We start from the raw sequence: 125,489 nt of genomic DNA on the forward strand, positions 1-125,489 counted from the left end.
TCAGCATGGGGCTAACAGCAACCCTACCAGCTCTCGCTGCCTAAAAGGCTAGTTCATGCTAAGGTGACAGCTCCTCTGCAGTCCCATGCAGCACCACAACAGTGCCCTCCTGAAACAGCCATTTTGATCTGCTTTCTCTGGGAGCCCACCCTTACCCCTAACCCAAGCTGCCAGTGCTTGCAGCAAGTGTCACCACAGGTGAGGGGAATAATGGTAACAGCTGCTCCAGAGGGCCTGGGTGCCACAGCCCAACCCCCACTCTCTCCTCCACCCCTGAGGCTGCACCACAGGGCAGCCGGCAAGTGCCCAGCATACAGGTGGCCTCTCACAGCAGCACCTACATTTTCCTCCTCAACACCACAACAGGCTGAAACTTGCAGCTCCAAGCCCCCTCCACCAACCCGCAGGGGCTGTGTCCCTGGCAGGGAGCCCCCCCTCACCGCTCTCTTCTCAGCCGCCCACCCCCGAGGGAGGAAGAGGGTCACAGCCTACAGGCAGCCGGTGGGGCTGCCTGCAATACCTGCTACCCCTCTCAGGTGCCTTACTTGACATGTGCAATTTCCACCTCTCTGATATTTCAGATTTCAGAGAGGCAACAGAGGGACTGATCTTTCTGTAGAGAGACAGACTAGCATGTGCCCTCAGGCCCCCCCCTTACCTTGTTCAGATCAACATGCCAGCTCATGTGGAAAGAAAAAACACTTGTCCTGCTTTACAAAATTTTATTAGCAAATCAGAATAACAAATATATTTGTTGGTTTTTACAGTCTGTACTATTTCCAAGTAGATAAAAATCAGTATTTCTCTTAATAAAAATATAGACACTGAAGTAACAACAAAAATAGTCCTATTTTAATAAAAATACATGTGTTGTTTTTTTTTAAGACTATCACTTCACTTATCTCCAGGTAACCTTACTGCTCAAAAATACATAGAAAATAGAACTTTCTTCCCCGCCGAAGTAAATTCTGTAACAAGAATTTTTTTATTGAAGAGTACTACATCCCCCCCTCACACCACCCCCTTCCCTTCTCTGCCTCCCCCCCTTAATAAAAGGAACCTCTAGATTGTTCCTCAAAAACCACCAATGGTATGAAAGTAACCCCTGCACTGAGAAAGGTGTCCTCCAGTGCTGTAAATGGAATTTAATTCGACTAAGCCTCCCTGAAGTGGGGCTGAATTCCCACCTCTGTGGAATAGATACGGTGATAAATACAGAGAACACCACATGTGGAAAAACACAGTAAAACTTCCTAATAAATCACAAACATTAGTCCTGAGAACAAGAGATTATACACTCACAGTATACTCCTATCTGGAACAGTCAGGGAATAGTTCGGCTTGACACGAGTGCCGATTGTTGTGGTTTCTGTACAATGAATGCCACATTACTCATGGCACCATGAGCTGTCTGTAATGTCTTTGTTAAAACACCACCTTACATCTTTTATTAATATAGAATTAATAAGCTGGAGCTTATGGCTTCACACTGCCTTGCACTCCCCTGCCTGCCTTTCTGTTGCATCCCATCTTGCTCGGTAGCTCCTAGGATTTTACATAAGAATGACCGTGACAGCACAATTCTCATGGAACAACCTAACAGCTATTTTAACTAGGGTTTAATTTTCAGAAGTATGATTTATGTGCCCATGGAGCAATCTCTAATTTGGAAACCAAAGGTTTTTTGAAATGGTGGGAATTCAGAAAAGTGTCACTGGCTCAGAGTTTATTTGGTTTTTCATAGCCCAAGGATTGAACTAATGGTAACACATGGGAAGGGAAAGCAGGAAGCAAAATTTGGTAGGTAAGCTGGGCAGCTTTTTATCCAAATATATATTTTTAGTGTTCTGTCTATGAAAGAGTCCCTCCAGATGCTAAAACAATAGTTTTTCCCATTACTGCATCCTCTTAATATACATGTTACTACAGTGCTTTTTGAGGATTATGCCTCAAAAATTATACAGAAAGCTCAGAAACGCACCCTTTAATTGAATGTGAAGAGAAGCCCATGCCCTGCTCCTTATCCCTTGACCAGGCACATGTCACAGGCTATGGCAGCAGAACACATGAAATAAAAGGAAATTAAATAAGTAGTATCAAAATGCAGTCCAATATTTGCCGAAACATCCATTCTCCTGCTTCCACAATTCCTGCACCTACATTCTCTTACACTTCCTTCAACCTTCCCAGTCCAGGTTCGCCTCCATTCCCTACATGTCCCTCTCATATTCACTCCTCTCCACCACTTCTCCCCCACCCCATATCCTTCATTTTAAGTTTCTTCCCTCAAATCTTGCTTTCTGCCTCTCTCCTCCAGTGCTTCTCATCCATTTCATTCCTGTCATAGAAATACTTTCTCATCAACTGCATTTTAGTCTCTGCCTAAGCAAGGATACAAAGCTACAAATAAAAGCAGTGTGTTTTTACTTCTTTCATAGAAACTGGATGCCAGGCAAAATTAACGTGATACTAGTTTTCAACACCAGTTCACACCTTCAGCTGTAAAACCTCAGCCTAGGAGTGACAACTATAAAGCCAAACAAAACCAGTTTCCTTGTCAATCTATAGCTGTTTCTAGTAGGCTTGCTTTCTGATTTTCAATTTATTAAACGGCAAAATAAATATGAACTTCTAACAACTAATATATTGAATAAAAAAATAACCTAGTATAAGCATATTTTTTGGTACCAATTCAAGAATACTGGCTTAGAAATTAATATAGTTAAAGTGATGCAACTTCCCAGCACAAAGATGTTACATCAACATCAAAGTGCTTATTTCCTCAATTTTGGATACAACCCCCTGAATAAAACACAGATGTTTGCATTTTCGGTTACATGTAAACAGCACCTATACAAATAGGTGTTAATGACTTTCCAATTCGGCAACAATAAATTAAAGCAATAACGAAGTCTAATAAAGACTATTTCTTCATATATCTTGGGTTTTTAAGTGCCCTGTGTTGGTCAAGCATCCTGCCATTATTCTGTAAAAACATTGTATTTGGGTGCATGTAGTCACTACAGAATTTTTTCTCTTTTTCATCGAAAAATTGTGCTGGCCTGTCAACCTCTCAGTTGCCAGATCGGTTGTACTCAAACTGACAACGGCAGTATGTTAGCCTTCAGCCAAAGATGATGGCCAGAGCACATTTCATATTGCAGTACAGAGCTGTCTACTGCAAGGTTCATGAAATCAAAGTTATGAAACAAAATGGCACTATGATTTTCTCTTCAATAACAGCAGTAACATAGTACTGCACACAGCTAACAAAACCTGTCAGATATCTGCCAAATATTTATGCTATTAACAAATATAAAAAATTTAAAAATTTCCTTAAGACTCAATATCAATAACAATTTCCCTGACTGAAATAATAATGCACACAGTCTTAATCATTGTGCGCAATGTGAACTATTCTGCAGTAGAAGAATATCAGTAGAAATCTTACGTCCTGAGTGCAGTTGATATCATTGAAGTATTCCTGATATCAAATTGAAGTATCTCTGAAATGCTTAACATATAAAAGCACTCCAGTTGGTGCTTGTGCTGTGGCATTTCCCTGGGAATCTGGATCACCAATTTTCTAAAATGCTTAGAAGGCATTTAATAACATCACACAGCTGTTGGTGTAGTTTGAGAAGTGAGAAGCACCATACCAAGGATTCAGACAAGAAGTCAAGGTCTGCTGTCACAGCTGCTTTTTTCATCAAGGATGAAAGTTCCCTCTGTCTCCTGCCCATGGAATCCCCATTACATTATGATATGCTGCTTCTCCGCAGATGAGTGGCTTTTCTCTGTGAAAGATCCTCACTGTCACTTTCACAGTTTCTCTGAAATAGAAAGGCACAATGTTGCAGTCACATGAGACACCATGCTTCTAAACATGATGTTTTAATATTATTAGTATATAATCTACTTAGAAAAGTAGAGCTAACAGAAATCTTACAGACTTTCATTCCAGAAGGTCACATGCACTGCAGGGGTCCCTCACCCTCCATCACACAGTTGGCCACAAGTGCAGACACCCTCCACGAACACTCATTCATTCCTCAGTCAGACAGCACAGTCACTAATATGGTATCCAAACATAATCTGCAGCCTCCATGCTGCTCCTTTACAGAATACATGTGGCTAGCATCTAAAGGGTTTACACAGTTACCAGCTCTCCCTGCCCAACATTTCTGTCACAGTAACACAACTTACAGCAGCATTAAAGACACACAAGGGATGTGACAGTTCTGTCTGGTTTCCCACTCAAAACCACGGTCATCCTGTTGGGCTGTGCATCCACATAAGGGCAGCAAAAACCACTACATGGCAAAACTGGACCTTTTCTTCTTCCCCTTTGAGAAATGTACATACCAAACTTTCATCCTGTATTAGGGCCTTTTTCACCAGCGAACGAGATAAGTGGTTGCACAATGAGACAATGCGGTAAGAAAGCTATGGAAAGAGGGAAGAATGAGAATTTGACCACACATATGCAGTGCAGACATATCGAAACACATTATATTACAATTTTACATTCAAGCTCTATCTTGCCTTCTGATCCCATCAGGCTTGGGAAGCCTTACATGAGAAGCATTTAAAGGCTCGCTGTCATACCTTCCATCGCCTTCTAGCATATTGCCTTTTGAAGTTTTCCATGTTAACAATAGATGCTTGCCGAACCAAAGCCTGTCGCTTGTCCACTGGCTGGAAGATAAGAGAGCAATTTTATTGCTTGGCTCCCTTTGGTGCATGAAATAATAGAAAAGATTCTTCATGTGCTCTGGAGCTAGCTGAAAAGAATGCTGGCTGGGGAAGCTGTGGATTCATATGGGCAAAAGAAAAATAGATCTAGTCCAGCCTGTGCCTGGACAGAACCCCTTTGATTTCAGACAAAATCCTAGAACTAGTGTACAGGCAGTTGTCACACTTGGCCCTGTGCACAACATTGTTCTGAGCAGTTCTACTGCTGCCCCTTTCTAGCCACTCGACCTGGTACAAAAGGTGTATTGCATGGCACAGACCTTGCTCCAGCCTCCACTTCTGCCTTCTGCTTCATAATGATCCACATAAAAACCAAACAAAAAGTCTGAGAACAGCTTTTTTAGCCAAAGGACAGATTGAAGGACAGCCAAACAAAAGAGAGAGATAACTAAGGAGATGCTAGTGGGGCTAAGGCAGTGCTTTCACTCTGTTAAGTTGCTAAGGTGTCTCTGAGAGCACACTTGCAGAGTCTCTATTTTCTCTGGATTGAGCTCATAACAGCGGGCCTTTATTCATGTCCCTCTTTCTGAAAGGCACTGGGAGAGCAATGAAAAGGTCCCACAGAGACCTGACAGAAATGAGATGGAGCTGTTGTCAGCCCATCAATAGCACTGCAGCACACTGATGCTCAGGGGTTTTGCACATGCTTGCTAGAAATCATGACAGGATAGGACTAAATGCTTCATCATCACAGTGTTAGGTCCCATGCTACCTTCTAAATTTTCAGATAGAATCTTGCACATTTTGCCATTTACAAGGATATTTTAAAAACTAAATATGGATTAGGGCTCTTTCCTAACTTCTGGCATGTGACTCTCCATTTTATTCTAGCACATCTTTTCTGAATTGTGCTTTTACAGATTTTTCTTTTACTAGGCATAATAAAAATGGAAAAAGTTAGCTGTCACTTAGTATTAGTGATTAGATTAGTGATGAGGATACAGAATATCTGAAAAAAACCTCAGGCTTTGTCCTTTAACCATACCCAGAGCATGAGAGCACAAGACACTGATGCCCTGGGAAGAAATATATAAGGAAAGAATTACAATACCTGAGTATGCAAAAATAGGAAGAAATAATACATATATACCAGAATTCAGCCATGTGCCAAAAATTTTTGGATGCCAATCTGGTGTTAGGTAACAGATGTTCTGCAAACCCTGATACAGTCCTTCTAAAAATGAAATACCTTTCCACTCCAAATCCACATCAAAATTTGCATAGACCAGAAAACTGTGGTTTGACAGATATGACAGAGATTGAGGGGGAAAAAAGTTCAAAACCAGTTCTGGTAAATGTGAAAAGAAAAAGGCCAGAAATCAACCCTTCAAAGATTATGGAGTTCATGGAGTGACAACCATTCCAGCAGTTCTGATCTGTAGATGTAGGAATAGGATAGCCCAGAAATATTTATACTGGACTGGACTGGAATGCAGCCAAGCCAGACGCGTGAAGAAGCAAGAGTACCAAAGGAGAATGGAAAACACATCAGTGAGGATGTAAACATTTTTTTTTTCAGCAAAATAATTGTTAATATTTATGAGACAACAGATTCACTTTTTTAATCAAATGTTATAGGTATAGCATTTGTGCAGCTACCTCAGCAGTAATTCAAGAAGCCAAGCTATCAGCTAGGTCTCTTTCTCATTCAGAAGCATACACCGTTTGCATACAACATAACCAGGACATTTAAGCATTAAATATAATTTCCTCGTGCTGCAAATGGCTAGCATGGTGCAACAAAACACTGAGTAAAAATCAATTTGAGGCGGAAAAAATGTTGCTGGCCAAATGTCAGCTGTACAATCATCATGAAAAATTTCCAAGTGCCCTTTCAGCAGCAGAACCATTGCTGAATCAAAACAGCTCACTTTACAGTACTCCAGACTCTAAATAACTGCCTCTCAATTTCTAAGTAGCCTGCAAACCAGTGACCTTGTCATTTTCTCAATCATCAGAATATCTTCTCAAAAGCAGTATGCCAGTGACCTCCTTCAGCTCAGAGAGCACCAGCCTCAAGGACTGAGTAACAACGATATTAACCTCACCCGAACACACTCAGGAACAGAGTGACCTCATTTAATGTTCCTTCTCATCATGCCAGTGCATTTGTTCATAAAGAAAATCTACATAAACAGAGAATATGAGATCATGGCTGAGGGAAGGCAGTCTCTTTCTTGAGAGTCTTTTCTGCAAATACGAACTCTCACTAAGCTTTAAGTTACTTTTTAAGAACTACAACTTTCTCCCTGATAAAAAAAACCAACAACTTCTTTGTTCCAGTTCCCCTGGGCAGTATCTCATGGGTCTTCCAGCTCAAAGGAGTCTGCAGAAGTGACAACTGCAGCATTGTGAGAGAATAAAATTATTGAGAATTTTATTTGTGCCCATATTGTTTGTCACAGTGGAGCCCAATTCTCCCCAACCATCAACACCAGCTTGCTAGGGACATCACCTGGCTATCTGCACAGCTTTGAAGCTTTTGAAAATTTTACATCTCATGCGAAGAAAGATGCCACAGAGAGCACATCCATTTTTATCCTCTGAGTACAATGACAGGAATAACAATATCCCTATTGAATATCTGGAATATTCAATTGGATATTGAATATCTGAAACCTATCTGGTTTCAGAACTCTGAATTTTCACCAGCCTCTGCAAATCCTTATGAGGACATGGCAGTGATGGGTCCACTGTACTCTACACAAATTGGATGACAGTATGCTTTTATTTTTTTATCTCAAAGTAGGAAATATCATTATTAAGAATGTTATTAACAACAGTTCAATTTGGTTAAGTCATTAACTTCTCTGAAAAATGAGGGAGGGAAGCTGGGCAGTGAAAGACATACTCTAATATACATACAAAGATCCACTCTAGATGGACTTGAGCAGTGATGCAGGGATGCCTGGCTACTATCTCATGGATTCTTATAGCTGTGTAGCAGTCACCTTGCAGCAAATTCATACAGCTAAGCAAAGGGGCTGTAAACTAGCTGCAGAACCTAGGCTGGCAACCTTTTTTAGTACACAGAAGCTTGACATCTCTTTTTAAGTCTCCAACTACACCACCAGGGAACAAGTGCATCCTGCATAAATAGCTATTTATTGTGTTCAAAAACAAGAAAGGTATATCTGTGCATATTAATACAGAGTAATCAAATTACTTCTATGAAATACTAGAAGCAGGACATGATTCAACTTTGGGCGAACTTTTACTTTCTAAAACTTAAGAAAAAAAATCATCACAGTAAGAACACTAGTCTCAAATCCCACATTGTATATTAAATTAGTTGTAGCTTTGTCATATTCTTTACTGTAGAAAGCAAAGCAGAGCTATATGTCATCACTTTTCACTCACAAATCAATATTTGCACTGCAAAATTACATACGCAGTTATTTGTTCATTACAAGTTCACAGTTGTGCCTTTTGAACAGGATTTCTTTGGTATAGGACAGGAAACTTAGCTGTTGATTAATCCTTTAGTTTAAAATTCACATAACACCTTTGACGGTAAAAGATTTCACCTTGCATAACTGGCCTAAAATATAATCTTTTCTTCATCAGCAGCCATTTCAGAGAATTTCTACAGTACTAGCTAAATGTTAAATTACTACACCATTTCCTTTGTTTTACAGGACATATTTAACCTTTGCAAATATTTCTCTCATATGGTCTATAGAACTGCCTGCATGCAGCAGGTCTACATGATTGTTTCCTTCATCCAACCAAAGATGTTATAATGAGATTTTTATTAGCTTCCAGGCACCCAGCTTCTAGTAAGTACAGACTGACCTACTCTTCATTGCAAGTTAATTACTTAGTAATCTTCTGGAACTGTAATACATGAAGTACAATAAACAATGCAAAAAGCTGTATGGTTAAATGTGTACATACCACTGTGATAATCTACTTCCTGTAAGTTCAGACACTGAACATGGGAAAAAAACTTCAACACTACAAACCACTGGGAGTTTATGGTTTTGGTCAGCATCTCGTGCAATATATCAGAATTTCTGTTTTAGCTCTAGGTGATGTTTTTGTGTAGAAACTATGCACTGAAAATTTTTTTCAACTGCTGCACATTGAAACAGGCAGCAAACCCTGCACCTAGCCTGATCTACAACATTACTGATTTGATTCTGCTACATCAAGATTCAACCCTGCAAGGAACTCTTCACAGCGGGATCTATTTAACAGGTCCATTAGTGATTCATTAATATCTTTGTTGAAAACAGAGTCAAAGTTTCCATTCACACAGGCTTCATTTTCCAGTTGAAAACTACTCATTAAATCCTGTACCCACTTGAGTTCCTTAGAAAGTTCCTGACTGAGAGATTCATATTGACTCTGCAGATCAGCGTATTTCCCAGTTACGCCTATAAGGCTACCACCTACAGTCTTGATATCATCTTGTAGATGTCTTCTCAGGGATTCAATTTTACGGTATTCATACTTCAGCTGAGACAGCTTGTGCCTCACGCTTTCATTCTCTTCTTTATACCAAGCTTCTTTCTCATTATAAATAGAAACCAGAGCATCAATGTCCTCCTGCAAGGAATCATGGGATGCAGCCAAAGTGCTGAAACCCTGTTCCATAAGTGAAATGTCTTCTACTACTCGGGCAAAGCGCTCAAAGTTGATGTAGCTATTATTGGGAGGCATACTTGAATGGCACTTTATGGTGTATTCTCTCAGGCGTTTTGTCTTCAGCTGTGTGTTCTCAACCTTCTTGTTTTCTTGGACTTTTGTTTCTTCTTTCAGCTGGTGAGTCGTCAGACAGAGGAACCAGTATTACTGAAGATTTATAGGACAGTGCAGTAATTCAAAAACTCTACACAAAGGATGCAGCCTGAACTTCCACAATGCTGGGAGATTCTTTGCTCCCACAGACTTTCCTTCATGCACTTGATTAAAAAAAGAAAAAAAAAACACCAAGAAAAAAACCCCAACCCAAAACCAAACACACAAACCCAAAAATAAATGTGACAAGTGATGTGCATTCATTCCAATGTGGTAAGTGTAAATAACAGGGACGCAATATATTTTCATGTTAAGTTTTAGCAGTTAACAGTCTCAAAGCTATCAATATTTGTAAGAGGAAAAAACGACAATCCTGAACACACTCCAGTTAATGTTTTATGCAATGCAGAGCAAAAACTGAATTTCAAACATCCTCATTAGTCATGCTGAGATTAGCTAAATGTATTTTCAATAAGAGACACAAAAGCAAGAAATGTTTATGATGAAAAAAAAATATAGACACACAAATCAACACACTTGCTACAGCAGTAATATCTTGAGATAAATTATATTTTCCACATTGGCTGTAGTCAGCTCTCAACTCACGAAAGCACTAAACGCAAGATATAGTACATGTGCATGCAAAGAGAAAAATGCAAAGCACAGTCTACTGTAGGATACTGCAAGTGCAACAAACATCAAAGCTTTGACCCCCTCTTTCTGAGAGGTATGATAATAAAAGAAGTCATTTGCATAATTAGTCAGACCCAACCAACTTCCAGTGCATCTCTCTGAGACACCAAGGGTCTCTACTTAAAGGACAGTTTTCCATTTAACACACCAATAAGAGTGAGAATATTCTCTGCTTTGCTTATGGTAAAAAGCAAGATCTGTCTCTTGAGTCAGTCTTACCATTATCCACGGATGAGACAGAGCTTCCTGAATTGTAAGCCGTTTCCTAAAAAACACCACAAAAAACACCTCACAGACTTGAATGAGAAATATCTTGTAGACAAGTCCATTGACCCACACTTATCCCAGGCTTCATATGAAGCATTTATCAAGATAATGCGAGGACTAACTCTCAAATTTCTGGGTTATGTTTCTCCATGAGGCATACTGCTTGTGTGCAGTTTAGTACCTGTTCTAAGTTTCAGTAAGCAACTGTACTCATTCCACACAATTTTAATTCTTACTTGATCAAAATTTACCTGCATTTTTGTGTATCCTTACATAAAAAGTGATAAAACATTACTTTGTTTTGTTCAGCCTACATGCTTAGAAAATCAGTCCTTCCTATACACCCCTGATATGACTGTGTCTGAATCAAGGTATACAACATTAATTATATCAAAACTGTCCTTTGGAACACAATATTACATCACTGCAGGAGCTGCCATTTCCTGAAAGCAACATTTCTGAGAGGAATACTTCGAACCTAATCAAACCTGATCAATCCTAACTTCCTTCTGCATTCGGTGCATTTTGGTGAACAGCACATTAAGAGCACCAAGAATTAAAGGTGCATTGCACAGAGACTGCCTCTGTACAGGGAACAAATATCAATATCACTGACTTGTCCTTTCTTAAAAGGATGCTGCCAGACCTGTGCAAACCTCTCAAACCCCGCCTACTCTAATCTATTCTAAAGCCTGAGGATCTGCAGAAATCTTGACCAAACAGCTTGCCTCTTTCTCTCTAATACCTATTTTCTTCCCTCATGAGGCCATTAGAAAGAACTGCAATGGCCTGACTTTCCTCCAGGACAAATAGGGTTATGGGGAAGGAGATGCAACTTCTGTTTGCACTTTCTTAAAAGCAAGAAAAACTAAAAAAAGCTCTGTGGTTCCTATGAACTGGGAATAAAGATCTGCACAGCTGTCATGCAAATTCTAGGTGATTGCAACAGATGCAGACTTAAGGAACAATTCCACTATGAGCACATGTGAAGATTTTTCTGGCCTTGCACCACTAGGAGCATATTCTGGGATCATGTCACCTCCTTGCAAGTAGCTCGTAATAGACTAAAATATTGGAGTGGTAGTTACCCAGAACTAGAGATTTTGCACACCATTTTCAGCCCTTCACCTACACCCTGTTGTAACAGCTTGACTCAGGTGAGAATTCAGTCCTGAAAGTGAAATTTAACTGGGAAGATTTTGGTTCCTTTTGTTAGGGCTTCTGGGGGCAGTGATTAACTAGGGGCACAGCAGCAAAACTTTGCCTCCTGTCAGGCTCTTGAATGGCAATACACACCGCAGACATCAGGATCACACTTTGCAGATCAGTTGTCAGACTACATTTCACCAGGTTTATCTTAGAGGCAAATGGATCTTTCTGAATTTTTACTTACCGTGTATCTTTCACCAGGAGTTTCTGAATAAAATCTTTTGCCAGGTCACTGGTATTGCTGAAAAAATCTTCATCGAATTCGTAATTCACAGCTGTGATGTTTGCAAGTGTTTCTTGTTTAGTTTCTCCAAGGAAAGGCGATGCACCACTAAGCCTAGGTAAGTCAGAAAAAATAACCAATTCAAAAAATAAACAGCAGAGGTCTTCTAATGAAATTACAGTGACTGTGTAATATACTCGCAGGACATTTGTGGATCTTGTGTTGTAGCAACCATGCCACGTGGGAAATAACAGGTCCAGCTTTGGCTTACTACGCCTGTGGTTATGAATCAGACTCATCTTGAAAGTCTCTAGCGCAACACTAATGTGTGCACACAGCTAGAAATGCACAGATTCTCCTCTCCTAAGTGTCTCATTGAAGTAATTGTTAATCAAACTAGAAAAAGCTTCAGCTGAGGAGAGTATCTCTCCCTGTGAACCCACAAACACTACCAGGCAGAAGCTTCTACGGGCTTCAAGCAGATGAAGTAGTGTTCCTACAGATTTTCTTCAGGTAGGAAAAGCCCTGCCCCTACTGCTTTTCTGTCTGCCAAGCTACTGACAAGTTTCCTGTACACTGGGTTCAGCCAAGGGACCTTTCTTAGCTGGAATCAAAATCCAATGTGTGATCAGAAGTCAGGTGTGTGGCCTTGCCTAGGGGCCAACTCCACCAGAGAGGTAGGGCTATACTGCTCATTAAAAGGAATCCACAAACAGACAGACTTTGGCTGCAACGAAATCCAACTGTTACTGAACAATGCAAAATTCCATTCTGTTGGCACTTTGCTCCAACTGCAAGGATATAATGGAGACATCATCATAATAAAATGCTGTTCAGCAATCTTTACTTAAACAGAAAAAGCTTTCATCCTGCTTTGCCTACCTCTCAGCTGTGACTGACGACCTTCATCTTTGATGACTATTTACCTCTGCTCCATAAAACTCAAGTGTCAGAACAGATTAATTGCAGACTCCTCCTGCCCTGCCTTCCCTCCCCTCCCCACCCCACAGGGATGCTGACTTGCAAAAGTCTGGTTTACGGGAAACATTATTTATATCAAGGAAATTGATCTCATCCCATTTTTTTAAATCTTCTGGGCTATTATTATGCTTATCTATTATGTCTAGCTTTGACAGCATAGTTTCAGGATGCAGCGGGCTCAAAACAGGACTGCAGCAAACTCCTGGGATCTAAATCAAGGTTTTGAATACTAAACTACTTGCTTACATGATCCTGCTCCACAGACCTTTCCCCCGTCTCTACTGCCACTACCACATTGGCTGGGAATTTGGGGGTAAGCAGAAAGTTAGACAGGACCACCTGTGACATTCAGCCCAGTCCCCAACTACCACATGTTGTTTCACCCACAGAATAAATATTTGAGTGCATGAAGTGTTTCCTCTATAATCATACAATGACACCAAAGCAGCTGGCGCAGCAAGGCAGCAAGCGTGAGGCCCTCATGTTAAATTTCACCCCATGAGTCACAGCCAATCTCACTTCTTATCAGGTTTTACATACTCCCTTCTTCAGCTTTTGTTCTGTTTCCATTAGCCATAATGAAGGCTACAAGCAGGCACCTCGCCACAGACCATGCATGTTGTTCCAAAACTAAAGCTTGGAAATCTGCCCTAGAGCATTGGTTTCTTTCCCCTTTTCAGAATCTGTGCCATAAAGCAGCTGTAATTCCACCTTCTGACCCTCCACTAGAAGCCAAAGCCAACAGTGCTCTTTTCTCCTCTGAATTTTTTTTCTCTTTGGGACTCAGTTTTGAGGTCTGTGAAATGGGAGGATTGTCAAATCCTAACACCAAATGTAAACTACTTTTGTCTATCCTGACTCAGTGCCTGTAAACATTTACCAGCAGACCTCAATAATAGAGGCTTCACCCTTACAACCCAGTGAATCACTCTGCTGGTTACTGAATTAGGAACTTGTAGGCACTTTGATCTTTACACCTGATGGCATCCACTCCATTGCTGCCATATTTGCTAAAGTAGGCAGTATCATTAAACACACCCCATTTATTCAGAATTCTTCAGAAGAAAAGGCTTTAAAATTAACAGGCAATACTAGTTAAAGGCATATAAGTTTCTAGTACATAGCATATCATGCAAGCTGACCCCTCCCATCATAAAAAGCATGCTTTTTTTTTTTTACTGATCATTGGTAGGGAGACAATTTTCAACCTTAATTACTATGGCAATCATTACTAGCCAAACAGGTAAAACACTCCGACACTGGATACAGTACAGAAACCCGCTTCATTTTTCTGCCCCCAGGACAGAACTCAATGCAACAGAAAAACCTCGAGAGCACCTGGCTGCCTGTGCATCACTGTAATCTCACAGTAAGTATTGCCACCTGCTTATCTTCAACTCCTAAGTTTTCCTCTCATCATTTATGAACACACATGAACAGCAGTTTACAAAGTTTAATGTCCTGTCAAGTAGACATGTCACTGAAGACCAGAGTGCTGATAAAAAGCAAGAGTCTGGAGAATATTTTAAACCCCTTTACCTGAGCCTGGGCTCAACCAGTATCCCTATCTTTTCTGCACCACAGGACAGAGGGGAATTTGTTGCACTGAATCTGATTTCTCAGACCATAGCTCTTTTACAACTTTTTGGGTCTGAGCCTTGGGTATAGCCCAGGAGGGGATTTAATTCCACTACATTTATCTTCCACAGTGAAAAGACAATTCCTCCCCTTCAAGCCTCCATACTTGTACTGATCCCTGAGCTGTGGAGCACAAATCCCTCTCATACTGGAGTGCACCTTTTTAAGTTTGGCAGCAAGTTAGTCTTCTGAATGTCATAAGGAACAGCAGAGGCCGAGGGTAGGAATGTTAGGGTGAGGCTTTTCCAAGCGTACAGTATCCACCATGCAGTGCTCCCCAGCAGCCACAGGGGCTTGATTTCAATGGAAGCAGTTAGATCCAAGGATCCCTGACCACTTCTGTAACTCTCCTATCAAACCAGAGAAAAGAATTCTTGAAGCAACAAATGCTGTCCCTCCATTGCATGCATCCATTGTCACACAAGCAGTTTCACAAATTGCCAACCTCCATCTTAAAATTCTTTTGACTGCTTGTTCCCAGGATGCACATGGAACTAATTTCTTTGAGAATTTGAGCTTGTCATAATTTCCTACCTTTATTTATTCATCACCAGCTGACACACTTTTCTTCTAAAGATTATCTTTTTTTCCCACTTGTGCTTACTGACTGCAATGATATTCCCAACCAGCCTTTGTTTTACCATCATTAACAAGCCCTTTTTTCTCCTGTAAGATGAATCAACTTCTCTGCTCCTATCCCAACTTAAATTCACCCTTTTGAATACGGGTGACAATATTTCTGCATAGTAATCTAGACTGCTGCCTTTACAAGCAAATTAAAACTTTCCTGTTTTCACCTGAAATAACTCACCTTGTAAACTTTACTATTACACTTTGTGTTTCCATTCTCTGCACACACTGGTAGCTCATAGTCATTCTATGAGCAACCAATACACTTGGCCTTTTCCATCCTCTACCATGTGGACCTGACGAGGTCACATAAGAAGCAGAAATGCCCAGTGACGCTACATTTGTTCTTTGTCTGCTCAGAACACCCCTCTTCTTTTACCCCTTATTTTAAACTTGAAAAGGGTAATATTTGCAGGATAACATTGCCCATTACACAAACCACTGCCCACCCTGCGTGTTCAGCTCCTTTCTTAAATGGCTGAAGGGAAGAGCTGTTTAATACTAGTGCAATCGAGCTTTAGGAACACTTATGCAGGAGTGAATCTATTGTACTCACAGTATGTAGGTGATGACTCCTATGCTCCTAAAAAACAAAGGAGATTAATTGCACCGGTTCTACATCACCTGTATTCTTCTTAATGTACACAATATTAAAAAGTCCATAGTAGCTGCTATACAGGCAGGAGAGCCATTGTAACTTTAGATAACTACTAATAGCTCTCAAAGATTTCAGGGAAAACGCTATTTTTACATATAACTTCAAGTAATGTGGATATTTGAAGTCTCTGTATGCATTTCTACTCCAGTAGTTATTTACTACAGTACACATCAGAAATATAAAGAAATAGAAGCAAGGATGTTTTATTTGGGGTGACCTCTTTTGCCTGCCTTCTCAGCAGATCAGACTAGTACGTGGGTCTCCTCTGCATGCAGTGCTTTTATAAATAAAGCTGTCACAAGCACTGCAGGAACACATTTTCTCTTGAGTGCTCCTCTGCAGCGGACAGTGGCAAACTGTTAACTCTATAACTGCTCCATTAAAGTTTTCATTGTAATTTTGCAGAATGAAGTGTTTATCTTTTAATTAAAAAGAATGCATAAAAATGGAAAGACAGAACAAAGAGTTAATAACTACACTTAAGTTTCTTGTTTTGTTTTCAATTTGTTGCAGTAGAATGGATTTTATTCAGAGTCAATTGGGAAGAAGTAGTATTAGAGCAATCTGGGGGAAAAAAAGATGTTAAAAACTTACCACATATCTGCAGCTAGTCCAAGCGGTTCATAGTTTACTATTTCTGGAGCTGTAGGAAAAATTTAATCAAATATCAGCAACAGAGGTAATTTTTTTACCAGGCTGAATTAAGTAGCAGGTCAAGAATCACCAAGAGGGAGAAAGGGGCGGGTGGGAAAAAGAAAGGTAGTTATAGGATGCACTGTTCATAGTTTTATAGCCCTGATAGGAATTCAAGTTCACAGGTGTCCAGAAGGGATTATGTAGAGTAACCTGCAGCATAATACAATGCAAGAATAAAGGTGAAGCAAATAGTATATACTAATTATAGTGCAAATTTTAACAAATAACAATTATTTCTCATCCCAAGAATACTGTTACCCCTAAGAATCTGAGCTTTTGTTTTGTTTTTAACTGGTGCCATTAAAACTAGTTTGTAATGGCCAGTCAGAAACAGCCCTTGGGCGAGATCGAAATTACATGCCAGACTACATTGCTATCCATATAAAACTCTATTATTTTTATAACATATGGGGATGTTTGAAAACATCCACATATAATACTGCACACAAAAGACCAAGGTGAGGTAATGAGATGAAAAATGGTGTCTGTAATGGTTGTGTTTAACTGGAATATGAATTATAATTCTCTCCCTGCCACACAACCCCCCAAAACCAACCCCCAAAAGCTTCTAATTGAAACTAGTAGAAAGGAGTAGAACTAACCTAAAATTCAAGTGAAAGAGATCAGAATTATGATCAGTAACAAAAAGACAATCAGGTGGAAAAATGTAAAGGGGAGTTAAGGGTTTTGTACTCAACAGGTATAGTATCTGAGGCAGATTTATCTAGAAAGCTATGATAGAGATACTTATGTAATTGGGTACCTGTGTATTATAATGCAGAGAGCTCACTTTCCCCAGGCAACAAGTAAAAAATTTTAATTTGCATTTGCAGGGTTTTACAATCTCAATCCTGAATTTATATCTCTAAATATTTATTTGGCAGCAACCTACTCTTACAGGAATAGCACATCTGGTTTACAGAAAGCACCTTTCGGCTATTCCAGAAAAATAAAATAAACTCTAGATTTAGGTCACCTTGATATAAGTGAGATTGAAACTACCTCTATCCCTCACTTCTTAAATTTAAAAAGACGTCTCAACTTCCTTATGGAACATGCAATACAAGACAAAGGAATGGGTGGGTCACTCACCTACAAATTCTGGAGTTCCAAAAATGTTTTTAAATTCAACTCCATCTTCTATTTTGTGAGCCAGGCCAAAGTCAATGAGTTTGATGTGTGGAATAGGGATATTCTTGTCTAGAAGCATAATGTTTTCAGGCTAAAAATAACAAAAGATAGATCTTTGTTATTATAACATTAATATCTTGGGAAAGTAACAGTTCAACTGCTTTTTTTTCTTAATGTATACAGCACTGTAGAACGAGAAACATATACCTGTGCCTAACCATTTACAGTTAATTCTTTTGAGAACAGGATGACAACTGTGAACTTTGACATCACTGAATGGACCAGAACTTAATAAAAGCAAAGCAAATCTAACCAGACTAATATTTTCATTCCTTGAATTTTATCTCATGCAAAAACTGCTTTTCTTCATCTTCCTGTTAGAACTCCTAAGCTTATTTTCTTAATGATGGCTATTGCCAGGATGAAAACAAGATGCCTTTGTTTTCACAATGAGACAGAAGTTTTTCACACAATTGTATGTAGTTCCCTAATCTGACAAGATATGCCACTAGATTAATGGCCCATCAGCACTGTAATAAAACATGAAGTGGAAGCTCAGTTCATCTTGTCCCCTCTTAAAACAGAAAATATATCCCTGGTCTACAGGTCCTCCGGGGAAGATGTCACACCCTGACCCCATGGATCTGCCTCAGTTACAACAACTGGTGCACACATAACAGCAGCTAGCAGGTAGCTGAAGCAGTGCAGATACCTGGTGCAGAGAAAAAACATGCCATTGCTTGATTCTGATGGACAGCTGCACCACTGATTATTTTGACTGGCATCAACTCTACTGATCTGTTCTTGGACTTTACACTGGGAAACCTCACTGTTTCTGCCCATCTGTCCCTATACTGTATTGTAACCCGCTGGAAGATGTCTTATTAAATGCTTCTTGTGGTATTCTAGTCACATCTGAACGTACTCACAGAAGGAAAATATTCTTCTCTATGAGGCTAAATTCACAGCTACAACAACAAGGCCAGGGAAGATCTAGGGTTTATTATCTGAACAGTCCAGAAAATTGAAAGAATTGAGATCAGACATCCTAGCTCATATATGATAGCAAGCTATTAAAAGAATACGTAGCATTTCTCACAGAATTGCAGGGAAAAGCTGAAGTTAGAACTGTGAAATTAAAGCTTTTTCAACCACAGACTGTGACTTTGTTTCCCAGATATAACGGATATTTCATAAACTTATTTCTTCAACTCAATTCTCGGCCTTAGTTACTCCCTACTGTGGCCCGATTTCATAGGTTTCAAAGTAAACTATGGGTTCGATTTATCTCCCATGAAGATCTTTAATGCATTAATTTGTCATAACTTAATCATAAGCTCAAGAGCAACAGTGAGACAGTTTGATTCCCTGCTGGCAGCTGCCTGGCCATTCCACAGCAGATCCTAATGTGGAAGCAGCTCCTGCTAACACATACTCTCAGTCAGAGCTGCAGTGGGGAAGAGAGCATATGAATAATTTGTCATTGGACCAAGAATATTTTAGCCTCAGTCTAACAAGTCTGGGGGCATACATGTTCACCCCAGATACATGATGTAAGCTTGTTTAGAGCAGACAGAACAAACTGAAATGGCAAAAAGTCACAGTCATTACCCCTTAGACTGTTTTATTCCTTAGACGGTGTAAGTCACTGTAGCTCCACTGCAGTCGATGGAGCCCTGACAAGTGACAAGATAATTATGAATCATCTATCTAATCAGATCAATGCTTAGAAAGACACATCTAATTTAACACTAGCAAAACGCCAAACCCGGTCCTATAAAACCCGGGAGGGTTATTCTGTGAATATGTTTTAGGTCATTTGATATTCACTGTCAGTGAAATGAGTCTTTACTTATCCTTTCTGATTTCTATCTTGCATTTCTTGCAGCATCTTCACTGACCACCTGACATTACTGGTATTAAATATCAAAATTAGTAGCTAGAGATCAGTATAGAAAAAGTTGTACCTATATTCTTACAATGATTTAATGCCACTGGATATTACACTGATTTCTAATACACAGTGAAAACTTTCAGTCTTTGGCTTCTGGATTCCTGTATTAATTTCAAAATCAAGTACATATTCTTTATATATTCACACATCTCCTATTCTTTTTCACATGCACCCCATGAAGATTTGGACAGTAGTTTGCTCACCAGTTTCTTAGGTTACGTGTGATTTGCAACATTTGCAGCAACTACATATATGCCATTAACACTGACTCAGCACCAAGCAATTTAAGGCAAAGACAGCCTTAGGCACACATTTAGCACCAGGAATCTGCATATCTATCCTGATAATCTGGGAGGAATCTATCTATATAATAATTACTAATTAATAGTAAACTAATAGTAATTAATAGTAAACTAACCCAGATTTAAAGTTAAGACAAGGAACATATAACCTAGCAGTAGTTTCTTCCTTTTTCTTTAATTTTAAAACAGTTCTCCTCTGTTTTAGTCTACTTTCTCCTAAGGAATAAGTGCCTTTTGAATGGAACCAGCAATGTTTGATGCAGCCAGTTCTGTAGCTGTGAATCTGCTACTGAGAAGGCACTTCCTCCTAGCTTCAAGAGTTTAATTCCCAAGGACAGCAGACTCCTAGCTTCAGAGAAGTGTGTTCACCTAGATAGGCCACAATCAGAAGGAGAGAGTCTCTTCTGTATTGTCTAGGGCAGTTTTATTGATACCAAAGACAAGGACCAAAGCTATAGATGCCACCTGATATGGTAGGGAGAGAGGTCTATGTGATGTGCTTTCAAGGCCCTAAGCAGCTAAGAAAACAAGAAGTCTTTTTGTTAAACAAACTGCACTGGATGACACACACTCCTCATGTATTTCTAAACACAGCAGGGAATGGAAGCAGCGGACATTGTTTGTAGCTGGACCTGGTCCTCCTCTTCCAAAAATGCATTTCTTCTGTATATCACTCTAAATACTTTCTTTTTTAAAACAGCATGCTTCGGATGATAACATGAACGCAAACAGCTGAAGGTTGAAGACTTCCATTTCTTTTTCTCAGCCAGTAAATACATAAGCCCATCCAAAAGTTACCACAGGCCTGATAAAGAAGATCGGCTTCCCTGGAGCTCTCAGCCATGAAGTACATTTAAAATGGTCTTACCTATTACTTTATGCATGTTATCAAATACAGACTTCTAATAAATTGTAGAAGGTACAGTCCCATCATTAAAAACAAACAGTAAGTCTAAATCAGCATCTTTACCTTTAAATCAAAGTGAGCAATTTTCTTAGAGTGAAGGTAATTCACACCATCCAAAATCTGCTTGATGAACCTGGTTGCTTCCTCTTCACTCAAAGACTCCTTTTGTGCCAGGAAGTCAAAAAGTTCTCCTCCAGAAACTCTGCAAAACACACCAGAAAATGTCCTGTTATCTACCGCATTGTAGGACATAAAACAAAATGTAAACACAAAAAACTAAAGTAGCAAAAAACCTCCATGCACTTACATACAAAAGGCCACTCATGCAGACAATCTAGAGTTTTGTGTTCTGGCCCCAGGAGTGCCAAAAGTTCCTTCCAGCTTCAGCCCTCTCCCCGGCAAATTAAGGACTAGCTTTCTCTAATTCATTGATGCCGCAAGGTTTGATTAATTAAGGATTATAAAGGACCAAAAAAAGGTACATTTTTTGATGACTCTACAGACACATACATATTTCAATAGCTAGACTTTGGTGTTAACCACTTCAACTGAGATTTTTCAAAGTTTTCATTTTGGATGAGACAGAGGAAACAGAACAAATTGTAATAGTCAACACTGTTAAAAAATTACTTCTCTTATCAGTTGCCATCAGAAACATGAAGCAATCAGATCTGCCAACAGAACAGCCATTATATTGCTCTAATGCTCTGACAACTGACAGGAAAGCATTTATTCTCTGCAAGAAAAAAGCAGACTGTAGCAGCTTGGAACATAACTAAATTTTTTTTCCACAAATCAAGGAAGTGCTATTAGTTACTATCAGTTTTCAAATCAAAATTGAACTACATTTCATGCATATTTAGTACATAAGACTTCCATTTTCATTTTTGTGCCTTGTATTGAAAGCTCCAGTGCTATTTTTCTACACATTATGAAACAGGATGATCTAGATATTGAATTGGGCATCATTTACAGTTGTTATTCAAAATTATGGTTACATTTATTGTTTCCAGTTCACACTGTCATTGATTTTATTGATTTATTCTCATTCAGATTTACTGTTGGGGGCACCCACAAAGCACTTTGTTGGTCTCAGGCTCAGATGTAGCACCCATCTGTGCTCACCATTCAGAGTGCACATGCAAGATTTCAAAGATCCAACGGAGTAATTTTGGAAAACAGGCTTTTGGCCCTGTTGTCTAATGAAATACCTGTAAAAGAACTGGCAGGTTCAAGTACTTTGAGTTAACTAAGTGCTGTGAATCACAGACAAGTTAGATCACACTGTGCACTGCAGAGGTCTTTTGTGCAATCATTCCTCTGACCCCAGGCTCCTCTGCAACACTGGTTACATCGTAAGATCTTGTTAAAATGGTGATTTCCTACTCTGACTCTTTCAGAGTGAACTATTGTGAACAGCTACAAAAACTGCAAAGAGAAGTCAACTACAAACAAAAACATGTCAAAAGCCACAAAGACATTTCACTTATTTCTTAGCTTCTACTGTTGCCGCGGGTGACAGCATACCTTGCTGTTTCAAAGGCAAAGATTTAGACAGGGCCTATTGACTTGAGCACTGATTAGTGGATATTTTTTTGCAGTGCTCACATAGTCAGAAACTTTCTAAGCAACATGAGGCAGAACTCTTCACCTGGGCAGAAGTTACTTGATGCTTTAACTGCTACAACTAAATGGCTGGCAAACAAAAATAAACTTCTATGACCCAGGAATTTGCTGCAACTGCTGTCTCTGGCTGCTGCCTTCTTCCTATTAATCTCAGTTACTCAGCCTGTGAGACTCTTATTTGGCCTCTGATTTTCTTTTTAGGTGACACATGCCAACGGTCTCAGCACTACCATCAGCCTTGCTGGGCAGGTTTTGTTTTAGCCTGCTCATTTCAGAAGCCAGGGAACACTGTCTCCTTTCCTTATTTTAGTAGGTTTAGGGACCTGGGCTCATTACTTGAAAAATTATTACAGCTGACTGACAAGCCAGTAGGGAAGCCTGTAAGTAAAACCTGGTAATCCCTTGGTGAAATCGGTGTACAGAGAGCAAGCAAATCCCATTTCCTTAACGACTTCTATTCAAACTGCACTTCAGCAATCACCTCTGGCAGGCACTATGGCCAGGTCATCAGGAAGCCAGCTGTATCAGGGTATTTGTACTTTTCTGGAATTTGACCATGTAGGCACACTACTCTCTTTTCCTCTTTTACCCTGTAAAATCTCTTTGGTGATTGTTCCTTAAGGTGGACTTTTTAATCAGGACTAAGAAAAAAAGAGTTCTCACTCAGGCTAGACCAACAGGCCATGTAGCCCAGCCTCAGGTTCTCCAACACCAGCAGAAGAAGAAACCACTTAAGGAGAGCACACAAGCTGAGCCACTTCGTGAAAGCTGTTCCCCTCACCTTCCACTGAATACAGAGGACTAAGTATGTTAGAGGATACCTTCCTGCCTGGAGGAGGCTAGCAACTTTCTCTTGAGGAGTCTCCTCTGCTACACAAAGAAATGTCAGAAAATTGTTTAGTTGTCCAGACTGGGGGTACTTAATCCCCTTTCTCTCTTGCTGCCCCCAAGAGCGGTCACTTAAAGTAGTTGTGTAAGCTGCACAGGGCACACCAGGGATTTCGACTCAACAGCAACCTCAGCAACATCCTGGGCAATCAGCTACACCTGAAACATTACTGAAGAAACTGTATGGCCTGCAGGAATGAGGGTCACAGGAGATTTACTTGCAAACTCCTTGCTATATTTGCCCTCTCCTCTCTAGTTCACACTAACCTTGAATCAGGCTAGACGGGGCAAATTCCAAGGTACAGAATACAACATAAAAATAAAAAAGGAAACTAAAAAAAGATTCAAGGAGTCTGAAGTCCATCTGTTACTTTATCAGTAAAAGACTCCCTCTTACAACAACTACACGAGCATTTCATTTTCTGAAGGTCAAAGATCGGCATACATTACAAATAGTACATTAATCTCTAGTCTCTTGTGGGATAGCCTAAGACATTAACCTAAGCTGCAGAGATCTTAAAAGAGTAATCTAAAGGAAAAATCAGTAGAAGAGATGTGATGATTTCTCATTAATAAAGATTCAGGATATAAAATCAGGTTTGAGTAAACGGTACACAGTGGTGAGCCATTTAGTGCAGGATCATTCTTATCCAAGTTATGTACCTGAACTCAGAGAAACCCTCAGGCAGAAGAGACTTAGCAATCCCAAAAGTCTGTCATTATGGAATCCCACAAAAAAAGCAGTTCAGCACTAACTCCTTTGCAGTGGAACACTCATAACTGCACTACAAGTTACATTTGAAAAGCCAGGGAGGTGTGTTTTCTATATCAGCACCACCTGTAAAAGAGAAAATGCTCCTTTCCCAAAGGACCCTAGGTTACAGAAAAATTCATTCCTCTGGCTCCATCTCTTTCCCTTTTACCATGTCACCTTACTCCCACAGCAAACAAAGAAGCAAACAAACGATAACTTCACTCTTCCTTCAAAGCCCAGTAAGAGACAAACAACAATGCTGCCTTACTTCTTGGAAACAGCTGTTTATTTTGTGTACACAACCTTGACAGGAGACTGGCATATCAAACCTGCCTTTAGGCTGCAGCCTCAAAGCAGGGCCCAAGAGGCAGAGAACAGCAAGGTCACAAAAGCTGTGAAGAGCATATCCCTAAACAATGTGCACAAGGAAGGGCAAACTGTGTACGTGCCAAACTGCACATAACAGCAATGGACTTGGCAATGCTCTTCCTGCTCTTGAAGAGAAGAAACAGCACCTGTAGAATCAACCCCTGTGTAAAGAGGAGATAGTGTTGCCTGCTCCAGCTCAGTGAATTTGGGAGAGGGTCAACATTTTAGCCAAAGTCTCTTTTAAACACGAGGGTAGCTGCTTCAATTAATCAAGAATACTGGGGACGTTTTTTCGAAGTCCACTGTAGCTTAATGTAAGATTAGCTGGCCAGGTGCTGGAATGCTTATTTTCATGAACTGCAGGGAGTATGAGACTCTTATATCAGAATGTCAGGAGGAGAGATCATCTGCTTCCAGCGAGAATTTAATTATCTTTATTAGCAATTATCATTATTCTCAATTTGTACACAGCAGCTGAATGCAGTGGCCTTAATCAGGTCAAAACTCTGTTGCACGCAGCCTCTTAAAAGTGCAGTAAGCTACAGCCTGACAATAGGACACACAAAATGTGTCAGGCCATGTGAGGACAGGAAAAAGCAGACAGTATGAAATGGGAGATTGTTTTAGCACAAAGTAGCTGCCAGTCAGAAAAAGAAGCTCCTTTCCTGTCTTACAGCGCATGGCTACGGAGACCAACATTTGGCCATACACATATATACTTAAAAACTAACAGATGCTATCATCACTCATATGCCACTGCCAACAGTCACAATAACCTCCAGGAATGCTCCCTGGCCTAAATGCTGGCTCCAGTGAAAAGCCAGTGGTTATTTCATCTCACTCAGGAATCAAAGCTTCATTGCCTGGATTCCATACACAAGGTCAGAGCAGGTGCCCTAGGGAACATACGGTCTACATAACTTCAGCCACAGTGTCTCTGTATTTCCTGATTCATACGTACAGAAAAATTGCATCATTTACTCATCACCCAAAAACTGTATTAAGTAGAAGACCCCAGGCTGTCTCCTTGCTTACAGCTTTACCTTAGTACCATATAAAGGATAAAGGATATGTCATCTTCTGCACAGCTCCTGTAAGACTCCAAGCTTTGTAAGCTAGATGATGTTGATCCCACAGAACAGCAGAACACAGCCCAAAAAAGCTTAAATTGATGTCTGTCTCCCTTCACTACACAACAAATTTAATCCACTTAGGCCAAGACCATACATTCTAACCGTCAAAGGTCCATTTATTAGAAGAGCTATTTCCATTCCTAGCTCTGATGAGTACAAGCACACAATTCTACTCTCTGCTTTGTGTGGCAGTGTTCAGGTTCCCCCTAGTTCTCAGTGGAGATTAGGAAGGCTGAGTCACACAAATACACACAGATATGAATTTGCACTAAGAGAATCTATCAACTCCTTAAGGTAGACCAAAAGCACACACTATGAACTGTACAGGAGATGCTTTGGAATTAGGGCTGTATGATCATCTGTGCACACAGCCATCTGCTTCTAATACAGTCCTGATCCTCAGCCATGAAACATCTGGAATGGCAACAAGTGCCAAGTTTCATCCAAATTCATCATCCCGGTATAAGTTTAGGTATAAACAGACCCAATCACTTGGTGCCTCCCCTTTTTCATCTCTTAAAAAAGTGATATAATTTTATCATGGCAATTTTTTTACTAAGTAATTGACATTAGGCAACTACAAAGTTTTCTTGAAATGACCCTCAAACACATCGGCAGAAACACTATTAAATTTGGGGACATCCAAGTGTTCTACAGCACTCAGCTGCAGGTGTGATGCAGAAGAGCAAGTGATCTTTCTGTGACCTCCCAGCCCCTAAGGGTCAAACCTCATATGCATCAGAATGGCTGGCAAATAGTACTGAGAACAGAAAGTCAAACAGCAGGAGGCAACTTAGTTCCCCTCCTGACTTCACAGTGAAGAATTTGCATCCCTGGCACGAGCAGAAGGTGAAATTACTCACATGACCTACCTAGAGCGATGACTATTTCCTGTAGCATCTACCACTTCAATATATTCAGTCTGATAGATCAGTTAGTTACTCTAATAACTTTCCCTTGGTATTGCACACCAGTAATCCTGAAAACTACTGCAACTGGTTTATGTGTCCTGCTCTAGCTCTGCTGAAGAAACTCTTTGTTCTTTTTGGCTATCACTAGTCCCTTCTCACAAGACCTCTACTTTAGGGATTCCAATATAAGCTGAAGTCACATAAACAGGAATAACTCCTCCAATGTCATTTTGACTCATATTGGATTGCAAGGCCAGGAGGCAAAAATGCTATTTACACAAGAGCAATGCTCTCCTGGCTAGGATGGAAAGAGATATTTCTTCTTTATAAAATCATCTTCCTATTTTTCTTTATTGTTAGGGTCCTTCTACATCACATACCATTTTACGGAAGTGAAGAGATTCCATTACACATATATTAGTGTCAGCATTGAAGTGACTGTGTAAACTTCAGCCTCCACATGCATTTCAGATTAACATCACATAACCAACCCCCACATGCAATCCCCAGATTGTAACGACTTTGTAACACTGTTAAAATGGTATGACAGCTTTCCAAATCATGGTCAGGCATGTCTGTCCAAATGGCAGACTTGAAGATCTCAAGCCAGGCAGCAGAAACAGGCAGAAAACGTTCAAAACAAGTTGTGTTATAAGCCTGTGGTCTGCATCTGTCTCAAATGTTCTACCTCAATTCCATCAAACATACAGGAAGGACAACAGGGTGTAAGAAACAGCTGACATCTTTGGTATTGCTAGGCTGATGAAGCAAACGGCCAAACAGAATTCACACAGGTAATTTAATAGCTATTGCAGACACTAGCAATTTTGATACTGCTTCAAATTCTAATGAACTGGCGTTTCTCTACATAGTAACACCTATTACATAGGTTAGTTAACACAGCTATGCGTTACTCTACATAGTAACACCACATTTTTTCACTTCCTTTCAGTCAGTAGGATTAAATACAGACAAATGCATCAAAGGTGACTCCCTGAAATGCAAACTCATGTTCCAACCAAGCACAGGCTCCTTAGCTAAGGCTTAAAGATGATTCCTGACCACTCCTCCAGCTTCCCTGAGCTGTGCATTCAATTCTTTCAGGCAGGGACACACACAGGTTCTGCAGAATAAGCCTTTGTCCCCTCAGACTAGACAAAGCTGCTGCTGGTAGCTGGTTTTAAATCTCTTCTTAAAGAGCACAAGCCAGTTTGCATTACATAGCCAAGTATGTCCGATAGGCATCCTAAACCAGTCACTTGGCTATCCAATGGGTCACAATGCAGGGGTGAGGCTACAGCAGTCCACTGATCCCCTGTTTGGGGAGTGTTCACTTGTCAGCAGGACCTGAATGGCAGGGGGTTTCCCCTATCACATGGGGGAACAAGGGAACAGTGGACAGCTCTCCTTCACTCCCACCCTGTGGCTATTCATCCTCAATAGTCAGTGTCTAGGGTTTAAAAATCGTCTTCCCTTGCCCTCTCCCCTCTTTTCCCCTAACCTCCTCTAAGTGAGGAAAATATGGGATTAGTAAAAATGACTGCAAATTTTGCAAAGGACTTGATGGCTTCACATGCATTGGAAAAGATTAAAACAGAAACAAAAAATGAGCATTCAGTGGCCATTTGTGCTTTCTCAGGGTTCACTTCAGGGAAGCACTAGGCAGACATGAGGTAATCCCTCTGTGTTTTCAAACTGTTTTCAAGCTGTCAACACTCCCTGGCTCAGTAACAATGTTCTCAGCTGAGGTTAAGGTGCACCTGTATCCCCAGGGCACATGGATGAACCGGGGGGCCAGTCTGTTCCTATTTACCTCATCCTATACTGGAAGATAGAAAGTCCCCTTACTCACAGCTCAAGGATGAGGACCACATCCGTCTTGTTCTCATAGACATCATGCAACTTGATGATGTTGGCATGCAGAATCTGCTGCAGAATAGTAACCTCCCGTTCAATTTCCTCACGTCTCACTCCACGACGGCTAGCCCGACTCTGACGTTTTTTAATGAACTTAGCAGCATAGTCCATACCGGTGCTTTTTTCTCGACATTTCTTCACTATAGCAAACTGGCCACTGCAAGGACAAGAAGATAACAAAAATTCTCTTAAACTTTTCACATAATCACAGCTTCCCAAATAAACCATTCATATACAAAGCTTGATCCCCCAACCCCTGAGCAACACTGCTAACTATACAAGCTTGTTCTGGTACAATAGTGAGGACTGTCAGAATTCTGCAGTTAAAGTCACTAAAGCATAACAAGGTAGCCTCCTGCTGTGTCTGAAATTTAGCAAAACCAAGCCATGTCTGATAAGAAGAGAGGACAGATGTTACAATCTCTACAACTCAGTTCATGTTTAAACGTGTAAGATCTTCCTCAAAAGGTTCAAATTACCACTCCTTCACTGGATAATCCTTAAGGCATTCAAGTCTGCAACATACCACTGGATGTTCTGAAAGGACACACATGCATTAAAGTATTTCTCTTAAGAATAACCTCTCAGAAAAGAACTCAAAGGATTGATAACCCTTTGGAAATGTAGAACTGGCCTCCAGGAACCAATTTTCAAATAAGACGAAAATTTCATATTTCTGCACTTCACTTGATAACACTTGATAATTTAGCTGTAAATGTAACTAAAGTAGAGGTTTCTCACTGCACTTTGAGGACAAAGAATTCCCCACTGTACTAAATAGTAAGGTGGCTGCATTCAAGTTGAAAATGCATGTAGCTGCCATTTACCAAAAAATTTTCCTCACTGTGGCTCCTAAAGTAAGATATGCCAGTCCAACGGTAAAATTTCCCCCTTATCCTTAAGGATCACTTGGCAGATTTAATTAAACACCTGCAGATTTTTACATTTGATTTAAATTTGTTATACTCAAATTAAGCAAAAAGTAGCGGGCATATAGATTTAAATATATATTAACTCCTTAGGTTGATGAATGAAGATATCTAAATACTTGTTAGTCTGAACTTATGCGAAACCTGTATGGCTTGAGGTTTCATCAGAAACTCTAAATTTCAACTAGTCTTTACTAAAATCAAGTTAGGATAAAGATTTATCACAGGATTCATACAAAATTGCCTTGTTTGGACACAAACACTCTCCAGTTCTCAAGTTTTCCCTAGATCTTAAGAAACTGAAACTCAAACTGACAGGTTCAAAAAAGAAAACCTAGGTTATAGCACAAAAAGCATCAACATTAATTCTTTCAAACAAAACTGATGCAGACTCACTGCTCTCCCAGCATGAGCACCTCCAGCTCAAGTAAGAACATTTGGTCTTCACATAAACTTAAGTCAGTCCAAACATAAATGAGGTCTGTCCATCCCATTCAGGATGAGTTTTCATTCACTTACTGCTCTCTCTCATTGCTCAATAGGAAGCCCAGTATTTTCACTGATTCAGTGAATTCAATAACATTCATACTAAGTATTAAAATAAACTACACTCATTTTAAAACAAATATGTATGTTCTGATGAACCTTCCTGTAGCTAATAGTACTACAGGATTTTTTACTTTGCCTTTTCATAACTAACTACTAACACAGACCTGGACATAATGATGTGTAGAGTACATAATAAAATGTGATGCTGAATTTGAGCTGGTGGAAAACAAGGAGCTAGTGGGGAAGTGTGGTAGTGGCAAGAAAAACTGTCAAGCAAAATTATACCAGCAGCAGCATTCAGAGATCATGTTTGATAAGTCTAATAGCAGGGTGCTGCTGACATCTTGGAGCAATATCTCTGCAATAAAAGGTACAAGAGTATGAAGGGAAAGAAAAGTTGACTACTTTTGTTTGGACACTAGCTAAAGGATCTCATAGCACACCTGAGTACATCTGTGATTTCAAGTAACAAGAACTGTTTCTTACCACCCTAAACGTCCTCTGCCAGAAGCTCTAAGCTGAGGGTTACTTCTTGTTATTTATTCTTCCATTGCTAGATTTCAGGACAGATTTATCAAACTCCCTTTTGGCAGAGGGAAAGAAAAAAAATTAAAAAAAATAAAAAAAAGACCACAGAATCTGCATTGCAAACAGGCCATGTACGTACTGTTACAAACACTACCATAGTGGTGAAGCACACCAGATAGCTGGAGAATTGAGCCTATGGATAAGGTCATGCGCTTCAGTCTGCTTTGTTTAAGTGTACAACACGTCTTGTGATAACAGTGAGATGAAAAACTAGTAAGCTGTAAAGGTAGAATAGGACTTCAGTTAAACAAATTTTGACTAAAACTACTGCTTCATGTAAGCTGCTGGGTTTTTTGGCAACTTGATACCAGAAGGGGGAGGGGGTGTAAGCAACATCTGCAGAATCTCAGTGATTTGGAGGCAAGAAGCCCCAGCTCAAATCTGTGCTCTACCCTTTTCATAATAACTGGAATGAAAAACATGGAAACTTTAAGCTACCATATGTGTACCCCACATACTACCAAGCATTCCTTAGTCAGAAAAGGCTCAGGTTTTATCAACGAACATTTGATGGAATCATACTTTGGCAAAAAAACATCAAAAATATTTCACTGCATTTCCATCATGGAACAGAAATAAATTTTAAAGTTCTGGTAACATATATGCCAGGAAGCCACAGTAAACTAGTAAGTAAGAAACCTCTAAGAACAGTGCAAATAGTTACCCTTGCCTGGCATGTGTAAAGCCTAACAGGTATGTAAGATCCTACCACCAAAAGAACTATCTTACGGAAGCCCTTGTCTCCTCAGATTCACAAATCTCTGCTGATGTCCAATCACCTTACAAACAGAAACAAAACCAAGACAGTAAGCTCCTTTTTATAGCAAAGAGCAGCCTTGTTCTCCCCTGCCACAATTCACGGTATGGCCAATACCTCAGTCTGCAAGAATTGGCAGGTCTCCAGTCCCCAAATAAATGTTTAGTATCAGATACTTCCTTATTCACGGCATTATATCCAGACTTGCAAGGAAAAGACTCATCTTACAGATAACCTTAACGTTTAGCTACTATGACTTTATCAGCCAGGATCTCTTTATAAGACGAACTCATTAAGTGCAGCTCCCCATGACCACGCTGCAGCACTGAGCTGTTACTGATTTCAGTGTTGTTATATCCTTCACTGGCTTGGTAAATGAGAGATGCAAACACAGTTGTGTAATGATTTTTGCTGGGATAGAGTTAATTTTCTTCACTCTAGCTGGCATAGTGCTGTGCTTTGATCTTAGCATGAAAAAAAAAGATGTTGAGATAACACACAGATGTTTGGGCTGTTGCTGAGTAGTGCTTGTACTCATCAAGGACATTTCCAGCTTCCCATGCTCTGCCGGGTGCACAAGAAGCCGGGAGGGGAGGGGGCACAGCTAAGAGAGCTGATTCAAAGTGACCAAAGGGATATTCCATATCATGTAACATCATGCCCAGTATGTTAACTGGGAGGAGCTGGCCAGGGGAGGGAGGCAGCAACCGCGGCTCAGGATGGGCAGCGTCAGTGGCCGGGTGGTGAGCGGTTGTATTGTTCGTGTTTCTGTGGGGTTTTTTTTCTTTTTTTCCCTTCCTTTCCTTCCTTTTCCATTTTATTATATTATCATTATTGTCGTTATTATCATAATCATAATCATTATTAGAATTATTATTTTATTGTCATTATTAAACTGTGCCTATCTCAACCCACAAGTTCTTTTGCTCTTCCGATTCTCTTCCCCATCCCACAGGGTGGGGGGAGTGAGCGAGTGGCTGCGTGGTGTTTAGTTATCAACTGAGGCTGAACCATGACAAGTTGGAACTTAAGTTATGCAGCATACACAGCAATTATATTCAGAACCTTACAATTATATAATGTACTTGGTGCTCATTAACACAGAAATCTATCCGGTTGTAGTCTGTCTTAGATCTACAAAGGCAAAGAAATTAAAAATTAAGGCTGTCACTTGATGCTCAATTGCTCTCAAGAGCTAGCACTCCATGGCAGAGGCAGCCTCTCATTTCAAAGGGTTCAAACAATGCCAGACAGCCTGAAGTGCTTCTTTTTGTTTTTCATTTTCAGATGCATCCTAAACACTTCTTAGGAAACAGGTAGGAATGGATGGGATGAGTGTATCCTAAAGGAATAATCAGTCACAAGTTGAATCAAGGCTACAGCCATTTGTCAAATCCATTAATTCATTCATATTTCTGCCTCCCGATTTTATCATTAAGTGCAAACCCTAAAGAACTTAAGAGAATGAAATTCCTGCTACAAAATTCCCAAACTTGCCTTAAACATTCTGCTAGAAGAGTTCATTCTGTAGTGCTGAGAGCTGTTTGTGTACAGCATCATGGGTTTCATCAGGTTTTTTGTTCATTTTTTTGCAAGACATGCATCTTGTTTGGTCCAGACTTTCTAAAGTGACATGGTACTAATGTTGCTGTGGTTGCTTCCTTGAATTCCCTCTGAGGACATAAATTTTGCCAGCAAAGTTCAGGAGGGAAATGTTATTTTATGAGTGCTGATTACGGGAAAGAACACAGTTACTTTTGCTTTTAAAAAGCCCAATGATACTGTGATTTTTGTACATTTTTGTTTACTTAAAAGTTTACAAAGAATAATAATGACACAGCATAGGAATTCCTGTCTTCTCCTTTTACATACTAATAGTCTGGGACAATTGTTAATCACAATTCCCATTCCCTTGTAATCTACTATTTCCCCCCTGCATGTCTACCCATGATCACACACTCTCCCTGCTCCTGTCCCAGTCTTTATACCATTTCTTTTATCCCTTAAAAACAGACTTTTGCAGGCAGTCTTTAGTGAGACAGTTTGTGACTGACTAGAAGAAGTTGCAAGCCACAGAGAGAAATACAAATGCACAATTTCTTAGCAAGGACATTGTCATGGTTCAGCCTCAGTTGATAACTAAACACCACGCAGCCACTCGCTCACTCCCCCCCACCCTGTGGGATGGGGAAGAGAATCGGAAGAGCAAAAGAACTTGTGGGTTGAGATAGGCACAGTTTAATAATGACAATAAAATAATAATTCTAATAATGATTATGATTATGATAATAACGACAATAATGATAATATAATAAAATGGAAAAGGAAGGAAAGGAAGGGAAAAAAAGAAAAAAAACCCCACAGAAACACGAACAATACAACCGCTCACCACCCGGCCACTGACGCTGCCCATCCTGAGCCGCGGTTGCTGCCTCCCTCCCCTGGCCAGCTCCTCCCAGTTAACATACTGGGCATGATGTTACATGATATGGAATATCCCTTTGGTCACTTTGAATCAGCTCTCTTAGCTGTGCCCCCTCCCCTCCCGGCTTCTTGTGCACCCGGCAGAGCATGGGAAGCTGGAAATGTCCTTGACGAGTACAAGTGCTACCCAGCAACAACTAAAACTTCTGTGTGTTATCTCAACATTGTTTTCATACTAAGTCCACAGCATAGCACTGGGCCAGCTGCAGTGAAGAAAATTAACTCTATCCCAGCTAAAACCATGACAGACATTTAAGACCGTTACAATGTAATTATCCACAATACTGTCAATAACCCACGTTCATCTGTTTCCCTACTCACTGCAGAGCACATCTGCTTTGCCCATGCTTGTTCCTGAATTCCCATGGTCTTTATTAAAGGATCACAGGGTAATGCTAAGGTATTTTCTGTCCACCTTAAAGACTCCTCTAATAAAGCAGCAGCTGGTGCATCTCTCCACACAATGCTTTGCCAGGCACTGACACACTGAAGCACACTAAGAAAAGATCTAAAGGCTGGAGAAGGGACTGGCAGGGAGGAAAGTCTTCAAACAGGTGTTAAAGGGGTAGCATATTGCTCTACTTTTCTACTAAACAGAATGAATAGTTCATGTGGGGGCCCATACAGCTATTAAAAAAAGCTGATATCTCACTGGTATTTTATAATCACAGACACACTTTGGATTTCTTGTTAACTACTGAGCTTGTGAAGTCAGGGACAGCATTTCTGTGCCTCCTAAAGCATCTGTGTTCAGAACATAAGAACCAAGCAGCATCAGCTTCCAAAAACTTTTGATCTAGGCTAGGAAAAAAGTAGAAAGGAAAGTATGTCTCTCTGACAACTGAGCTGACAGCACTGAGAAATTAAGCCATTTACATAATTTCATATGGGGAGTCTGTGGCTGATCTTAGACTTGAAACTAAACTTCACAGCTCAGACGTCCAAATTTCAGCCAAATGAGTTGACCAAAATTCATATTTTTAGTATATTGCTGAAATTAAGATGACATGGAATATAAACAGTAGTATTTACAACACACACAAGATAAAGCGCCTCTGAGTTTTGGGGGGTTTTTTGTTTGGTTGTTTGGGGTTTTTGTGTGTGTGGTTTTTGGTGTTTTTGTTGGGTTTTTTTTGGACAGCTGTACAACAGCTTTGTCACAGATTCAACATACACTGTCCTCAATTGTGGTAACAGCTCAAGAGTAAAAACAATAGCAGCTGCAACCTATCATTATAATTAGCTATAATATCAAATCTGTCCATCATTAATAAGGGAATTTATCCTAGCAATTAAGATAACCTATTATTCACATTGCTACTATCATCTATGAGATTTATCACTGAATAAGAACATAGAGACAATATTACTGGATGGTTTTGGAGTCTATTTTCAGAAGCATGCTTTAGAGGAGCACAAGTTCAGCTTATTTAATTGCTGCACAGGTCAGTAGAAGATGCAGAAAGGATGAGGGGAAGCAAGAAACTGGACAATCCAGATCGACAGGATAACTTCTTGCTCTTTTTTTCACAGTTTATTTTTAATACTGGTACTGGAGGGTGATGCTCTGAGGCAGAATTTGACTTGAGAGAATGACAGAAGTGCAGCCTGCCAGTTTTGAATGCCTCAGCGTCTAACAGTGGTATTACTATGGAGCATTAGAATAAAGAGAGCCTTTAAGCAACTATTTGTATAGGTATGGGGTTATATAAATCTTTCTCTGATATTCCAGAAACACCACATTGCTGAATAGCTGTCATAAGATGCTGAAAATATGTAAACAAAACACTGAGATGACAGTACAGATTACCTGACTCTAGTCATGCTCTCTGAGGCCAGAGTGGGGAGAAGTCAGGAAGCTGATTCTGTCATTTGAGAAGAACAAACCATTTCTTCCCCAAATACCAAACATATGTTCCCTTTCTGCATGTGCAATCTATTTCTTTCTGTCCTGTCCATATTTAGCTTAATTTCATTAATTAAAGAATTCTAAAAAAGAGGATTTTATTATTATTAGGCAGTTGTTAAAACTTGAAATTCCCATAAAATAGATGACACATTAGAACATGTTGACAGATACACTTTACCCTGAAATATGTTTTCAAGGAGTTCTTTGAAAAGTAAGTGAACCTAGCAAAGGACGGTGCACTAGCATTCTGCCAGTCAAGAGGTGCCACTCAAGTCCCTAGATGACCCAGGACAATTTACTTTGGAACATATTTGCAAGAGATTTTAGGCAGCAACCTCCCACAGACTTTAACAGTAATTAGGTTCTTACACACCTGATGAAAAATAACACCTTAGTCTTTCTGTACTTAATTTCCCCAAGTCGGAAAAATGAGATAAAATTATAAGGGGTAAACACACAGCTGCACCTACAAATTAATTTCATGTCTCTAGACATCATTAGAATTGCAACTACAATCGTTCATGTTTGTATTCAGTAGGTGCTCCTGCACAAGAACACATGACCAGAAAGGAAACTAAAATAAAATCTAAGGGCATCTCAGCCTTTTAACTGCCTAGATTCACATGCAGACTACCACAAATGCTAGTTTAACCCTTCTTTTCATGGAGCACCTGCAAACTCAGTTGAGGATCTGAGCATTTAGTTGGCATTCCTTTTGTTTCCAATTTGGGAGGTGTTTGCTTGAGGCTGGAATTTGCAACGAGAAGCCGCTCAGGCTCAGCAATGCCAGCAGTATATGGCCAGGCTGTTGGAAAGGTGCAATCATGGCCTATTGCACAGAGCAAAACACAGAAATACTTTTTCCATCGGTTTTTTTACTTCAATGGTGCCATAAATATCTATTATTCTTTTTTCATGTTGGTTTTTATCTACAGCAGATGTAGGGAGGTGAAAATTCCAAAAAGGAGAAAGTTTCTTCTTTTCATTAGAGAAGAACAGGAAAGAGCAATCTAAAGTTCACCAAGCTACAGCAGTGTGAACATGGTACTACTGACATTAACACATTTGGTACTGCTGCACCAGATGGAAAAGTTCTTTAAACTAGAGTGGACACAAGCAAACGCCTTTAAGTGAAATGAAGATGATGTTCCATTCTCCTTGATCTTGTCCTCCCTCACACGTTTTGTTGTTGCTTACTATGTTTTGACAAGGTTACACTGAGGTCTTCCTAGCCTACTTCAGTTCTTGCTCAGACATGCACTTCTCTCAAGACTGAAGCTGAGTTAATGAAACTATGGTTGGTATGCCAGCCAGCTGGTTTTAACAGCATAATTACATCTGGACAACATAAGGCCCTTGAAGGAAACTTCTCACACCAGAAGCGTCAAAGCCATACAACATAGGAAGACAACAAAACTCAAACCTGACTGCAGTTCAGAATTAGGTTAGTTGCTGGGAAGGTAAAAGACACGCTGAAGAGCTTACACATTTTTGAGTGATCCTGTTTAAACTGCTTCCTCTCCACATACTGAGGAAAACAGAAACACCTAGTTGGGGCTGCCTCAGGCACGTCACTTCATCCATCTAACTTACAGCAATATTTTGAAAACAGCAGTTGTATCCACGGGATAGAACTAGACGGTTCTGACATGTTTACATCAAATTACAAACGCACAATTCTGATTTAAGATTATTTTCTACAGAAGAGTAGCGTAAATGTTTCAGTCTCTCAGTATCCTTCCCCACTACCCAAAACATGCTCTATGTTATCTAAAAGCAAGATTTGGAGCACAACAACATACACCAGGCACCATATCATAAAAACCAACTGCCTACTATAGGAAGGAGCTTACAGGAAAACAGGAAAAATGAGCTTTCACAAAATAGAAGGTGCTCACAGTTTTAATAAAAACATAAATTTTCTATTGGTCCTTTTTTCTTCACATTTAAAACATGCAGTTGTGGGAATGCAAGCCTAAAAGGGCTTATTTGCTATTACAAACCCTACCCCAAAGACAAACGATGTAATTCACATATGTGGTTGCCTGTGCTTAGGAAGCCAAAACACAGTTTAGAGATCTAATTTTAGGTTTACTAGACTTTGCCAGTTGTTGGCTCTTTTCCTCTAATTGGATGATAAATTATGCTTGGTCCCTTGACAGCAATAAAAAAACCAAAACCCACCCTATCCAGTGTCATATATTCTCTGAGCTCTGAGTCAATATGATATTTTTAATGCTGAAAATAATTTTATTTATGTTTACTGTCAGTAACCAGTTACTTTACAGTCTATACCGTAAGCCAAGTCAGCTTCATCTTCTGTTGGCACCACATCGTCCCTTCTCTAGTGAATGAGCTTACAGCATCTTTCACTTTGATTTTGCACAATCTACAGTTAGTGATGAATAAAAATCCTAAAAATATTATGAAATCATCATGTGTACATTCTTATATTAATAGACAAACATAATCACAGATCAGAGTGTCTAGCTAACCTGAATGCAGGACTTCGCTAGATTCATGAAGCAGCCTTTAGAGCTCAGACACGATGGTTTATTCAGTTTCAGCAAAGAAGGTCCATTTATTCTCAGAAACAATTGTTTTTGTCACAGTTTCATTCATCGTGCCTTTTTGCCACTACTAAATTCAGATTGGTCTTAGCTGGTGATCTTGAGCTTCCAAAGCCTGCATCTTATTACTTTTCCATGTTTTTCATTATTATTTCTTTTTCTTTGAAAAACTACACTAGTAATTTTATCCATTCATGATTGCATTTTTGTTAACTTTCAAAGCAAAGCTCTTGAGAATTCTTGCTGAATGTCTTTAACTCAAGCCTGAAAAAGCTGTTTTCCTCTCAAATTTAAGCGATTAGAGCACTTGCTCTACTGCACATAATTTTACCAAGCTAAATACTCTCCTCCCTCTTTCCTTACACTTCAGACATGACTTCTGCTAGTTGTAATTGCACTGGCATGCTCTTCCCAGCAGAGAGGACAGGAGTCTGTTGGTAACTACTACTACAATCCATTTGTATGCTCTCAGCTCAATTATGAAACACAGATCAACCAAAGGCCATGCAAGGTTCACAAAATATATGCATAAAAGCACTTTCCTACAAGTTTTTTGTGGGAAGTCTGCGGTTATAGCCATGAAGAACTGGAAGCCGTCTGTAAAAGGACTATAGCAATAATTTGTAGTATGTTTGATTTTTTAATAGATTTTTTTTTTTTTGTAGACTAAGCCAGGATTTGGTACAGCAGAAATTTAATCTAAGCAGTGAAAAAATAGTATGTCCAACAGCACAGTATTTAAAAAACAAAACAAAAAAACTACAGTATGATAGCTGAAACAACAAAACAAATACTAGCATGGCAAGGTCACTGAAGGGAAAGTATCTTGCTGTTGCCATAACACTTTATGGAATGAAACTCAACAGCAGCAAAAGCTTAATCTGTTAAATACTCTGCTGACACCTCTTATAACTTCATAAAGAGCTTTAAAAATGAGATTATCACAAATGTCACCATACTTCCTGTTTAACCTGCAAATAAAAATTAATTTTTGGTTGGTTGGTTTGTTTTTTGGTGGTTGGGTATTCCCCCCCCACCCAGCAAAATGCAAAGTGGCTCCCTCTACTAAAGCAACTACACAGAACCTAAAGTGTGGCAGATGCTAGAGTACGTCAGAATGATCTAAAACTTTTCTTAATAGAGCATTTAACAGGAATTTTGCTTGGCTACTAAAAAGTAGGTAAGTTCTTCATATGTGTGAAAGATACAGAAGTAAATGCAATTCACAATATAGTATGGCTCTCTTTTGAACCTTTCACACAAGATTATCATAGAAATATCACTAATTTACCCCGGCCCTGTGATAGAGACTGGAAGAAAATTTTTATGATGTCACAAACAACTAAGATAACTTCATTTCAGGCTAAGTGCCCAGGCAGTGTCAGGGTGACTTCTAACCAAACCAATTAATGTTATAGAGAGAAGTATCACAATACCACTACACTAACAATATGCTAATTTTTAAACCTAATGCGATACACTTTTATATAGAAAGGGAAAAAAATCAACTGTCACTTTTAAACACACTGGCATTTTCACTCACAACTTGTTTTTACTAACTGATTGTGTAGTACTTTAGAATACAGTGACTTTACAGCATAAGTTTCAATATTCACAACAGGGAAGTGCTGAGCAACTTTGGACATATGCTGTGTCTGATAATGTCACTGTCTGGCACCTTTCATCCACATCACTTTACAGCTTACGCTAATGTAACCAACACATCCTGGTCCAAAGATGATCTCTGTGATCACTGCCACAGGAGAGTCAGAACAGTAGGGGAATATGGACTGTTGTATACAAAATGGTCTAGTTTACTGGAATAAGTAGAGAGCAAACAAACAATTTGAAATTCAAAGAAAAATTTCATAAATCTAATGTTTCTGAACAACACTATGAATTATTACAGGCTATCAATAAAGTAACATTATCTGCATTACAGTCAATTAATGCCTTAAACACTAGTTTGGGTCATTAGCCCTGAGTCACAAGAAACTGCACCATCTACTGAATCATCACCAGCATCTCCTGAAGCTGTTAAGTGTTTTTGGAAACTTCCCAATCATGCAGTGACAAGCAGCATAGCCCTTATCAGCTCCTGAGGTTGGAGGAGCAGAGTCTGCAGTGATATAGCACAAGCCCAGCAATTCTGGCAAGTTCCTGATAGCCTGGCAAGCATTTTATGTCATCTGAAGCTCAAGAATAAAATGCACATGATAAAAATTTTTCCCCCACTTATCACACTTAGCTTTTAGATTGAGTATCAGCTCTCAGAGTGGTAACAAACAGAGTCCAGAGACCTAGGGAAGGTCAAAGCTGACTCATGCTCTGCAGGAATAGCTGATTTGATAAGCTGTTCCTTCTGCTATGTGGAACCCCACCAGTGCATATGTAATATGCATGCAGAAGGTTAGCATACTGTACCTTTGTGTTTAAAGGTCCAAATCCAGCTAGATACGGACTGAGTGCAATATACCTGGAAGCAGATATATTTTAAGAAGGTAGCAGTATTATGGTTGAATGGTTAAATGATTTTTCCCCTTCCCCATATACAAAACAGATGGAAATCATGCTGGCATTTTAATCAGGATTTTAGGACGTTATCTGTAACGCCAAAAACCACAAAGGGCTGCTGAAACTCCCCTTTCACTGCTCTGTGGATTCTTCCAGTCTGCCAAAATAAGAGGTGGAAGTTACCTCCTCATCTTATTTAATCTTTATTATATTTAAGTAAACAATCTCCTCCAGCAGCAGGACAGCACAGAAGCTACATTATTTGTTCCCTCCACTCTTCCTACATAGGAAACAGCAGCTCAATGGAACTTCTCTGGAAATGCCCAAAAAAGGCCAGTGATTCCAACCCAAACATGCTGGCACTAGATAGAACAAGTCTAGCTATTTGAGTGATTTTATATGTCCCTCCTCACCTAAGCATCACTGCACGTCATGCTCAGCTATTACAACAGGTTTTCACTGCATTTGAAAACTGCTGATACAGAGTTTTAAGAATGATTAATAGATATCACCTAAGCTAAATTAAGCTTGACCATCAGACAAGTATCTGCAAGCCCTGTTCTGCATAAGATGCTAATAATTTGTCCAATGCTTTATCATTGTTAGTCCAGTGGTGAGCTGTACTATGTTTATTTTATGTGTATTTTTTACTCATAAGTAACACTTTTAATTTCAAAATCATGGAATGAATACCATACAGATTCTATTTTCTCAACTGTGCAAACTTCCATCTGCTTTCTACTACAATGTGAATTGGAAAGAAATAGTTTTATTCTTACAGAAATGGCAAAGCAAAGACTGGATTAGGCTTAATATTCAATGGTTCAAGACATTACTGAATTTGAGCTTTTGAGCACTACCCACTGGGGCCACTCAGCTCTAATTATACTTTCAAAGCCAGATACAGAGTGAGGAGATACACTGAGATCACTTCCATCATAGAGATGGATGCTGGTAATAAGGAATTCACTTGAAAAAATGCATTACTTTGTTACTGAGAAAGGCTAAGGCCAGTTTTAAATAACCCAGGCCAGTTCTTCTCAGTTACTGGAGGCAGAGCAGCTTTGTTGTTGGAAAAAAACCAAACAACATAATCTCCCACTATTTTCTCTGCACTTTCTGTAATAAGTCAAAGATTTTGCAAACAGTTGAAAGAACACTGAAAAGTAGCAGGGAAATCTGTTTAAAAAGGAAAAAGTTAAGATCACTCTGCTTGAAGGAATTAAAAAAAAAAGGCAGAAACAGTGACCATATCAGACAGCTGATTACATAGTGACAGTGAACCAGTACCAGATGCCAAAACTGTTTCAATGAAAGATTCAGTATACATCTAACACACGACATAGAAGATTTTTGCAACAAGAAATAGTAATAGAGGTGCTGGTTAGCACTCAATAATTCAACATACATTTGCATCGAAAGCAAAGACTTGCTTTGTTTCTGTTGTAGGAAAAAATAATCCAGGGTTATTCTTCCAAATTTAAAGAAGTAATTTAAATTATAAATTAATCTAAGAACAGAGTTAAGGTTCATGTCTTAGAAAGCCCAATACCGAACAATGTATACAGATAGAAAAAATATTCCTGGTATGAAGGTGCTGTGCGATGTGTATTAAAGGTAAATTTCGTAGCTGCAGTCATACCCCTCTGTTTACCAGGGAGTCCACCTAGGTGGATGAAATGACTTTTTGTCATAGATTTCCAGGTTCCTCCCCTACAAAGAACACCTCAGTTATCTCTGCTTTTTGTTTTCATTAAGTAAATAAATATTTACTAGTTACACTGTCAGAACAGCGATTATGTACCAGGCTCCAGGTAAAATATTGCATTTGCTGTCCTTTTAAGCTTCACCCAGAAAAAAAAGGTTTCACCTGTCTCAGTGAACAGAGCTGATCCTCCACACACAAGGCAGGAACTTGTAGCTGGAGAGGTGGGACTACAGGAGGCATGATAGGCCATTGATGAAAGATCTAACTTGGCTTTAATCATGAAACAGCTATAAAAAAAAAACCCCAAGAAACATGAGGAAACAACTAGATAGGGATATTTAAGCACATAGAGCAGAAAATTCCTCCACATGAAATATAGACCATCCTAACATGCAGAAAAATGTCACAGCCTTGCTGTAAAATTAGTTTCCAGCCTAACCCTGATCCACTCATATTTAGCTCACCTTTTGCATTAATCAGGCATTAACTTGGGCTTCTAGAACCCTTTAGGCATCGGACCCCATAAAAACCAGCCATCTCAACACTCTAGTTTCCACAACTACAGCAAGCCCTGCTTGTTTTTCTTGTCAGAAGAACAGCTCTTAGAATTTTAAAGACATGCCCAGCTGCCTTTTCTCTGAGGCCACCATGCTGTATCAGCAGCAAGATGTCTGTCTTTCCCAGTGGAGAGGATTTCAAGCTAGCAAGCGAACATAACACTTTGCGTTTCTCAAGCACACTGAAAGATTTCCTATGAAGATCAGTTTGTCAGACTATGCATGTTGTATCCATACAAGATATCCTACCTCTGCAGAAAATGTAGCAAAGCCAGACAAAAGCTGAAGAAAGTCAAGGCTAGAGATGAGTATAGCTCCCAGTCACTGAGACAGACAAGAAACTGGAAAGGCAGGTGGTAAGGGTGGCACACACTGTGGAGGAAGGCAGAGCCCCTTCTCTACAGTGAAAGGACAGTAAGTGAAGGAAAGGGGGAGGCTTCCTGACCTAGAAACATCACTCCAAGGTTTGTCTTTGCTAAGCATGATCTAAGACCTTCGCAGAAAGCTGAGCAGGATGCTGTCTCAGGGCACAGCAGTGTCATCCTCGCACCACCCTGCAGGAACATGCTTTCTCAATGGGCGCTGTCATGACACTTTTCCAGACAAGCTCCCTAATACTTCCTACCCTCAGCCCAGACTTGACATGTGACAATGACACTGCCCAGAAGGCACAAATGTCAACTGCTCTCTACAGCCTGGCTGGCAATGCCTTTGGGTAATAGATTAATGACTCTATGGTACAACCACTTATGAATTACACTGGACATGTCTGAAATTCTAGCACTCTGTGCACCTACCACCACCACCGGTGTTTGCTAGTACAACTGGAAAAGTCTCCTGCAGGTTTGTACAAGAACTCCTTTTTTCCAGCTGGACAGACCTACCCATCCAAATCACAAGTCCTGAGTCATTTGAGACATTTTGTTAAAAGGCTCTCCAGTGCGCTTTATTGCTGCAACGTTCCTGGGAACTATACCACTAGCTCAGTAGTTCTCTTGGCCTGCTTTGGCCTCAATTTAAGAGTTTGTTTCTCTCACTGTCACCTCCCTTGCAACAAGAACCAGTGGTTATTTCATAGAATCATAGAATGGTTTGAGTTGGAAGGGACCTTTAAAGATCATCTTGTCCAACCACCCTGCCATAGGCAGGAATATCTTCCACTAGATCACGTTGCTCAAAGCCCCATCCAACCTGACCTTGAACACTTCCAGGGATGGGGCATCCACAGCTTCTCTGGGCAACATGTTCCAGTGTCTCACCACTCTCGTTGTAATAAATTTCTTTGTGTGTCTAATCTAAACTTACCCTGTTGCCCCTTGTCCTATTACTACAGTCCCTAGTAGAAATTTGTCTCTCTCCATCTTTCTTATAACCCCCCTTCATATAATGAAAGGCCACAAGGTCTTCACAGAGACTCCTCTTCTCCAGGCTGAAGAATTCCAGCTCTTTCAGCCTTTTATTTACTATTACTTCTATCCACCCTCACCCCCCAAATATTGTATTGTCTTGACACTTCCAATTTTTAGTATCTTAATCTTCTTCCCTCTGCCACTGATTAATGTGCATCACTCGTGGCAGAATGACCCCAGCCAGCTGCCAGACACCCATCAGCCACTCTCTCACTTCCTCTCCTCAGCAGCACAAGGATGCAAAAGCTCATGGCTCAAGATAAAGACAAGAAAATGACTTACCATTTACTGACACAGACAAAACAGAAAACTTGGGGAATTTATGGCAAATTAAGGCAGATTTGGATAGTAAGAGACAAAACCAACTTTAATCTTTCCTCAACCCTGTCTTTTCCCAGTCTCAACTTCACTCCTTCATTCTCAACTCCTCTACCACCCCCTCTAGTCATTTGTTCCTGGCATAGAGTAGTCTGATCAGTTGTATGCTCTTCTTCTGGGTAATTTTCATGTAGCCACAATATGAATAAATAAGGACCATGTACAGACTGATAACATGCTATGAATGAATGAATGAAATTTTTACCTAACATTTTATTTATGCAGGTCAATATGTAGTTTAGGAAGAATACTATTTACTATTCAGTATCTAAAAATAGATATAAACATGCTATATATTGTACAAACATCGCTATGTTAAAGAAATTGGGGAGTTCAGAGATTGTATTCAGCTTCTTTGCAAGCTAAAGATCTGATAAAGACGCTGTACTACACTTGAATAACATCCTCTCATCTCCTCCTCCCCATCTTACTGCAGAGGCTGTGCCAATAGGAGATACAGAATTTCCTCTGTAAAAGTTGTGTCAGCAAGTATTTCCCTATAGCAGGCCATCCCTTCTAAAAGCTTTTCATATGTTTTATATTGCTGAAGTATGGGATTAAAGAATTCTCTGCTGCATTAGTAAGAAATACTTGTTTTTCTGTGCATCTATGTTGTGTACTTTGGAAAAAAAAAAAAAAACACAACAAAAAAAAACAACAAACCCCCCTACTTGTAATGAACCAGTTGAGAGTCAGTTTCTCTACTTTTTTTAAAATTAAAGTGTCATTGCATTTTCCCTCATGTTGTAACATACGGGAAATGTTCTAATATTATTAATGCTCTGTAATACACTTGTTGTTCTTATTATAGTCTGCATTCCTTCAAATCAGTTCTATTGACTTCTAGTTTATAATACATTTTTCACAGAACTTTAAAAAAAATGTAACTAATTTTAGTCATATTCTTAACTCCTGTAAAGAATTGCTCCCACCCACGCCCCCAAAAGAAAAGACAAAGAGGGTATTTCTTTTGTAGCTTTCATATAATATATATATCAGAAATCATGCATTTGAAAGCAAACTTTCTGTTTTCCTCAGTGCGTTACCTGGACCTCTTAACTGTTTGAAACACATTCAGATGCACTAAGTTACACTTCCATCTGAAACAGTATCATTAAATGATACAAAAGATTGCACTCTGATGAAATCACTTAATTTTTCACTGGATCACACTTAACATTTCAACGCAAGTGCAATATCTCATTTACTTATAATGTCTGAGCTCTAAAAAGGTTCATTTTTGTTAGTTTATTTGTTTTTTCTTTCTTGTTGCAAAGCTGGATAGGAAAAAGGTTAAAGTCTTTCGCTATATATTAATAGAGCTTTATTGTTATCTACTCATGGTGAAAACCTGTAATAATTTCAAAAAGAAAAATAAACCAGACTCAAATACAGCTGGCTGTCTTGCCTTTCCAGACTAATTGCTGTTATAATACTTATCTTGCTTCTGGAAATTACATAAAGTGATTGCTCATCCAGTTAGGTGTAGTTTCTTCATTGTTATAATTTATCACAAAATCTTAGTATAAAAGTCAGCATTCTTCAGAGACTTATTTATCTGCAGTGTAATCGCAATCTTTGACACTGACAAAAGATCTCACAGGGAACACAGAAGCAAACATTTCTTCTGATTACAGCTGCTTGACTCTTTTTCATTTTCTTTCAATACCCTTTGGTCCGTTTGTGGTAGGAGAGTCAGCTGTGACACAGCTGAAATGACCTACTGCATATTCCCAAGAAGTCAAGTTAGCCTTCACTTCCTCATGTTTTTCAAGAAGCGTTTCCATCGCTTTGGCACGCTGTTAGAAACAAACATTCCTGCAAGTGTCTTATGCCAGGATCCTCCTCGAAACAGGCAAAAATATTAATAAGTTTCTTATGAAGTTTATTAAAATCAATGGTAAAGGATGTAGTTTGCCATTACTTGAATAAAAGTGAAATTTAACAACAAACTCATACTTGAAAAGAGATATATTTTGAAAACATTCTATGCAAAATAATTTTTTGAAGTATCCGTTTTTGATCAATGTCTCAGACATAGAAAGAAACTGAATTTGCCAGAAAGTCTGATGTCTTCAAAGAGTGATAGCATTAAATGCCTGGGAGGACCGTATAAAGTACTCCCAAATCACACAATCTACTACCCTTGGTGGAAGAGGAAAGAGAAGAGAATCTTCTAATACCTCTGCAGGCATTGCTTTCTAGCTCTTCCAGACTAACAAGTGTAACTGAGAAATTTTTAAACAAATCTCTACAACATATTAATCTTCAGTTAAGTTTTCTAAACTTTCCCTTCTCTTGTCATAAATTTTAAAGAAGAAAAATATTAATATTTCAATATTCTAGCAATAAGGTGTATCACAGATCTCAACAGGGTTCTTCTGTTTCATTTTTAAAATGTTGAAACTTCCTAAATTCACTCTAGAGACTCCTCCTCTTTTTAGGCTCCCCCTCACCTATTGCTAGAGAACCTCAGGCCACTTACAAAACCACTGATATTATCTTGCAGGAAGTAACTTTAAATATACATATACGATAATAAAGCATTGTGCTAATTCAGCACAGGCCATGCTAAGGTTCTCAAGTGTGGCGCTAGAACAAACAAGCCCACCAGCAACTTCTTTTCCTTAATGCCACACGCCTGACTTGTTGTTCCCTGTATGTACCCTTTGGAGAAGTTGAGCAACAGAGGTGTAGACCTAAGTTTAATATTTGAAAGGCTGAGAGAACATCGGAGCTAGGCAGCTAGATACATAGCACACAGCGGCAGCTATGGAAAACCTGCTCCCCCTTTCTGCAAAGAGTTTTCCTCACACCATTGCCTTGGCACAGGACACAACTGCATTTCCAGCATCCTTTGAGTTGCTCCTAGCTCAGCAGCTATTCTGAGAATGATCTGGTTGAGGAGTCCACAATTGCACCATTTGCAGGGTTTTATACAGCTGGTTCTAAAGAGCCTTTGTTGCAGCTACCTTCAATGCTACACAGTGACAGGAAGGGTCTAATTTCATCACCAGACCAGATACATCTAAGCTTTGCAAAGGAATATTTCTAGTATATAATAGCAGCCTCCTTTCCTAAGTGCTGTGCAAAGACTTCTAGTTAAACAGGTGCTGGCTCTGTCAGTGAGATCCTGTATTTTAACTTCTGACTGAATCCAAGCTAGAACGAGCATTAGGCCTGTATTAATGACTACTTTTGTTATCAAGAAATCACAAACTCAGTTAGGAGGACATGAACAGGTCAGACTCTTCACAGATGTTATTTGAAAACTTTTGTTTTGTTAAGTAACTTCTGTTGCCAGAATGATAATAAATGAATCCTTTTCCCTGCCTGGACCAGCCAGCAGCCTACAGCTTGTTGCAAACGTAAGGAACTAATAAAAGGTGTCTACAAGTTCTAAGGGCATCAGTCAGCAATAGAAAAGATTCTTGCATTTCAGTCATCACAACCTGTCTATTGTGTTATTTTTCTTCTAACAAAGCAAGATATCGTTTTTCACCAGCCCTAATCAGTAGTTACTGCTCAGAGATATAGATGCATGATAACGCAGTGACACTCCACAGATAACACACAGTTACAACAAGAGGTCTGCAGAGCTCCTCAGAAAATCGCAAAGTGAAAATACACTGACAAAGACAGTGTGACATTATATTCACGGGCATGTGTAAAGTATACAATTTGAATGCATTCAGAGTAAGGGCACCAATTCCCATCTTGCTGCCCTCTTCTCAGGATTTACAATTACAGGGCTTTCCTTGAAAACATAACAAGCAGCACAGGCTTGCTTGTTACAATTTGCCTATTTACTTCAGGTCTTTCAGGGAACATTTTTGCCTACAGACCTCAGTTCCAAGTAGACTTGGATTTCACATCTACGAGAATGACTACGCATAAAATGCTGGGAACTAGAACATGGTTTTGTGGAGTTCAATACCCCTTTATCATGTGAGGATGGCATCTGCTCACTTATACACCTGCTTCTTCTTCTGGCTTATGTAGGAATAGTCTTTCTTGCAGAGAATACACCCATTAAAAAAGCCACCATTTCAGATTCCACGTCTGAGTGCAGTCTCCTCTAAAGGCAGCCCAACACCCGACACCTTGCGAGTACCAGCTCCATAGCATAATCTGAGGACCAGCCACGTTTCTATAACGTGCAGCCAGAAAAGGAGAAGAGCTGCTGTGACCGTGCAAGCCTTTACCAGCCTGAGGCTTCTCAGAGATTCAAACAGCGAGGGCCAGCCTTTACCAAGTTGTTTCAACTACACTTCTCCATTCAGAAGGCCTAATAACTATCAGCTTGACGAGGAGAGTGAAGTTCATAATCTCAAAAGACACTGGATTTCCAAATCCAGTTCAGGAACCAAAGTAAAAATACACTACTCAGTTTCTAGTTTCTCATTTTATCAGTTGGAATGTTACAGCACACACTAGGGCCTCCTAGGTTAAAAAAAGCACACCTTCTACAGCCTGCATAAACACACTGAATTTCTTTACTGCTTACTTTTGTCAGATTTTAATTTTCAGACTGATGTTCTCGGGACCAGCCAGTACTCAAAAGTAAGCAGTCACAGAAAATTTAATAGTTGAGGTCTTCCTGAGAAAGAAGGGAATGGAAAGAAAAAAAGAAAAACCACCGCAACAAACCCAAAACAAACAAAAAAACAAACCCAAACCCAAAAAACCATCTCCCCTTAAATGAAATCTTCTCAATAATTCTAAAGATTAATAGCTAGGAGTGAAAAAAAAACCCACAAGATTTGGTGGAGAAACAGCTTCATCTGAAGTGTTTTAATGTAACTAAATTATTGGTCCTTGAAAAAGGGTAATTGCACATACCCAGTCATTTATCAAAACCAACTTCCAGACATTGGGGAAGAAGTCAACATGTGCATAGCCCTAATTTAGCTATTTGCATACTAAAAAGAAAACCACTGGAGGATTGGACACTGAATGGAAACCAGCTATCCTCACCCAGAGCACTGTATGTTGCTAAGTGACTGGGGGAGCCCTGAATCATCCAGCTCCCAAACCCAGCAGAGTGTTTAAGCAGGTGCTTATGGTTAAGCATGGTAATAGCCCATTAACTCCACATATAATTAATACCTGCAGATAAGTTTTTATAGATTAAAAGCTATATACAGTTATTAACTAGGCCAGTAGAAGTTTTGATAGGTAAATCTTTTCAGGAATACATACACAGTGTTTTGCAGGCAGATATGAACGTGTTCTGTTAGCGCTCGGAGCCAGCTGAAAACAACAGTGCTGTGCAGCACTGTTCAAACCAACACGCCAAATAAAAGCGCTGCATCTATGATGACAGCACCATGGGTTCCTGTTTCCTAGCTGGTTCAGAGAACAGACAGGTGGACTTAGTCTAAAGCACAGACCCAGATGACACCTATCTACAAAAGACAATGTAAACATACCTTTTATTGTCCTAGTTGCAAGAAAAGAAACAGGAAAAATAGTTAGTACACTTAAAAAAAGTTATATCCAAAGGGCAGTTTTTGCAAAGGGATGTGTTTCTATTGTTGTATATTGCAATTGCTTCAGGCTGTCATGCACAGTTGTTTTAAGATGTGGCAAATAACCCTATGTGTCAGCTTTTCAGAATAGTGTGGAATTATCGTTACAAACTTACCTTCCTAGTTCTTCCCCAATTTCGTAAACATCCTCCACCTTCTGTTGCTTGAACACAGCCATATTTGGAGTTTTCATTGACTCACAAAGATGATACAGCTAGAATACTAAAAATGACATTCATTACAATCTTCCAACAGGCAAAGATTCAGTAAAAAATTTCTGGTATAGTCACTTTGGATCCATTGCAGACCATTCATGGCCAAAGTTACCACTGATCAATCAAAAGAAATAAAGAAATAATTTAGCAGTCTCAGCCAAATAGTGAGGGTCCAAACGTGGAAAAAGGTGAGTGCCTGTAAGTGAAGAGGGTTCTTGCCCCACACTGAAGTACCTGAGCACATATTTAACCAGAAGCACAGAACACACTGCAAAACACAAATGTGATGGAAGTAAAGTAACTAATTACTAATTTGACAAACTTATGGACAATAAAGCATCCACACTACACTAAGAGGAGCTATCATGAGAATCAGCATTACAGGCATCTTCACTTTAGTGACAGCAGGCAGACCGTGAACCACGGAGACCACAAAGAAGAGCTTCCTTTTTCTCTGTCAGACAATGTTTCTGAAGCACGCAGACAGGACAGCAAATGGAAATCTGAACTACTGCTGCAAAAAGGCATGGTGGTTCCATCTACGGAGTTTTCAGTGCAGCATCTTTCATCACACACTAGGCGTTTCAAATGACAAACACAAGCAGCATTTGTTGTATGCATTACTCTGCGTAACTGTGACATTTGTTTCCTGAACACAATCTTTTAAGTGGATAAGATCTGTAAGGTCAGGAAAGACAAGCCTCACATTGATATATTAGAGGATCTGGGATTGCATTATGCTGTGCTGCTTTTGGAAGAGGAGATCAGAGATCACACTCTTCCTCAGGATATGCCCACACAGAAACATACGTTATGTTAACAGAATGTATTTTAACACAATAACCAGCCAACCAGTTTACAACATGTTTGGTGTTTCCTGTGTAGATAAACACTAGCATTATCCCCAGTGGCCTAAACAACATGTACTATCTAGATCAGAACATGTAAGGCAGCTGTAAGGCCTCTAGCATCACAATAAAATCTAACTACATTGAGCCATACAGTTATTCTCACACCTCTGTAGGCTTCAGCAGCATATCTGTACTTCTCAATGTAATGTGTATTTCCTTATGAACCCCAGATGCAGCTTCAGATGCGCTGGGGACTTCCAGCTTCTATATTTCTATACAGCTCCTGCATATTTTAAAATAGCAGTCTTTGGCATCTGACTGTGGCATACTGCAAAGCATATTACACAAGAAAACAAAGCTCTATTTTGATCCTTTAGAAATAAGCTCAATGTTGCAAAAAGATCCAGCTATTTTGATACATCAGCAGACTTCTTATAAAATAGGACAAAGCACCAAGGACCAATTGCAGGGTTCCTGCCAAGTTCAAATGCACATATTTTTAAAGATTTTTTTTTCTAACAAAAGCATATACCATAAGCAGCAAACACACTGTAAAAATCTAACAACTTGTCAAAACACACCCAGCTTTTGTCATGCACTCACCTCAAAAAAAAGGCTGCCTGTTTTGTTTCTCCCCTCCCTTTTTATAAATCATTGGCTTCTAACACATGGGAGGCATGTTGAGTATCAATTCAATTCCTTTCCAAATATGCTCCTTCCATTGCTTCAAAGGAACAGAAACAGTCTCTTGGTTCTTCCACATATATTTTTTGGCTGATGTCAGCAAAACCTACACATTAGGACAAAAATTATTTTACTTCTTTATCTCAAGCAGAAAGGCTACTGCATCAATACTTACACTGATATTAGGAATAACAGTCACTCTTTCAAACAACAGTAGCAATAAGGGGTGTCCCTCTGTTAGTTGCTCAGCACAGGTCACACAATATACAAGCTGAGAAGGGGTACCTGCTTCCATCCTGTAGTGGCATAATTTTGTGCAATTCCGAGATGGCTCTCATCATGTACTTAACATCTCTGTGCAGTGCATTCTTTTGGACTGTCATTTCCAAAGCACAAGGAGATCCAGGGTGACTTTGTGACCATTCATTTCGCTTCACTGCTTTCTCTTTCACAATGTACTCATTAAGTGGGGAGCTTCTAATGGCCTACACCCAGCTTACGGCCTGCTCTCCTCCACACTCTTTGCTCCCAGATGGGAGAGAAGATATAGGGCACATGCATTATTCTGGCAAGCCCTACTCCCTCTCCCCAAGGGACCCACAGCTTCACTCTTATCAGATGATAAGAAATATTTCAGCTATACATCAAAACTGCATCCTCTTCTCTTTGAAGAGTGCAAAACAATGTGCACACCTCATGGGGTGGTATGTATATTGTGATATAAAATGACTGACATGCATCTGATCATGGAGGACAGGAGGTCGTGGAGGACCAAAGAGGTGTCCGAGGACTGGAGGAAAACAAATATTACTTCAATTTTTAAAAAGGGCAAGAAAGAGGACCTGGGAAACTATAGCCCAGCCAGCCTCACCTCCATCCCTGGAAAGGTGATGGAGCAGTTCATCCTGGAGGTCGTATCCAGGCACGTAAAGGACAAGAAGGTTATCAGAAACAGTCAACATGGATTCACCAAGGGAAGGTCATGCTTGACTAATCTGATAGCCTTCTACGATGGCGTGACTGGCTGGGTAGATGAAGGGAGAGCAGTGGACGTTGTCTATCTTGACTTCAGTAAGGCATTCGACACTGTCTCCCATAACATCCTCACAGACAAGCTAAGGAAGTGTGGGTTGGATGACCAGACAGTGAGATGGATTGAGAACTGGCTCAACAACAGAACTCAGAGGGTCATGATCAACGGGGCAGAGTCTGGTTGGAGGTCCATAACTAGTGGTGTTCCCCAGGGATCTGTGCTGGGTTGAGTCCTGTACAACATATCCATCAGTGACCTGGATGATGGGATGGAGTGTACCCTCAGCAAGTTCGCTGGTGATACTAAGCTGGGAGGAGTGGCTGATACACCAGAAGGCTGTGCTGCCATCCAGTGAGACCTGGACAGGCTGGAGAGCTGGGCCGAGGGGAACCTGATGAAATTCAGCAAGAGCAAGTGCAAGGTCCTGCACCTCGGGAGGAACAACCCCATGCAGTGGTACAGGCTGGGGGCTGAACAACTGGAAAGCAGCTCTGTTGAGAAGGACGTGGGAGCGCTGGTGGACAGCAAGGTGACCCTGAGCCACCAATGGGCCCTTGGGGCCAAGGAGGCCAATGGTATTCTGGGCTGTATTAAAAGGAGTATGGCCCACATGTCGAGGGAGGTTATCCTCCCCCTCTACTCTGCCCTAGTGAGACCACATTTAGAGTGATGTGTCCAGTTTTGGGCCCCCCAGTTTAAGAAGGACGTGGAACTGCTTGAACAAGTCCAGCAGAGAGCTACCAAGATGATCAGGGGACTGGAGAGCATCTCCCTTATGAGGAAAGGCTGAGAGACTTGGGTTTGCTCAGCCTGGAGAAGAGGAGACTGAGGGGGGGTCTCATCAATACCTATAAACACCTAAAGGGTGGGTGTCAGGATGTTGGGACTAGGCTCTTTTCAGTGGAGCCCAATGACAGGACAAGGGTCAATGGGCACAAGTTGGAACACAGGAAGTTCCACTTGAATATGAGCAGAAACTTCTTTACTGTGAGGGTGACAGAGCAGTGGAACAGGCTGCCCAGAGAGGCTGTGGGGTCTCCTTCCCTGGAGACATTCAAAACCTGCCTGGATGCAGTCCTGTGCCCCCTGCTCTAGGTGTCCCTGCACAGGCAGGGGGGTTGGACAAGATGATCTCTAGAGGTCCCTTCCAACCCCTACCATTCTGTGATCTGTCACATGACCAAAACACATCCATTTCTGTTATGTTTCAGAAGAAGTTACCATTTCCACCACATGACAGACACTTGCAGGCACCTCTTGGAGGCGAGGGAGGTGCAAGATATTCCTAGTTATAGCTTTCATGCCCTCAATAGCAGCATTGCTGGCGATCTTCACTGCAGACATGATGGCTCTCCTAAAGGCTCTGCGGGGCTATTGCATTTTCATTAACAAATCTGTTCAAATCCCAATTTTGTAATGCTGCAGCTGAGACAAATTTGCCTCCCACGCCTTCCTGTATAACTGTGCTCTAGCGATGACCTCTCTTATCTAGCCACCTAAGGGCAAATGCTAGAAACCACACAGGTTGTGACGCTGAAGACCAGACTAACCATAGCACTATTAAAGTACACTGTAGAAATCAACTCTTGCATTGGTGATCCTCAACTAGATGCACTACAGTGTGGGGGTTTTTTCACTTCCACTTTCCATCCCCATACTTTCTCAGGCATGTTCTGGCTGATCCTTAGTTTTTTCAGTTTTTCAAGATGAAGCCAGGTGAACTATTCTGCTACTGGGTTCATTAATTCCCTTCCCAAAGCCACATTTCATGCCTGAGATAAAAACATTTCCTCTCAATGAAAATAAACAACTCAAATTCTGCTTTGTAAGCAAAGTATTGTATTCCTCAAGCAACCTTTCATAATCTCAGAGAAAGCTCATTGACCAATATTGCTCAGGGTTTGAAACTGCAATCAGTAAATGCTTTAGTAGCATTTACAAGAATGAGGACATCTCTGAGCTATTGCCTCTGTACTACATTTATATAATGTTGCTTGCAATTGTTTGGAGCAGGATTTTCTGAAGGGTTGGTGCGAAACGTAGTTCAACACCCACAGACTTCAGAAAAAGCAAACAAAGGACAAAGCTAAGCCTTGCAGAAAACCCCAAACGTTTTGCTCATCCTGAATTGCAAGATTAATTTCTGCATGCATGCAAATGTCAAGTACAGGAAAATGTCCACATATTCAGAGATACTGCTGAGACTTGCCCAAAGACTGTAAATCCCTCAAGCTGACTACTCCCTTCATCAGAATCCAAGGTACATTGGTATAAATAACATTAATGCAAACACACCTAAAAGAAAACCATTGTTCTAAGAGAGCTTGTGATTCAGAAGAGCAAGTTAAAAACATTGCTTTGAGAACGGGGAACGCACCCAAGATCCCTCTGAGACATGGCCACTTTATGTTTGACAAGTTTACTCATTTCCCAGCATCCTACAAAGAACGTACCTACTTCTGCAGATGCATAGAATCCATGCAACATTATCTCAAAAATAACCTGGAAATTCTCACCTCGTTTGCTGATCTTCTAACTTATACTCTTGCCCTGCATAGGTCAAACCAGCAACTTACTCTCAGCACCAAGGAACCGTTCAAGCATCTAAGTCAGACTGAGAGCCTTGGTTTTGAAGACTAAACACAAAACTGTTCCAAGGTGTTCAGACCCTCCAGTCAAACCTCTGATGTGCTGGTGTTTCCCACATCTATCACTTCATGTCATCTTATACTGCCTTCCGCTCTCATTACTTGTGCAGATCTCTCTCACTGGCTTTCATGCAGCAGTCACAATTAGCAGTTGCCCAAAATAGATCATAGGCTTGATGATCCAAGACAATTGTCATTAGCAAATACACAGCATAAGGGGGAGATAATCAAAGATAACCTTCACACACTTAAGATTCATCTGAAATAAAAATGCCATTCACAAGGACAAACATAAACCTCCCCAGATATTATATAATGATCTTAGGAAACTAAGGTGACTTCACATTCAAAGATTCAAACTGCAGTGTTCTTGTTGGACTCCGTTTGCAAGTACAGAGCACAAGTATATCAAAGGAGGAATGAAAGCCTTAATTTTCTTCTTCAGTCAGATGGTGATTTCCTTATGCTGGTCAGTGAAAGCACACTGAATTAGAGATAGTCATTCATCTTTGACTCATTCAGACAAGAAGTTGTAAGTTCATGATCTGAGGAAATAACAACAATCAACTTTGTTTTCTGATACGCTCTATATGCCAACGCTTCTGGGACACGTGCCCAAACAATATCGCAATACAATGAGTCAGGACAATCTGATCACTTAGGGTCTGCACCAGAATTCATTAAAACCAGGAGGATGGGGGAATCTGCTGCAGTGTTTTTTTGGCTAAGACCAGATCTTTAAGAGCTCCAAGGCAAGCTCTGCAAAGGAGATCGCCTTCTGTGTTCTTTCACAGAACATGCCATGTCTATTCCTCAGCCACCCCATGTTGGGGCCAGCTCTTCTGGATCAGTATCTTTGCTCTAGGATTCCTAGCACTGAGCATTTTAATATGAAGGCCAGCTTCTACTCAGCATTCATATTACTTATGTGTTTTCATAACAATATTCCATAGTACAGTGTACGGTACTTCACCTTTTACTCCTATATCCAACTCCCCTTTACACATCCCAAATATCACAAGGTAGCAAAGTGTTCTTAATCCTATGCAAATTATTTTCCTACAGACATGTAGCAAAACCAGATATAGAATACCAACCTCTGAGATTGCAGTTTCAGGCACTAGAAATGTGTCCTGGCTAATCTCTTCATGTTCCTAAATTATCATACCATAGAATCAGATCTTTTTAACCCTAAGAAATCACACTGTTTCCCATTGTGATCTAAGGCATGCATTTAAACACATAAATTTTACATCAGTCCAAACACTGGATGTAGATGTTCTTATTTCAGTACAGAACCTTTCAGTATACCTATTTCAGTACACTGCCTTTTTTGCGCAGTTTGTGCTGCTGTGTATAAAGGAGATTAATCTAAAGGAATCCACTCTTCTAAAGAGGGTGACAGAATCCACCTTAAGAGAGGCAAAAGAAAGTAAGTTATATTTCTCTTTTTCAACGAATGGTTTCCCTGCGTAGGTAAGTTATTAGCCTGTCATCACCAAATTATTTGACAATGACTAGTCTACACATGTCAAATCCATGATAGATGTCCTCCACACTGCTGAATGAGAGCAGGATATAAAAAAATAGAGATGAGAACAAAACTGTTGGATCATTTGGATTGTCACCAGCCTTACATTTTTTTTCCTTAGGGTATCTTCTACCCTAAGGAAACCATTTCAAGTGACTGAGGTAACAGCTGAATAATCTTACTTTCTCAAGTACACCTGACACGTGCTGAACCACTAAATCCTTTGCCAAACTCGGAAGCATCCCCTGTGGCATGTATTTATATTACAAAACAATAGTTATAATAAAAAAAAACCAACCCCAAAACACACATTATAACAGATCAAAGTGACACCTACCCTCTTGGGTTTTTTTAATATTGACAAATGACCAAACCAATTTAGAATCAAAACTGGACTGTTTTAAATTAGTAATGTGAAAAAAAGAAACCCCCCAAAAAACAAACCCCCCAAACAAAATCAAGTGATATTGCCTTCTAGTTTTCGTGCCTTATGCTAAAGCTGAACAGATTTTTATAAGCATTGAAGTGTTTTCCTCATTCACCCTTCTCATCCCCTTCCTCTTCTTTTTTGTACTAGAAAAGACTAAACAATTCCAACAGCAAAAACCAAGTAATTTTTACCCTCTGCTTTCAAATAAACGTAATCAAAGCACAGTTAAGTGTTATATTAATTTTAGCAAAAACCTTATTTTCACTTAAATATTTTCCTATCAGAAAACAGCAGTAGCCTACAAGTTTTTCTGTCAGAAAATTGAGGCAGCTATGATTACCTGTGTGCCTAGAAGGGACACAAAACACACCCACCATCTGAGCACTTCAGTCTCATTATAGAACCACTGCTCCTGCCACTAACTCTCAAGGGATCCCTTTCTGACTTCCCAAGTTTACTCCGCGGTAATTACTGTGCAGTGAATAACCAAAGACTGCATTTCCAAGCCTCCCCTTCAAGCATACGTACCAAATGTGTTAGCTCTGCAGCTAATTACAGCTCCCCAGCAGACACCTAACTGCCAGGGCTGCCGCTGTAACTGATCCCAAAGCCCTCACATGCTTGAGCGATGAGACGGTGCAAAAGCCTCGACAGACAGGGCACAGGGGGAAGCCTGCAATGCCAGGCACATTGATGTGGCATCGCAGAGCCCCACTCTCCGTCCCTGAGGCGCCTTCAAAGATTATTACTGCAGATAAGACGCATCACTGCCCCAAAGCCAAGTGAGATCCAGCACATAAGATATACATTCCTTGCACATGCAGATAAAGGACATCGGAAAGTCTGAAACCTGTGGATGTTTCAGAACAGATACCTCTAGAGAGGGTCTGAGTTGAGCTTTTTCCTCATACATTAAACAGATGAGTACACCGCTTTTGGTCCTTTTGCAGGTGGAGACTGATCAGCCAAAGGAGGAACAGTTGCTGCACATTTCTACTCCCTCATTCACACCTTTGTTCTTGACTGTCTGCTAAAAGGATGCAGGCCAGGACAAACCAGTTCCCACTATGCTGGCAGCACCCCAGGACTGCTGTCTCACTGCCCAGAGGAGCAGGTGTATAAGAAACTTACCAGATCCCAGGTGAAACCGTTTGAGAGAAAAGAGAGGAAGGAACTTACGGATAAACATAATGAAGTTGCAGAACATTTACAGAATTATATCAGTAAGCTGAGGTGTGAACCCAGGACCAACTGTACCTGATGGTTTTGGACAGAAACATCACCAGACCAAGTGGCATGTAACACTGAACAGTGTACTTCTGAAACTACCGCATTCCCCAGCCCTTGTGGGATGTGCTCAGGGATAAATGAGAGCTGTTCGCTGAGGAGATGATCCAGGGAGCTGCTTTTTCCCCCCAGCTGACAGCTGCAGGACTCCTAGCACAGTGTGAGGTGGAAACACCATTAAACACGCACACTGTGCAGAAGGGACCACCAAGCGTGAGCCACCACCTGAGCCCCTCTGACAGACCTGCACCACCGCCACCAGACTGACCTGCGGGGAGGGACCCCACGGCCCAGATGCTGACCCCGGGACTCATCCACGGCGCTGAGGAAGACCCGGTGGCTAGCGGCGGACCTGCGGGCTCCCCAGAACCTGCCCCAGCCAGATGGGCTTCCCAGCTGCGCTCCGTCAGCCTGCGAACGCCGACGCAGGCGGGAGGCAGAGCAGGGACACCGTGGAAGCGGTTCAGAGCCAGTGGGAAGCACAGCGGGAGAGACGGACAAGGAGAGAAACAGGGAGAGGGGGCCGACGCCGAGCAGGGAAGGTGAGGGGAGGGGAGCCCCCGGCCCCCTGCAGGACTTTGGGCGCTGCCGATTGAGGGGGGCAGCGCCTACTTACCGCCGCGCAGGGTCCCCGCCGGGCTGCCCTCACCGCCTGTGTCGGGAGGAGGCTGAAGGAGCGGCGGCGGCCGCCGGCGCTGCTCACCGGAGGAGCCACCGGGGCTGTGCCGGCCGGCCGCCCGCCCCTGGGCGTGAGGGAGGGAGGGAAGGAGGGAGGAGCCGCCGCGACCCCCAGCGGCGGGACGGCCGCTTTGGGCGCTCGCAGACCGGGGATCGGGCCAGGCCCTCTGCTCCGGAAAGAAAACATGAAACAAACCCATTTCACGGGCGGCTGCAGATGCGTCCCGACCCCCACGGCACAAACTCGGGTTTTAGACCCTGTAAAGGTGGCTGGGACCTCGGAGCGCTCCCAGCAGCGCGGTGTGGGGCACCCGCTTCACAGCAAGGAAAGGAAGGGCCCATACAGAAACCCAACCCTCCACCTTGCCCTTGGGTCCCAGGGTCAGTGCCTGGCTCCTCACACCCCGCGCTGCAGGCACCAGCGGGCTCCGGCCTCACGGCCGGTGTGTGGGAATGAAGGGATGAGGGCCGGCTGCCTCCGAGGAGCGCCCAGGGAACAGGTGTGGCATGGCAGGGTTTCTTCCCCAGCCAGACCGGATGAGCTATTCACCTGGGTATCACCACTGAACTGGTACAAGTCGATTGCCAGGCATCAGCTCCTCTTTCTCGTACTGGGTAGCAACCAGTCCAAAGTTTAGTAAAGAGCTTGTATTGTTGCAGTTTTCAGCAGCAATCCTATACAACAAAACAAACTCCTTGATTTCTGGAATAAACAAAAGGCCCCACCTGTCAAAAACAACCACAGTCCTCACTTGTTTATGCAGTTGTGTTCCATTTCATCAGTGGTCAAGCTGCTGTAATCCACGATGAGAACATAAAGTTTATTCAAGGGCACACGACAAATGTAATGGCTGCCTGACGTGGCTTCAACAATACTATTTTGGTATGAATGTGTGTCCACAAGCCAAATAACCCTAGCACTTGGCATCGCCACAGGAGTGACAGCACTGCACTCCTGCATTTGAGATGTGGATACGTGCTTGGTCATTACAAAGCCTTCCAGATTGCCATAGCTCTCCCGGGCTGATCACAGAATATCTCAGAGGTAGGACCTGATTTCTTCTGCTTTAGTAGATTCAGGATATATGAAAACAATACCAAAGAAATAAGGCTGAGGAGGTGAATTCATTAGAGAGGCACTTCATTTGCATAAGCCTTGTTCTATATTCTATACAAGCCTATTTTTATTCTCTGTCTGAAACTCAACCTTACCCGGTGAAATTCCCTGTTGTGTAAAGAAACCATCATGACAGAGAATGGCACAGGTTTCTACTCCTCTGGGGACCTCAAAAGGCAATAATATGCACCACTACAATAAATATTTGCAATACTGTTTTCCAAGTTGCCCTACACCAAACATTGCTACCAACAATGACATTGTTCATCTGTTTACCTTCCTGTCTTAAAACACATTCCCAAAACCTGTAAAACTAGATTTTCTCCCTCTTTATTTGGCAGACTGTAGTTGCAATAAATACTGTTTGGTCTCCTTAAATTTTTTCTGGGCAAGTTAATATCCAACATTTGTTAATGAGGAATGATGTGGTATTGTTCACACCTTTGAAATCAAACACAATGCCAGGCTGCCTTCACTTTCACTTCTCTATGCAGCTAAGATAACAGAAGGCTATGACAAATTATCATACCTAAATAGGCAGGCTGCTTCCATTGCAATAAGTTGCAAAGATTGGTGAATTTAAAAATCATTTTATACTAGGCAAGTGCCCAAAGGCAGTGCTTTTTATTATCACAGTTAAAAAGAAACTTGGCTTCAAAGTTGTTCCGAGTCAAGAGGACTGAACCGTGCCCTGCTCACCTGCCCTGGGAACGGTGTTCACAGCCCGGGAGTTCCAGCCAGCTCTCCCCATTCCAGAAGGAGAGTGGCTGCATCTGATATTACACAGGGTGGAGGACAGGAAATGGGAGCAATAATAAAGGTTTCAAAGGGCAGCAGAAGAATTCAGAACCCTTTGAAAAGGAAATAGATATTTCATTCCTCACCTTTAGTTCTATCATGTGATATAATCACATGAAATCACAGTAATCCTACAAAATTCTCAGAGGGAAGGGCACACAAGGAAGGCCCCCTCTTTCGTTTGCTCCTAGCTGCAAAGGGGACAAACCAGCATGGTTTGCCCTAAGAGGTCACAACCACTCTTCAAATCAGGACAAGTTCTCCCTACACCCTGAATAACCCCAATTTGAATTTAATATCTGCTGGTGTCCAGGAAGAGCAAGGGTTGATTGAATCTCATCCCTGATACCATGTCCATAGGGTTTGCAAGCCAAAATACATGCGTGTTTCTGCTTAAGTAAGAAATTGCTCTTACTTGGTTCTTCAGTTGTTCACCCTGAAAACACTAATTAGGACTTCTCTGTAACATCACTGGCAATCAGGGCAAAAGGCTTTATATGCATACAGGACAAGAATGGGAAGGAAAACTCAAAGCTGAGTAGCATTTGAAGCAGGCAGCACAAGCAAACACTGTAGTGTCTGTTAGCCATGCATTTACCACTTGCCTTTTGGAAGGGATAAAGAAGGAAGCCCATACCTTACGTTCCAAAGCAGGAGCCCCAGTCTTAAATACCAGACAAATACCACCTGCATTTATAAAAACAGGTAAATAGCTTATTTCACAGTTTAATCACAAGCCACAGTGCCTGAAGACATCAGTGAGTCAGTTCATCAGCTCAAACCTGAAGTCCTAGAGGCAGCTTACTGCAAAAATGTAACCATTTTGTACACAAAAGGTACACCTCATTTGAAACACATAGGCAGGATGCAGTCACCCAAAGCTAGGAATACCTTAACTAAGGCCAAAGTCATCTTAATCTCCCAGGTATATTCTAGTGCCAAATGTTTTGACTACTTCTCTTTACAACAACCCAGACTAATTTAGGGTAAAGGATAGATAGTTTTCTTATTAAATAACTATTTGGTTTTTTAATATCACATCCAGTATATAGTCCTGAGTTTTGCTTTCTAGTCTAATCCTCTGAAGAGCTAGCATTGTAGATGGATATACTGTAGAGAAGTATGGCTTCTATAGCATAGTATCACAATGAAAATACCACTCTACAAACTTCCTTGTGATTGAACCTTTTACCTTCTTTTCTAGGGGAAGAGCTTCCAAAGCAGAACACACCCTTCCCTTACATTATCTGAGCAAATGTACTTCATGTGTGGGAATTCTTAAAGCTTCAGCACTACATAGATTCTACTTCCAGTGAGGTCAAGGAGCTGCAGATAAGGAAGCTATATTTAGCACTTCTGAAAATCCCACAGAATGAACACCTGATATATTGTAATACCAGCAGACTTCACTGTGTTCTCTGCAGCTCTGAGGCACCCAGAAGAGAGAGGGAGACTCTGCAGGTATTTGGTCTCAGTTCAGAGTAGACGAGCTGCATTTACCCTAAGTGAATGCATTTCTTAGGAATAAGGTACAACACACATCAGGCTATACGCATCAGCCACACTCGCATCCTTGTTGCAATTCCACTGAGAACAGATGTCTCAAGCTCAGCCCAGAGGAGGAAACGGGAGCCTCAGCTGTTCTTTAACAGGCCCCAGCAGCTGCTAGGGCAACACAACCTACTCAAGCAAAATATGCTGAGCATCCAAGTGAGGACATTGCTCCCTATGCACTCTCTTCCCAGAATTTTCTGTTTAGTCCTTTGACTTAATTTTCAGTATACAGGACAGGAGGTCCTTAGGCCATAGTGATGTTCTGCCTCAATTGCTGCTCTCTGTCCTGTTTTGCAACCCCTTTGAACAGATTTCTAAGTGTGCCAATATCAACTCTTAACAGCTTGCCATCCTGTAGCAGCGCCAGAGGACAAGAACTGTGCACTCTTCACCTCTTCTATGAAAGATCTGCTTGGCCATGCAATTAAAGTGATCTCCCAACAATTATTTTTCCTCTCTCACAAACATTTAGCTGTTAAGTTTTATATCTGAAGTAGCTGAGGTACCTGATAGCCTCTTTAAGGGAATCAGGGTAACTCCAAAATGCAAAAATCCTATCTGAAAGACAGACATTGAGGCTAGATTTCCAAGTTAATTCAGTACTTCATTCAATTCTCAAAGCAGCTGAAAAGCTACCAAACGCTTTAGCAGAACATCAGTGGCCAAGCCTACTTAGGAGGCTTTTAATGTCAGGATATATCATACAAATACATGTGTGTGTTTGGAAGCATGCTCCCTGTGAACAGTCATGCAAATTTAACCTCCCCTCCCCTTCCTTCCTTGTCCAGTAAACCAAGGACACCAATCACAAGTTTCCCCATCAGCATCACCTGCATGCAACATGTCTATAACTCTATCTTCATGCTTCAAAGCCAAATTTGCATGTATGTTCCTCTATAGAGACCTTCTCAAATCACATTATCACACAAAACCACCAGCTTTACTACTGGTTTGTTCTGATGGCACCTGCAGTTATTTACATCTGTTATGAAACAAACAACAAGAAAGAGAGAACCAGAGCAAGCTGTAAATTAAGAAAATTTATTTTTTTCTTTATATCAATCTTTATGAAAATAACATCACTTATGTTCTGTTATTCAAATTTCTTGTACCGCATATTGCTGATTTCTAACACAGCACTTAAGGGAACATTCACTTAGACAGCTATACAATCTCATGAAATTTATTTAATTTTCCATTTCTCAGTTAAGCATGACTGAACATACAACTCTAAAATGTAAGACCATTCATTCCTGGTATCTTAAGGAAGAAAAAAATCTTTCCCTTCCTACTGAAATATCTTACCATGTTTACAAAGACTGAGGGGATGGGGAGGTGTCTCTCACAGAGGACACCTAAAGGGCAACAAAAAGTCTTTTTTATTGATTATATAGCTGTTAAAAACAAAACAACCCACCAAGCAATCTGATAATACTGGATAACACCACCTGTACATATGTATAGGTAAAGCTGAAATACCGTGCAGTTTTAATAGCAAATAGGCCAAAAAAAAAAAAAAAAAAAGCACTAGACCTTTAAACAGAAGATAATAGAACGTTTCAAATAAGTAACCAGAAGTTTCACTGGAAAGCCATTCATACATGTATGAAGCTGGAGGAATATTCTGCAAGATGCAACTTAGTGATTTGGTTTATATCACATATACTGGGAACTGTGCATAAGGAACTCTTTTCACATACATGCATGACCCTGAAGTTCAAAAATAGTTTTAGCAGTCTTTATTTGCGTTAGCAAGTCAATTTCCTACTGAGCAGCTGGCATGATTATGAAATCCTCATTCACTGTTTCAGAAGTTTACCCCTAAATACAAACACTTGGTATCTATGCAGTTCAGCTTTTGCAGGCCACTGAGTTACACTGTATTTTTTTGCTTGGTTTCCTTGGGTTTAAACACTGCCTGTGTATCTTGCATGTTCCTAACTATTCACTACTCTTCAAAATTACCAGATTAAACACCACTAGAAAACTAGTAGTCACCCAAAGCCACTTGCAACACCATGGCAAGCTTCCCCTGATGCCTTCCTGCTATACGCACCTCATTTTTGTTCTGTGTAGACTTCTAGTGGTCAGAGGTTAGATGCCTTGGGAATTTTTTGACCTTTTAACTAAGGCATCAGTAACAAAAATGAAGGCAACAGCTCACTGGGAACTTGAGTATAACAGCATCAACTCAGTTCATATTTGCAAACTAAAAAAATACCCAGAGACAACATTATTTCCACAAGCTTCCTAACATTCATTTATTAGATTCACATAGTGGTATAAGAAACAGAGCTACATAGTTTTACTGTACAATTGGGTAACAACTTATATAATGAAACACTGCAACACACATAAATTTAACCATCAGCACAACTGTAAAAAAGAAATGGTTCTGTAACGTTGCAGGTCATGTATTGTCAGCTAGAGAGCTTCCTGAACAGTTGGCCTAAAGTTAGTTTTATCTTCACAACCTAAAGACTGCCATGAAATCAGTCTGAAAACATCTCCTAAAGCCATAGGACTATACTTTGTAGCGAAGACTCAAAATCCAGGAATAATACACTTGTAGGAACAGAGGAGGTACCCTATTCTTTACCTTAACATTTCAACTGTTGCCACTGGAAGGAAGATCTTCAGCTTAGAAAGATTTCATTTAACACTTGAAAACACGATTAAAACAAATAAAAAAAGCAGACACTACAGATTGATTTAGAGACCAGCTCTTTCAAAACCAAGGCAGCATAACTAGAAAATTAGAAAACCTGGTCCCATTTTTATATTCATACACTGATTGTAAGTAAAAATGAATACAGTACATGCAATAATATGAAAAACCTGCCTAACAAACTCAAGTACACAACCGAGAGTAACGAGGGAATAAAAAAACCCAAACTAGTGCTTACAATAGACAAGGTAGGGGACATTTTTAGAAGATAAATAACTTAGAAATCAAGATGATCATACCATGTGTCCCTCATTGGCAAGGATTTGTTGGCTAATTAAAAATTCAATGTCATATAAGAAGTATACATTTTCTATCAAAAGTAGTCCTGTAAGTTACAATGTTCACCACTGATTAAATATTTCCCTTCCAGATAAATTGGCTATAATATGCTTATTTAGAGAAGGCTACAAATACATTCTCAAAAAAAAGTGCTGTGAAACAGAAGCAGGATTTCTACCTGCACACACTTAAGTTTTCTAAAACAATTACATGAGTATACCTGATAAAGAAGTCCTACTCGTTCTCAGAAAACTGAAAGAAAACACGTGAAGTAGAAGCTTGATGCACTTGACCAGTCCCGACCACCAGTTTTGTTTTTTGCCAATTAACCACTTCCCCAGAGCTCAGCTATTTGCTGCATAGTATTTGAGTCCTACTTTTATCATGACGCATCCAGACCCAACATTTAAGTCAATCCAACACCCTCAAGAAAGAATATTGCAAAAAGTCCAGAGAACAGCCAGCAAGAAAGAAGCCTTCCTTGTCCTCAGACAAGGAATTTTTTTTTAAGATTATTGCTAGCCATCAGATGAGAAAGAATGGCCTCCAGTCACACTTCCATAGTCAGAAACACCACAGCTAAACACCCCCAATGTTTCCTTACAGCTGTCTTGTAGGACGTACATGCAACACTTGCAGCAAGGCTGACAGAGTAAGAGAATATTGTGTTTTTCTGCTGGAAAAGGATCTGAATTTCTGTGTGCATGCTGGGACTCCTTAGGCTCCTTTGATTAATTGATAGATTCTTGTCTCAGGAATCCTATTGCTACCACTATTGTACAATAGTTATACATTCATGCAAAAAGAACGCTATCTGTCTTCTTAAATACCAAGACTTAATCTTATTTCAAGCCCTAAATAGGAAGAAGCACTAAAATAAAAAAAATTAAGACAAATTAAAAAAATTGAAAAGAAAGCGCCTTCAACAGATATACAACTAATTAGCTTCTAAAACATGGTACTCCTGTGACAAACTATTCTTCTTCCATAATAGCTGGGTTTTGGTTGTGGCTTGAGACATTACAATCAAAAAAGTGTATAGAAATAGAATTGATTGAACGGAATTTTATCTACAAACCCCTTTGCATTAATAAGGATCTTTATCAACACAGCTGCCCAGAAAAGCATAAATGATGTTTGATATCACTGTTTCAGTGATAAACTGAACATTCAGTGGCAAATAGTTACCTATTTTACCTTTAAGTCCATATATTCAAGTGTTCTGTTTGATGATCCATTTCATGTCACTTCGAGAGAAGTCAAAGTTCTTCCTGTGCTTCATTCTCTATTTTTCTAGTTTGTGACCTCAAGATTGGCTAATTTAAAGGACAACATGATGAAAGCATTTATTGAACCAACCTGAAACCAAAAAATATTATGTTCTCCCACATTGAACCTAACTACAAAAAAAAATGATTACATTAAAAAAAAATAAAACAAAAAAAACCCAAACCCACAAACCAAACCAAAACCGCAGACTGGCAATGAATGTGGTGAACAGAGTGTACACTTTTTCTTACTACGGTTTCATACACAGGCACTAAGAGTGTGCTGTGGGAAAACAACTGGCAATTCAGCTGATTGACTGAGACAGATATTAAGTGCTCAACATACATTTCCATGAACGTAAACAGAAGTGTTCGGCCTCCATACAAAGCAATATTTCTGAAAGTGCTGAAGTTTGGAAATCTGTCCTGCATATTTCCAAAAGCAGCTAGTTTACATTCTGTTTGACAGGATTAATAAAGTGTTTTGGAGGTTAACTCACTTTGGTCACTGTCCCAAAGAAAAGTTTATGTTGAGTAGTTTCAACTATCCTCCTCATCATCACTAATAAGGTCTCTTTTTTCTACACATGTGTCTCGTTCACGTAGAAAATCCTCACGAATAGCTTCTAGTTCAGTTAGTTCAAGACGTACTTTCTCCAGGTGATAGGTTCTCCGGTTCCTGATCTGACGTAATGGAAAAGGATTCAGGTCTCCAAAAGCAATACTAGTCAGTTTCCTGTAAGATTATACAATGTTAGAAAACTATAATTCACATTTGGTGTTCTTTCAAATTAGTTTTGACCTTCATCCATATCAATATTTAGTATATGGCTAATATCTCTGGTCTCCTTCACATACCTGATAGGTCTTATATGTTTTCAGTATTTCAAGTGATAAAGTGTTATCAAATGCTCAACAATCTGCAAAGCCACCTGCAAACTCTAAAGCTACAGTGATTACAGCCTTGACAACACTAAACAGAAGATGTAAGCTTGGCTGATCAGAGCTTCATTGGCTAAACTGAACACTTGGTACATCCAGTTACCCGTTATAGATCAGGTAACTTCTTCCATGTAACTCACTGAAGCTCATTCAATCCCAGGACAGTCAGCTCGCAAGTTATCCAAGATAATGAAGTAGTGTAAGAGGCCAGATAAAGCCTGGGATAACACAAATACAGACAAGGATAACACGAAACGCATATAAACCAAACTTTATGATATGGTGAGAAAGCTCTGGAATTCTCCTGGCTGAAGCACAGAAACCTCTGAGCTAGTGTCAATTCAAGCTTGTCAGATCACATCGCAAAGGACCAGAGTATCCATCACCCTTCCAGAGTTATGCTGTATTATACTGTCATTCAGTCACAGCAAAACTAGTAACTGATTTGCCTAATTAGTCTAAATACAGTTAACTAGATCATTACTATTGATCTCTACCTGGAAAATATCTCATTATCTACTACGGGAAAAAGGGGAACTGGAATTTAACTTATTCTAGTTTAATTATCAGGTGAACCAAGATTATCAGAAAATTTATTTGGACAGTTTATTTAAGGCTAAGCTCTCCCTAGGTTTCTTTTGTTGAGTGAACAGGAACAATTTCCTGCTATTTATAAACAGAACTTATTTCAACAGCTTCTCTACCTGTGCACAATGTGCTATGGAACACAACTTTAATCTGTAGAAAAATATAACTATGACATTCAATAACCTACAGTATAATTATGCACAAGTCTGTAGAGACTTTTCTCCAGAAGAGAGCTTAAACTTAGGAATTCTATGCAAAATAGTTTTCTAACCCATGCCCACGAATTCTATAAAAATAATAATTCTGAATTTTTCCTCTACATCAAGATGACTTTTTTGTCCATAACAGGAAAGACATCATCCTACATGCTTCTGTATTGTTTAAATTTTGATGCTGTAAAACTTGTACAAAAATGGTAACATAAGAAACCAGGCAGCACGAATCATTCCGTATCACTTCTAGCAGGCAAATTGATATCCCCTAGGTGGCACTACAGCACTACTTTCAACTCTTGACTCGTAAAATCCTACAAAACCAGAGATTTACAGACCAGCACAGAGTATATTTGTATTGTAAATATCTTTGATGCACTGAATTCTGTCCTCACCTGAACTCACCATCTGCCAAGGATACCCAAAGATACACCAGAATGAGATCTCTTCTGGCAGTATTAGAAATCTTTAAAATAGGTTTTTACAGCAGAAAGTTGACAGGAAAGCCATTTCCATTACATAATTGGAAAAGGAAGGAAAGACAAATCTGCATCTCTGATTCATTTATTTAAAAATTTAATCAATTTTGTTCAAATAACGTTAAGAGCAAAAAGAGCAAAAAGACTTAATCATCCCCCCTCCCCGATGAGGGGAGTTTCTGGTGATACTGCTGTGGTACCACTGGTACTACGTATTACATCTTTGATTATAAGCTATAAAATAGCCTGTTTATTTTTCGATTACGAAATATCCACAAGTTTGTTTTATTTATTGTTTTCTGTTAAAGCTATGTGCACCCTCTTCCCAAAAATGAAGTACATAATTCTCTGTCACATCCAGATTTGGAATCAGAGTCAGCATTTATTTTGGTCACAAACAGCTGAGTACAACTGTCCAGCATTTTTCAAATCAAAGCGGGGGGGAACGCTAAAATACATAGCGCCACGCAACTCCCCCTCAAGAGTTTTTTGAGAGGTTTCAGCAGAGGAAGCAACATCTGTTATCAAGACTTTTACCATTTAAATCAGTTGCAGAACATTCTCCCTGCATCAGTCCCAACAATCCTTTTTAAGCACAGATTAAGATTATTCAGTTTTAACTTCTCTCCAGTCAAAACTGAAACACAGGAAGTAAAAATAAACAGCTCTTACAGTAGGAGCCAAAGTATAAGCCTGAATTCGTACGGAATTTATTACAGTAAAAACAAACCTCAGATTCCAGTACATGACTTGTCCTAAATTCTCAGTCAGTGAGTTTCAGTATCTGTGCAAAACATATTTTCAGATATTAAACCAATCCCAGTGTGACTTTTGTTTTTAAGATTATTCAAGACTGTAAAGCAGCAGATACTAAGAACCTAAAAACATTAGACCCTAATTTACAAACTGTAACTCCTATGCAAGGACTAAAGAATAGAAGAGTATCTGATTTGTATTTATTCTCTGCTTCAAAGTGTATCTTAAAATCAGCGGGAGTTATGTGGCATTAGGCTATGCATTAATGATGCATGAGATATCTAAACCTAGTGGGTCACAGCTGACATTTTTAATACTTGAGACAGGATGTGTTTTTATTTATCACAAAACATTTTACAACAGAAGTTCTATCTGCAGCGCAGGGTGAGACTTCACCTATGGTTGAAATTCTTAAGTGTTGCTACCATGATTCAACTGCTAAACAAGACCAGCCTGGCCAAGTAATCTCCATCATACCTAAAGATTTACAATTATGGATTAATCATTTGGGCTTTTGTCTCTGCTAAATAAAACTACTCCTGAGAAATCTGAGTCGTTTCCTCTCCAGTTGCTTTATATCTAAATTAAGTTCTAAATAAAACCAAAACAAAGAAACCCCAAAGCACAACAGACTTCTTCCATGCCTCCACTACAAGTCTTTCAAATTACACACAGGTTTGAGTTACCCACCTAGCATCAAGTATGGTGCGTGTGAAATATCGAAGGTACTTGAAAATGGACATTGAATCTTGTAGTTTTAAGATTTCCTCTTCTTTGTATTTAAAAAGTGCGAGGGCAAATCGGAATATTACCTAATAAAAATATATACAATATTTGTTTCTTTATAACAACAGAATGCATTGGCTCTCGTTATTATCTATTACAAACTCAAAGGAAAAGTGTTACTCTTCCTATGGCCTTCACTTGAACTATGTAATCACACCTGCTACTCCCTGCCCCGTCCTCCATTCCCAAAAGCTGCCAAATAATTGTGTTGTGCCCTGTAACCAGTTCTATCCAGAATACAATACTGGGTTTATAGCATACAAATTCTTTGAAGTTTTGAGTTCCTAATTCAGTTGTAGAACAGACACTGCTACATCTGATGAATGCATTTATTAAGTTACTGCAGAGCTAAAATCAAGTTTTGCTTTTTATATGGATTGTTTCCAATGCCTTCAATTTTCCCAACACGTTGGGAGACTGATGCTGAAGTAATTTCTGATACCAGTTTGTCAAATCAACTTTGGCACAAGCTGGATGAAGCATTATTTCCTTTCATTCTGAAAAGGCTTCAGTAAGTTCTGAACTTTGTCATTCTGTACCTGGCTGCCTTTAAAAAAATACCAGGATGCTTAAAACTGATTTGAAAGAACACACAACCAAAATACCACTGTGTGTTATAATGCTCAGATGAGGCCAAAGAGAAATCTAGCACACACAGTTTTTGTCTACTTATTTTCTAACTCTCCTGTTCTCTCCAGTTGCCTACCACATCTGCTTTAGTGGTATCACTGTGTTTGAATCTAATGATTTTTTTCCTGCACCAATTTTATTGCACTGCAATTTAACAAGTATGAAACGCATGAAAATTCTTTCACCCCCACCCCTTAGCTGATGATATAGGACCCCAGATAGTCATTATTTGTCTGTTGTACTTTTAATGTCTGCAGAAATAAAACAAATAGTTTCTGCAGAGACAAGCTAAACATTAGCACTTGGTTACAACTAATTTTTACATATTTTCAATACTTCTGACTTCTGTCTCCTTCGCGTAACCTTTCTTCTTTATAAAAGTAGCTCTCATTTTGATATAATTACTTAAAATTGATTGAGAGCTGCATGTCTGGCTAAACAGTACTGCCTATAGCTTTACTTTTTCAAAGGTTAAAAAAATGGTGGGTAGTGAAAGGAAAATACCTAGCATTTAGAATTCTTCCATGCAACTTAAGGTTTTAATTTGCAGAACACAGACAAAATGGAAAGTTTTTGACTGATTATTTATACATGTCCTCCCTGTTTTTTCCTACCAGTGATTTTTAACTGTGAAACAACTTTCCTCCACTCTGCAGTCAATAACACCATAGTATTTTGTTACCAGGTAACAACTGAAAAAACTTAGCTGGTTCAGTTCACCTTTGGTCCCTCATATAGGAAGGAGTCCCAGATTTTAAAAAGGATGTCGCTAACCACGCTGTCCACAAAGACCACAAGAAACCAGTTGAAAGTTATAAGAGTATAGTCAACTTTGTATTGTTCAAAATGAGCATGCAGTCGTGGAAGCTTCTCGCTCATTAAATCCTTGAATACTCGCTGATCAACCTAAAGAGATGACAAATATGACATTATTGCTCCTAATTTTCCACCATAGATGTCATTCAAAGTAGGGCTGCTACCAATCTGTAAGTGCAAGTTTTCAAGAGTTGACCTGGAAACCTAGGACCGTCTAGCTAACACTTCTAAGCTAGATCCACCCAAAACATACAGGGCCATCCCAACACACACCGCCCTTGATGACACAACGTTTTGCTTCTCAATCCACCCCCAGTCTCACAGGGCTCCTCACACACAGGTGTTGTGTTCCTACTACAGGTGACTAGTGCTGCACTGGTGCAGCAGGAGCATCAGACCAGTGAACAAGCTGGGGAAAGACTTAGAGGGAGGAGGCAGCACATACCAGAGCATCACCTGGAAGCAGAAGAGCACTACAGCATACACTGTTCACATTACTGCAAAATGCATTCTCACCCCCACTCCCCCAGAGAGCCCATCACTGCCTCCCCACCAATTCTGAGGGAAGAAATGATAAATCAGCTCAGTCAATGTTGTGAAGCTAATAATCAGAAGAGAGGTTAAAAACTGGAGCTCCAAGCAGATCACTGAACAGTTACTTCAGTGTTATACTCAGAGTCCTTGTCCAAACAAGGGCCCTGGTGCCTAGAACTCACCTCTGTCAACACAGTTTTATAGAGGAAAGTTTTTGCGTGGCTGCAGTTTACAGGACCAGGCTTTATTTTGGCAGAGAACATACCTGAGATCCTAGCAGTGTCTTAGTATAATAATCACGAGGCATGAAGACTTCCACTATTGTTACTAGACACCAAAAAGCATCTTCCTGTTCCAAATACAGAAGTGCAATCGCTACCAGTCTGAAAATAGGGTTTGTTTGGAGAAAAAAGTTATTATAGTATCACAAAATGTATTAAGAACAATTACAATAAAGCCTTTGCTTCTATTCAGCGGAGATAAATGTGTTAACAGCAGTGCACTAAACAGCAAAATGGTTAATGAAGTTTAAGATGGGGCAATGAGATGCCTTCTCAGCCAAGCCAACTATTTTTGATCAGTTAAATAAGAACACAGTTAAAGGCAAAAGCAAAGTGATTTGCTAGAAGCCATTTTCCCAGGAACTAAGGCAAAATAATGAAAAGCTTCCAAGTCCTAAATATACTACTGCAATTCCCATACATTTGTCTTTCCTTATTGAAGAGGAGAAAGAACAGATGGTTCTTGTATTTCACACAAAAATCTTAGGTTTAGAAAAATCCTTTCTAGCATGTTTACTTTATATCTATTAAAATACATGTAAGTAACACATTTATCTACCATTGTCTTTGAAGGAAAAAAAAAAGCCCTAAATTTTTTCGAAAGAATAAATTTGTTCTAAGAATTTCTTTATGTATAATAAAAAAAAGATTCAACAGCAGCAGCATTCCTGGTTTTCCTGTTTCCAATGAATATAATGAAAGAAAAAAAAATCTGAAAATAACTTCACGTTTATAATAGTTGTTTGAATATGAAAGGTAACCTCCAATATATTCCTCCAATTAAACTTGGGGTTTTTTCTGTACGCCAGAGCATCTGTAACAACACGAACTGCTTCTGATGTTCCACAGCTTAATAAGATGATCACACTTTAAAAGCTTAAGAGAACCAAAGGAATAAATATTTAATTTGCTTTTAACTTCTGCAGAATTATTTACAGTAAAACCAAAAATGAAACAAAAAACGTCCCAGGAGAAAATAATCCTGCACAAAAAGTTCAAATTTAGCAAAAGCACCTCCATCACCTTCTAGTCATCAAAGACATGGTGCTCCAAGACTGCAACAGCCGTGTTCTTCAGACATGCCTTGTGACATGTCAGTGACAATATTAATGCAACAAACATATGATTTACCTACAGAATGCAACCACTAGTGATGAATACTCAGAAAAAGAATACATATTATTACTACATCATTCACTACTTCTACTACTGCTGCCAGCACCACCTCTTTACCTCTACCACATTATTCACTGCCTCTATTCCACTACTACTTATGCGCTGTATTAAAAGGAGTGTGGCCCGCATGTCGAGGGAGGTTATCCTCCCCCTCTACTCTGCCCTAGTGAGACCACATTTAGAGTGTTGTGTCCAGTTTTGGGCCCCCCAGTTTAAGAAGGACATGGAACTGCTTGAACAAGTCCAGCAGAGAGCTACCAAGATGATCAGGGGACTGGAGAGCATCTCCCTTATGAGGAAAGGCTGAGAGACTTGGGTTTGCTCAGCCTGGAGGAGACTGAGGGGGGGTCTCATCAATACCTATAAACACCTAAAGGGTGGGTGTCAGGATGTTGGGACTAGGCTCTTTTCAGTGGAGCCCAATGACAGGACAAGGGTCAATGGGCACAAGTTGGAACACAGGAAGTTCCACTTGAATATGAGCAGAAACTTCTTTACTGTGAGGGTGACAGAGCAGTGGAACAGGCTGCCCAGAGAGGCTGTGGGGTCTCCTTCCCTGGAGACATTCAAAACCTGCCTGGATGCAGTCCTGTGCCCCCTGCTCTAGGTGTCCCTGCACAGGCAGGGGTTTGGACAAGATGATCTCTAGAGGTCCCTTCCAACCCCTACCATTCTGTGATTCTTCAGCACAGTTTCAAATGACAAAGCTGCTCCAGTTCAAGTCTTTTACCTTGTACTAGTCCATAAATTAGTGCACAAATTGACATTTTCAGTATTATATTATGGGGACAAGAATGGTGTTAGACTAATACACCTGCTTCAAATAACACCTTCTTTTGGTACAGATCTCAAAGTACCAAAGTTATTTCGGCAAGCACCAACTGCAGTGACTTAAAATTCTTCTTAGCCTTGTAACACGAGAATCATCCCTAAATTGAGTACTACAATTCTGATTGAAGACATCCTGAAGGAAATGCTGAAATTTGTGGCCTCGACAGAACAAAAAGCTTTCAAGCATTTATTTCTGGTTGTTTGTTTTTTTTTAAAAAAAAAAGCAAAACCCATCAAATTCTTGCACACAAAAGCAAAAAGATCCCCTACAACTGACAGGAAGGCAATGTAAAACTACCCTTAAGTAGCCCATTTCTGATGTGAGTTAATTCTAGTTCCAGTTCTTTTGCCAAACTGATTTAACAAGTCTCATGATCCAAGTCTTGGTTTTTTAATTTATTTTTATTTTTTAAATGTGATAGATATTAGAACATTATAAATTATGAACTAAAAAACCCATGAGTCAAATGGCTGTCCAAAAGCATAGCGCTATACACGTGATTTGAAAGGCTCATGAAGTATTCCACTGTATAATTTTAACTCAAGATCTGCAAAATCTTACCTGTTGAGCCCTTGGCAATATCCAATATCAGGATTTCTCCATGAAAACGCTAGCAGCACATTTCGCAGCTTCTGGATCCCTTCAGATGTTGGGGAGGAATAATGTTTGTTGTTTGGCAAAGTTCTCAAGAGATCCAACTCAATTTGTTTAGATGCAGGATTTTGTTTTTCCAGAGCATTTTGAAGCAAGGTTTGGAAATACCCAGGAACAGTGCTGTCCTTGAATTTTTTAACATGAAGATTGACACACCATTTCCACATCTTGGAACGATGTCCATGTGGAATTCCAGATCGAATAAGATTCTTTAGTTCTACACAGCGCATCATCTCTCTATTCATTGTGCTTGCAAGGTAGTTTTCCCATTTTACCCCTGTGGAGATCTCTCTGTTTTCACTGAGAGAAAGTGATCTCAGGTCCAAAGCTCGTGATTTTGCTACTAGCTTCTCCTCTTCATCATCCTCTGGGACTGTCTGAAAACCATATATATCATATTCACTGAAATGGAGGGCAAAAAAGAAAAAAGGCCTTTAAAAATGTGGTCAGTAGCCCTGAAACTCTCAAGTTCTCATCCTAATGTTACTTTAAATATCCCTCAAGCCACTCCCCATAGTTTTCAAGTTTTAACAATTATTATTTAAACATTTTTCTGAAGTATATCCTTTAATAATTATTTTTATAACCCATATACAAGACTTTGTACCTGTATTCCAATATATATTACTACACAGATTAAGCAATTTATTTAAGAACATGGTCAAATTAAAATTAACTCATCTCTTCAGCTATACAGCAACATTTGAGTCTAAGTTTTATACTGTATCTCAAATGAAGTAATAAACTTATTCATACAGCCGAAAGGATTTCATGACAATACTGTTATTCATGAAGGGAAATACATTAAAAACCCCAAATCCTGCAAATATATGCCCACTGTCTATTTTTGCAATGTTAGAACCGGGACCACTGACCAAAATACACAAACATTTCTTTTAATAGGACCAAATTACCTGACCAGGTGTGGTTTAAAAAATGTTTGTTCTGGTTGTTCACTAGTTTCTGCTTTCAAGGCATCTTCCAGTAACTGTGTGATGACCTCACGAGTAGGACTCTGCTCCTCAGAACAAACAGGAGTTCTCATTTCTTGAAGCAAAATCAAGTATTTACTTTCTATCTGACAGAGTTTGGCTTCCAAGCTAGTATACTGCAAAAAACCAATATGTAATATCATAAGTCTTCAGGAGCTTACTTTGTACTACACTTTTATTAAAAACTGGTTCAATATTTTTCTATTAGTTTATCGCTTAGAAACCTGTGAGTCAAGAACAGTCAACTTCATCTTCCCATTTTTGTAGCACCAGAACACATAAGCAACCCTTCTGTGAGGAAAATGAAAGTTATATATGCATTTTATTACACTACTGTAAAATTCTGTATATAAAGTACTTGGGAAGAGAACCTCAAATACTTGTCACTTTTACCAGAAAGTCTTTTAAGACAAAATAGTAGACTAGAGACTTGCTATCACATTTATTTTCACATGCATAAAATCTGAGTAAGCTTTAGTTATCATTACATTCTATGAAGGACAACTCAACCATTTTGTGCTTTTAAAGTAACAGCTTTAGCCTATGCATGTTTGAACAAAAGAACTTAAAAGGAATTTTAATGACACAAGTTAGGTAATAGCACGTAGGAATTGTAAACATGCACCACTGTGATCAAAATACAGCATTTAGCCCTGAACACTGTGGGCATCGTTTCCAAAAAAACAAAAGCAAACCCTACCAAACCATAGCTACACATACTTTGCCTTAACTATGGATGTATGCATATTTTCCTAGCTCGAGGCAACAGTAATCTTCACTATTTACCCTCAACTTCTCTATACTCCAAGTCATCTACACAGAAACATACTTCAAAAGTTACATTCACCATACCATAGTCATCCTTTGTGCTCAGGATAAAGCTCTACTCAGCAACATACCAAATCCTTACACACCCTGTCTTTTGCATTCTTCAAGATAAGTATTACAGCCTTAATTCTGAGGAAACAATGTTTTTAGAAATATATACATGCCTGTGTTCATAAGTTATGAAAATTTCCACTGGTTAACGTGATTTTAAACTCAATGACTTCTTTAAAGAATCCATTCAAAAAGATTAGTCTGTAAGGATTGGGTTTGGGGGAGGATGAGGTTGGGGGTTAAGTTATCACATTTAACATATTTAAGTCATTCCATTTCTGTTCCACAGTTACATTCCCTGAGTCGATTTACAACTGAATTTTTGACAACTGCTTTAGACAGTGCGAAAATGAGAACATGCTGTGTTAGTCTGACCTTTGCCTGCCATTCTCTCTCTCTTGCTTCTGCATTTCTTCGTAGAGCAGAAAGTTCCAAAATCTCCTTATTTAAAAACTTATTCTGGGTCTTATAACCCTGAAGATTGTCCTGTTGATTAAAAAAAAACAAACCCACACACAAACTGGATTTTTAATAAAAATATCTTACAAACAGCAAATGTCTACCAGAGAAATGCCCGCCTTAGAATACAGAACAAGCAGCTACTAATACTGCTTATCATTAAAAATATCAGGATCAAATAAAATATTATTTTCAGTCTTCACGTAAGATAAACATACATGCCAAATACAAGCACAGAGGTGTAAAGGGTGGTGCTGTGCCTTGCTTGCCGCCCTTCCAGTGCTACACTCCTGGCAGAAGGCAGCTGGTTGCTGCTTGCTGTCACGAGACAGGCCCAACCCTGTGAGGCTGCACCACCAGGGAGGAGAACAGAAACCTGCATGCTGAGCACACCAGAGAGGTCATGGTGCTGCACATCAGCCAGAAGCACACACCATGCAATACAAGGAGTGTGGGCAAACGCCCCTTGGGTTTTGGTCACTCTCACCAGTTCTCATTAAGTACAAGTTTGATGTCTGCCTCCATACAAAATATAAATCCCTAGCAATAAGCTTCCTTGCCTAATCCACTCAGCTCTAGGCTACAAATATTACCTCTAGAACCTGAGGTTGTGGGATGAGGGAATGTTGGTACACTCCCATCAATTACAATACTCCCACAGTCCACAGTATCTACAAGCTTTGGTCGGCTTTCTGCCAAGACCATTGATTTCTAGTTTCAATTTTATTTTCTAAAACTTCCCAGGCTCACATAAAGGAAAGAAAATAATGAATGTTTATAAATATTTTAAATTACTTATTTGTATTCCAAATCCCTTGGAATGTTAATCAGTTTGGAATACAATATTTATCCAAAGGCAAGAAAGCATGTTTACAACAAAGTGGGTAACTTCAGTAATTCCATTAAGAACTTCTGACACATTCACTGAGGTAGGCTCGAGGGAAAAAAAAAAAACAACAACAACAAAAAAACCAACCACCAAACCACCACACGTGCATTGACAACATCTGGAGCAGCATTAGTCAAACAGGTTCTTATACTCCTCCTTTTTAATCCTCAGAGCTCAGCTTTGCCATTTCACATGCTTTTCGTTTCCTCGCTTTTGATATTTAAAAAATAAAATAATTAAGCTTTCTGGTTGTTTTCCTCCATGCTTCTACCTTCCTCTTACCCTTACTTTTTCTCACTCCTTTGATTATTTCTCACATCACTCCTCCTCCACACCAATGATTAAATTACTGAAAGTATGGGACACTTTCCTACAGATGTACAGACCAGCTCAAAGTATAGAAGTCCTATTTAGATTGCCACATAAACAGTTCGAAGTGTAGATTCCAAGCAGAGAAAGCCTCAGTTGATGAGTATCTTGGAGAACTGCTGTAGTGATCGCCTCAAACAGTATAGCAGACTAGAAAGTAGTTTTTACAGGGAGCAGAGATTCCCCTATACACCAAGACAGAGACATTGCTCTTACTTTTAGTCTGTCCAGTTCCTGTAGTTCCTTGTTAGTACAGGTAGCCATGGAAGAATTTACTGCTCCACTTTGAGAGGATGTATTGTCCTCACATTCGCTGAGCTGATGAGAGAGTTTCATGATCACTTCATCTTTAGCTTGAATAGTTTCCATCAACATACCCAGCTGCTCATTGAGTTCTCCAACTTTACATTTCAGATTCTTTACTTCCTGCTGCAGACTATCTTTTTCCAGATTTAACTTTTCAAGCTGGTTGTTGAGACCCAAAATCTGGTCATCTTTTTGGTGCAACAGCTCTAACTTGTCTTTGGGAACCCCCTCGCAAAGACGGCTTGCAAAATATTTATCATATTGGGAAGATCGGACCGTTTGCTGCAGTAGTCGCACAAGTTCCTGAGTTTAAAAAAAAATGACTGTAATGAAGTTTTAATTTTTTAAGTTTTATAACTTAGAAGTCTAACGTCAAGTAAAAGAAAGCTTTGGAATGGGTTTTGCATCTCAGTCATCAGCTTATAACAGACTTCATGGTGGTGTTTTTAAGGAAAAAAGCAAACATTTACACAACAGGATTTCTAGCAGGCTAACACCTTACAATGACTGGCCTCTACAAATGACTTAAATGTCTTTCACTGAGCTAAGGATCCTGCCTGGAAAGGCTACAACATGTTTGGGAAGAGTAGTTGATGGCTGTGGCCCAGCATTTACTTGGAAGCTAAAAAAAGCATACTTTTACAAAGCCCTGTTTTAAGAAGATAAATATGAAGAGAGCTTAAGCCAAAAAAATTAAGAGGTGAACATTACAGAATGAAAATGGGAAGATAACTAATTGCTCTCTTCCCTAACAGATGCAGAGAAAATAAAAGGAGGAAAAAAAATTTCTGCTTTGCTGAAAAGGAAGCCTTAGAAGGGTTGTTTAGGAAATCTTGCCACAGAATCTGCCAAGTAATTAACTGACTTGCCACAACGGAGAAAAGAAGTTTCTGTGGTCTTTGCAAAAAAGACAGCATCAAATGCTCTGAACTAGAACTTTTTTTTTTGAAAATACATCCACTGAACAATTCTACCATTTTCATCTTCTACTCCTCTCACACTAAAAAAGAAGTATCTTTGCTCACGGCATTGCACAGATCCTGGACAATTAAAACATTTATTCACTTGCATGAAAGATGTATGTGTTTTGCTTGGGGAATCATGGATACACATGCATAAGAGAAGCTGATTTTCACAGCAGTTACACTGAAAGTAAAACCCTATTTAATTTCTTCCTTGCTGGAATGAGATCTTACAACAACATTCAAGAAATGAAGGCAAATAAGTCAAAGTGAAGTTAAAAAAAATAATGTAAAAGTAAGCTCTCTGAAAGCTAAGCTGTAAAAAAACCCCAAAGAAACCCAATAAAAAAAACCCCAACAAATCCAACACACAAAACTAAAAAAAACCCACAAAACAAAAACAAAACCCCACACCACCAAAATTAAAAACCACACACAAGAAGATATCCAGATCAACAATAAACATTAAGAAAGCAAGAACAGCAGACTGCTCACTTGCAAGTCTCACTAATCGGGATTATTATCCTCACAGTTCCCCATGTTTCATTATGGTTTAACACTGTGGAACTGTGGGAAGGTTAAGTTCAACCCTAGAAGTATTTGCAATACTCTTCAATAAAAGTGGGATTTTTTAAAATATAGTTCTCTGACACTGATTAAGAATACAAGGACAGAAATAGGAATTTGTTTTATGGAATTCCTGAGACCTTGAGTGTTCAATAACCTATCTGGAAGTTTACAAAAACTTGTAAATCATAAAGATATACCTAGAATGAGGCACTGATTTTGATAAATTCTTTTAGATAAAACCAAGCTATTTAACAAATCTGAGTTGTAAGGACATAGAATCTAGAACTCTATATGAGGGCAGTACTACATACATAGATTTATGGTTAGGCCTATCATTTACAAAATCGTTTGTGATGATGGGGGTGAGAGAGGAAGGGAGAGAAGTCAGCCCCATTCCCTCACCCTCTCCTCCAGAATTAAAAGAAACAAAACCCAAACCAAATAAAAGAAGGACTTGAAAGAAGTTGTTCTCAGGAATTACATGTACAAATGGTGAAAGAAGCTGTGATTATTCTCCAGGATCCTGGCAGACACTGAGAAATCTAGCTTCAGATAATAAGAAAGTGTCCTAGTTTTGGCTGGGACAGTTCTTCCCAGTAGGTGGTACAATGCGGGGTTTTGGATTTAGGATGGGAATCATCTTGGTAACACACTGATGTTTTAGTTGCTGCTAAGTAGTGCTGACACTAGTCAAGAACTTCTCGGCTTCCCATGCTCTGCCAGATGCATGAGAAGCTGGGAGGGGGCACAGCCGGGACAGCTGACCCAAACTAGCTAAAGGGATATTCCACACCATATGCCATCATGCTCAGTATATAAACTGGGGGGAGCTGGCTGGGGAGCAGTGATCGCTGTTAAGCATCAGTTGGCGAGTGGTGAGAGGTTGCATCACTCGTTTTTCCTCAGTTTTGTTCCTCTATCTCTTTTATTGTTGTTTTCCTTTTCACTACAATTTATAATGATTATTATTGGTTTATTTCAATCATTAAACTGTTCACAAGTTTTCTTACTTTTGCCCTTCCAATTCCCTCCCCCATCCCACCAGGGCAGGGGAGGGTGAGTGAGCAGCTGCGTGGTGCTTAGTTGCAAACTGGGGTTAAACCATGACAGAAAGATATACACGCCAGGTTAATTAACACTGTGCAAATGAAAGTTTTGTTCAGGGATCTAATCTTCAACAGATGTAAAATTTGGTCCTTCTTGTTTCAAGGTTTTTTTGTAAACAAAGGTTCATTTAGCACCATTATTTTATAGCAAACAACCAGCTCTTAGTGCAGTTAAATGGCCACAGTCACCTGCCAGATCTGTTTGCTTTTGCGCACTTTGCCTGAAGGCTTAATTACCTTTTGGCTCAAAAGATCTTTCTTCAGCTGTTCCAACTCTTCTTGCTGGCTTTGATACTTCAGTTGCAGTTCAGAGACTAGTTTGTTGCCATTACCAGAATACCACTCAGTTGGAGAAGAGTCACTGCTGTTCCGGTTTTTGCTTGACCCAATCATGTCTTTTAACGGGCGCCTTGTTTTGTGTGGAATGCGGCCAAAATCAAATGGAAAAGCTGAACTAGTCAGTCCTGCATAAAACAATTTCTTCTAGTTCAGTTCAGTTAGTAAAAAGGTGTCTCAAAGCATTTAGATTTCCTTTTAAAAATATGGTCATTAAAATCTGACTCTAAGCAGCATTTAAACAGCCCAATAAAATAGTGTTAAACAGGCCTCATTTTCCAAGCCATTTCCTTTGGTGGGAAAAGTATATAGCTCAGTCTTCTGCCCCTCCCAGATAAAAGATTTAGCTCATAAATTAATACTTGAGAAATAAGACATGACGAGAACTTTACATTTAATTACAGAAAATAAAAGGTACCCTTAGCTATGTCAAAGTAAACTTTGCTTCAAACAATTAACAGCTCAGAAGTGATCAGAACAAAAACATCACTGATATCACAGCCTACTGTTCTTTTAGGAGGCATTCAGTGTAAGGTTTCACCTCCATTTATATAACCACCAGAGTATTCTTAGAGAAGGATGTTTTCTAACAGATTAAATCACTTGGATGTCAGCTAAAGTGCTCTTATAGAGCTCTAAAAACATCTTCACAAGGTTATTCCAGACACTGTTCCTCCAGAGACTGTCCTCACTGTGAAAAATTTTCCTCTGGTGTCCAATCGGAATCTCCCCAAGAGCAACTTGTGTCCATTCCCCCTTGTTCTCTCCATGTGAATCCTTGTGAAAAGGGAGTCTCCATCTTCTTTGTAGCTACCCCTTAAGTACTGGTACATGGTGAGGAGATCCCTTCTAAGCCTCCTTTTCTCAAGGCTGAACAAACCCAGTTCTCCCAGCCAGTTACAATGCATAAATGAGCTATCACTGCATATGCATCCCTACGCTTTTTTCCCCATTTCAGAAGCAAACCAATATAATGTGTATATGCAGTCTTTAGTCTAAAGGCAGTTCTTCTTCAGTGGGCGACTCCCAACTTAATCGAAAGTCCCAACGTTTCCCTTCATCCTGTAGCTTTGCAACTCAAGTGACAAAACTAGAAATGGTAACATGCTCAGGGGACCTGAAATGGCAGATGAAATGGTTCATACTTATTCTATTGTATATGAATGGCAGGGGACTCCAAGCACATTTTAAGGAAGTAATTTTAAAAAAAATAATTTAGAGAGCTCTGGATGTGTTGTGAAGATAAGCTTCCACTTATTTCCTGGAGATACACATAATACAGTACATTATACTGAAGAAGGTAAGGCATACGCTCCCCTTCCTTCCTCCCACTTCTACCTTTACTTCCTTCTGCCAGGTGTTTCCTCTTTTCCTCCAGGGCCATCGAGTCCTCCAAGTCTTTTGGGGTTGGATCCAGCAATTCCCACTCTTCACTGGTATAAAATACGCTTTTACGGTTTTCGTTATTTCCTTTTCTTAAAGAAGACATTGAATTTCTGTGAAAAAGACAGCACAAAAAGTGACAAAGTTTTCTCCACTTTGCATTCTTTATACAGAGGCATTTTCAAGCCAACCACTGCAGTTGAAACAGTGCAAACTAAAAATCAACTAAAACACAGACAAACCCAATGCCTCATAAAAGCTAAAAGAAAATAAAGTATATCCTACTAAATAGCACCTGCTATAACAGTGCTATGTCTCAATAACAGAACTATTTCACTTTAAAGGGACATTAATATCTAGGAGACCACTACGGCCATTTGCATCATCCTCTGTTTTATCCTTGCTTTGGCAGTGGGGGGAAAACAAAACGAAATTAAGATTTAGAAGCAGCATCTCTTTATTGATGAGTTATTGCAGCTTGGAATTTTAGGGTAACCGCCAAGCATTAAACAGGACAGCACGTAGTCAGAACTTGTATGTTATAGTTTCATATTTTGGATTAATATCAAACTTGGGATCATCCAAGAGACCTGCTACAGCTGAATCGCTGATGACAGACTCCTCAGCTGGTTTTCTTTCCTAAGGTAGAACGTTGCCAATTATCTGCAAGAACATTTCAGAGACAACCTCTAAATTCCAGCCAGATACTAATTTAGAAGAACAATACGTTTCACAAGCAGAATGAGATTACCTTACCCGGCTTCCACCACAACCATCATGCAATCAGAAATGTTTTAAGTCCATACCTAAGTCCATGAGTATTCATGTAGCTCGGTATTGTAAAGTCTTTGTTCAACTAGAGAAGTGGATTCGACATCAATCCATATGAATCCGTTTAATACTTTAGGTATAAAGTTGGAAATATATTTAGTATCTCAGCATTTTCTACACAGTCTGTGTAAGATGGAGACCCACTAAGATGCTTTCACTCAGTCAGCCACATTTGCTCTTCCTATTCTTCAAACCTTAAACTGAAAGTAACCCATATTACACCTTCAGGATCATTTGATGATTCAACCCAGTCTTCCAGCTTCACAAGAGATTTAACCTTCAATCAAAGTGAACTCTAGGTTAATCATTATGCAGTGCAAAGTTCCTATAGTCTGATGAACCCATTAATAATCAAGTACAATTTAAAAACAATCCTAAAGGTTATTAATAAAACAATTTCAACAATCAATTTTCCAACTTGACAAAGACTGAATTATACTATATGTATAATCTTCTTCCAGAAAGAATCATAATTTCTGTCGGGGGCAAAAAGCCTCACTTCATTGTTCAGACCTTCTGTTCAAATTAAATAGGTCAAATGGGGTGATGATTGACATATTTCCTAGGGCACCCAAGATTATTGTCACCTGGCATCTCTACAGCTGTTCTCTGAGTAGTGGCTGATCTCTTTACCACACAACTCCACAACCACCCATTCTACACTTGGTCAACTTCAGTTCTTGAAGTCTGTCTGAACACCACCACCTTTTAAAGCTTGAAAAAAACACAAGGAACAAGTAGTCAAATGAATTCTAGAAAAACTTCTTCAAAAACTGCTGTTCAGCCCATGAACGATCATAGTTGATGCTGAATTTTGTAAAGCTTTTGCATAGGATGGGAAAGGGCACTGAAGCAGCACCGCTTCATTGCCTTCTACTAGATGAAAAGTAGGTAGCTGAATTTAAAAAACAATATTTATTTTACTAAGCACAATATGACAAGTACAATCAGACACGACACAAGACCTGATTCTGTATTTTTAAGTGCTTTGGGCTTAAGTCTTAGTTTATGATTATGTAACTTGAGGTTACTATAATTCATTATGTCTCCAACACTATATTCCACATAAATAAGAGACAGAAGTAGCTGACAGCATAAAGATGAAAAAAATTGAGGCCTACATGTCTATATATGCCAATTAGTACTTGAAAATAGATTTTTAAAAGCAGGAAAACATGTTTCAAATTTAGTAACTGTAAATATACAGGTAGCTTAACTCCAACACATATTCTTCACTATTTTCCAATCATTATTTTGCCACTGCTATCTAGGATGCAAATGCAGTTATTATAGCAATAGTTTCTCTGTCAGACACATCATAGATGTGTTCAGGAGGAAGGATAAGTCTTTGATTAAGACACCTATTAGGTTCCTAGCAAATACATACCCCCAGCAAAGTAGATAAAGCTCTCTGCAGTTTCAGAAACACCTTCATCCATCCTCTAATACTGAGGTTCAAACTAGTCACAGTCCAATAAGATATTGGATAGTGCACACATATTCTAAAGGTGATCAGATCCCACCCCTGCCCCAAATTACACAGAGCTGTGGCATAGGCAGGAAAACAATCAAATACGACTGTACTGCTGTTTGCATACGTTTACTATAATAGAGTTTCTATCATTTGAATGGTGCTTTTTTTGCCACCAGCTTTTATAGTCATGATACTATGTCACTTTAATTTTCCATTATTAATAACTAGCTTTCGCTGTTATGAAAATATTAACAGTCTTGTCCTGATTCCACACAGAGGTCCAATACAACTAACTAGACCTCCTTGTGATATACACTCAAAGAACGCTGTTCAGCCCAGTAAAGGAAGATCACTTGTCAGTCAAGAAGTGACAAATGAGATCGTGCACGTTAAAATCCAAGACTTACATGACCACTTAATACTTTTTCACAGGAGTTCTGTTCAAAATGGTCTGAGCATAAACCAAAGCTGCACCATGAGAAAGGTTGTCATCTGCAGAACCCTTGCACCATTACTGAATAGTTCTGCTTATTAATTAGGCATAATTCATTGCAGGATTGAACTAATAAGAGATATGGGGAGTAGAAGCAAGTAATAATGACCACCTTTAATACTTAGGCAAAATAAATCCAAATTAAAATTATATATGCCCTACTCCTTTCTGGAGCAGCTGAGGATAGCCATTAGAAGGAAAATCCACTTGTCCCTAACCAAGCCTATGCTGAAAAAAATTCACCTTTCATTTGAAAACTGCTACAGACTCAAGTCTCGGAGCAAATTTATCTTACTAGATACAGGAATTTAAATCCTCATGACCTGCTAGCTCAAAACAGGCAGAGGTAGTGCTAGTCCATGTCACTGCAAGGCCTGTGCTAATGCAAATTAATTTGTCAGAGGTTCTAGCATATTACCATGCAGCTAAATAGCTTCTCACAAGGTTGTCAGCTCTTATCCCAGTGATAGAATGCATGGCCAGAAGTAGTGCACAACTGTCCACACCTCACACACTTCAGGTTTTAGCTGCTGGCTCAGTAAATCCTCTGCAAAACAACTTTTCAAAAGCTCAGAAGAGGGTATTTGAGCGTAACAAGCAATCCTGACAAAGACACCACTTCCCACTGGTATCAGCTTGCAAGGAGGAATGCCTGCTTTAAAATTTAGAGCATGTGGGGGGGTACTAGAACACTCCCTATAAAATACTCCACAGAATTAAAAAAAAAGAATAATCTGTCAGTAGATATAATAAATATTATTTTCCCAGGAACATTTTCAGACAGATGAACCACTGCAGCTGAACATCTCCAGAAACAGTGGAATGGGGGAGGGTGGCTTTCAGCATGAAAGAGCTTCACAGTGGGAAATTTTCTTACATGTTTATTCCCAGAGATCTGCAAGGACTCCAAACCATTAGGGTCACAGCTATACAGAGAAAGGCCAGCTCTCGAATACCATGCTACAATATCTGCTGGGCCACTGCCACCAGAAACATTTCCCTCCAATCAAAAGGGCTTCCCAACCCACAACTCCACTGTTGCCTTTCTGCTCAGTTAAAAAGAAACATTAACATAAACTAACCAGGGAACGCTAAGCAGCTCCCTTCAACACTGCCCTTCTAGTTAGACTTCCCCAAAGCACATCATCTGCAGTTCAGATTAAAAAAAACAAACACAAATGAACAAAAAAACCCGCCAGAAACCCCTACCACAACACCACACAAACAACCAAAACCCAAAAATCAAAATCAAGAAAAAAGTTTTTAAAAGCCAGAAACTCTCAAGTGTACAGGAATTCACCTAACAGAAACTGTTTCATGCTATTTTCCTTCTCTTATGACCAAATTAAGTTCTACCAAAGCAAAGTGGCTATGCCAACCCAAGAAACCATACAAGACTACCACTTTAAACAGGCTATGTAGTAACAGGATTTACATATTTCTTAATCCAGCCATACGCCATCTTTTCTAGAACTTAAATGATGGTCTACACAGTAATAGGAAAAAAAAAAAACCAACCCCCCAAACAAACCCAATCAAAAAAAACCACACACAAAACTAAAAAAAAAATAATCCAGAACCAGTAACACTTTGTGACCTCTCAGATCTCTCTGCTTAATAGGAAAGCTTTAAAAGGAACCTGTTTAACTCAACACTGCTGCTGAAACCAAACATTTTACTCACAGCTCAGAAGGGATGTGGTCTAGTTAACCAAAGCTACAGCCCTGCTTTGTGAACTGCTCTGTAATAGCACTGTAATATCCTTTGAGTAGAAGCAGCAGATCCATCTATGTAGGCAGAGCAAAGTGAACAAACGTTTAGAAAGAAACCATGAGCTGAAAACTAGTAGGACTCCTTTCTTTAAAGCAATTAATGCTAAAGAGTAAACTCATTAAGATTGAGGGGAAAGATGTGGTATTGCTGTTGTTCAGAAGGGGCCCACCACATTTTTTCGCAAGAATTCAAACTACGTCTATTTCAAATCTTTCCATGTGCTTTTACTTTAAGAAGAAAATGAAGAAGAATTATTTATATTGTTTTGTTTTTCATCACTAAAAATAATTCATAAGCACTAAATACTATGACTACTACACTATGCTAGCAATTAGCAGCTCCATTACACAATGAGCGATAAAAAGCAGTACTAGTTGAGAATGCAACTCTGGGCTCCCTGCTTGCATTCAGAGAGCAAAGCCATCACCAGAAGAGCTTTACAGGACCTGATTCTCCCTTTCAGGTATCAGTAATGCTACACAATGATGTTCAGCTATGCCCTTCAAAGAAGTAAGTATAATAAACGTTTATGTGAAGAGATACAGTCCAATGTACTGATACACCTTATCACCCCCAGGTCTTCTAAAAAGCTCTGCCTACCACATACACACATCTTTCAGTAGGAAATGGTCTCTGCCAGGAACTCTCAATCTCATTATAACTTCTTCTCCCGCTTCCCCAACTTACTTGATTTCGGTACTCCATTGTTTAAGTGAGAAATTGATGGCACTTGGTTGGACTGGTGCACGTTGTGAAGCTGCTTGTTCCCCCACCAGGTCTGTAGGAGAGGTCTCCACAGCAAGAATATTTCTGGCTCTCTCTGCTGAAGCATTTTGTCTAAGAATACTCAAATCTATTAAAAAAAAAAAAAAAAGAGAGAGAAAGGAAAATAGGCAAAACTTTCAGTACGTAAAAAACAGTGGCTATATAAAGTCATATACTACTAAGCCTGCTAGTAATGTAGTTAGGGTTTTATTTTAAATTGCAGCATAACTTTATAAAATGCTCTGTTCAAATGAACTTCAAAAATAGCAAAGTTTTCCTCAGTCAGCTCTCACTGCAGCCACATACTTCTGATAACAGGACTTGTGTGATGCTCATGAAGCATTATTTCTTGATTGATTTACAATCTCAATTAGTCAATACTGATTCACCTAGCTTAAGCAGCTATAAAGCCATAAAAGTTAGAATGGATTAATCCACAAAAACTCCTGCAAGTCAATGAGATTTACAGACTCAAGCCAGCCCCATGCGAGTCCAATCTGGACATTCCCAGAGCCAACAACGTTAGCATGGGCACTGCAGAGACATCAGAGACCTATTGGATCACGGACGATTTATTAGCTCTGGTTAAGCTGAATGAAGGTACACCTGAATTCATCCAGCCAAACTCTTGTGCACTTCAGCAAATTTACTGGTTGGGCACAGGGCCATGCAGACATGCAGCTCAGGCCCAGCACTGCACACATGCCAGCAAACTCATGCAGGCTCTGAATGGCACCACAGGAACCAACCAAAAACTGGCACTAGCCCTAAGCCAGAGCTAATGAATTCCAGAGGGTCCAAGATGATCCAACAGAGCTAGCCAGGTCTCCAACATACCACACTGTCCAACACATACTGTCAAATCTGTAGTATATATGTTATTACCTCAGTGTTTCCATTATCCTGGACAGCTTGCTTTCTCCCTCGCCCCTCCTCCAGCAGGCAGAGGGAATAGGAAATGTGGAGCATGGAATATACTATGAACAGTACAAGCATTACAGAGAAGCATAAAGTGGTTTATGGCCTTCTACAAACCCTCTGACCAGGCGAGTTAGAAACAAGCTCAAATGTAATTTTCAGACTCTTCCCTGTATCATTCACAAAGTCCTGAAGTGGACAAAAAAAAATGTTTTAAGACATTCTCAGACTTGCTTCAGCAATTATATTAGAAAGTAACAAACTGGGCAGGCTTTTGATTTAAATGATTCTTTGCAGGGAGGGAAAAACCCTGGGAATTCACAACAGTATTTTATCACTGGCGAGCCTTTCAGTCTTTGTTTTGATGATTATTTGGCACTAGCAGTAAGACCATCTTTCAGCAAGCTGTACCCTCCTATTACTCAGCAGATGGTTACTTTTATTTAGCCCATATTGAAGATTAGAAGTAGAAAGACAGAACATTTTGTGATAAAGAATAGCAAATTAAAAAAAGATCATAAAAGACACTACAAATCTCTCAAACCCCTGAAAAACGGTAATGTAAGTGTATCGTGTCATCTTTCAAATACAGGTACAAATTATACTTGACTGACTTTATGATCAGCACTGATAGAAACTTCTTCAGTGCCTTATCAGACAAACTAAATCCCAAATTCTTCTGGCCCTTTGCTGTTTGAACTGAACAAAATTCAGCTAAGTTACATAAAACTAACTTTTGATCATATTCACTGTCTAATAAAGGGGAAAGGTAAAAAGTAAGTTTCAACTAAGAAAAACAAAACAAAAAAAAACCACAACCACCAAAACTAAAACAACTACTTCCCCACCCCCACCCCCACAAAAATACACACCAAAAATTTATGGGCACCCAAAACTAGGCTGGAATATTCTGCTTTCCTCCTTACAGCTTGTTTCAACTCCCATCTGTACGATTTGACAAGACTACAAAATCTCTTTACAGGAAGGCTCAGGTAAATTAATTGCTCAAGAGCTGAATTTCTAGTAAATGCATTTCCTCTAACAGACACGCTAATCCGTCTGGCCAAACCTTCTCTGGCTTTCTGAGGTTGCTCACTGTACATGATCCACTGCTTACATCAGCCAGCTGATTGGTGAGGGGTACAGACTACACAGCACAGCAATATAATTTGGTTGCTAATGCAGTCATCACACACACAAAAACCATTGTTTTTAAACTTATTTCAAAACATTGCAATCTTATAAATACATGACACAACATTTTTTATTAATGCAAATCAAGAGTTGAGGGAGAACATAACTAAGAACTGAAATTGTAAGAACCACATTAACATTCAATCAATTTCAAGGAAAAAAAAAAAAACACAGAACAAAAAAACCCCAACATATCCTATAAAGAATAAATAAATTATTTGACTTCCATGGTAGTAAGGCAGCTCTATGACAAATTTTACAGAATCAGTTTTATAACATTAGCTTCCCCACAGCCCACCTCAAAAGATATTTTAAAGTATTTTTAACCACTTTGAGAATTCTTAAAAACTTGTCAAGCCTGATCCATAAAGCAGTACATTAGCTTTAACTATGTTCCAGTTAGCCCAGATTTCTAAACTGGTGGGGAAGGACAAGGGAACAAAACAGGCAAGACTACAGTAAGCAATTTTGTTTCTGGACTGAAGACAGACTACTTTTCCATTTAAAACATTAATGCTAGCAGCTATACTCAAGTATTAGCAAAACAAACCAATTTCTATGCTCCAGTATAAGGCACATCATCGAATGCACATTCGCTTTAAAAAACAAACAAACAAAGAAACCAAAAAACAAACCACAAATTGGTTCAGCTTGCTGATCCAGAAAACCCCCAACAATTTACAAGAAAGGAAAATCTCATATCAGTGATCTAAAGTGACTTGATTACGATTGCTAGATCTGATGCAAAACAGGAGTGAGGGAACAGTATCTCCACAGACTGCAGGGACAGCAGGTTAATTTCGCACTGTAACCTAAGCTCTGAGGGAAGTAGCACAAACAAGAAAACAGAGGTTTGGGGCCAAGTTATGTATTATAGTTGATCTGATCCGACAGTCTGCTGCCAAAAGAGGGCAGTCCTGCCTAGTTCCTTTACTCTGCTTTCCTGTACTTGGCCACTATGCCTTGTTCCCTCACTTCCATCAGCTCTGGAAGTCACCTGATTGCACAGTAAATATAGTCCACTTGTTAGTCTAGCAGAAAAAAAAAAAAAAAAGAAGAAAACAAACTCCAAAAGCTTCCCTTTTGGCTAGCTTTTGAACTCAACCAATTCAGCACAGGGTCAGACAAACACCACAAAACACAGAAAAGGAGACTACATAGCAGAGAACAAGAGGCTGAAGGTCGAAAGGCAGAGGTTTGAAAGAGCAAAAAGCCTGTTACCCTTTCCAACACCAACACATATGTTCTTGTAGCATATGATTTGACAAGCTGCTAACCAGACTGTCTGCTGCCAGAAAGGTGGTCTCAAACCATCCCACTTTGCATTCCCAACAATTCTCTTAAACTAATCCTGGCACTCACTGTCCTACAGTAAACCACTTCAGGAAGCTATAGTAGCCAACAACTAACCTGCAGAAAAAGATGCTTCCTCCTAGTTGCACTCCCTGCACTAGCATAAGGAAGGACGAGACTAGTACCAGTGCTAGATCAAGGGAGAGAGCTTGGCATTTCTTTTAAGCAGTGACTAGCTGTTAGACTGGTGTAGCTGAAACATCAGGCTGAGCCCCTATGAAAACACATACTCTCAAACCAGCTGTGGTTGAGCAAGGAGCCACAGACTGCTCTCAAATGAAAGCAGTAAACTGGGTTAGAGGACAATATTGCAGCATGGGATCTGAACTGGGGGAGGGGAGAGAACGGCAAGGAAGAAGACAGTCTAACATTTCTGGTTTTACAGTATTAGCAAATTAAATCAACAAAATATAAAATCTGTTGATGAAATATTTCTGACCTCAAGACTTTGTTTAAACCCAAAAGAGCTTTACTAACGTCTAAGTTGGCACAGAACAGGATTTTACTCAGTCTTATTTATTGATAACAGAAATCAGCAAGCAATCCATTTCTGTAATGTCTCAGGAATAAAACAACTCAGAAGTGCCTGAGCAATGTCATAAAAAATGCAGAATAACTTTGTATAATACACTGATTCATTTTTATGGCTCTGACACTGGTCTAAAATTATATTTTGCTTTGCTAAAGGTATCACGAAGACTGAATTTCACTTATGCAGTATCAGTGCACACTGTTGTCCAGTTTTAAAAAGCAGAAAATTTTTATCGCAGTCAGGTAAATCCACCACACCATACTTCTTCAGGAACGAAGTCTGGCCATTCAGAATGCAAAAATATACCTCAGGCTACATCTCAGGCTACTTAGCACACTGATTTGTAAGATATTGCAACAACTAAAAGACAACTTATCTAACCTAAACTGTAACTTTCATTAAGTGGCAAAGTAGTCATAGGACTAGTCAATTTTACATCATTTTTTAAAATATATTTTTAAAGAAATCAACATGTTTCATAGAAGATATGAAATCACACATAAAATTACATTTATGTTAAATAATTTTCTCATCATCAACACATGCAAAGTTTACACAGAGTTACTCGATAATAAGATGTGACAAAAAACTTCCTAAGACTGTTTTCTACCCCAGTGCTATGCCTTTTAATGATTAACTGACACTAATCAGAAACATGCATTCTGTTTTCACTCAAATTTTCAACCTACCAGGGTTATCTTTGGCAACAAGACCTTTGGAAAAGTCACTTGGTGTAGGGGAAGTTCGGCTGTCCCTTTTTGCTGCATCAAGGTTGTTACAATATTCCCACCTCTTCTGTTGAAGTTCTTGAAGCCAGTATGTCATATCCTGACGAGTTGCAGCCTACAAAAGAACCAGAGTGCTGATGAGATCACTGCATGTTTTCAGTATATGAATACAGTAACTCCGAGTGCAATAAAAAACACCAACCTAGGTAATGACCAGACAAGCAAGGTATCATCACCCAAAACCAATACAATTTAAAAGAAATAACCACCAATGTACTAGATGCAACTTGTGCACACATACACCACATACACACATACATACACACATACATAGAAGTAGTCACGTGCATTTTTGTTCTCCAATTTTACACTCGAACATTGGAAAATGCAGCAGCAGTATCTTATATTCTTACACTCAGAGTTGTTTAAACTACAAATCTGTATGACGAAAAAAAATTCCCCCACACATGCAGGAAGATTCCCATTTTCTTTTCTTTAACTTGCTTTAGTACCAGCAGAAACCAACAAATTAATAATGCATTGCAATGCCCCTACTTTAATGACTAAATCTACATACTGTATTACTTGATGATCCCATGAGCTAACTTACTTCCACAGAAAGGTCACATTTAAAACAAAAAAAACCCAACATGACTATTTAATCTACAAGCCTACAGTCATTAATGTGAACAGGTAATAAGTGAGCAAGAATTTAAACACATCTTTAAGCTTCAGTAAAAATCACAGCTCTAAGAGTCATTTCAAACTGTGTCAAATGACAATTTACAAATATCAACAAGAGACTAAGTGATGGTAACTGACATTGCAGGCACTCACTTGGAAAAGTCATTTTTATTCCAAACATCCCCAGCCACCAGTCTGGAACAAGCACCCAAGAGTAGTAACATGGTACATTCAGGAACAGAAAGTTAGCACTTGTGAAGAGACACTCACCCCAAGTCCTTTGGCTTGTAAGCACAGAGTGCTTACCTTTTAGCCAGTCTTTCTCCTACCTTCTCCCAAAGTGCTTGGTGACATTATCAATGAAAAACCCTCATTACTTGGGCAAATGACTGTGTTTACTCTTTAAAGACAACTTAATTTCAAATAGCTTCCTGTTCTGATCAGCACAACTGAAGAGGGTACCTGTGCAGGGCACAGCTGCAAAAGAATGAAGACGAACAAACAAGACAATTTCCTTACAAAGGAATTACAGTAAGTGCTGCATAAAGCACAAAAATGGAACAGATTTGTCTTCATTTTTGATACGAGAATACTTTTGGTCTAGTCAAACTGAAAATCCATTGACCATCATATTTTGACCCTGACAGCAGCTAATTACAAGACACAGCATAAGCAATACAGCAAACAAGAACTGATGCTTCTCCGGAGTGCTCTCTCTGGCCCAGTGATCTGCCATCTTAGCGTTTAGCAATCACAGAGATAGCCTTTTATTTTATGATTTGGCTTTTTGTACCCATATGAGCTTTAACATCCACAACATCCTACAGCAGATGGCTCCGAAGCACTGTGCAAGGAAGTTGATTGGAAAACGGACATGGTTGTTCCTGAAGCTGCTGCTCCAGTTCCTCTCAGTATATCACACACGAGAAGACATAAGATACATACGTCAAGTAAACATTCATAAATCAAATCAAGTGGTGAAATAAACCAGAGAGCGATACAAGAGGGCACTGTGGGTTCACTCTTCTCAGTTGGTAAGAAAGATATGCAAGCAAAATATCTCTAATCTGAAATGGCAATTATTTTAGTATATTCTTACTGCCTCACAGGACAATGGAGGAAAATATTTCCCTTATAAAAAAAGACATGGGAAAAGAATAGTTCAGAAGTGTCTATGAGGTTTCTCAGAAAGCAACAAAGAACTTGACACTGGGAAACGTCAATGCACACAGCCATCGCTGGCAGCTTTGGGATGACCACAGCAGCAGGCTTTAAGTTTACAAACTCCAGTCACTTTTTGAAAAAAGTAAACATCTCCCCTTCTACTTCCTTTGGAATTTTATCCAGTGGTAAGTCTTCATTTCTGGCAAATAGAAGAGCTTACATTCCCTTCAGACAGACTTGCACACGGGCCTTGTAAAGCAATGTTTTACTGTGCTCCGGCAGAAAACCACCAGAAATTCAAAGATCGTCCACTAACACAGGATGTTGTACTTAAGCGGTTCTCTTTGCTGCCACAAAATAGCTCATGAGGCAATTCACCTGGATTCCATCTAGATGATGCCTACAATTACTTCTGCCCTGGACTAGTTCTAATTGTCCCATTATGCTCTCCCTAATAGTCTTCAAAAAACCATTAATTGATTTTATTGGAGTTGCTCCTTGCTGCTTTTAAATTCCCAATTGCACTTGTTCTCTGCTGAGGAGCACATATTTTCCTCAATCTGAAAGTAATGTCATTGTTACGCATTAGGTCAGTTAACAGTCCTTGAATCACAGAATGGTAGGGGTTGGAAGGGACCTCTAGAGATCATCTTGCCCAAACCCCTGCCTGTGCAGGGACACCTAGAGCAGGGGGCACAGGACTGCATCCAGGCAGGTTTTGAATGTCTCCAGGGAAGGAGACCCCACAGCCTCTCTGGGCAGCCTGTTCCACTGCTCTGTCACCCTCACAGTAAAGAAGTTTCTGCTCATATTCAAGTGGAACTTCCTGTGTTCCAACTTGTGCCCATTGACCCTTGTCCTGTCATTGGGCTCCACTGAAAAGAGCCTAGTCCCAACATCCTGACAACCACCCTTTAGGTGTTTATAGGTATTGATGAGACCCCCCCTCAGTCTCCTCTTCTCCAGGCTGAGCAAACCCAAGTCTCTCAGTCTTTCCTCATAAGGGAGATGCTCTCCAGTCCCCTGATCATCTTGGTAGCTCTCTGCTGGACTTGCTCAACCAGTTCCACGTCCTTCTTAAACTGGGGGGCCCAAAACTGGACACAACACTCTAAATGTGGTCTCACTAGGGCAGAGTAGAGGGGGAGGATAACCTCCCTCGACATGTGGGCCACACTCCTTTTAATACAGCCCAGAATATCGTTGGCCTCCTTGGTCCCAAGGGCCCATTGCTGGCTCAGGGTCACCTTGCTGTCCACCAGCGCTCCCACGTCCTTCTCGACAGAGCTGCTTTCCAGTTGTTCAGCCCCCAGCCTGTACCACTGCATGGGGTTGTTCCTCCCGAGGTGCAGGACCTTGCACTTGCTCTTGCTGAATTTCATCAGGTTCCCCTCGGCCCAGCTCTCCAGCCTGTCCAGGTCTCGCTGGATGGCAGCACAGCCTTCTGGTGTATCAGCCACTCCTCCCAGCTTAGTATCATCAGCGAACTTGCTGAGGGTACACTCCATCCCATCATCCAGGTCACTGATGGATATGTTGTACAGGACTCAACCCAGCACAGATCCTTGGGGAACACCACTAGTTATGGACCTCCAACCAGACTCTGCCCCGTTGATCATGACCCTCTGAGTTCTGTTGTTGAGCCAGTTCTCAATCCATCTCACTGTCTGGTCATCCAACCCACACTTCCTTAGCTTGTCTGTGAGGATGTTATGGGAGACAGTGTCGAATGCCTTACTGAAGTCAAGATAGACAACGTCCACTGCTCTCCCTTCATCTACCCAGCCAGTCACGCCATCGTAGAAGGCTATCAGATTAGTCAAGCATGACCTTCCCTTGGTGAATCCATGTTGACTGTTTCTGATAACCTTCTTGTCCTTTACGTGCCTGGATACGACCTCCAGGATGAACTGCTCCATCACCTTTCCAGGGATGGAGGTGAGGCTGGCTGGGCTATAGTTCCCCAGGTCCTCTTTCTTGCCCTTTTTAAAAATTGAAGTAATATTTGTTTTCCTCCAGTCCTCAGACACCTCTCCTGTCCTCTACCTTTCAAAGATGATGTAAAACAGGATACCAAAGCAGTACAAGTTTCTCACTCCCTTATTTTAAGTATTTTTCCCACGAATTATTCAGTACCCCGCTGCTGCACCCTGCCTGTTACTTTGGCCTCCTTCCTTCATGTACACGGTTTTCTTTCTCTTACAGTTTTCCACCCCCTTTGAACAGTTTTTGCTGAATTTATAAGCATGGCAATTATCTTCTTTACAAGTTAAAGAGTACTCTGAGAATCTCTGTTGAAACAAGTTTTGTTTAAACAAAATTAATCTTTGAAGCTTGTTATTTGAAATGGACTTTTAAAACAAAAAAATAACACCACACAGAACATATTAAGTCTCCCTCTTCCTCTACTCTTAAACAAAAGACAGATTTGCAAACATTTTTTTGAATTCACTTTACCTGCCAAAGAAAGAATGCTTCCATGCTTGCCCCATTTCTCCTGACTTCTGAGTGTTTGGCTACTCCCACCATGACAGACTGAACATTTAACTAGGTGCGGCACCAATCAGATCTTGCAAAAAAATCCTTACTTGTGCTAAACTATTGTATGGCTCTGCAGTAAGAAAGAACCTTAGCTAGCCACATTTGAACTGAGACATTTCTGCAAGGAAAAAAAACCCACCATAAATGTAACCTGAATTGGGGTGAGAGAAGGAATTACTATTGCAAACTTACAGGCAACAGTAGCAACAAAAGACACTAAGCGGAGACACACAGTCCCATGTATTTTTCAACATAAATGGCGGAAAATTATTATCATTTACTTAAAAGCATTCCCCTATGTTCTCCTACTAAGGAAGCTGGAGGAACTGCCTTCTTCCGATGCACACATGACACAAACAGAATAATAATTTGGGGAAAACAACTACCCAGTGGCATCCTCTAACTGGACCCACTGGTGGAACATGTATGCCAATATTAAATACTCTCACAGGAAGAGTCCGAAGAAATGCAACAAGCAGACCTACCATTTTCAGGCAACTCCTGAAAATTCTTGCCACGGTTCTCTTCTAAACACAGACAAACTCTCCCTCAAGCTTTTCTGTAAAAGGGAACATCACCAGAGAGTTTGCATTTCTTAAGATTTACTAATTCTGCTATGCTCAAACAGCAAATTTGGAGCCAGATGACTTTTTTTGGAGGACAGCCCAATTTTTAATTAAAGCATTGCAACCACTAACCAGCAAAATTTAAAAAAAAAAAAAAAACAAAAAAGACACCATCACTGCTGAGCTACCTTCTAAGCTGAGTTAGGCCCTAATGGTTTTAGGTCCTAAGGTGGTACTATTTAAGCTCAAGCACCCCATTATTAATCACTGCCACAACCTTAAAGATTATTGACAAATTAGAGTAAAAGCTCCTAAATAATGCTGATTTCAGCAAGTTTGGTGCCCAATACTTTCAAGGATCTGGGCTCCAAAATCCGCAGTGTCTAGAACGCTTACTACTTGGCCAATAACCCAGAAAAGTTTTCTGCTTTAAGAAGTCTGCGCAATTTCTGTTCCCCTCCCAGTTCACCACTGTTCACAAAGAAGTTATCCGCACATAAGTGACGAGACACACAGCCTACCATCACTGGCCAGTGTTTCTCTGTTTCAAAACCAAGTGAACAAGACACTGCTTTAAAAATAAATAAGAAATGACCCCTTTGTTCATTTGTATTATGTTCATAATGCTAATTCTCTCCCTTAATGACAGACCTTACTGTGTAAACACAGGCAAACATTCACTTGACCATATTACCAGCATTCTGCATTAAAGCAAATATTTACAGGATCAGGTCCTTTCCATGAAAATATTCTCAAACATAATCTATCCATAATTCATGAAGTACATAATTTTCTCTGCTTCTTTACTTAAAAGTGATGGTACCTGTCATATCTTTTAAATGGAAAAGCTTTTTACACACACTTAAGCTTCTTCTAATGTACTTTGGCTGTTGGAAATACACAAAAAAGCCACAATCATGCAAGTGTCAGGTTGGTTAACTACATTTCTAAATTACGAACCATCTGCTGTAAAGGTCACAGTAAATTTTTCCTGAAATTGTTATCAAATGGAGAAACAAGCTCCAAGTATATCATGCAGTCCCCTCAGCTCCCATTAAATGACAAAGACTGAGCAATCCAGATGATAAAATCATTACATTAACAAAAAACTGAGGCATTATGAAGAAATAATGCATTCCTCAACAGCACCATCATTTCAATCTGGAATTCCAGTTGCTTATTTCTTATTGCTCTTCTTAGTTTATAATACTGAATGGGAATCATGAGATCTGGAAATTCTGAACAAGCAGCAAGTTGAAGAAAACAAGGCATGTGAGTTAGAGAGTGAAGTCTACATTTGACTTGACTTTATTCCTCATGCTCTGTGTGTAATGTTTTCTTGATAGATTAAATCACATTTGTTTTCAACAGGGGCTGGATTAGACGGGGGTGGGGTGGTTGGTTTTTTTTTTTTAACATCTTGAATCAATTCTTAATTCTATTTCTGCCTAATTGAGCTGAAACATGTTTCTAAAGGCCTTAAAGAACTATCTTGTTGGACAGAAGAAAATTAATTCCAGCTGCAAAAGCCTTATCCCTTGGTGAATCACATGGCCACAAAAGGCCATGCAACATCCCTCAAGATTTTAATTAATTCATTATGCACTATATAAACACCTATAACATAATAGTGTTTTTATGGACTATCACTTGGCTGCTTTAGGGCAAGCATCATAACAATACAAGAGGTAAAAGACACAAAAATATTTTTTTCTGCTAATTACAGAAATGACCTTGACTTTCTTAACTGGCACCTTTTCTCAGTCCCCATTACGAAAACATGAAGAGAGCACCAATCTATGCAGGTTCTTTCCTAGCGAGTACAGGAAAAAAATTAATACAAGAAGTCTGGCAGAGCAGTAACATCACAAACTGAAAGATACCATGAAAAACATGAAAAAGGAGTCTCCCTGTTCCTTACACTTGTGCATTGATGTTGCATAGATTTGTGTCTTCATGACTGCAGAAGACACCCGAGGCTGCTGCTAGAATACTGTTTGACAGACTAGTTACTTATTGCAGAGGTGACATATACTATTTCCCAGTATAATCCTAATCATAAGCTACATGTTTCTCAACAAAGGCCCTCCTATCCTCAAAAGGATCCTCAAAACAAAATGTGCATTACGTACTTCCCTGGAGATTTCCATATAAAAGTCACTGGATACTAATTTTAAAAAAAATCCCTCTGTCAAAACTTAAAGCTTATGCCAAGTCTGCAGTTTTAACTTCCGTAACATAAACTATATACAGGCTCTAAAGGCAGAATCATGGAAAGCGATAAAAACTTTAGTTATGGCTAGCCAAAGGAAAAGGTAGTTTTTACACGTGACTGGATGCTAAACTGCTGATTACACTGCTTTTCCTTAGCCAAATATAGCTGAAATTATTACCATATTAGTTTTCCAGTTAAACGTTTTATTCTTCAGTAAAATGTTAATGATTCTTTATTTTGAGAAGCATTTATATTTATCAAAACCGAATACTGAAGAACTTTACAGAATCACGTTCTACAATCTCAGCATTTGTTATCATTGCTTATATCTCCACTGTTAACTAAGTATAGAAGAAAAATATTTTCCAATATTCAGTAGGAAGTTCTGCTGGTTTGCTTCAAAAACTTCATGGATTATATGCTAAGGATCGTGCTAAAAAAGAACACAGTTCAGGTAAGAACTCACACTCAGTGCACAAGAGTGTTCCTTGCGGGAAATCGCCTTAATAGCGACGAAAAATAATAGATCCTCAGGAGAATTTATTTCTCCTTTATTGGGTGGAATCGGTTTCCTTGGGGTTTTTTTTCATAGACACAACGATAAAGGAAAGATGCATAAAACTATCCTAACATTTACCTCTCATCCTGTGAAAGTCTCAGTCCTTGCAAAGACAACGGATAACCAGCCTCTGCTACTATCAGAAAAACAACTCTCCTTCCTCCTCTTCCTTCCTCCTGAAGCAGTCTAGATGAAGACTTCTACGATACATAATCTTTTCAAAATAAACACCCCAAAAGTTAAAACCAACCACTCCCTCTCAACTTCCAAAATCACAGCCCACCAGCTTTCCTCAGAAATCTTTTTTCTACCCAGACGTTTCCACAGAAGGCACTCTCCCAAGCTTGTCCCGCACCAACGGCATCGCGCTTACCACGAGCATTCTCTTCCCCTTCACAGGAGCGCTTTAAAAACAAAACCATAAAGGGGGAAAAAAAAAAGAAAAAAAAAAAAAAAAAGAAACTAACGCTAGGGATAGCCTGGCATTACTGATGAGTTTGCCAAATATTACTTTTCTTCTTTTAAAGAAACACAGAAAACGCAGCGAGGAGCAGTCCCGCTGTGGCGGCGCAGCCAGCCCGGGTCCCCGCCGCGATGGGAGGGGAGGTCGGCCGAGCCCCAGGGGGCGCGGGAGCTGCCCTCACCGCCTGCCCCAGCCCAGCCAGCGGGGCCGCCCCGGCGCTGAGGGCATGCGAGGAGACGGGGAACGAGTCCCGTCCGGGCCTACCTTGAGGACGGCGACGGCGCCGGTGGGGCTGTGCACCTCGAAGGCGGCGGCCTCGTCCCCCGCGGCGGCAGCACCGGCCTCGGGCTGGTGGTAGCTGAAGCAGGCGGAGGCGATGTCGAGGTGCCCGAGGGGCAGCGCCTCCTGCGGCCCCTTGAAGTAGTAGAGGTAGCAGCGGCGAGGGTCGAAGACAAACCAGCGGCTGCGGAAACCACGCAGGGGGCCTTTGCCCGACAGCTTCTGCAGGTACCCGCAGAGCTTGGGGGCGCCGGGGCCGGCCTGCTCGCCCGACGGGCCGGCCTGCTCGCCCGACGGGCCCTCCTCCCCCTCCGAGCCCGCCGCCGGCATCGCCTCGCCTCAGCCTCGCCCCTCCGCGGACGCAGCCTCGCCCGCTGCGCAGGCAACCGGCCGGGCCCGCGCCGCGCCGCCTCACGGGACTTGTAGTGCGGCCACCGAGGCCCAGCCTGGCCCGATACTCCCCGCGCTCTGCCCCGCAGCTGCGGGCAAAATCGAGGACGCGGGGCCGCCCCGCCACGGCCGCCGAGTACGCCCTCGCCGCCCGCCGGGATGGAGCCCTGCCCGGGGCTCCGGCCTCCGCCCGGCCCTGCTCCCGGAGCCCGGCACGGCGCTGCTGACGTGGAAAGCCACCCACCCCCGGAGGTTTCGGGCCAGAGCCCGTTCGGCCTGCGCACCGGCCCTCGCTTTATCGCTACCGGGCTCCAGTGCTTCTGTGACCACATTAAAATATATTTCTCAAATCGTGGGGTAAGCCCGCGATCAGATTAAACCCTTCTTTTACTGGGAACTGTGTTACTCATCTTCAGCCTCCCAGCCCCAACCTTATCTCTGCCCCCGTGCCGTGCCCGGTGCTGTAGCAGTAACCGAAGGAGCGTGTGGCCCACACGATGCCTTCGTCATCTCCCTGCAGCATCTGACCTTGCTTACCAAACCCCTGCCGCTCTGCCCGTTGAGGGACATTTACAAAGTGCTCCTGAGTCGTATTATTTATGGGAAAACTTACAGAACATGCAGGCAGCAATAGGTAAAAAGCTGTAGCTTACAGCTTGTGAATGGCTACAGGCCAAACCATTTATATTTTTGTGTTTCACTGAAACATCTAGTGCATTTTGGATTCTAAGGAACTTACTGGAAGTCAATAATAGAGAATTTCTGTAACAGAAAACTTCCCTGTGAAGAGATCAAGCTGCCACAGGGAGGTACACATAATTTCACATAATTTCTCCTTGTGTTTGGAATGCAGTCAATGCCTATTTCCGTCAAACATGCCTAATGCTCTGGGTACAAATAGAGAGAACAGTCTGATGTGGCATAATCATCCAAAAATGGGAGGAGACAGTTCCATGCTTAATGACATTCAGCTTTTCATTTTCAACCTTATCTATAGCACAAAAGGTTTGCTATCAAAATAGTTGTTGCAATGGTTGGAGCTGATGTTTGCAACGGCATTTTTATTAGGATTATGCTGTTGCTGTTGATGAACTCTGTTCATCTGACTGAATTCTGACGGTTTGGAAGTTCAAGTTATCCAGAAATCCTAAATTCCCCAGAGCTTCTTACTCTGCCCTAATTTTTAAATGCCTTGATTAATTTATCAATAAAAAGTAACTGTCTTATCTGCCAGGCAATATTTTCATTCTGTGCTAAAGGTTGTAAAGTGTATAAAGCACCTGAATATTCACTGTGGTTCTCCATGGGTTCCACTTTGATGTTGACATAAGGGATTGCAGAATTCTTTGAGTCCCCCCCCTCTGGATGTCACTTACTGATAAGAGATGTGTCGAGTGAGGAAATAGCCAGTGTTCTGTTAGCAGGGAAGCTTGAGTAATTTGTTATAGAAACCAAGGCATGGAAGTTATCTCGCCAGTCAACTCACATGACATTTAGTGTGATCCACTGAAAGATTAAATGTTGCAAACTAAGGCTAGATTTCAACCCCCGGCTGTAATGACTGATTCTGCTCTGTCAAAATTTGAGGCTTTGTTAGTAAGTGTGGAAAGTAAGAAGGGTTGATCCTGCTTATACAACAGGTCAATAAAGTTTCTTCCATATCTAGTGCTCAGTATCTTCTTCCCCAAATATAAAGTATTCTTGGTCTTCTGGTAGCTCATACTCTTTCTTGGCAAGTGTCATTTGCCAGAACATGAATTACACAGGGAAAACACTGATTCTTTTCAGAAGCTGCCAGTTCCTTACCTCAGTCATGTAGACAAGTTTAAGTGCCAGCACTTATGTCTCATCTGTTACATTATCTCATGGATTTAGTGAAGTGTGGCCTTGTTTTTTGCCTGCTGAGCACCCATGACTCCTACTGGCTATCAATAATTACATATTGCAGCAAATCATAGAATCAATTTCTAAAGTCTCAAAACTTTTGCTGTCAGTACTTCTCTTTTTTAATTTTCTGTTCATGTTCCTTACAACACTTAAAGCAGGAGAGTCCCCTAATTTCACAGTTAATTCATGTAAACAGAAAGTTCCCCTTCTTGGGAAATAAGTTCCTTATTTCATGCATGCCCTCTTTTTTCACAAACAGATCCAGATATGGACTGGTAAATAACAACTTATTTCTAAGTGGCTGGGGTGAATATAAATTAAAACAATGTTCTTCCTTTTACCTGCTTCTTCCTTTCATGTTTTCACATCCAGAATGCACAGATAATATAGGTGACATTCTGTTGCTAACAAATGTCTAGAAAACAAATATAAATAGCATCTCACAAGATGAGATCTCCCTCCTGCCCAGCAGTGAAGGCCAATGAAGCTTTTGGGGTGTGTGTAACTCCTAACCATAGTGCAACAGTCAAGTAAATTTTACATATAGTGAAACAGTGGCTATACTCCCAGAAGAACCACAAAGCTTGTCAAACATGAAAATATTTGAAATTCCCTTTTTTTCTGGTGTGTTTTTCTCTCCTAAAAATTAACAAATATTTTAGTAACAGCACTTTTGGCTGAACAAGGCCATTTACCACACATAAAAAAATAAAATTGTGTTTACTCTGAAAAATGAGAGACTGGTCTAACAAGTGTATTGGTTTTATCTTATAATGAATATAAGCATTCACAGTTCCTGAATAAGTTAACATTTTGTTCTAAAAGAAAAGTAAATGTGCAAGAAAAAGAGATACTCTATCATTAGATATAGAGGCAGAGGGAGTGCAGTTGGTATATATGCCAGGCTCGCGCTGTCATATTTACAGAAGTGCAGAAAACACCAATAAATTACAAGCGGCACATCTGTACTATGCTTTTGGTTAAAGTGAGATCATAGCTCCAAAATTAGAATGGCTGAGAGTGTACAGTGCTTCCTTTCACAAAACAGAGAGCAAAAATGACTTTGTCTCTTGTCTGGTATCTTCTGAGACATAGGGATTCAGTTAAAGATGAAACTCAGAATTTTTCAGAGCTTACACCACACATCTACTGGGTGTTTTTTTTTCCAGAACAATGGAACTGCAGACAACTGTCCCCCTCACACCCTTTCCCACACAGTGTCAGTCCAAACCTGCATGCTGAGATACAGGCTAAACAGTTACTTTTATTCCATTTTAACAAATATTTTGAGGGTTCTTGCAGAATGTTATCCATGACTGTCACTGAGAAGATAAATACTGTCACTCTGCTGTAGCCTGATTATGTATAGTACTTGCATACAATATTGCACTACATTATTTTGAAACATGAATGGTTTTGGCCTACTATTATTTACATTTTCTGGAGGTCAGGAATGGAAAACTTTCCTAAGCTTTTTTTTTTTAAAAATAATGGAGACAAACAGGCAAGAAAATTCTCTAAATTACTGTTTCTGATGCAGTCTGGCATGCCATTCTACATTCCCCTGCCTCTCAGTCACCACAATGTCCATGAAGAACATCATATTATTACATTTCCAGAATAAATTCTTTCTGTGTATGCAAACAAGTCAGCCAAAGAATTACATGGTCTGTATGTTTTAACTGATGGGCAATGTTTCATATAATTTTCATTCTCAAGTAGCATTATTTAAACACTAGATGGTGCCCTTTTCTTGTTTCACATTCACCATTTGCGTTCCACTCTCAAGATGGGAAAAAAGATACAAACCGTGAAAAGCAGGGAAGCTTATTTGTCATTTCTGATACAGCAGGAAAGAGCTAATTTAACTTCAGTTAACTGTCTCATATAAAACCACCTGAATATATGACAACATTACACACATGGTTTTTACTTTTTGTTGCACGGCATCTTATCAAGAATTCTTCACTACAAAAAAGCAACAATTATACAATTCAGTGAATGGCAGCATTGATTTCTAGTTACACATCTGTGATCTGACTTGTAAAAATATCCAGGCAAGTTGGTAGCCATGTAGAGGACAGAGAGTCAAATTAGACCCCTTATGAATAGAAAAGCAGGAACTACTTAACGGTAGCGACGAACTGGGAAATCCGTATGCACATAATCGTTGGCTTGTTGGCATTCATGTAGATCCAGGCTGACTAGAGAACTGCTATAGAGCTTGATAGGAATGCTGAAGAGGATAAGGAGAAGAATTTAGAGTACTGTTGTAGAGTTGAAAAGAATAATGGGCAAAAGATATACACACAGATAATGACACAATTAATAAAACACAATTATTTCAGCTGCTAATAGTGGAACTTATTTTCATGTGTATACTTGATTCTCAGTGGAGAACCTAAGAATATGTACATATAATGGTGACTTACAGAAGTGTCCAGTAAAAAGAAAGATCAGAGGAGATCATAGAATAGACTTCAACAAAAATCCTCACATAATCCTTTTTTTTGTGTGTAATAGTTTTATATTACACAGAAGCATTACATGTAACAAGAATCAGGAAAGATCCAGTAGGATAGAATGGATCACAAGAGTTTTATATCCACTGTCTCACAGCGTGAGAAATAATTTAGTGAAGGGCTGTGTAAGGCTACCTTTATTCCCTGGGTAGCAGCTTAAGTGATGCTAGGCTAAAGAGTTTAAAGATGAACCCAGACCACTCACTTTTAATAATCAAGTCAGATTTTCTTAGAACAAGAAAAAAGGAGATGTTGAAGAGTCATCCTGCAAAGTAAGAGCCAAGAGAGAAAGCAAAAGAGGTTAGTACAATTAATTTTTGAGTCCATTATTCATAAATGTTCCTGAGGTCAGACGTGTACCATTGCACTATGAGAATGGAGGAAGGGGATTTCTTTGGGGTTAGATGGCCAAATCAGAGAGCTGGACTAGAAGACAGGAAGGTAAACTATCCCCGAGCTGCAGGGATTCCTTACCTTACTTTAAGTTGTAACATCCTGCCCAGGGTACTACTTCATAACAGAATTGCAAATTCCAGTTGAGTGCACTGACCACAAAGGCAGCCCTCAGGCTACGTGCTTGGGTCATCAGATTAGCAAAGTTTGTAGCACACAAGACAAGCTACTTCACGTTCCCCTGAAAAGGGAAAAAGAGGTGACAGGAAGAAGTATATCACTACTGTACAAATACATGGATATTTGTACTGGCATTTATCTACAGCATTTAGTGGAAATAGTTTTAATGTAATGCTTTTACCATTACTTGCTTTTATTTAGTTCAGAAGGCCAATCGTGTTAGAAGCATACTATGGGTCTAATGGGTTATACATTTGTCTGTCAATTTCACATTGCTGAATAAGGCTTTTCTGAAAATCTGCAAACACATGGTATTTTTTACATAACAGGACTACAGTCCATCAGTGTTTCATGACATGACATCTCATTAACATTAGTGATTTTCATTTTTTCCTGTTAAGAGTTTACAAGCCCATTTTCCCAGGTGCAGTGGCCAATATTAACATTTGCATGACCTGCCTGCGCTAGCAGGCACATCACTATTCTAGCTCATGGTAACACTGTCAGGACCTGTGACCTCAAAGCTTTTAACTATTCTCTAATCTAAGCTGTGCTCAGAAGCTGTTCTTGCTTTCTGCACAACATTTCAGAGGCCCAGTCAGTTTTCTCTCCTGTCAATCACACTGTGGCCCTTGTCCTGACTTTCTAACTCATTTCTTAGTACACCACATCCTGGGTGACACCTTCTCATTGTATTAACTGCAACCATGAAAATCCATTTCTTCAGTAGGTCTTGAACTTCCTTCATCCCATGTATAGAAGCTGTAGATCACTTCCCTCCCTCCATTTAAATCCTAACAGAAACCTCTCCAAAGACAGAACAGTTCATAGCCGAGGCTTGATGCTCATGTGAGATAATGGCAGTCATGGGTATATTAAGAAACCTTCAATGTCTCGTTCCAGTGGACTTCCCCAAGAACTGCAGCTAGTTACAAGCCCTGAAAAGCCCTTCATCTGTGTGCCTCAACAGGTGATTCTATATTAGCTTATAGCTACAACATCTACGCAAACCTGAGCGCCAACAATACCCACTGTTGTAATGCTTAGCCAGACATGCTTTTTTTATTTCTTACCATTTTATCTTCACGTTGAATGTCCATCTCATAGAACGTTGAGGTTCGTCTCCACAGTCTTTAGATATTAACTGAGGCTTTGTCATGGTTTTAGCTGGGATAGAGTTAATTTTCTTCACTCTAGCTGGCATAGTGCTGTGCTTTGATCTTAGCATGAAAAAATATTGAGATGACACACATTTGGGCTGTTGCTGGGTAGCGCTTGTACTAGTCAAGGACATTTCCAGCTTCCCATGCTCTGCCGGGTGCACAAGAAGCCGGGAGGAGAGGGGGCACAGCTAAGAGAGCTGATTCAAAGTGACCAAAGGGATATTCCATATCATGTAACATCATGCCCAGTATGTTAACTGGGAGGAGCTGGCCAGGGGAGGGAGGCAGCAATCGCGGCTTGGGGACGGGCAGCGTCAGTGGCCGGGTGGTGAGCAGTTGTATTGTTTGTGTTTCTGTGGTATTTTCTTTTTCCCTTCCTTTTCCATTTTATTATATTAACATTATTGTCGTAATTATCATAATCATTATCATTATTAGAATTATTATTTTATTGTCATTATTAAACTGTGCTTATCTCAACCCACAAGTTCTTTTGCTCGTCCGATTCTCTTCCCCATCCCACAGGGGTGGGGGGGAGTGAGCAAATGGCTGCATGTTCTTTAGTTGCCAGCTGAGTCTGAACCACAACAGTCCAAATGGCGCCCAACGTGGGGCACGAAGGGTTTGAGATAATAACAGTTGCTGGTCACAGCATTGATTCATCTGCTCTCAATATTAGTTTGTCCAGTCTTTACCATGTTGACTGTAAAGTACATGTTAAAAATTGCTGTTGGTTTTTGTAATTTGCTGTGCTCTGCAGTGATTAGAGATGTTTTGCCTAGGAGATTTGTTGTTAAAACACTGGCCTTGACCATTATCGGTTATTTAGGTCTTGCATGGAAGCCGTTACTGTACTTTGGCTACCACCTCATGGAGACAACTAGCAATTATACCTCCTCCTCTGAGAGGTTTCTTATGGAGGAAATACAGAATGGCACCTCAGCTACCATCTTATATAATGTCTCCTCCTTCATTACAACAACTTTTCAGTATCTTGAACATCCTTGGGTAGTTAAGATACATTTGGTGGTATTGCTTTGGCAGACGGTGTCATTTCTGTCTAAGATTAATAAGCAAGATAAGAATATAATCCAGAGATCTGCCCCAAGGCTCGGTAGCTATGCGCGGCAGGGTATGTGGGATAGTATGGGCAAATGCTTAAGACGGTGGGCACCCCCCATGACGTGGGACTTTACCCCTGAACAAGTGCAGAATCCTGAAAAATTAGTAGAATATTTGGAGGAAGTATGTTGTCACCCTGGCAATTGCAGAGAGATACAAGTCACTGCAATGTGCTGGGGCCTGGCTCATGCCTATCGAGCCCTATTTACCACTATTCAGTACCCCCAAGGGGAAGAGAAGGTCTCTGGATCTAAAAAGACAAAGACAAAAAGCAACAAGCACTGCAGCCACCCAAACCCCCACGACAGACACTGCAGCTACTCAAACCCCAGTGACAAGCATTGCAGGTAAACCAGAGGACCAACCCGTGCCAGTATCAGTCGCCCCTATACTCAAGAAGAAATCTTGGAAGAGAAAGTCAACTCGTTTAGAAAGAGATTATGAGGAACCAGGGCCATCACAAGAAGAGGAGGAGGAAGAGGAAGAATGTGTACAAGAAACGAAACTACCCGATCCCTATCCTTGAGTGAGTTGCGGGATATACAGAAAGATTTTGGCCATCATTCAGGTGAGCACGTTATCACCTGGCTGCTCTGATGCTGGGATAATGAGGACAGTAGTCTGGAATTAGAGGGGACGGAAGCCAAACAACTGGGATCCCTCTCCAGGGAAGGGGGCATTGATATAGCAATTGGAAAAGGGACACAAGCCCTCAGCCCCTGGAGGCTAACTGTATTGGAGGCCGAAGTGAGCCTAACCGGGAATGAGTGGCAAAAGCACCCCATTTTTGCAAGTTTGGTATAATCCACACATGGAACATATGTTGCAAGTGAAAAATCTATTCGCTCCAGCTTCCATCTAGCATCAATGACAAAATAGCAGATATTGATGGAGAGCAAATCATTTCAGTGTTTAAACTTCAGTGGGATGAATTCCAGCCTAAATTCTTTGGACAGGAACTTTTCTTTTGATGCGTACTATGAAGTGCTTAATGTACTTGTATTACTTAAAAGTTACAGCAAGCAAGTCACAAAGGCTCTTTGCAAATAAGCTTTCTTCAAATCCTTTTAATTCCTAACTTTATCACAGGTCCATTCACCCCTTTTCAAGAAATAAAGAAAATATTATAGTAAAGGGTTAATGTATTTATCAAAACTGAATGGGATTTAAAAAAAACCAAACTAAAGATGGTAAACTGAAAGACACTTCCATGTGTTTTAAATAAGAATCTATAACTGATATAATCTTATCTAAAAGTAGGCAGACTTATCCAGACTGTTTGGTCTAGAATCCAGACTACATTCATCACAAGAAAATGATTCTGCAGGAAATCTCTCTTGCTATTTGTTTCTGCTCAAGACAAACATTACCAGAGCAGCTTTTCCTGTGGTTTTCTGTTTTGGAACTTCAGGCTTTGGCTTTGCATAAAGATAGGAGTCACATGGAAAACTGAGAAAATAGATTCAAGAGTAAGTCACAACATTCAAATCTGTAGCCAAACTAACCCCAAGTCCTTTCTAACTAAGACAGATATCAAATAATAGTATTATCTAAGAAAACATGAGGGGAAAATTATCCCATCATATCCAGACAGCTGCTTTCCTGTACCCAATTTGCTAGTAGTATATGCCACTGGCTTACCTGGCAGCAGTAAACACTTGTTCTGACCCTCTTACATTAGTGTCAATGGAAATGTTGCTTGCATAAGTCTAGAAAAAGAGATGTGTTCTAGGAAAAGATACGAAGTATGGATGATTGACAAGGAGAAAATGTTACTCCTTAAAGACTAAGCTATGTTTTCATGGCATGTGTTCAGAATTGCTCCAAAATTAAAATATTTCTATTCATCTATAAACAAGAGATTTATTTGAAAGTATCATGCACCAAACAACCCTCCCATTACTTTCACATGAGAATGGAAGGCTGCAGGACTAGAATGTTCAGTTTTTATAAGACTGTAAGAACTCTGACTACAGCAGATACGCACACATACTTAAATCCCCTTCTCTGCTGACCTTTTGAAGGTATTCAATATTTTCTGAGAATGCGATGAAAATGGCTTTATGTGGTTAAATGCAAAACATACTTTATGCTTCCTCCAGTGTGTTATGGAGGAGAAATTCCACTCCTTTTTTCACCCTCCAGTGTCATACCTGTGAATTCAGATGACAGATATGTCATCTACTTCTTACGCTCTCCATAAATTCATGCAGCTTTTCATCTTACAGGTCAATGATAAAACTTAGAGATTCACTTGCCTACCAGAATATGTTGATAACAGTTGGCCCAGTGACAAGTTCTTGAGGGGTGGGGTTTTTTTGCACACACAGTGCATTTTCACTCAGGTTCATGAGGTCAAATTCAGAGGTAGCATTCAAGGTGGTGGTAATGTAATAAAAGTGCATCAACTGAATTTCAGTATAGGCTGAGAGAAACAGAATAAGGTGTACACAACTAACAAGCATGTTTAATTTCAGGTCCTTTTTTGGTGTTTTTAAATGCAAATATGGAAGGGTGAAAAAGTCTAGACAGACACGGTTTTCTTTATGTCTCTCAGATACATGGATTCATTAAGGTTGTGTTCCTCGGCACAATCTGTCTTCTGCAATGGTTGAAACACAGACTGATTGCAGGCCTGTAAAATAATACTGATGTGTAACTTACAGGGAGAATCAAAAAGTGCTGTAGGAAAAACAGGATAGAAAGAAGCTGTAGTCTCTTTTATGTAAAAGTTGTATCAAAAATGGCATAGTTTGTAAGCTTTGCATGGAGAAAAAGATGCAGACTTTTGGTTTCCACATCTGGCAATATGCAGAAGTGGTGAAAAGTCTGTGGTTCACAGAGACTACAGAACAGAAAACAGTGGTCGGTGGCCAATAATGGAAAGTTATAAAGGCAGAATGAGAAGGCATAACATCATTTCTTATTTGCAAGTGCTATCTCAGTTGAAATCTTGTGGTACAGGCAGATTGCCTGTCGAATCATGCTGAAATTATTAGCTTGGAGTTTTGACCAAATGAGATTGGCTGAATTTTTTCCTCTTTCTTAAATATTACCTAAAATTCATTCTACATGTTCTGAATCATATAGAAAATAGTGTGCTATAGGGTTTCTGGCTTCTGAAGGCTAAAAGGACTAAGAAAGAGCCCTCCCACAGAAATCACAGTTGAAGCTATAGAGTGCCAATTTCCAAACTTACTTGGAACACTGCAACACTTACCATCTTGACAGTGCTTCTAGAGTGTTAACTTTATGAAAATATAATCACAATAGTAGATCTTTTCTGTATCACACTCTCTTCAAATGGGACTTTTGGTTTTGTCTGGTTTTTTAAACGTGTATATGTTTATGAAAAACAGTTCTGGAAGGTATACAGAAAGAGTGTTGTTTGCTCATATTAAGAAAATTATGCAACCATTATGTTGTAAAGCTACAAAACACCATCATGCTTTGGAGCAATCAGCTATCACAGGCAAGGCAGGTATTTCTATGTCAAGTAGTTGTCTTGTGTGGGCCTGTGAATCTGAATAGAGCCTGGATTTGGAAGGCCAATAGGAACAAAAAGAGAGTAGCCAGGATGGGAAATTGAAAACATGAGAAAGTGAGTAAGTTTATAACCATGATACCCTAAAATTAATTTCTATTTTTCTATATGTTTCCAGCTAGGGAAAATGCTAATTAAATATATATATATTTATATACATACAGAGTATGTATGTATGTCTCACACTTCTGTAACCATTCCACTCTGAGGGTAACTGCTTATGACTGCTATTGCATTGTTTTTGCTCAAATAACAGAGACCCATAGTGAGATGTAAAAGTCCAAATCCAGCTAATTACCAAAGTTAAAGATCAAGATTGTTTCACATGATGTCAATCCCATCTCTAAATATTTTCTAAATTTACAAAAGCAAACCAGGAATTAAAACTAAAAACTATATGCAGAAAGCATTAGGTTCGTGAGCTGAGCTTTCCAAGGCTAAGCAGTTTCAAATTTGACTGCACCAAGACAAGGAAAAAGTTTCCTATTCAAAAGTTCTTCCTTGATTATTCAGATAAAATGCAGTTGGAATCCAAGTTATACTAAATGCTGGGTTGCCAAATTGGAAGTGAGAATGTCAAACCAAATCAGTGTGTTCTCAGCTAACCATGACTTTTATTGCAGAGGCAAAGATTGATGTTGGCACTTGAGTCACGGCCTCTGTTATGTCTGGGGATACCTGCACGCATTAAAGTCTTGCAGATTTGATAGACCATTACTGAGTTTCTGAAACTGAGCCTTTTGGAGAAAGTCTTAAAACTGCCCATGCTAAGGTAGGTTAAGGACTTTGGAATTCAGTTAGTTGCTGAGTGGGATTGAACATACTAAAATATTTATTCTGTTGCTTTTGCTTAGGCTAAAAATTTTTGCACAGTAGAATGCTTCATTAGCATGCTTGTGATAAATTTTAGGAAGAAAAAGTACTTATAGCCCAGCATGGGATCCTGGTGCCAAGACAGACAAATAAATAGGATTTTGATATAAAATGCAATAAAAAGTATTGCAAATATAAAGAATATCGCAGACTATGGCAAAACAAGATGGCCAAGTTGAAAATATGTGTGTAAACTGCATGAGAAACCTCCAGTCATTTCAACAACATAGCTGTTTAAGATTTCAACATTAATTTAACAGAATTCTGAAATAAGCATCCCTAAAAAAAAGACAAGACACTATGAACTGAAAAACAGTAGCTTTTTATGTCCCTTCTGAAATATTACATCCTCCTACACTGCTTCTGAAGTATTATTAAGAAATACTCTATGAAGGCGCTAGCTTTCATAGAATGAACACCACAGATGTCTAACTTTACTTATATTTAAATGAGTAATGGACTCAATATTTTCAGTAGGAATGCTTTACACATCTGTTCTCATAGCAATTATTCAGGAAAGATGCTTCACAGAGAACTCTTCCATAGGCAGCTGACAGAAGTGATCATTATGAGATCATTTTGGATCACCAGTATAAACCAAATAATAATGCAATAGGATCCTTATTAGCAAAGACAATGACTGGTAATAGAACAACATCTTTCCCTGCAACATAGTAAAGTTACAATCTACCTTGTGCTGAGTTCCATGTTAGCTTTGGTATAGCTTTGCTTAACCGGCTGCCTCAAACCCCTCCCTCTGTAAAGTGGGAATATCAACACTCTCAGTGGCTGAATTGCCAGGGCTCCTCTGAGGACAAGCTAATGTCTGTGAAGTGCTCTGTAAACTCAGCTTGCTCTCAGATATCCAGAGGTACACAGGCCTTATTCTATATTATTCTTATTCCTATATGAGGAAGAAATTAAAACTTCAGGAACTTGAAAAGACCTAGCAATGATTGTGAACACAATGCCAATTAGTTTGCAACATGATCTGTCACTGAAAACCTGTCCTTTGAAATCTTGTACTGCTTAGATTTAGTCTTTCCACAGGATCTGGTGATTCCTAACCAAGTCTAGAGTATTTTTTTCTATAGTTCTGTATAATGTCTGTTTTTACTGGTTATATCCAGTATCCACTACAAAACTGCTGTTAAAGCTCAGCACAAACCTGTTTCACAGCACTTGTTCCATTTCAGATGTGGAGAACTGAATCCTTGCCATCAGCCTTGTTACAGACACTTTAAAAATAGAGCCAACAACTTTCCTGTCCACGTTCTCTAATACAAATGAACTACCAATCCTGAATTGTTTTGATAATATCAGGCACCCCGTTATCAATCAAACCACAACCCCCAGAGACTTAGTGTGCATTTAAACTGAGAGAGGATGTAGTAATTGTTGCAAGATTTATAAAATTGTTAACACTTCCACAGTACAAGACTTATGCATGCTACAACTGATCTTACACTAATGAAAAATTTCAGCTAATGGAATATGTAAATTGGTATTCCTCCAAAAGTGCGACTGACCTTGTGTTGTTCTTCATATTCTTAGAATGTAAACTCCTCTGAATTGGAATTTTGTTCTGTCTTCATACAGGACCTAACAAAATGAAATCCTGATGGGTGGCTTACAATACCATCAGCATTTATGTAATAACGTGTATACTTGGGTACTTATTTACATTAAAGTAATATTTATATACAGGTAAAGTAGCATTTATATGCAGTATGCAACACTGCAAGTTGATTCTCATCAGGATATCAAATACCATATTTTTCACTATAAGCAAAGCACTTAGTTTGATTCTTTCTTAAAACGTGTATGGATAAACTCAACTAGCTGCTTTTAATTCTGAAATAACCTTGTGAGAATCAAAGAAGAATCAAGCTCTTTGAACTTAAGTTTTATTTGGATATTTATTCATTTGAATGTCTGAAGACCAATCGTTCACAGTTTTTATCAGCTCAGTAAGACATGTATCATTTATATGAGAAATAAATTCTATTTTTAATCTTTTAATGTATTCTCTTTCTTGTATAGATTCACAGATTGTTTTCTGAAAAAAATACAAATAGTAATATCCAGGATATGCTACGACTGTTCCTATGGAATTTGTTCTTAGGCATTAAAATTGTCTTTTATTTCATATATATGCCAATCATAATGAGTTTTAAAAAATGTTGTTTAGCTTTTATTTATCATATTGGTTAGAATTCACAACATGCAAGCCCTCCCAACTGGCATTACTGGGAAAAGTGTAACAATCAGTGTTTTCTGAAAAGGCGTAATTGGCTTTGAATTGAAGCAGTAAGAATGTTTGCTAGCAGTGTTGGGTTGGGTTGGTTTTTTAATATACTCAGCCTTTTTACAGCTGCATACACTGCAGCATAAATTTTGTGGCTCTTCACTGAGATTTTAAACTTTTCTGTTTAACATGACATTCACTCTTGCTCTGAGGTTATTATCAGGGACCACATCAAAAGTTTTATCAAGATCACTTGCATTATTCTTTGTGGAAAAAGAGTAACCTGTACCTGCACAATCTTAGTGTTGCAGAAACCAGAACAGGTGATCACAGAAAGATTTCTCCATTAGAGAGATCTCCAAATGGCAGAATGCCAGAGCAAGCACTGGTACTCAGCAACTCCCTGGAGCCACTATCAGGCATGACCTCTAGGAAAAAGGTGTATGTAGGTGTCAGTAAGTCTCACTGGTCTTCAGTGATAACATATAGATACTGGAAGTACAGGTTAGAGTAATTCTATGAGATTGCTAATTTTTACCAGACGATGAGCTGACCTAACTTCACAAAGCTATATAATATGAAGACAGCTAAAAATATCATGTCATACATTCCCGCCTCTCTTCTAGTTACAATAAATGGAAATCCTAATGCACAATATAAAAGCTATTCTCAACCTGCAAAATTAATCCAGAACAATAAGGATTTATCCTCAATATCATCTGCTCTAGTATTTCTTGTGTTTTGAGTTTTGCTGGTAGGATTTCAGTTCAAAACAGCAAGTCACGCATCTCATTCAACACTTCAACTGGACTTCTAGCTGTACCCACAAAATGTATTCATGCCTCTGTTTGATGGCAAATGTGAAATTTTGCACCTGAAAACAGGCTGAGAATTTAGCTTATACATTTAGTTTATAAGAAATGTTAACAGTCTCATTAAGTCTGTTTACCACATTTATTTACCGTCTATCAGGTTCAGCAGATTCATTGGTCTTCTGAGAACACTATTCCAAAACTTAATCTTTAGTTGGATGCTGTTTCCTAGTTCACAGTAGGAGAACAAATAGAGCATGGGAATACAAAGGAAGAAGCAGGAGGCAAACACCTGCTGGAAAGAAACGTCCAAAGGGAAGTGCAGAGGCTAAACAACTCTGTTGGAAGCATCCACTGGATATTACTAATCTTGAAGTAACTGGTAAGAAGGAGCAGTACTGCTGATGCTTCTCAGCCTCTGGCCTTTCAAAAAGAGAGCCATGAGTAAGAAAGGTGTACTTGGGCTGTAGAGATCAATGGAGAGATGAAACAATCTGCTTCTCCTAACTGCAGTGACAGAACTTAGCTCAGCCGTTTCCTCCTTTCTGTATGTGAGAACCAGGCATTGCACAGAGCTCATTTAAATGCAAGGTCCCTAGTACACAATGGGAATATAAAATCACTAACACATACTCCTCTAGGGTTCCCTGATTTTCCTTGGTATAACAGAGGATAGAAACTTTTTGAAGAGAAAGCAGAACTGAGAAATTTCCTGAGGCTTTTTAGCAGTATTTTACTCCAAGGTATGATTTATTAATTGGTTTTCCTCTGTTCAGACACCCTTAAGGTATTGTTAAAGACATTTCCAGTTACAGGTGAATAAACAAGTTTAAATAAAAGAAGAAAAGAAATAAAACCAAAAAAAGACCAATTTTGGGGACTAACTCAAACCCTCTGGCTCATTCTCCTCTTAATTACACTAACCTTACAGCAGACAAAATGACAGTACTTAAAGTGGAATTAATTTTTTAATCAAGAAAAGACTCTTTCTCACAGTGTCTAGACAATCTCCTGTGGTTTTTGGAAGACTCTGAATACAAGCTATACATCTTGTTCCTTGTTCAATAATGGACAAAATACAACCCTTCATAATAAAGACCTCTGCAACCTCACACACATTAAAAAAAAAGTTGATGACATACCAGTTCGGGGTCATCTTCTGTAAGAATCTATCCATAATTTTGACCAAAATATGTTATATCTTCTTGTGAACTTTGGGAAAGCTCTATAAGAAAAGTCTAACAGTGCTCTGCAGTTTTGCAATTCAACTGGATTGGGGACAGAAATACAATGAAGAGGCATTTCTGTTCTTGAGCTCCCAAAGTAGTGGGAGTATTCCAGAAGTGCTTCTATCTATTTTCATTCTGTTCAGTTCACTTTCACTACAGGCATTCAGAGAGACATCAGGCCAAAATTCCTTTCTCAGTGGTTTCAACATTTGATTACAACTTTTTGGTTTTTTAAACAAATTCTTTTTAGCAGCTCATTAAGCTTATAGATGAAAAGTGTAAAACAGTAAAATCGTAAATCCCTGACATATATCACAGATGATTATAAATCAAAGCTGACAAGAAAACCCCAAACTTCTATTATGAGCCAACAAAAATCATTAAACTAAACCAAAAAAGGGATCAAAACTATTTCATGAATTCAAGAAGAAACATGGAACCAGCCACACTACCACAGTGTCACAATTAGTACAAATACTAAAAAGAAGGATGATACTAGGTAGAAAGCAAGTACCATTCACAAAAAAAGAAATCACCTGTGAATCTTGATTAAAAATCATCACCACAATTGTCTTTTCTTCCTGTCCCTATAATGAATTTCTAAACTAAAACAGAGTTTAGAAATTGGCTGCCTCAGCAGTCATAGAGGTGACTGAAGGTCCCCCTTGGGGGAAGAATAGATCAGTAGATGACCAGGGAAGTGTCCTTAACTCTCTTTCCTTCTGCATATGCTTCTCCATTTTCCCCTTTTTTTAGTGGGACATAAAACAAGAGATTAATTAGAATCAAAGGCCATGAAGAATCACATATTTGTAAATTATTAATTTACATATAGCAGTAGATTAACTATCAATTGAAAAATTCCACCTGCTTCATATCTTAAGGTAAATCAGATAGAAAAAGGTCAGAGGTTTTGTAGGTTTCAAAACCCAGGTCACTGAATCAAGCTTCCAGGGTTTCACCACAGGATTCACAATGCCCTCAGTTTCGTTTTGCCAAGTCAAGATTTTTTTTTTAAGCTCTTCTAAAATAATAGGCTTAATTTTCCCTGCTCATCTTACCTTTTCTCTGCACTGGTATTCTCAAGGTTAATACAACAGATGAACTGCAGAAATACTAAGTATTCTACCAGTTCTTTGCTGAAAATAAGTAAAAATTAAGAAATAATGAGAATATACCATAAATAGGTCACAAATTGGTATGCTTCTCTACCAAAGCTATACTTTTCAATACACTGAGTGCAGTGGACTTCATTTCTACAGCTGTGTGATCAGAATAAACCCCAGACTTCTTGGCAAACCTGAGAGACCTGAAGCCAAACCCACTGCACTGCATTAGACCTCTGACTAGCATATAATACAAGAGAGAGATTCCTGAGTGAACCTTCAAAAAATACACTGATATTTTCCTGACATCTTCATTCATTTCCTGTTCAATATCTTCACTGATGACCTGAATGCACCCTCAGTAAGTTTGCAGATGACACCAAGCTGGGTGGAAGTGTCAATCTACTGGAGGGCAGGAAGGCCCTACAGAGGGACCTGGACAGGCTGGATCAATCGGCCAGAGCCATTTGTATGGGGTTCAACAAGGCCAAGTGACGGGTCCTGCACTTGGGTCACAACAGCCCCATGCAACACTACAGGCTTGGGGAGGAGTGGCTGGAGAGCTGCCTGGAGGAAAAGGACCTGGGGGTGTTCACTGACAGACGGCTGAACATCAGCCAGCAGTGTGCCCAGGTGGCCAAGAAGGCCAATGGCATCCTGGCATGTGTCAGGAATAGTGTGGCCAGCAGGAGCAGGGAGGTGATCGTGCCCCTGTACTTGGCCCTGGTGAGGCTGCACCTCGAATACTGTGTTCAGTTTTGGGCCCCTCACTACAAGAAGGACATTGAGGTGCTGGAGCGTATCCAGAGAAGAGCAACGAAGTTGGTGAAGGGTCTGGAGAACAAGTCTTATGAGGAGTGGCTGAGGGAGCTGGGGTTGTTTAGCCTGGAGGAGGCTGAGGGGAGACCTTATTGCTCTCTACAACTACCTGAAAGGAGGTTGTAGCGAGCCGGGGGTCGGTCTCTTCTCCCTAGTAACAAGCAATAGGATGAGAGGAAATGGCCTCAAGCTGTACCAGGGGAAGTTTAGGCTGGACACTAGAAAAAACTTCTTCACTGAAAGGGTTGTCAGGCATTGGAACAGGCTGCCCAGGGAGGTGGTTGAGTCTCCATCCCTGGAGGTATTTAAAAGATGTGTAGATGTGGTGCTTGAGGATATGGTTTAGTGGTGGACTTGGCAGTGATAGGTTAGCAGTTGGACTCAATGATCTTAAGGGTCTTTTCCAACTTTAACGATTCTATGATTCTATGGTTTTCAAAGGCGTATAATAAATCTCAAGTTTCTTTGGTCAAAGTATGAAGATACTGTTTAAAATATTTACCCTGGCTTTAACAGAATTTATTTTATCAAATGCTTACTCAGAATGTCAAGGGCAGTGGTATTTAGTGGTAAGCCTGCAGCCTCTTCGTGTACAAAATGTACTCATTTCAAGTAAACAAATGAGAGGGAATGTTAGCAGAGTTCACTGTACAGTCTTACAGGAAATAACAATACAGTGCAAACTCAGATGTCTGTATTCTTTACAAGACCTCAAATATTCTTCAATTAGATCAGTAAAGCAAGAACATTCAAACAAAAAAATGTAAGGCAGAGATGAAATGGCTAAGGAAGATTTTTTGCATTTTTCAGTAGTGTCAGATTAACTATTCATGTTTTAATAAACTCACCAAAATCAAAGGGACATACTAGAGATAAAAGTGCTGTTTAGCACGAGTAATACGGTATTGGATCATCAGTTCAAAGAACTAACTGGTCTGGTGCCTGCCTCAAAAAAGCAATTTAGCCTGGCATGATTTAGCTAACTACACAGTTAAAGAGGAAGGTGAGGATATATAAAAACCTATATCTTTACTGAGGAACCAATGCACTTCATTTCTGATGAAGTGAGTGTATTTTGGATTTTCACCAAAAATGCACAAACATACGCATTCTTTGTTATCCCGAAGTGCCCCTTCTGCCTGCTGTTCACTTGCCTCAGACAGGCACACAACTGGTGTCAGTTAACTGCATGATGGAAAAGTTTCCTCTCCCTGTGCTCCATGATTTCTGCCTGTTTATTGCCTGAGTATATGAATGCACATCAGAAGGAAAAACTGTGGCCTGTGGTCCAGAGGCATGAGAAAGACAATGATTCAAAAATTAACTTCAAAACTCATTAAACAGTATACTTGAATTAATAGTTACACAAAGAAATAGAGGAGAATTCCATAACAAAAGGTAATTTCTTCTCCAGAGGGGAACACAATTAAGGCTGAACTCATCATAAATAAGATACTGGCATTAATTTGAAATACCTAGTACATGCATTCCACATTTGCACAGAGCAAAATATTTAAGGACCTGATCTGACGCCTGCCTACTGAAGGGAGTAGGAGTCTTCCTGTTGTTGAGATCAGGCCCTCAAGGATATCTGGCTACTACAGAATTATCACAGTGAGAAAGTCTTTTAAGCAAATCAGGCTGGACTTAATGCATTAATAACCCAGTATTTAATTTTGTGCATTTACTGGAAGGAAAAGACTTCAAAATACACAAACTTCTCTTGATGCCAATTATTCCCTCTGCTTTTTCAGCTGCAGGAGATAACTGGAAATGGAAAAATATTGAGAATGAGTCACGTGGGATTAAGTCATTCCACCAGGAACATTTGCCAGCAAATTCTACAGAAGACTGAAGTTTAAAGATGTATGACTTGTAAAACTAAATTATAGTGCTACTGTCATTAGGATGTGTGAAATTACAAGAGGGTATTTATCTATATTTCCTGACCATATTTGGTTATATCTTTAGAAGAACAATAGTCACTAAAATCACCACAGAAGAGATGAAAAGCCTCACTGAATTTCCTGAAATTTAATTTAGTTCTGTGAATACACACATTAATGAACCTATTTGTTTAGGCAGAGCAAACGCAGTCTTTCAGTTTCAGATTACTCCTAGAGGGAAATCTGCTCTGAATCTACAATGTTTTTCATACATGGAATTTTATACCTGCACAAAAAAGTTACTTGAGATTTTCTGAAAACAAAAAGACCTTTTTGGTTAAAACCCCAATATTCTTTTTCCTCTCAGGGTCTACTAGGCCATGACGACAAAGCTGAAGAGATTCCTAAATATAAGATATTTTCCTCTTAACTGTGGGGAAAAAATCTGGTGAATATCAAGTTATTTCTAAGTGCTATTGAAGTAACCCTGGATATTAGATTTCTAAGAGAAGATTACTAATGATCAGCATGAGTTCACTATCAGTACTGCCTCCGGGGTGATGTGAGGAGTAACCCATAACCACTGGGGATGAAAGGCCTATGAAAAAGCTGGATCTGACTTCCACAGCAGGAACTGGACAGATGAATACCTTCTCAAATTGAACTGACAATCAAGTAAACAGAGACATCTTGTACCTGCTTTCTCACAGAGCTTTACATGAGAGACCAGACCAAAGTCTTCAGTTATCACCCTTTCAACAACCAGCTACCATTTCATATAGCTTTATCCCTGTTGAATTGCCCAAGTTATGATTAAGCCCACACCAATGCATCGCCTTGCTCCTGGCAAGCTGCCACACCCGCTTGAGGAAAGTTACAGTAAAAAAGGAGGAGGCTGGACTGGTGCCCATCACCCTCTTTAGCAGAGTTAAAACTTTGGCCTATGTTTTCAGGCACATACAGCCTCAACCTCTATGTGCACATAACTGGAGAAGAATGTACACATTAGGGTTTTTATTGCAGAGCTTGTGAGCATGCACTCAATAGCATGCATGGCAGATTAATCATGCATCTGCAAAGGAGACATGACAAGAGTAATGGATTTATGCATAAAAATATTTGGATCTGAGCAAATTTAACTGAGAACAGAGGGAATGAGTAATCTACATTGCAACAGCAAAGCACACAAGGCTGGCACGCTTGGCTTGTCATTGGTCTTGCAAAAGAGAAGGGCAGTAGGGAATTTCATTTGGAGTTCAGATTGTAAAATGCCATTTACAGATAAGAATGGCAGAAATTCCAGTTAAATAAAGGCACTTTCATCTGTAATGCTGATGCACTTTTAATTCTACCAAGAACAGTCTCTTCCTTTTCCCCACCAAAGAGAATCTGATAGTCACTCGGTGTCAATAACATCTCTACAAGACACCCATAACTGCAAAATGATACAGAGAAAAAAAGCAGAACATCTGTTTGCTATGTCCTTCTATTCTGTCTCAGACACACATCTTCTTCAGGACACAAACAATTATAATTTTATCATCTTTAATATCTTCCTCATCAAATTTCATTCCATTGTCTGTCCCAGCTGAGGTATATTGGGCAATAACATTATCAGGTTTTTTAATCCTGCTGTTATTTCAGCCCAAATCAATTTCTTATGGATCCTGTGCTGATAAGTGTAATATTTCACACTGCACAAATGTATTGGTACCAAAAACTCAGTCTCTAGCTTACTTTGTATTATCTTACTTCAGAATATAATCTGAATCTATCCAGGTCTCTAGAATATGAGTTTTTACAGTTTCTGCAACAAAATGCCTATTTGTTTAATTTTTAATGTATGTTTCAATTTCTAGGGATTTTAATAAAAAACATGTTAATTAATATGCTGTTTTCCTAAAAACAACAAACATTCCATCTCTGTAAGAAGAGACAATGTCATATATGGTGCCTTACCTCAGTTTGACCTTAATTCAAAGAAATGCTTTGACTCAGAACAGTACATTGCCACATGATGAATATTAGGTATATGCCAAAGCCCCACTGAAGATGAAATACAAAGGTCATCTGAGACAGAGATGTTTCATGGCATTCAAATATAAAACTTGTTAACAGAAAACATTATGGTAGATAAACTTCAATGTATCAGATAATGCACATCTAAAATAATAAAAGTTTAATTCATCTACTCTTGTGTTTTCTCATACCAGGAAAAAGATATAAATACCACAGGCCACTTATAAAGACTTCAACTTAGTGTTCATCACTGTTCTAAGGCAAACAAGGTAGCATAACTTATAAAGGATAAGACAGAAAATACAGAAAACTTTCTATAAATCAATGGTTTGCCATTATCTGCAACAGCTGTGGCCACCATATTTCTGGGAAACACGTGGCAGATGATAGGAAATAGTCACAGGATCACAGAATCACAGGTTGGAAGGGACCTCAGGGATCATCTAGTCCAACCTTTC

The 125,489-nt window shown here is 39.8% G+C and overlaps 2 protein-coding genes and 1 long non-coding RNA gene across 13 annotated transcripts; all 3 read right to left on the bottom strand.

The window, feature by feature from the left end:
- Window positions 1–1,037: 1,037 nt before the first annotated feature.
- Window positions 1,038–59,754, bottom strand: DAPK2 (death associated protein kinase 2). Of its 6 annotated transcripts, XM_064456708.1 has the most exons (13): window positions 59,564–59,746; window positions 51,938–52,124; window positions 50,385–50,490; window positions 28,321–28,542; window positions 20,851–20,989; window positions 17,586–17,715; window positions 16,392–16,440; window positions 15,696–15,722; window positions 11,852–12,004; window positions 10,411–10,456; window positions 4,609–4,698; window positions 4,366–4,446; window positions 1,038–3,833 (listed from the first exon to the last, which is right to left on the bottom strand). In XM_064456708.1, the coding sequence occupies exons 3-13, from the start codon at window positions 50,459–50,461 to the stop codon at window positions 3,759–3,761; spliced, it is 1,089 nt and encodes a 362-aa protein (XP_064312778.1). In that variant the 5' UTR covers window positions 50,462–50,490; window positions 51,938–52,124; window positions 59,564–59,746; the 3' UTR covers window positions 1,038–3,758. The 6 variants fall into 6 exon arrangements, with proteins under 6 accessions (XP_064312778.1, XP_064312774.1, XP_064312772.1 ...); XM_064456704.1 differs by lacking the exons at window positions 1,038–3,833; window positions 4,366–4,446; window positions 4,609–4,698 and adding an exon at window positions 7,842–9,519 and having other exon boundaries at window positions 50,385–50,482; window positions 59,564–59,751; XM_064456702.1 differs by lacking the exons at window positions 1,038–3,833; window positions 4,366–4,446; window positions 4,609–4,698 and adding an exon at window positions 7,842–9,519 and having other exon boundaries at window positions 59,564–59,750.
- A 4,365-nt stretch (window positions 59,755–64,119) lies between these two features.
- TBC1D2B (TBC1 domain family member 2B) lies at window positions 64,120–103,446 on the bottom strand. Of its 6 annotated transcripts, none has more exons than XM_064456710.1 (14): window positions 102,824–103,442; window positions 94,329–94,482; window positions 89,565–89,730; window positions 84,262–84,419; window positions 82,825–83,051; window positions 79,860–80,252; window positions 78,302–78,412; window positions 76,970–77,163; window positions 75,963–76,457; window positions 73,378–73,495; window positions 72,483–72,668; window positions 71,037–71,158; window positions 67,870–68,105; window positions 64,120–67,460 (listed from the first exon to the last, which is right to left on the bottom strand). In XM_064456710.1, the coding sequence occupies exons 1-13, from the start codon at window positions 103,166–103,168 to the stop codon at window positions 67,910–67,912; spliced, it is 2,865 nt and encodes a 954-aa protein (XP_064312780.1). In that variant the 5' UTR covers window positions 103,169–103,442; the 3' UTR covers window positions 64,120–67,460; window positions 67,870–67,909. The 6 variants fall into 6 exon arrangements, with proteins under 6 accessions (XP_064312780.1, XP_064312779.1, XP_064312783.1 ...); XM_064456711.1 differs by lacking the exon at window positions 64,120–67,460 and adding an exon at window positions 70,321–70,374 and having other exon boundaries at window positions 67,966–68,105; window positions 102,824–103,444; XM_064456709.1 differs by having other exon boundaries at window positions 64,120–68,105.
- Window positions 74,283–75,956, bottom strand: LOC135314302 (uncharacterized). The gene is made up of 2 exons (XR_010373779.1): window positions 75,631–75,956; window positions 74,283–75,576 (listed from the first exon to the last, which is right to left on the bottom strand). It is a non-coding gene; the product is annotated as an uncharacterized LOC135314302 (long non-coding RNA).
- Window positions 103,447–125,489: the final 22,043 nt, after the last annotated feature.

Source organism: Phalacrocorax carbo, chromosome 7, assembly GCF_963921805.1.
Source record: "Phalacrocorax carbo chromosome 7, bPhaCar2.1, whole genome shotgun sequence".
Taxonomy (NCBI): Eukaryota; Metazoa; Chordata; class Aves; order Suliformes; family Phalacrocoracidae; genus Phalacrocorax; species Phalacrocorax carbo.

Coding starts and splice junctions, on each gene's coding strand:
- DAPK2 (XM_064456704.1), bottom strand. CDS start 50,461: ATGAAAACTCCAAATATGGCTGTGTTCAAGCAACAGAAGGTGGAGGAT. Junction 28,543..50,384: donor ATTGGGGAAGAACTAGGAAG/GTAAGTTTGTAA, acceptor TTGTCCTTGCAG/TGGCCAGTTTGCTATAGTGA. Junction 17,716..20,850: donor TTGCTCACTTTGATTTAAAG/GTAAAGATGCTG, acceptor TGTTATTTTTAG/CCTGAAAACATTATGCTTCT.
- TBC1D2B (XM_064456710.1), bottom strand. CDS start 103,168: ATGCCGGCGGCGGGCTCGGAGGGGGAGGAGGGCCCGTCGGGCGAGCAG. Junction 80,253..82,824: donor AAGATCTTTTGAGCCAAAAG/GTAATTAAGCCT, acceptor TTTTAAACTCAG/GAACTTGTGCGACTACTGCA. Junction 68,106..71,036: donor CGCACCATACTTGATGCTAG/GTGGGTAACTCA, acceptor ATAATCTTACAG/GAAACTGACTAGTATTGCTT.